This window comes from Balaenoptera ricei, chromosome X (assembly GCF_028023285.1).
Source record: "Balaenoptera ricei isolate mBalRic1 chromosome X, mBalRic1.hap2, whole genome shotgun sequence".
NCBI classification, from domain to species: Eukaryota; Metazoa; Chordata; class Mammalia; order Artiodactyla; family Balaenopteridae; genus Balaenoptera; species Balaenoptera ricei.
Genome location: NC_082660.1, coordinates 115074740 through 115196617, shown reverse-complemented (window position 1 = coordinate 115196617; position 121878 = coordinate 115074740). Strand labels below are relative to the sequence as shown.

The 121878-nt window shown below is 37.4% G+C and overlaps 1 protein-coding gene across 5 annotated transcripts; it reads left to right on the top strand.

Annotated features, from left to right (window-relative positions):
- Positions 1-16289: 16289 nt before the first annotated feature.
- Positions 16290-85692, top strand: SMARCA1 (SWI/SNF related, matrix associated, actin dependent regulator of chromatin, subfamily a, member 1). Of its 5 annotated transcripts, none has more exons than XM_059910836.1 (25): positions 16290-16630; positions 21170-21256; positions 23289-23455; positions 23799-23899; positions 24006-24106; positions 26686-26865; positions 30512-30667; positions 31815-31946; positions 32914-32982; positions 36611-36720; positions 37976-38202; positions 39328-39449; positions 42244-42279; positions 43200-43352; positions 45638-45770; positions 47052-47200; positions 49381-49500; positions 56914-57024; positions 57286-57399; positions 65749-65871; positions 67891-68023; positions 70632-70750; positions 70872-71084; positions 83821-83931; positions 85051-85692. In XM_059910836.1, exons 1-25 carry the CDS (start codon positions 16457-16459, stop codon positions 85120-85122), a joined length of 3213 nt encoding a protein of 1070 aa, XP_059766819.1. In that variant the 5' UTR covers positions 16290-16456; the 3' UTR covers positions 85123-85692. The 5 variants fall into 5 exon arrangements, with proteins under 5 accessions (XP_059766819.1, XP_059766821.1, XP_059766822.1 ...); XM_059910838.1 differs by having other exon boundaries at positions 83821-83962; positions 85051-85130; XM_059910839.1 differs by having other exon boundaries at positions 84982-85067.
- Positions 85693-121878: the final 36186 nt, after the last annotated feature.

The window sequence follows — 121878 nt, the reverse complement described above, 5'->3', positions numbered from 1 at the left end:
AAATCCTTGTTATGGTTAATAGAATGCACCGTACTGATTATCATACCTCTCAGATGTCCCCCCTACTTCTTCCTTCCACCACCTAAATAGGGAAAATCCCCAAAGCTCAGACCTTTGCTTTCTTTGGTCCCCCTCTAGGTCACCTCTAAGCAGGCAAGGACCAAATACATATCTCTGGCCCAGATCCCTTGCCTCATATAACCCATTGTTACCAAAGCATTGGATGACAAAACTAACTCATCGTTATTTCACACAGTGACCCAGGCTTGAAATTTCAAAGCCATATGCTTGCTTCCTCTCTCCTAATTGCTCTGTAGCCAATCAGCCAACAAATCTTGTTAATATGTTCTTTGGAATTACTTTTAGGTTCCTTGTTTTCTCGCCATTCACACTGCCATCACTTTAGTGTAAGCCCTTGTGATATCACCTTTGACCATTTTACTCTGTTGACAGTCATAAGAATATTCTTCCCAGAGTAATGTTTCAATTGTGTTATTCATTTGCTCAAGAATCTACCATGACCTATATTTCAAGACTGATTTAAACCTATAGTAATTAAGACAGTGTGGTATGGAGGTAGACAGACCAATGGAACCAAATACAGAGTCCCAAAACAGATCTACACATATATGGAAAGTTGTTATGCAGCATATTTGACATTTTAAATCAGTGAGGGAAAATGGATTATCCACTAAATGGTGCTGGAACTATTGATAATCGACATGGAAAATTATAAAATTAGATCCCTATCTCACACCATAGAGAAAAAAAAATCAATATCTGGTGGAATAAAGATCTAAATGTGAAAAGCAAATCTTTACAACTTTCAGAAGAAAATAGGAGAATATCATTATAACCTTGGAATAGGGAATGAGAATGATTACTTAAGACACTAAAAAGCACAAACAATAAGGGAATTGATTGACACATTTAACTACATTAAATTTCAAAATGTACGCACTTCGAGATAACATAAACAACTTAAAAGACAAGCCACAGACTGGGAAAATATGTTTTCAATGCATATAACTAACAAAGGATAATCTATGAGGTTCTACACTCTAGCTGTCATCACCTCTCTGACTTCCTCTCCCACCACTCTCTCCAACTCACTCTGCTTAATGAAACACTGCTCCATGCTATTCCTAGGACTTGCCAGGCACACTCTTGCCTCAGGGCCTTTGCACTTGCTGTTCACTCTGCCTGCACTCTTACCTTCTTCAGGTCTTTGCTCAAAACTCACTTTCTCAGTGAGGTCTTCCTAGAGAACTTTACTTAAAATTGCAGTTCAACAATTTCCTTTCCCACTCCCATACACACATGCTCCCTATCCCTCTTCCCTATTAATTTTTTCTCCAGAGGATTTATCATTATCCATTATTCTATCTATTTTACTTATCAATTGTGTTTATTGTTTACCTTCCCCTACTAGAATGTAAGTTCCATGAGGGCAGGGATTTTTATCTGTTTGGATCATTCCTGCATTCCCAGTGCCTAGAACCATTCCTGGAACAAAGTAGATGCTAGAAAAATATTGATTAAATGTTTTGGCTTTTTGGCCACAAGGCATGTGGGATCCTAGTTCCCCGACCAGGGATCGAACCCGTACCCCCTGCATTGGAAGGTGAAGTCTTAACCACTGGACCACCAGGGAAGTCCCATGATTAAATGAATGAATGAATTCGTATCTAGAATGTATAAGAACCCCTACAAATCAGTGAGAAAAAAAGGAAAGAAACCTAGTAGAAAAACTGACAAGATATATGAATAAGCAATTCATAGTCAAGGAAACCCAAATGGGCCAAAAGGACATGAAAGGGTGCTTCACCTCATTACTACTCAGGGAAATTAAAAATTCAAGCCATTGCAGCAACACGGATGGACCTAGAGATTCTCCTACTGAGTGAAGTAAGTCACACAGAGAAAGACAAATATCATATGATATCGCTTATATGTGGAATCTAAAAAAAAGGCTACAAATGAACTTATCTACAAAACCGAAATAGAGTTACGGATGTAGAAAATAAACTTGTGGTTACCAGTGGGTAAAGGGAGGAGGGATAAATTGGAAGATTGGGATTGACACATACACACTACTATATATGAAAGAGATAACTAAAAAGGACCTACTGTATAGCACAGGGAACTCTACTCAATACCCTGTAATGGCCTATATGGGAAAAGAATCTAAAAAAGAGTGGATTTATGTATTTGTATAATAGATTCACTTTGCTATACACCTGAAACTAACACAACATTGTAAATCAATTATACCCCAGTAAAAATTTTTAAAAATTCAAGCCATGAGATACTATGAAACAATCATTGCTTTGACAAAAATGTAAAAATTCAGACAATACCAAGTGCTGTTGAGAATGTAGAACACATAGAACTCTGATCACTGCTATAAGGAGTATAGGTTGGTAGAACTGCTATGAAGAGCCATTTGACATTGTATAATAAAGTTGTATAGGCAATACCCTTCAACCCAGAAATTCCATTTCTAGCTACAGACCTGGGCAAAATTCTAACCTTTGTGCACAAGGAGACATGTAAAAGAATGCTCATTGCAGCATGATTGGTAATCTCAAAAAAAAAAAAAAAAGGAAGCAAATTAAATGTCCATCAGTAGGTGAATGAATAAATAAATCATGGTATTCATGAAGTTGAATACTATTTGGAAATTAAAATGAATAGCTCAAGCTACATGTATGAACAGAGTAAAATCTCAAAAATATAATGTTGAGCATAAAGAGAAAATTACAAAACATGTACAGTATATAAAGTCTGAAAATATTACCTGTTGCTTATGACTACATACATACAATAGTAATAATATATAAAATATGAAAGGTCAGGATCATCACCAAATTCAAGAGAGGGAGAGGATTGAAACTGGGGAGGGGCATACAAGAAATATCAACTATATCTGAAATATTTATTTCTTTAAACACAATCTGAAAGTGGATCTGGCCAGATTTGATAGAACTGGGTGGAGGGTACATACACTGGTTATGTTATTCCATGTACTTTCCTACATTTGAAAATGTTCGCAATCAATGAAAATGAAAAATAAAGAATTAATATGGAGGTGAGAGTTAGCAGTGTCAAATGCTGAAAACAGGACACGGAAAATGAAGATTGAGAGACTTTCTTTGGATGTGTCAAGGAGTTCACTAGAGACCACAAAATAAGTGGTTTTGATAAGTGGTCAGTAAGAGGGTAGCAACAAGGTTACAGGGAATTGAGGAGAGATGATATCCTGAGGAAACGGAGACGAGAGACCACGTATTGAAGAAGTTTGGAAATAAAAAGGAACAAAATACAATTTTAATTAAATTAGTTAGAAGGGTTGAACAGAAATTCTTGACAAAACATGAAGCCTCTTTAAAGCAAAGGAGAAGGAGCCAACGAAGAGGGGGACATTTAAGATACTAGAAGAGGGAGGCAGAAAGGTTGCAAGAAAAATCCCTTGGTGATTGGGAGGGACAAGGATCCAAGGTGCAGATAGAGGGATTGACCTTAGAGAAGAGAGATTTCTTCCTCCAAGGCTCCAGTATCCCAGCACCTAAAACAATGCCCAGCAGACAGTGGTGTACTCAAATATTTATTGTAAAGAATAAGAGGTTGTCAGGAATTCCCTGGTGGTCCATGGTTGGGACTCCCCACTTTCGCTGCCGAGGGCATGGGTTCAATCCCTGGTTGGGGAAATAGGATCCCACAAGCCTCTCGGCCAAAAAAAAAAAAAAAGACTTCCCTGGTGGTGCAGTGGTTAAGAATCCACCTGCCAATTCAGGGGAAACGGGTTCGAGCCCTGGGCCAGGAAGATCCCACATGCCGCGGAGCAACTACTGAGCCTGCGCTCTAGAGCCCGCGAGCCACAACTACTGAGCCCACGCACCTAGAGCCGGTGCTCCGCAACAAGAGAAGCCACCGCAATGAGAAGACCGCGCACTGCAGCGAAGAGTAGCCCCCGCTCACTGCAACTAGAGAAAGCCCGTGCGCAGCAACGAAGACCCAATGCAGCCAATAAAAAAATAAATAAATTAAATAAATCTTAAAAAAAAAAAGAATAAGAAGTTGTGAAGAAATGGAAATATACCGAGGAGGTGAGGACATTAAAAACTGTGGTCTCTCACAAGGGAGATGATGATTTTCTCAAAAAAAAAGAAAAAAAAGAGTAATAAGTGGATGTATTAACAGTAATAACAGCAATAATAATCCTGGTGGCTTAACACTGTACTCATGTGACAGATACTCTTCTCATGGTTTCACATAAGTACTTTTACTTAATTATCACTAAATCCCTTTAAAGTAGTAATATTATTGTTTCCATTTTCAAGATAAGAAAACCAAGACTCAGAGAGGTTTAGCAACTTGCTCATTAGCTAGTAGATGGCAGTATCAGGATTCAAACTTAGGTTTGTCTGACTCCAAAGCCCGAGCTTTTAATCCAACACATTATGGCATTCATTCAATATTAACAGTCATAACAGTACGTGTTTTATTTAGAACCCTCTATGTGCCAGGCACTGTGGTAACTGCTCTACCTGAATGACCACATTTAATCTGATGAAATTTCCAATGAAATTGAAGTTGAGAGTAGCGGGTTTAGGAACTTGAACAGGGCAGAGGAGGAGGGAACAGTTACTGGTGGAGAGTGATAGCGAATCCAGAAAAGTTAATAAAGGTTTTAGAGCGACAGAGAGAGCCCAGTTGGAGGCAGATGGTGTGGATTTCCATAGTGGTCCAAATCAGCATGAGTCTGTAACTGTCTCTGGCAATGCTTGCCAGATGGAAAGCAGGAGTAGGGAAAATATCCCAAGATGGTACATTAAGTTTGGGAATTAGTATAGCAGGCAGAGCAGAAGGTCATGGGGTGAGGGAGTCTGAAGTGGTGTTTAGGATATATTGAAATAGCTGACCCTGGAGTCAAAGTTGAGTAAAGATTTGTATCTACTCAGCCTAGGGCCAGCAGAGGGGGATGAAGGCAAGCTTGACTAATTTCATCATTTCCCTAGGACTGCTCCTGCAGCAAATTGTTGTATAAACTTCAGGTTTATCTGGGAACCCTGCTTCTCCTTCATCTCTAACATCCAATAACTCAAGTTTTGTCAATTCTATAGTAAATTCCTTAAGGTATAGCTCTGATCATTCTCACTTATCATCATCAAATGGCATTTTGCCTAACTGAATAAAGACCTTATGTCCTATACTTGTATTTACATACAAGAGGCATCCAATGCAAAGAGTTAAATGGTCATTGAACAAAATTCAAATAAATGAAACTCTACCTTCGAGAAAGCCCAAGTCTCACCACTCACCATCACCACAACCACCCCCTCGAAACACACAAATGAGTAAATGGGTGTTCGGTGCCTGTCTTTTATCCATTAAACAACTATAACTAAGTGCTTAGGACTTACAGACTTTCTGGAGATAAATTTAAAAAGTGAGATCTTAAAAACAGACTATAAAATACTAAAAAAAATGAAAAACTCAAAAATAACAATTCAATTAAATGGACACAAAATATAACATTTTATCAAGTTTATTAATTGTAAATTTATTAAAAAATCTATTGCCTTTGAAAATAATTTTTAGGTTGGATCTTCTCACTTCCAATTTCCAAGTATGCATAATGATTATGGAGAAATCACAGCTATTATAAATTAAATTAGTTATGCACGGACAAATAATTTCAAGAGCGAAATTACAAAAGCCCTTTCAAAAATTTATAGCAAAAATATAAATTTTTAATGCAGGACGGGGATGCATTTTAATATGATGTTGGCTGAAGCCTTCACCAGTAAGAGAGCGTAGGGCCTGCAAATGTAAAAACAGGCCTGCCTAACACAGATGAGGCTGGGGAGGAAGATTCGAGTAGGTGAGTCAGCAGCCAGAGGCTGGAAGGCAGGCCGAGCCGAGGCATAAATGATTCATTGATTTTTAAATCCCCAGTAGTTGAAAAGCCTTCCTTTTCATATACACAAATCCAACATAGATATTGCTTTCCATGCAGAGTAGCATAACGAAGAGCTCATTTGTATTTATATATTTCCATTTATACTTTTCATTCCTTATGGAATTTGGGGTGAGAAAGACTCATGTGAAGGGGACAGGCACAGCAGGCGGAGGAGGCCCTGAAGACCCTCCTCCTCCCCTCTACATCTCACCTTCCCTTAGCTACTTTATTCCTGCCCTGGTTAGTTTCTTTTTTTTCTTTTTTCTTTTGGCCACGCATCTCAGTTCCCTGACCAGGGACTGAACCCGGGCCATGGCAGTGAAAGTGAGGAATCCTAACCACTAGGCCACCAGGGATCTCCCATGCCCTGGTTAGTTTCTTAATTCCCTTCACCCTCCTCCCCTATTTCATTCTGCTTGACCAGGATCTCCTTTCTGCTTCACAAATCCCATAGCCAGGTCTGGCAGCACCCAGGCCTACTTTCCCTCAGAAATTGGAATTAAAAATTATTAAAAAGGATTCTGTCCTGAACAAATCTTTCCAGATTTACCTCCCAAGTCTACTCTTCACAAACGTTATGCTCTACCCAGCATTTCCCTTAGGAACTGAACAAGTGCAGTGGCTAGTGGCAGTCAGATGGGTGTGCTCATGACTCAGGTACTCTTTTGATCATCCAGCTGAATACTTCTAACTTGCCATCTCAGTCTTGACCTTTATAGAGTGTTAAATTATTTTTTTACTGGTCATAAGCTGTTTGACATATATCCGCAAAGAATCAAAGGGATGCTGATGTTGAAATACAGACCGTAAAAATGATTAAAATTCTACAAATTCTCAAGATGATACTCATCAGGCCCATAAGCTGCATTTATCTGATCAAAATTCTTACATAGCGCATAAAGATTTCTCTAGTAATTTGAAAACCCTAAAAGAGAAAATAGAGTTATGACTGAATTCAACTCAGTTTTTCGTTTATCAGGAATAAAAATTAAACAAAAATTTACCTCTGCAAAGTAAAACCATCTCTCTAATATCATCATTTGGAGGTTAAACACAAAAATTATTAAAGTAATAAGCAAGCTGATATTTTTTTTAAAGCACAAAATTCAAGGATTCCAACCAAGTCTTGAATGCAGTTTTTATCTATTTGCGGCATTTAATCTATACTCTGATGGATCCAAGGGGTGATCTATAAAGATTACCCAAGCTCTCTTCTAACCTCAACCCTGTGACCTTTTGAGGCAGGACGTGACACATGAGGCTGGTCTCAATTCCAATGCAGATGTCACAAAAGAAGGGCAGAACATACTCTTGGTTTTTAGGTTATTGTTTTATGTCTCGGTCCAGGGTGTAAGAGAGAAAGATTTGGGAAGAATACTTGCTGGGCAAGACGTGTTATGTTACTCACTCTATCCCTCCATCCTAAGAGCCTCAGAACTGAGAAGAAGGAGGCAAGTAGGAAAAGAAAACTTAGAAGCTGGAGTCTTGTGGTTATGACAAGGGGAAGCAGCGCTGGGCGGCAGTAGGAACCGGGGCGATTAGAGCCCTGAGGCAGAGTTGGCCACCTTCACAGATGGCAGCAGGAATGGATGACAGGGTGACTGTACATCTCAGGGAAGGCCAGTGCAGAATATATCAAGAGCCTAAGAAGTGGACACCTTCTCCCCACCACTGCTATTTCAGTCTTACATAAACTCTGGAGTTCAAAGTCAACGTGAGGGTCATGAAGGAGGGAGGGAGGGTACTCCTAAATCTGACCGAGTTTAAATATGAAATGACACACACACAAAAACAACATCGAATCGACTGAGTTTACATGGATGAGTCTAGATTGTTTTCTGCTCTCAGGAAGAATGGTGCCTGTAGAAAGAAATTAAGTCCCGATATAGTCGGTGTAAACTCCATGACGGTGTCTGTCTTGCTATGGCTGTATACCTAGCACCTAGCACAGTAGTTATTCAATATAGGTATCTCTTGCAGAAAATAATGTATGATTCAGAATTTCCTAAATTTTCTAACATCGAAGGACGCTAAGCAGCAAAACAAGTTGGGAAATGCTGCTCTCATCAATTTGACTAATTTCTTCATCACATGCGATTCATTCTTCCTTACGTCTCATTAAAGCTGTCTTTCCCCCAAACCTACTTTGCAGCTGTACCTGCTGGAATCGTCACTATTTTTCAATGCTCACCTCAAATAATCCTTCTTCTTTGAAGCTTTCCTCCTGTTACCTCTCAGCTGGAAAAGAATGCTCCTTCTGAACAACAGTGGTTCTCTCTCTGTACCTCTTACAGAATGTCTTGGAATTTCTCAAGGTCTGTTTTGTATCATATTGTTACAGAACAAATAAGCACACAGTGAGCTAGCACACGATGAGCTCTGATCATTCTTTCATTCTTTTTTTTTTTAATTAATTAATTAATTAATTTTAAAAAAATTTTTGGCTGTGTTGGGTCTTCGTTTCTGTGCGAGGGCTTTCTCTAGTTGCGGCAAGCGGGGGCCACTCTTCATCGCGGTGCGCGGGCCTCTCACTATCGCGGCCTCTCCCGTTGCGGAGCACAGGCTCCAGACACGCAGGCTCAGTAGTTGTGGCTCACGGGCCTAGTCGCTCCGCGGCATGTGGGATCTTCCCAGACCAGGGCTCGAACCCGTGTCCCCTGCACTAGCAGGCAGATTCTCAACCACTGCGCCACCAGGGAAGCCCCATTTTTCATTCTTATCTTCACTCCCCCACCATCTCCTCAGTGCCTTACAGTTATACTTTTTAAAGTAAATGTTTATAAAGCATTTATATTTTCCTATAGTATGTCTATTTTTTCCTGCTTTTAATGTGCATAAAATACGTATGTACAGTTTAACAAATTACTACCAAGTGAATGCCCATGTAACCTCTAGCCAGGTCAAGAAACCAAACATTGTTAGCATTTTGGAAGACACCTCCAAACCAGGTGTCTCTCTCTCTGACCACCCCTTCTTCCACCACCCAGAATTAAATCAGTGTTGGTGTTGAGCCAGCATACTCTCATGAGGTATGAAAGCTTCTATCCGATTGGATTTGAGTCATACCAGTTATTAAAATTTTTGAAGATCATACTGGACATTACTATCTTGACTTCTGTGGTAATCATTTATTTACTTTTCTTTATAGTTTTGTCAATTATGAATGCAGCCATAAATACTTCTGCCTATTTTTGAACTTTTAATGGATGGCATCATATAGTAGGCACTCTTTTATATCTTGCTAATTTCTCTCAATATTGTGTCATGCATGTAGATATATATTGCTGCCATTTTCATTGATGTATAATATTTCATCATGTGAATACATCACATTCATTCCCCTGCTGATGGACATTTGGGTGGTTTCCAGCATTTGGCTATTATAAACAAAAGTTGCTATGAATATTCTTGTACATAGATTTTGGTGTACATAAGAATGATTTTTCTCTAGGGTATATTATCCTAGTGGAATTACTGGGTCAAAGGTGTCATAGGTTGGGCTCTCCAGAAGCAAAACCTGAGATGGGGTATTGAGTACAAGATGTTTATTAGGACCAACACCCATGAAAGAAAGGCAGAGGAAGGAGGGTTGGGCCGAGGGAGAAGGTGAACTGTGACACAAGTCTGACAAAGCTTGAGCCAACTTGGTGTGGAGCTTCAGAACAAGTAGTGCCCATCAGTGTGCTCTGTGTCAGGCCTGGCTCATTGACACTCCTGCCTTGCTCATTCATCTTAGGAAGAGCATGACCCTGGGCAAAGCAACTCTCTGCAGCTAAGGCAGACCTTCAAGGAGCTGGCAGCTGGAAGCTATCTGTTGATGGCATTCCCCATATCTGCACAGAATGTCCTTTCTTGAAGGAGAATCTGGGTGGCACATCTCCATTTCTCTACCATGATAGGGTACATGTGTGTTCAGCGCTGGTAAATAATGCCAAACTGGTTTCCAAAGTGGTTATACAATTTACACTCTCACCCGCACTACATGAGAGTCCCCATTGCTTCTCATCCCAACTCTTGGTATTGTTAATCTTTAAAAACTTTTAGCCATTGTAGTGGATGTGTAGCAGTATCTTATTGTGGTTTTAATTTGCATTTCCCTGATTACTATCAAGGTTAAACACCTACTCACATGTTTATTGTTTTGTTATGCCTCTTTTTTCCACTTGTGTTTGTTTTATCTTCCTTAGATAATGAGTTCTCTTTCTGGTAGGGTTCAGCAAACACAGCTTGATGCCCATTTTTGTATGACCTCGACCTAAGAATTGTTTTTATATTTTTTAATTGTTGAAAAAGTCAAAAAAGGAATAATATGTCATCACATGAAATTCAAATTTCAGTGTCCATAAATAAAGTTTTATTGGACCCCAGCCATGCTCACGATTTACCTATTGTCTATGGCTGCTTTCATGCTATAGCAGCAGAGTTTAATGATTATAACAAAGACCTTTTGGCCCACAAAGCCTGAAATATTCACTATCTGGTCCTTTACAGAAAAAGTTTGCTGAGCTCTGTTCTAGGTCACTGGTTCTAAAGTGTGGTCCCTGTACCAGCAGCATCAGCATCACCTGGGAACTTGTTAGAAAGGCAAATTCCTAGCCACACCCCAAACCTATCGATTCTGAAAGTCTGGGAGTGGGTCCAGCCATCTGTGTTCAACAAGCCCTCCAGGTGATGCTGGTGTGTTAATGTTAGAGACCACTGGTCTAGGCTCTAGACAAGCCTAATCCATTTTCTCTGCAAGTCATCATAGTCCTTGATGTACTGTTTAACACAGAGTGGGTAAGCTGTAAAAGAGCCTTGAAAAGTGTTCTATAAATATATTATTATGAATATGAAATCTGTCCAAAATGGACACCTAGGGCAAAATTAAAAGAGGAAAAGTGGGAGAAACCACAGAGGGCAGCATAACACCTGAAGGGTGTATGTGGAGGGTGGAAGACACAATGCCACTGGGGAGCCAGCGCCTGGACCCCCTTCCCTCCACCTCATTTCATGTAGCCTTTAAGCAAAGATGAATCAGATATGGTCCCTGTCCTCAAGGAGGTCATATTCTAAGCAGGGAGGTGTCCTGACCCTCTTCTCCCTCACTTACTGCCTTTTTCATAACTTACCTTCGAGGAAGTGTAATTGCACCAAATTGCTGACCCTAATAAATGATAACGAACAGAGAAAATCACTTGGCAAACAAGAATTCTGCCTTATCCCCAATTTAGTTTAGGACTTTAGTTCTGGACTTTCTCATATCCTGGCTTTTTCCTTGGCTCAGTCTGAAGCTCAAAGCATCACCCTGCTTTTCTTTTTGTTAACTACCATCCATTGAATGCATATTACATGCCAAGACCATACTAAATGTTTTACGTATACTTTTACATTAAGTCCTCATAAAGCCACTTTGAGTTAGGTATTATATCCATTTTACAGCTGCAAATCTGAGGCTTAGAGAGGTTAAATAATTTGGTAGAATTCGAACTCCAAGTCTTTCCAACTCTAGAGCCCAAGCTGGTAATAATTGGCTATTCTGCCTCTAATAATATTCACCATTTGGTTTTAGCAAATCCAATTCAGATTACTTAGCATGTGTTTCATGTTTTAGGGCTTGCATGGTGTGTGTAGAATTTCAGGGTGGGAAGTATTTTAAAAATCCGGCTATAACTTTTTCCTGAGCTAGGTTTTGTGTGATAACTTTTAGAAGTAAAAAAAATTCTTTTACACGCAACTTAAAATGATTATGTCAAAAAAACCCACCAAAAAACAGTTCCTTAACCAGGTAACATTAATGTAAACAGCACAGTAATTTATATTTCTTCTGTTACATTACACATGAAATAACTGCATTGTCTCTTCAGTATGAAATAGTTCCTTTTTTTGACTTACCCTGTCTACTAGCTCCTACTCCTTCTGTTAGGGATTATTTCAACCTGTCCAGTTTTGAGCAATATTTTTTGATTCACTTGTGAAAATGTTATTTTTATCTGTATTTTTAATTGAAGTATAATTGATTTACAATATTGTGTTAGTTTCAGGTGTACAGCAAAGTGATTCGGTTATATATATATATATATATATATATATATATATATATATGTTATTTATTATATAAGCATGAATACCTTCATGGAGGAAAATTAGGATTAGAAAAGCAAAAATAAGAAAAAAGTCACACATAATCCCACCACCTTGCTGTAACTACTGTTAACATTTAGAGTGGAACCTTCCAGACTTTTCCTTTGTGGAAATCTACTTATGAAAATAATTTCTTTCTTTTTGCAAAAGTGGGATCACTCTGTTTTCTTGCTTGCCTTTTTTTTCACTGAGCAATATATTAGAAGCATATTTCCATGTCATCAAATATATATTACATAATTGTTCATAATGACCGCTTAGTATTCCATTTATGAATGTACTATACAATATTCTGCCAAACACTTCTTCTTGGACATCTAAGTTGTTAGGTTTTCCCCCCTCCCTGACCTCTAACTGTCCTGAGTCCATTCCCGTTCCAAGAATTTACTTTGGGTACATGCAAGAATCCCAAGTTATTCTCCAGCTTCCACTTTACAACAACTTTTACGTGGAGCTAAAGAAATTATCTGGCTGTATATAAAACCAGAGCCTTAAGAGTGACAGTTTCTTCTAATAAACCCAGAGTGAACACCATGGAGACAATCGGCAGAAATATTTTTCAGTCATTTTCTCAACATAATTTCTACTGTCAAGGAGGAAGCCTTGTGAAGAACAGAGTACTTAATAAAGGTGAGGTTTGGAGCCAGACAGTCTGGGATTTGAATCTGGCTTCTGTCATTCACCAGCTGTGGGACCTTAGATGAGTTGTTTAGCCTCTCTAAGCCTCTGTTTTCTGATCTGTAAAACAGGGATAATAATATTCATTTCATAAAATTACCAGGAGGATTAGCAATCTCATATGTAAAGAACCTAGCACAGTGCCTGATACAATAGTGGGTACTCAAGAAATGGTAGACATATACTAGCTATTACCATCCCATCACCTTTTCCTTAACATACAGAGGATCGAGGAAACAGCACATTTTCAAAAATGTCACTATCGGGACTTCCCTGGTGGTGCAGTGGTTAAGAATCCGCCTGCCAATGCAGGGGACATGGATTCGAGCCCTGGTCCAGGAAGATCCCACATGTCATGGAGCAACTAAGCCCGTGAGCCACAACTACTGAAGCCCATGCGCCTAGAGCCGGTGCTCTGCAACAAGAGAAGCCACCGCAATGAGAAGTACGGGCACCACAACAAAGAGTAGCCCCCGCTCGCCACAACTAGAGAAAGCCCGTGTGCAGCAACGAAGACCCAATGCAGCCAAAAATAAATAAATAAAATAAATTTGTTAAAAAAATTCTAAAACCAAAGTGTGCATGCATCACAAAATTTGTTTAAAAAAATGCCACTATCATAAATGCCTTTGACAAGAATGGTGAAGAAGCTCACTGATATGAACAGAATGGTCACTAGAGTGGTAAGCAAGATACTGTCACCAGAATCCTTTGTACCAGCTTCTGAAGAACACTGATCAGTGGGATCACAATGTGGTTTTTTGTCGTACTGTGGTTTCAGTGATAAATTTCAGATACTGGATAGAGAAGGAACGCCCTTGACCTTGCCTTTATGAACGCCCTTGACCTTGCCTTTACGAACTTTATAAAAGTATTTAATACCACCACTGGACATGCATTCTGGTATCTACTAAACAAGTTTGGCTATGTGAAATGACTATTGGATAACTTCTACAATATTCACAATCTGCCAAATGGATGTATTGTCCTGTCCTATAGACTAGGATTTGTTTTGAGGTTCCCAAATATGACCCCATGGTTCTCTATAAAAAAAAATTTGCTTTGTTCTCCAACCTCAACGTTGCAGAGCAATTCAAGACCATTTCAAATGAAGAGACATAATTCGGGAAAGTAGTAGCAGACAGGGCAAGGTGTTGAGTAGGATCAGAAATGAGGTGACTCTTGCAGAACAAAGTCTACAGATCATGAATTTTAGGCAGATTTGCAAATAAGGATAGCACATGCTCTGTAAATAGCAGTTGTTGCCACAAGCCAAAGGGCAATATTTACATGAATCCAGTGGCAAGGTCTATGGACCAAGCATTGACCTTTCCAGCCAAACTTATACTTGGTAGCACTTTCAGCCGCATCATCTTGAAAAGGAAGATACGTTATATACATACAAGAAAAATTGCCAATGTATCCCCCAAATTAATTTCTAAATTCTTTTTTTGGAACTTGGAACACATGTTCCCACAGAAAAGGTGTTATGAAAGGATGTGAGTTTCCCAGATTTCCTCACAAAAGTGCATTTAGCCCATGATGTAACTGAAATACCATACATTGGCAATGAGAAATACAATAGGATAAAGTACCCTTGCAGGCAGGAACACATCAATACACAACGAATATTTCTTGAGTCTTTCTCCTTTGAAGCCCCAGGCAATGAAAGGGGACTTCTATCCTCCCATAGCTGCAGTTTGGTAATAAAGAACTCTTCCATTGCCCTCATCTGGAAGGGTCCTTCTCAAGTCAGGTGGATGCATGCATTGCAGCATCCTTCTCTTTCAGCGCTTCTTGAACTTTCCCACCAGACAACTCTGAATGACTGAGGAGACTGAACAGTTAGTGGGGAAGGGGTAGGATATCCAACTGGAAGTCTCAAGCTTTTATTTGGAGATACTTCAAACTCTGCAGTTCATTCCTTAATACATCTACACATTTTAATTTTTAAAAAATCGTGTTTCAAATGACCTGTTAAGTGACTTAATTCCATTCCACTTTTGGACTAAAGTTGACACTTCAGAAATATGAACTATTTTTAATACTGAGACTCCGTATACCTGTTGGATAGTACACATGTGTACTTCAGGGTGAGAAACGTGGGCACTGGGGGCAAAATCTAAAGTAAATGCGAAAAATATAATGAAAGTAAAATCAGAGCAAAGCTAGAACCACCAGCCTCTCCTTTCCTCTCAGTGGCACACTCCTTCAATCTCCTGTCTTGCTCTTTGCCTCTTTTTCTCTGTTCAAAACCAGTCCCTGGACAGGATCTCACACTCATTCACACTAAGGTGTAAATGATCAAAAACAGCTAAAATCTCACAAGGTTTTTGCACATTAAGGAGTCACAGCTTTAAAACAAAAGGGAATTTAGGGTATTATCCCCAGGAAAAAGGGATATATTTGGGGGGCAATTGTGTGCCTTCCTGCTCTTTGCAGAAATCACACTTGATTTCAGATTGAGAATTTAGGAAGGTGTGTTAAGGGAAATTAATCATGATTTCTTTCCACTTTGGAAAATACTTGCTTCATTTTGGAAATCGTAGGTTTTGTGATTGTTGTTTGGTATACTGTGTTTTATATGTTTTGCTATCTTTTGTCCCTATTGACTGAAGTTTTAAGACTAAGATGTAAATCTTCCCGTTATTGATCAAAATAACTGGTGGGGAGAAATAGAAACAATAATATTTAATAACTGACATTTGCATACCCTTTACAAAGTGCTTTTATATCCGTGATCATGCATATTATTGGTGTTGAATTACTACTAAATAACAACGGGGATACGAATAAAACACACAAAAAATCACAATAACTCAACCCAATTATTAGTATTAGGCACGTACCATGAGTTGCCCGAGGTTCTGTGGGGACCTTGACCTTGCCCCCCAAGACTTTTAAAATTCAGTGGTAAAGGCAAAAGAAGGGCTCCTGCACGTTGGCCATCTGAGAGGTATCAGACTTGAAAACAGAGCGAATATACGTAAAACCCGGGTCACGCTTTGCCTTGTAAGTGAATGTTTGCAGCTGCAATCTAGAGATTGAAGGAGTGCTTGTCCTTCTGCAGAATTCACGAAGGTGGGAAGAGCACCACCAGTCCCCCTTTGGGAACCTGGGAAAGGGAAGTCCCCAGAGGGGTTCTGGGCTTCACAAATGGTGAGACAGACCTTCTACAGTACAGTTATAAGCAGAGGAAAAGTTCTTTGTGCAAGAAGGGGAGAGCGCCCCGAGGTACAAAGAGCAGATTTAAGGGGAAGAGGATTCTTTCTGCACACATCTGCGAGGGGAGCTGAGGCTGACTGCTGGGGGCGTGTGGGGAAGGAGATTTTTAGGGGGCCGCGAGCTGTGGGTTCCCGCCTGCACCCCTGTCCGCGCCCCACGCTCAGGCAACAGTTGGTCGTGCGGTGCCGGCCCGGGCTCCGGGTGGGGAGGGGGAGTCTCGCGATCGTTGAGGGGGGGGGGTGGAGGAAGGGGGGAGGGTGACGGGGGGAGGCCATGACGTAGGGTGGGTGGACGGAAGTGGGGCAGGGTTGAGGGTTATTTAAAGAAGGGGGGCCCGAGTGAAGGGGTTGGAAGCCAGTGATTCCCCACCCTTGCTCCATCTAGCTCTTTCCAGTGCAGCCACTGCCGCCGCCCAGGAGCCCTCGTCCCCTTGCTCGTCCCCCTCCTCGTTCCCGCTCCAACGCCATGGAGCCGGACACCGCCGCAGTGGCAGCCACCGTGGCAGCCTCTGATGCGACCGCCACGATTGTGGTCATAGAGGACGAGCAGCCGGGGCCGTCCACCTCTAAGGAGGAGGGAGCGGCCGCCGCGGCCACCGAAGCCACCGTGGCCAAGGAGAAGGGCGAGAAGAAGAAGGAGGTAAATAGGAAGGGGGTGTGTGTGCGGTGGACAAATCCTGCGCCGGGCCCCTCCGAGGGGCCCAGACCCTGACCTTTGGGCGCCGACAGGTACCGCGGAGCTCGGCTGGGCTGGGGGCGGCGGGCGCGCGTGGTGGGGGCGGCGGAACAGTCTAGCATTCGCTCCCCTCCCCCTTCCCTTTACGCCTCCTGGAGGCCGGGGGCGGGGCGCGGGCGCGGCGCGGGGCGGCGGGTGCCCGTTATCCCGGGACTTGGGGGCTGGGGAGCCCCTCCACAGCCCCCGGCCCGCCTCGCGTTCCCGGAACTGGGGTAACGGGGTGGGGGATGGGGCCGTGCAGGAAAAAGCCTCCGCCTCTCCCTCTCCTCTCGCTCGCTCCCTCTCCCCCCCCTTCCCGTCGGCCTCTGCCTGGGAAATCTGGGCCCTTCAATCCCACACTGGCGCAAAAGGGGTTTTGCTGGGGGCTTATTTTTTGAAATTTGAATTTCCAGGTGCCGGTGGTTGGAAGGCGGAGGACGATAGGAGAGACTTTTATTTCTTTGATTGGCAATGTCGGCCCCTTGGGTGGCAGGGAAAAAAAAAAAAAATCATCCCTTGTTCGTTTGGTCCCCGCCTGCTGAGTTAGGCGGGGGTGTCACCCCGAGAAAATGAGCTCTCAGCGTTGTACCCCCGCCACCTCCCAGTCCAAACCCCAAACTGAGGCACGGTGGACGCTGGCTTAGGAAAATTTCCAACGTGTGCACCCTCACCCTCTCCTGCCCCGCCCCCGACGGTATAGTGTTTCACTCCAGGGCCACCCAAATGGTCCCCCAATCCGGCCCCAAGCCTTCCAGGCTTCCGCCTCCCTTTCCTAGTGGGCGCTGCTGGCTCCTGGACACACGCAGGTTTTTAAAAAAATTTTTTTTTTTAACTCAGCGTCGCCAGGATGAACTGCTGCTAATGTACATAAGGGGACGGCTCTGACACCTATTAAAGCCAGATCCAGAAAAAATATGTATTATCTCCATAAGGCATATTTCATATGGGCCGAGACGTGCAAATAAAACTATGAAACTCGTTGAAAAAATTGAGATAAAAAAATAGGATGGGGCATAAGGATTTTTGATGTATAATAAAATTGTGGAACGGATCGTTTATGGCTGGATTTTTTTCCGTTTATGAGTAGACATATCGCAATTTAAAAAAAAACGGTAGGTAATTAAAATTATGCTTTAGAGATCTCCAGTGGCTTTGTCTGGATCATTATATGATACTATACGACCAAATGAAAAGCTATTGAGGGAAATTAACACCTTTCGCCGCGAATTAGAGTAATTTTAAATTCAGCAGTTGCTTCAGTGACATATTTTACTGTTACAAGGTTGACTAAACAGAAAGACAATTGTAGTGCTAAGTGAAAACCATAGAAAACATACGCATATTAGGATCTATGTGGCACTTGGATCGGTAAGACAATATCGATGATTAAAGCTGGGCCAAATACCAAGCATCAATATAAATCAATGTTGGGAAATTCAGGAGTGCGTCTAGGTGCCTTTTATTCCCTAGATTGGGTAAATGTAAGTGCTCCGCCGTCTTTTGTATGGCAGTAAAGGTTGTCGAATTTCCAGGGTGTATAAATTTTTTGAATTGTGAAGAGACTGGGAATCAATAAAAAACCTGTATAATCACTGAGAGTTGATGCATATATATTCCTACAACTCTGTGGCCTGATCAGAAATTGCACTAATAGTATCTCATTTGTCCGCTCAGCGTAGGGAAATGAGGTGCTGCCTGGAAGGAACTTTCTGGATATCTGAAGTTTACTAATTTAGTCACTACATCTTTTTAAATTTTTCCTTAAAAATCTGAATAGTACCAAAACATCTACTTAAGTGCTTTCATTTGTACCATTGCTTCAAATAAAGTAAATCGGTACCTCCCCCCAATCTAAATATTTACACACTGCCTTGATGCCTTAAATGGTGTCCTAAAAGTGCAGATTAAATACCTTTTTCTCATGTCCGCCAGTTATTGTACTCTGACAGTGATACAAAGGCATTTGAGACCTAGGAGGTTGTTTCCCCTCAATTAAATAACCACCTCCCAGACACTTCGGTATTGTGTTGACTTTTTCATAATTTTTCAGTCTCCTCCATCAATTGTCAGGCTAACTATCACTTTTTAGACACTTCATCTACTTTCATCAGAAAGAATGGGTTTATGATAAAGGACATGGATGTAACAAAACCTTTCATTTAAAACAATTGTAAAATACAAAAATACAAGGGATCCAGCGGAGAGAGGGAGATAACCTGGACACCAAGCAGAAGGGCTGTTACTGCAATGGAAATTAAGTTTTAGTCCTGGGCTTCTGCCATCCTTTCTTGCTGTTGCCAGTGTGCCTTCTTCTAGTGGTCGTTCCCAAGTCATTTGCTGCTGCTTTTATTCTCTGTAGAATGGGAAGCCAGATTATCAAACTTGCTGGAACTGCGTATCAAATAAAAGAAAGTAGGCTGTGAATGAGAGCATTTTCGTGATGCATAAAGTAGATGAGAGTGGATTATCTTGTGACATTTAGCTACAGAAGGGTATTTTTGCTTACCTTCTGGACTTCTTGAACTTCCTTGGTTTAAGTGACAGTTGGATAACCTAACGCTGTGAAAATTAGAGTTGGTATTTTTGGTAATGAAAATGTCAAGAAAAAGGTCATGGTCTTTAAGACAGGGCATCTTGGTGACCTTGTGCTGCATTCTCATGGCATCTAGACTACCAGATGATAAAATCCATAAGGAATTCATTAGAATATCTTAGTCACCTTTTATCTTTTCTTGTATGAGAGGGTTTATTTGTGAAAACATATACAGACACAAATGGAAAGGTTTAGAAGGTAGGTATTTTAAAATTTGTTGTGGAAGATAGTGCCAATTAAGTAATTACCTACAGCTTTTAATGGCAATGCTCAAGGTTAGGAATTTTAATTAGCATATAATTAAAATTTTATGGTATTCTACCACAAGGTAAGCAAAAAAGTAAAATGTTCTTCTAATGTTAAAGCTTTAATTTTCTATAAGTGAAATTTGTATCCCACATTATTAGATATGTACTTGTGTATATGAGGGAAAGTAATTTTGAAACTTGAAAACTAGATTTCATTTAGCTTTTCAGGGAATGATAAAGGTGTGGATTTTGTTATCCAGTTTTCCTTGTTGCTTTGAAAATAAAATGGGGTTTCTAGTATATGCGACAGTTTGGAAGTGTGGTATTGAGGGCATTTTAGTAGCTTCTATTCTCATCCATCCAGAATTACATTCAAAACATCCCACATACATACATATGAGATGCTGTAAATCAAGATGGCTGTTATTTGGGCTAAGAATAACTGACCAATATCTGATCAGTGCTCCAAAGGAGAACCCTGACCAGGGTCAGATTCCATAATCTTAGTCTGGATTTCCTCAAAATAGAAATTTTAGTAAATGTTAGAAAACATTTATTAACTACTGGAGCCATGTTTTTCTTATGTTTAAGTTCACATTCTTCTGTTGATTTATGACCTAAGTTTTCAGGAACAGGCTGTCAAAAGCCATGCTCAAATGGACATAATTTCTTTAGTTTTCACAAACAGATTTGTGTTTTGACTTTGCAGTCTGTGTTAAAACTGCAATACTCTCCACTTTGGTGCTAATGGGTAGATTTGTGTTTTTATTATTTTATTTCTTGATTTCTTACAGGGAAGGAGGTGTATTCTACATATCTATTTATATTTACAAGTACTAGCTTTGTCTTTATAAAGGATAGGATGTATGAGATAACCCCCTAGATAATTTCAGTATTTTAAGGTAGCTGATTTATATTACTTTTCACTAAATTACAATTTTTTAAAATATCAAAGGTTAATAGTTAATAGCCCTGAGAAAATGCTTCTACAAAATATTCGTGTTTATAAATAGTTTTGAAAGGTTTTCTTTCCAGTAGGAGAAAATTAACATAAACCAAAAGTTTGAAACTGTACTATTTCATTATTTTAAATATAAATGATTGCACTGCAGTACATAAAACAGTTTAAATGTTCTAATTAGAATATAAAACAATATTAAAAAATCATATCTTTTCAGGAACAGAAACCACAGTCTTTTCTTCTGAAAGTTTGGCTTGTTACATAAAGAAGTGTTTCTGAGAATTAATATTTACTTTCCTTGAATTCTTTGGTTTGTGGTTGATAATAGTCTAGATTTTAAATCTCCTACTTGGTGGTTATACACTTTCTTACACTTTAAATTAGACAGTAGGTGAAAAGGCTCATTTTCCCACCTTTTGGTTTTTATTTTAATTAATGTTATTTCTCTGGCTTTCACAATTCTTCGGATTTTTTTAAAATTGGACCTCAGGTGCACAGAACTGGATTAATCATAAGCCCTGTTCATGGCATGCTCTCATCATTGGTCCAGGCATGGCCCATGTTGATTTATTTATTTAGTATTTAATTACTTTTTACTTTCTTCAAATGAGAATGTTGACCTTGCTTTGCAATTTGATGATTTATTTTCTTTGAAATTCTAGAAAAACCTTTCTCCATTTCAACTCAAACTTGCTGCTAAAGCTTCTAAATCTGAAAAGGAAATGGATCCAGAATATGAAGAGAAAATGGTAAATATGTTCTTGGCTAGGATAGTGAATACAGTAGTTGATTTGTATAGAGGACATGTGAAAGATTAAAAAATATATGTGTTTATATAATGAATACAGAATCATAGGTTTTAGAATTGAAAAGTAATTTCATATATCATCCGCCATAATAGATTTTTGTTGGATAAATGAATCTCCTCATTTTCGGATGAGGAAGTAGAGTATCAGAGAAATGATACGGAATAGCTGGGGCTGGAAGGCACATCTCTTCACTTTTGTTTCACACTCTTTACCCCATAATAGGGTGTTTTATGCTAGAAATATTTTATCCACGAAGTGAAAATGTAAGTGGCAATATCAATATGGCTGAGAGAAAGCAGGTCACAGAACCAGCCTGGTATTTTCTTCTCCCTCTCACCTTGCTCTGGATATGTGAATGAATGCTACACATTATGAAACATGTAATATGGTAATACATTTTCCTGAGGGAAGGCTATTTGCCCAGTGTATGAAAATATTACATGCTTAAGCAGTATAACCGTAATTACACCCACCTACGGCTTTGCTCTACATTTAATTATTTAATTTTTAGTCACTAAAACCCATATTTTAGCTTTAATTTAAACTAGACTTTTATGCCCTGGGATCATTCAAAACCAGTGAACTTGGTTAACTGAAAAGAGAAATTAATAGGCAGTTAGAACTGATTTTTTTTTGTCAAGGGGTTGTTTTTGAAGTAATATTATAAAAATTAGTAGAGATGAAGTACATTTTTTGGCTGTTCATGGTGATTTTACAGAACTCCATGCCTTAATGTTTAAGGCCACATCTAACGTAGACAGTTAATGTTTTAACAACTCTAAAAACAACATTCCAGTGAGGATAACGTAAAATGGAAAGGTTTTGGCCTCCTTCCAGCTACTGGTCTGAATGTATTTGTCTAATTCTTACATTTATGTTAATGAATTCTTGTAAGATTCTGATGTTATTAATTATGCATCCTTCATTGGTAATCAAATGTTCTCTACGCTGTGGTCAGAAAGTGACTGGGAATTAAAAAATCACCTTCGTTTTTTTCTTTATCTTGATCTTTTAAGATTTTTTTTAGTGGAAAAAATGTTTTATTGCATTTATTGGTATAAGCTATATGACCTTTTAAGATTTATTGGGAAACTATATATCGATTTTTCTTTCTTTCTTTCTTTCTTTTTTTAATATCTTTATTGGAGTGTAATTGCTTTACAATGGTGTGTTAGTTTCTGCTTTCTAACAAAGTGAATCAGCTATACATATACATACATCCCCATATCTCCTCCCTCTTGCGTCTCCCTCCCACCCTCCCTATCCCACCCCTCTAGGTGGTCAGAAAGCACCGAGCTGATCTCCCTGTGCTATGTGACTGCTTCCCACTAGCTCTCTATTTTACATTTGGTCGATTTTTAATTGTTAACATATATCAACTATTTCACTGATATATGTGTGCGTGTATATTTTTTCTCCAAATCCTCACTTTCGGGAGAAACTTTATATACTCTTAGCATAAAACACAATTTTCCAGATCACTATACTTGAAGAGAGAAATGTATTGTACCATGACATTGAAAGTATTTTGAGACAAGATGACACTGTATTCTAAGATTTAAATTGTTTCTAGGTGAAGCTTGAAAATTCTTGGTTGGCTTTCCAAACCATTCAGGATTTGCCTTTTGACCCCAATTCTTTAAGCAGAGTACTTCTTATTGAGGCATTTCTTAAGTCTGTCGGATCACTTGGCTTCTACTCAAACCATCTGAAAATACCATTTTCAAATTCTGCTACTTACTAGCTGTGGGAACTTGGGCAAGTTACTTACCCTCTCTGTGCCTCAGTTTTATCATCAGTAAAATGGGGATAATACTAGTACCTACCTCATAGGTTTATTAAGAGAATTAAATGGGTTAGTATGTTTAAAGTGCTTAGAACATAGTACAAATTAAGTGCAATATAAGTATTTGTTAAATTTTGAATGAACACAAAAGGAAATCATTACTTTTTCTTTTGTCTTGTAAATTAGAAAGCAGATCGAGCAAAGAGATTTGAATTTTTACTGAAGCAGACAGAACTTTTTGCACATTTCATTCAACCTTCAGCACAGAAATCTCCAACATCTCCTCTGAACATGAAATTGGGACGCCCTCGAATAAAGAAAGATGACAAGCAGAGCTTAATTTCTGTTGGAGAGTATGTTGGCATCTGTCTCTCTACTTTCTTCCCTCTCTCCTTCCCTCCCTTCCTCCTGCCCCACTTCTACCTCCCTTCATACTTCCCTTCCTTCTTCACTTATTCAGTGTGATTTTATATTAAAAAAATATGGTTATTGTCAGTTTAAGTATGTTTTGGAGGCAACAATATTTCTTATCTCAGTAGAAGTCAATAAGTAAAAATGTAGGCTGGTTCTACCAACTTCTAAGCAAGACTCTAGATAACCCTTCTTTTTTCATAAAAGATATTAACAGTGTATACTGACTTAATTGACACCTTAGCATTTGGGTTGGATATGAAGGTATTTCTTTTTTCATTTCAGCTACCGTCACAGGCGCACAGAACAAGAAGAAGATGAAGAGCTGCTCTCGGAGAGTCGGAAAACATCTAACGTGTGTGTTAGATTTGAAGTGTCACCTTCATGTAAGTACTTCATCATGTTGGTGTTTTTTGTTTTCAGTTTAGTTTTAGAAAATTTTACTTGGTTGTATTAATGAAATTATGAGAGCCTTGATTTTTTTTTTTTCAGATGTGAAAGGAGGACCACTGAGAGATTATCAGATTCGAGGACTGAACTGGTTGATCTCTTTGTATGAAAATGGAGTCAATGGTATTTTGGCTGATGAAATGGTAAGGAGTTGGTAGCTAAAACACACATTCTCAGTTATCAGTAATTTTATGTAAATTTGAAATACCTGAGCTGAACTTCCCCCCTGGGGTTTGGAGGCTAATTGTTTTATTTAGTTATAACATAAAAGGCATTTGTGAAGTCTAGAATTGTTTCTTTAAGTAACCTCTAGAACATATACTTTCACAGGCCACAAAATTCTTTTTGAAATTTTCTCAGATGGTATAAAAAAAACCTCCTTGTACTTTTGTTGATGTTTGCACTTTGGCCTCCAGGAAGCTCAGAGCCATAGTGAATACCAAAATGGAGCATCTCTGTAACTTTTAATGGTCTGCCCATTGTGTCCTTTGTGCCTTTTCCTATTCTTTAGCTTTTAGTCTTACTTTCCTTGGCCCCTCTTTATTTCTTTTTGACCATTAATTTATGTTCCATGTTTTCATTGTAGGCTACCTGAAATCCTTTTGGGAATGAGGTGGGGATAGAAACCAAACGCTAAATGAATGAATGTATGCATGAGTGAATGTAAATGCCTCCATGTGTGATCAAACAAAGTGTAAGGAACAAAAAAGTGAAGAGCATTGTTGAGTCTTGACAGTAGAGTGCCAGCTGGGAGTCAGGAAATGAGCTAAGGAATGATGGACATACAGTTGTCCCTCCATATCCGAGGGAGATTGGTTCTGTGACTCCCGGGGATACCAAAATCCATGGAAGCTCAAGTCCTTATATGAAATGGCGTAGTACAGTTGGGTGCTCTGTATCCGCAGTTCTCCATCCGCGGATTTTGATCTGTGGTTGGTTGAATACCCAGATGTGAAACCTGTGGATTTTGAGGGCAGACTGTGTAAGAAAATGACCAAAGAGAAAAAGTAAGGCCATTTAAGATGCTAATTCATCAGGTCAGAGGAGTATATGAAGACCTGGTTTGGCATTTTAAGACCAAATGAATAAGGTGGGATTTAAGAGAGGGCAGTGATACTCATATATGTTACTCTGGAGCCATATTTGCAATCACATATCCATATTGGCCACATGACTATTGATGCTCTATAGCTTGTAGTGTAGTAGTCAGTCCCGTAGGTACTCATCCCTGGCTAAGCAACTGTTAGGTGTGTGGCAAGTCCTTTAAATCAAAGGTCCTTATATTTAGTATTCTGGGTTGGAAACTACAGTCAGCTCAGACAGGGAGGAGCTTAGTTAATTGGACAACAGAAAGATCAGGATATATCTCAAACTCCTCTTGACTGCAGCCTGTCTAAAGATCCTTCATATTGAATTTATGCTGACACCAGCTATGTTTTAATTACTAAAAAGGGGAAAGATACTTTGAGTATAGAGAATTTGGAAAAAAAATTGAGAAAAAATTAAAAGTAAGTTATAATTTTGTTACCTCGAAATAACCATAGTTAACATTTTGGCATATTTCTTTTTAGTCTTTTTCCTCTGGTTGTATTTATTTTGCATAGTTGAGGTCATATTATATATGATTTGGTATTCTGATTTCTTCACATTCATACATATTTTCCACATAATTAAAACATTTTGGTAAAAATAATTGTTAATTACTGCATAATAATTAATCCTAGGGAGGTTCCATAATTTTATTCATTTCCTCCCTTATTGCTGGTCATATGGATTGGTTGATAGTATATATTATATATATGTATATAGTATATGTTGATTGATATATATGTATATTTTTGATATATAATAATACTGTTATGAGAACCCTTGTAATTTAGTTTTTCTGCACCTCTCAAATTATTTCCATAGGATTTCTAGAAGTGGACTTACTTGGTTAAGGAGTATAAACATTTTAAGATTTTAATGCATAACATCCATAAAACTCATCTCATAAGTGAAATATCAGATAGGATAAATGCTATAAAAATAGCTTTAAGCTTAGGTTTATAAAAGAAATGTATACCTTGTATAGAGATAAAGCCAAAAACTGTTTTGAAAGGTCATACAGCATAGGACATAGTTCCCTTTCCCATAGGTTAGGTAGTGGATTCATGGGTGTTCAGTATATTATTTTTTAAAAAGTCCACTGGACTAGGTGATCTCTAGGGTCCTTTCTGGCTGCAAAGTTCATTTATATTCTGTTCTTTTATGATTCCTTAGGTCTTCAAGGGTGTGAGATGCAAGTATAGAGCTACATGCCCCTTGAAATGCATAGTCTGAATATTTCATGTCTGGGCTGTAATAATGTTGGGGTCAATGGGAAAGAAAGAGCTGTATCTAAGCAGGCTGATAAAGGAAATGTGTCTTTGTGAAATACATGAAATTCCTAATTTTGCAAACTAGTAGAAAAAATAATATAGGTTGCTAGCTCCTTTAGGAGTAAAAGTCTCCTAAATAGAAAATTGCTTTGTTGAGCAACTTTGTAACTGCAAGTTCTTAGCTTCTTTTTGTGCTCAGGGTAAGTATTGAATTGGAATGGTTATTCATTAAAAAAAAAAAGTCTTTTAACTTTTCCCTATGTGAGATAGTTGGCAAATATCTTTTGTGAAGTTGCTGCTAACAAATGTTTCATTAAATAAAAAATGTTTATGGATTTTTTTTCCTTGTGATGATAATGCAGGGTCTTGGTAAGACTCTACAGACAATTGCTTTGCTTGGTTACCTGAAACATTACCGAAACATTCCTGGACCTCACATGGTTTTAGTTCCAAAGTCGACTTTACACAACTGGATGAATGAATTTAAGCGATGGGTCCCATCTCTTCGTGTTATTTGTTTCGTTGGAGACAAGGATGCGAGAGTAAGTGAGAAACAGGTTTAAAAAGGCAATCAAGGATAACATCATTTCTGGGGTTAAGTTTTATTGCTATAAAAGACATTCGAGTTGACTGCTACTACTAGATATCACTTAAGTTGTGCTTACTCTTTGTTAGGCTCTTTTGTAAGTTCGTTTTATGTATTAATTAAGCTAATTCTCACAACACTCCTGTGAGGTAGATGTGTTACCTATTCATAACAGAAAATCCATTATTATGCTTATTGGCATTTACTTTTAACTAGCTCATTAACCTAAGCATTTTGAATTGCACTTTTAAGTGATTCTTTATTTAAAAAAATCTTACTTTATTGACAGTATATCTTATCAGCGATTCTATCGTTTGTGCTGTTTTGATGCCAAAAATGTATCCATTTGCATTTCAATTTTTTTGTTTAAATTTTTTACTTTTGACTTTGACTTGTTTACATGCACACATGCACACACACATGAATGGAACTTTTTCTCTTTGTACAGAGAGCCTTGTGTTTTGTGTTTATGCATAGACAGAGCTTTCAGTTTTGATCTTTGAATAGAAAAATACATGTGTGCATACATTCTTAGATAATATCAGAAATTCTGTGCTCTTCTTTAAAGTAGCTATTTGTCAATCTAGTAGGCTACAATTATTTTAGGACTGTTGAATTAATCTAAAAATAATGAATTATGCAAAAATACCAAAATGAATAATCAGCTTAGAAAGCATATTATTAAACTTGGTCTTTATTTTGCCTCCAGAGAACATAGTTTAGAGTAAAGATTTATTCTATTTTACATATTTAGATAGGTTATCAAAAGATATCCTCGGAAGAATGGTAGCATAATGAATTATGTGATTTTATTCTTATCATTTTGCTTGAAGAAAAATTACTTAAAGTTATTTAAATTTAACTTATAAATAATTTAAATATTGAAATACTGAGCTCATAAATATAGAATTACAGGCTTGATTCTTCCTTATGCCTAATATTTCGCAGTAGCAAATTAGTCACTTAGAAATCTTTCTGATTGCTGCTATTATATAATGTAATACCATTTCTTATAAAATTTTGTATTTCTAAAGTATTGATTTGTTTTGCTGAAGTTATTCATTTTATTTATTTATTTATTTATTTATTTATGTATTTATTTCTTTTTGGCTGCGTTGGGTCTTCGTTGCTGTGTGCAGGCTTCCTCTAGTTTCAGCGAGCAGGGCTGCTCTTTGTTGCAGTGCAGGGGCTTCTCATTGCGGTGGCTTCTCTTGTTGCGGAGCACGGGCTCTAGGCGCGCGGACTTCAGTAGCTGTGGCTCGCGGGCTCTAGAGCACAGGCTCAGTAGTTGTAGCGCATGGGCTTAGTTGCTCTGCGGCATGTGGGATCTTCCCGGACCAGGGCTCGAACCCATGCCCCCTGCACTGGCAGGCAGATTCTTAACCACTGCGCCACCAGGGAAGTCCGTGAAATTATTCTTGAAGGTCATAGATATTGAGAAATATCTAGGCTTGTGTTGTCATCATGTCTCAGTAAAAATGTATGTCAGTGGTTTTCGACTATATTAGTGGAATCCAAGGGTTTCATGAAGTGTCTCTGGGAGTTTTCAAGAAAGGGTGGATGTATTTAATTGGTGACTGCCCTATCTCTACCCCATGGGAGGTTGAAATTCTTCTAGACACTTCAAAAACTTCTTAATCATGAAAACTAACCTTCAAAGTCAATGTCTTGCAAATTTCCACTCATTAATGGGTTGGGGTTCAGTTTAGTGGGTGGTGACAACAAGTTTTTAAAACATTGAGATAGAACAGAGTAGAAAGTAGCATTGAGGCTATGTATTGCTTCTTTCTATATACACGCCCTCAAACATGTATGTGTATACTGGATTGCGACCTAAAATAAAATTTTACTGTGGGCCATGGTCAAAGAGTTTGAGAACCAGTAATTGTTAATTACATAAATAATTAATGTGCCATATGCAACACTTAAAGATTGATGTCGTTATGTGTAGAGAAAATCCAGATCATTATTTATAGACAGATTTGAACCTTTGTACCACATAGGATAGATATATTGGATCTTTCTATTTTCCTGGCCTCCTGTAAACACTTTATGAGGTCAGTATTTTGGTAATAAAGTATTTGATGTAGGCTACAGTAGGTATTTAATTGAGGTAGGAAATTATTAGAGAAAATCCTGATCCTGTTTGAAGCTAATGTAGTCCTGAAGTATTTAGAGGTATGATTCCTAACCATAGTTTTTGACCCCTTCCTTTCACACTCCAGAGGCATCAAAGGTCATGGACATGGAAACAGGAGATCTGGTTTTAATTCTGTCTTTGCTACTGACTGTGATGTTGAATGAATCTCAAAGGGCCTTAATTTTTGTCACCTATAATATGAGAGCTTTTGGATTATGTGATCTTTAATATTCTGTCAAGGTATTTAACTCTGAAACTATCAAGTAGTTACACAAATTTCAAAGAAGAGCTAATTTAAATTAAAATATGTGTATGTTCTATGAAACTGTACGAGGAACCATTAAACTGAGTATTTCACAAAATCAAATAAGGGTAAGGTATATGCAGGACTAAATAGGGTCTGGCACCCTGGTTCTTTTTATTTTGCCTCTAACTCCCTAATGTCTTAATTAACTTTTTGAATACCACTTCCCAGGGAGCAGCTGAGATCTACAAAGGCCTTTTATCTGTCCTCTACTTCAGTCCAGGCAATTCTTTTATACATAGTGGGCACTCATTGAATATTTGTTGAAAGAGTCCCTGGCGTGTTTGATGCATAACTGAATTTATGAAATAATGACTTTGCAGTGAACAGTCAATTTTGTTTATGCACTGTACTTTCAGATTTACAGTACTAACCAGTCCCTTCTCAATGTAGATTTTGCTGCTCCCTGTTAACCTTTGTGGTTTTATTTTGACCCGTAATAAAAAATAATCTGGAATTCAGTTAATACAAGTTAAAAATGCTTTCAATCAACTTGGCTACCACATTGGCCACTGCCTATGAAGATTTAAAAATAGTTTTAAATAATCTCACTGTTTTAAATAGACTCATGTACTAGATAAAGCAAGTCCCCTTTATAAAATCACATTTGTAGCCTCATAACATCAGGAATTTCACAAAAACATTAGTGGGCTTTCATGACCCCTTAACAAAATTTATGACTCATCCCTGCTAGAAAGTGAAGGAGACATACAAGAGATTTCAAAAGGTTGGAATCACTCATGTATGTTGAGCTTTTTCCATTTATCGAAATGCTATCATGTTGGTAATGCTGGGATCTTGGTAAGAGTATGGTATCAGAAAGTAGTTCCTTTGCCCATGTCCTTTTGATCCTTTGTGGTATGAAGAGAGAGCCTAGTAATTGTCATCTTCTGGTGATATGAACTTCTCCGGTTCATCGAATATGCTGTACTCGTTTAAATGGAAGCCTTTGCTTCTCTTTTGTTGATGAAAAATATTAGCATGTCATACAGATAATTGACTACAAAAGTATCTTTGGGCCTCAGATTTCCTATCTCTAAAATGGATGAGACCGAATGATTCCAAGGGTCTCTTAGAATTCTTAATAGTCTGTTGGTGCTTTAATTCTGTGACATCTTGTCAACATATTCTAATATAAGGAACTTTATTTTGCATCAGGCTGCTTTTATTCGTGATGAAATGATGCCAGGAGAGTGGGATGTTTGTGTTACTTCTTATGAGATGGTAATTAAAGAAAAATCTGTATTCAAAAAGTTTCACTGGCGATACCTAGTCATCGATGAGGCTCACAGAATAAAGAACGAAAAATCTAAGGTAAGCTAGTTCTCAACATCTTTATTAAAGTTTTCTTTTAACTACCATTTCTGTTTGTTTACTTCTCTGTATTCAGAATTTAAAAAGTGATAGAAGATTGTGATTTTATTCACAGAATGTGAATGAAAATCAGTTTTTAAAATGATTTTGAAGTTTAAATGATTGAATATAAGACAAATGAAAATTGAGCCCAGTTTTTATGTAAAGAAAATTAGGTGTTCATTTGCTATAACTGTTGCAGCCTAAGTAACTCTGTTATGCTACAATATTTTAATATTTTGGCAATATTTGGTGTATAAATGTCATTTGCATTGGTTTATTTTTTGAGGAGCTACCTTACGTGTATTCATATGGATTAGAAAAAATCATTTCCTAGAATTATCTGACTTGTGTGAATTAGAGTGTGGTGTTAACATTGAAAAATACCAACATTTCTTGCCATTCAACTCCATCAACAGTAGGAAAAGCGTCAATTATTATGATGAACCTCTCTTTGGATCACTGGGCTGCTTTGGGAGAACCAGGGACACAACTGAAGCAAAATCACCAGGTGGTGCTTTTCAAATTAGAGTTAATACCCGATAAGAGGACGCATGTTAGAGAATAATTGTTAATTTAAGAGCACTATAAAAATGTGCATTTTTATTGATAAGATTACTGTTCTTTTATACTTTTTGTGCTTTAATTTTTGTGGTTTTATATTTAGAAAGTTAATATAAGATATTCGGGGAAAATGGGCTCAAGTGTGGTGCTTAAAAATTGTGACCAGGCCAAGTTAGAAGTTGGCTAGGCATGGTGGATGAACATGATTGGCAGGGAGAAGGCGATACTGTTGTATAAAGTGACTAGCCTGAATTCCATAGAGTTCTGACTGTTTCTGTGGACCCAAAGTGGAAAAAATAAATTTTTTAAAGTGGGGGAACGGTCTCAGGTGTGACTGTGATCTGCATTCCTGTAAGTGTAGAAATGCCTAGAATATTTTGTTCAGTTGTGCTTCACTGTGGCAATGTCACCTGAACCAGGATATTTTGCCACAGAAAATTAATTTTCAAGTTTTATTTTATTCAAAAAATGTATTGGGTTGGATGAAGAACTGATGAACATTCTAATAAATAAAACAATGTTGACATAACTATTCTTTTTCTAGCTTTCAGAGATTGTTCGTGAGTTCAAGTCAACTAACCGCTTGCTCCTAACTGGAACACCTTTGCAGAATAACCTGCATGAACTCTGGGCACTACTCAACTTTTTATTGCCTGATGTCTTTAATTCTGCAGATGTAAGTTTGTCATATGTTTTAAGTGTAATTTTCTTGTGTTCACAGACATCTGTTTTCAAAGCATAGAATGTAGATTGAAATTGATAGTTCTTTTTCACTTGTAATTCTTTATTTGTGTTTTGATTTTCTCAGAAAGGTGCTCTTAACTAGAAATTTTTTCAAACAGGGATATTTAGAGAAATAATGTTTCTTTTCTTTGAGATTATCCTGCCTGTTAAACTTTGCCTATATAATAACATTGCTACCACAACTTATGACATAAGGTAGACTGAGTTCAGAATAGTGCTTTCTAAATTTTCTTTTAATTAAATTGGAAGGGTTTTCTGCATACTAGTTTGGCAGGTGGAGTCATTGAAATAATCTTTAATTATTGCAGGTATTAACATTTGGTGAGTACTAAAGAGTTTATAATATGTGATGTGAAAAGCAACATATTTTGTAAATGTATGATTTATACTGTTTTTATCATTAACACAAGGTTATGCTAGTGCAGCAAACAGAATTGAATGATTTAAGGAGTTTGGAGCTTGATTTTCCTCATTACTGATATTAATTGATAATAAAAAGTACCAAGTTCAGCTATCTATTGGTTTGTATACCTTATCTTGCTTTTGTTCATTTTTACTGTTTGATTAACATTTTCATTAGCATGTTTTCGATTTTTTATTCTTATTCCTACTCCTTTTAACTGGATATAATGCTACTATGGTATGGGGAAGCCTAATAAAAGCTTTTTAAGGAAAAACTGCTGATGGAGTGCCTCTATAATGCGGTTCAAATTTTGTTAACTGCTCCAGTATTTTATCTGTTTTCAAAGTAAATAATATTGGCCATCACAGTTAACGTATTTTTGACAGTGCTTTTAAAATGAATTATTGCTATATGAGTTGTATAAGAATTTATAGAATACTGAATTTATTAAAAAAAACAACTGTGCACTTACTGCAGAATTTTCACCCCTCCACAGGACTTTGATTCTTGGTTTGACACTAAAAATTGCCTTGGTGATCAAAAACTTGTGGAAAGACTTCACGCAGTAAGTAATAGCAGACAGGAAAATTTAGTAATTATATATATATATAACTGAGTTAGAAAACAAGCTGCTATAGAATCTGTTTGAACTTGTGGATTTGCTTCTGGGCTCAGTCTCAGTGTTTTTCCCTCTCAACTTTTTTAATAGCCTCTTTGGGAGGCAAACTCCTACTATATCCTCAGCTTCTCTATGGAACAGCTCTTTTGCTTTGGCTCTCTCCCCTGGATAATGTGGTTCTCTCCCATAGAGGCTGTTCACTCTCCCGTACCCCACAGGTCCTTGAGATTGCATCAGTATTCTCCTAGTTCCTCAATGCCATTTCAAAACCATTGCTTCTCCACTGTCATGTGTAAAACTCTTCCTTTGAGGCTCAAGTTATCTTGCAAGTCCATCCTCCGTCCATTCTTTTATCTGTCATCTATTCATTACCAGGTGACCCCCTCACATTCATTGAACACCAGTTTTCCCTTCTTTGTTAACAGCTTCTTGTATCCTTCTCTTTCACTCATATTACTCCATTTGTACCTGTCCTGTTATCTCACAGAGATATCCAGTGCCTGGACCCCTGCTTTACCCCCATCTGTCAGACCATTTCTGTTACATTTTCTGTATCCAGCAATGAGCCCATTTTCTATCACTTGAACCACTTTTTTTTTGCCAATATCTCAAACTCCCTTGCTCTCTTGATCTGCCATTTCTGCCCTAAAAGCCCTAAACTGGAATTATGTAACTGTGTCTCTGTCCTATGGGTTTGAATTCTGCTTCTACCACTTACTAGCAGAGTGACCTGCTCTGTACTGGGGCTGCTCAACACTGATAAAGAAGATTACACCCACTGTACAGGTTGGAGCCACTACAGTTTCATGTTCCCTAACATAAGTTGGGATTTGATGATGTTGGTGATCCTTCAACATGGCCTTCTTCAGCATTCTTTCTCATTTCCTAGAACAGCTATTTCAGACTTTCCCCAGTCTCCCCAAGACCTCTAACCCAGGTGTTCCCTGCCCTCCTCCTTTCTCAGCAAGTACCAAGTACCATCATTCCTTTCTCAAAGAGAAAATAGAAGACATTAGGTAGGAACTCCTTCAAGGATATCCATCTTCCAAGGATATCTGCATCTGTGTTACCCCTGTTTGAGTGGAAGAGGTCTTCTTTCTCTCAGCAATGGCTAATTGTTCCAACATGAACCCTGGATCTCATCTTTTCCTGTTTCCTTATGGACTTTTCCCCTTGATTTATCCTTTTTATTGACTGAATTTTCTACCTCTCCTTCCATGTTGGCTCTTTTCCTTCAACATGTAAATATGCTTAATTATCTCCCTTATTAAATCCTAACCCACACTTAGATGCCCCCACCTCACATACACAGAACAGTACTCCCTCAACACTTTGTCCTTCTCGAGCTCTGATTCTGGTTTATTACCTTGATGGCTAAGCTATTTGAAAGTTTAGTTTATCCCCTCTATCTCCACCACCAAATCTCCTATTTGCTCTTTTTTTTTTTTTTTTTGGCCACACCATGCGGCATGTGGGATATTAGTTCTCGACCAGTGATCAAACCCCTGCCCCCTGCACTGGAAGCGTGGAGTCTCAACCACTGGACCTCCAGGGAAGTCCCTATTCACTCTTTTTTAAAATGTACACCTATAATTTTAATTGGCTTAGTGGAGTTTTGTGAGGAAGTGGGTATAGATGCATTTGTATTTTTTGTCTGCTGTTTTTAACGAGAGTCTCAATCTCTCTTTACAAATAATACTAAAAAAAAAACCCCATGTATTGTCCACTTCTCCCTCTCTCCCCCTACCCTGGAAAAATGTAAACTTGATGTGGCAGAGACCCTGTCTATTTTCCACCACATTGTGCCCTGTGTGCCTGGTCCAGAGTAACTGCTCATTAAACATTTATTGACTTGAAGCCCCAACAGTCATCATACTTTATGTAAATATTTATTTAGAGTTAAACAGAACAAGTCCAGAAACAAATGACCTTATGTAATAGGGAATTTATTGTAAGAATGCAGAGGAGTAGAAGACAAATCTTCCAAGAATCTTGTAACACAAGTTGTAGTACAGCTGGGCCTCTGATAGCACGAACTTGGTCAACTCTGGGGAATGTTTACTCTGTCTCTGGTGGGTCCTATTCACTCCTGAATCCATTGACCACTAGCTTTTATCCATTAAATACAATTGAAACTTACCTCACAAGTGTTTGTGATTTTTTCAGTTACTTAGTTCAGGGTATACCTTTTGGTCAGTGCCCTAGCGTCTCTGTAATATTTAGTACTGCTAACCACTCCTGCTTTAAGAGCTTTCTGTTTAGTGTCTGGGGTATGGGATGGATTTTCTCTTACCTCTTTGGCTATTCTTTTCAGTCCCCATCATGGGCTTTTCTTTCTCTGTCCCTGAAAGTTTAGTGTTTTGTAGGGCTTTGTCTTTGTCTTCCTTTTTCATTTGTGCTCTCCCTGGGGGTTCACTCCCATAGTTTCAGCTACCACCTCTATACTTGTAACTCCCCAATTTCTCTCTCCTTGTTTCTCTCCTAAGCTCTAAACTTACATATCCCACTGCCTTCTGAGTCTTCTGCCTAAATGTCTCACAGGCAGTTGAAACTCTTAAAAATGCCACTTAGACAAATTTAAGAGGCCCAAGCAGGAAACCAGAAGTCTTCTTTTACACTTCCCTTTTCCTTACCTCCCATGGATCTCTAGTAATAATAGCCACAGTTTACTGATGTCTACTGTGGTTAAGCTCTACACATGTACTACCACAAATTGTCACAGCAGCCTTGAAAATAGGTATCTTTATCCCCATTTAAAAATGCTTGGCATACATATATACCATAAATCTATATGTTTTGGATGAACGGATGAGGAAACAGGTTTGGAAAAGTTAAAGAACTTGCCCAGCTCACAACAGCTAATCAGGGACTGAGCTGGATGTAGAATCAGCCTGATCTGGGTTTGATTTCTGCTTCTACCACTTACTAGCAAGGTGACTTTGGTGACGTTACTAAAATTGAAATAATTGCCTTTCCCTCAAAGATTTATTGTAAGGATTTAATACTCTATCAAGTTCATGGCGTAGTATTTGGCACATTGCAGGTCCTCTAGAGATTTTTTTTTTCTTGTGATAGAATTTGCCTTGCAGGTATATACTGATTATTTCATGTTTTTTTCTCTTTTCATTCGTATCTTCCTTAACATTGAACCATTTTTTCCTCATTCATATATTTAACCATTTTTAAATGGCTTGAATTTTTGTTTCATTTTTAGATACTCTTGGATCCATACTCTGACCTCAGATTTCCTCTCAGGTTTAAAAATATTGTATGACAGCAGATTTTTAAAAAAAGGATATTTTGTACTTTTTCAATAGTCAATAATCTTATTGTCTTAATTTTTAATGTCTTTTCTGCCATCAAATCATGAATGTCTAATTTAGGTCCCCTATTCTGAGTCTCTAATGGGCCATTTCTTGGTTCTTTTTTACCAAGAAAGTTGGCAACTGGTGTTGGTAGTGTTTTTCAGATTATACAGTGGGAAGTAAATTTCACATTAGGGTGTTGTCAATGAAATAAATGGTTTATAATATTGAATGTTTTATAAACTTTTATAAAAACTCTCACTTTTTAGGTTTTAAAACCATTTTTGTTACGACGTATAAAAACTGATGTAGAGAAGAGCCTGCCTCCTAAAAAGGAAATCAAGATTTACTTGGGATTGAGTAAAATGCAGCGAGAATGGTGAGCTATTTTATTTCCATTAGAATTTATTTATTAAAAATTAGCTTTGTAGTGGTTCAGTTGTGCCTTTAGTTCAAAAATTACATTTTTATGTTTAAATGCCAAGTTAAGTAGTTCAGATATTTTAATAGAAAATTGATGAGTATTTTATTTAACCTTTAGGAAAGGGCATGGGTCTTCGAGTCTATAGACCTGTGTTTGAGTCAGTGCTTTGCCTCTTAATAGCTATTTAGCTTGGACAAGTTATGTAATCTCAGTTTCCCTTCTGTAAAATGGGGATAATAATACTTACTTATAAGGATGTTAGGGTTAAAGGGGATAATGTCACTGGCACATTTGTTAGTTATTCTTGCTTTTTCCATCAATGAAAAAAGCAAGCTTGTATTGATAAATACAAGCAGAGCAGGAAATTGACAAGAGGAGTCACAAGGAATCATAAATTAGATAAAATTAAACATGTTAATAATGTAATAATGCTACTAAGAGAAGCAAAATGTTGCTTATATAAATAAAATTAGATAATTTATAATATACAGTGACTTCTCTATTATTGAAGCCAGTATAGAGGACTTGTAAAGAGTATATTTCTCTGGACTCAGACGTTAAGATCAAACCCTCGCTTTGTCCCTTTCTGTGGCTCTGAATAAATTGTTTCACTTCTTTTAGCTGCCTGAATTTCCATCTGTAAAATGGCAGTGACCCTAGTACTTATCTTGGAGTTGTGAAGATTTAACAAGATGATTCATATACCTGGCACTTGCACTCAGTACAAGTTGGCTGTCGTTATAATTAAATATTATTACTGTCCAGGTGGTACGTAGGTCTGTTTTCTCCTGGGTGAAGGTCTAGAAAAGACAATAAAAATGTTTATAGGATCAGAAAAAAATGACCTATGAAGACAGGTATAAGAAATTGCAATTGTTTTTAGCTCAAACAAGTAAAAGCCAGATACCAACTTTCAGCAAACATTCAGATGTAGTTGTCTGAATTGTTATCAGCTGATGGCAATTTTTAGCAATGGATAAAGCAGGAGGAAATAGGTTTACAGGCAACATACAAGTTAAAATATTCAGATCTTCACTATTTTTTGGCTTTGCTGATCAAATTTAGTCTCAAATCAAATCTTTTTGTTTTTCTTTAAATAGGAATCTAAGCAGATCACCAAAGGGACATTAATTTTTTTTCCAAAGGGACATTTCTTGATGGCATTAAGCCTTTATAATAGTCGATGATTAATTATAGTTTAAAATTTTAGGTATACAAAAATCCTGATGAAAGATATTGATGTTCTAAACTCTGCTGGCAAAATGGACAAGATGCGGCTCTTAAACATTCTGATGCAGCTTCGAAAGTGCTGTAATCATCCTTACCTGTTTGATGGTGCTGAACCTGGTCCACCGTATACCACAGATGAGCACATTGTTAGCAACAGTGGTAAAATGGTAGTTCTTGATAAACTGTTGGCCAAACTCAAAGAACAGGGTGAGTTACAAATCTTCAAATTAATGTGAAGTAACTTAATATTGTATATGAATAACATTTTGCATAATCATTTGTCATTCATTCATTCACTTGTTCAGCACACATTGTTGAGTATTTACTGTTTGTCAGGAATTGTCCTATGGGCTGGGTATGCAAAGACGCACAAGACAACAGTCCTTGCCTTGTAGATGCTCACAGTACAGCGAGGGGGAATAGTTGCAGGTCATTGTGATAGTGCTGTGATATGCTGAGAGATTGGGAGTTGGGGAAGTCTTCACAAAGATGACGTTGAGGTGAGCACGGGAGAATGTGTAGGAGTAAACCATGAGGAAAAGGAAGGGAAGGGTGTTCCGCATCTTCAGTGAAGCAGAGATGTGAAAGAAGGGAATGTGGAGCTTGTGGTATCTGGGTAGAGTGGCAGTGGATGAGTCTGGGAAGATGGATGGGGCCATTACAAAAGGCCTTTTACACTATGATTTAAGGAGTTTGGACTATTTTGAAGGTGATGGGGGTGGTCATAGAAAATTTGGCTGTGGAGAGTGATGTGATCAGACTTGTATGTTAGGAAGAGAAGCTTGGAAGCAGTATGGGGGTGTATCTACTGAGGATGAGAGACTAGAAACATCCTCAGGATGGAGTAAAGGCAGATTTTATTTTATTTATTTATTATTTTTAAAATTTATTTTTTATTTTTTTATCATTTAAATTTTATTTTATTTATTTTTTTATACAGAAGGTTCTTATTAGTTATCTGTTTTATACGTATTAGTGTATATATGTCAATCCCAATCTCCCAGTTCAACCCACCACTTCCCCCCTCTTGGTGTCCGTATGTTTGTTCTCTACATCTGTGTCTCTATTTCTAGTAAGGGCAGATTTTAAATCATCTCAATATGCGTGGAGGATTTTGAAGACCTTAAAAATGTGTAACTCAACAAATGCATACTTCTGTATAGTATCGTTGAAGGTGTGTGTTTGTGTTTGTGTGTGTGTGTGTGTGTGGTTAGTGGAGTGTTCATGTGCTATGTATTTATATTGCATATGATGTTTACTTTTATTTTTGTAACTTTCAAGTTAGTTTTACACAAGATGAATAACTTGGTTTTTTTTGGTGAAATGTTTTAGGTTCAAGGGTTCTCATTTTTAGCCAGATGACTCGCTTGCTGGACATTTTGGAGGATTATTGTATGTGGCGTGGTTACGAGTATTGTCGACTGGATGGACAAACCCCACATGAAGAAAGAGAGGTGAGGAAGAGAAAATAAAACAAGACTTGAAAAATCAGAGTTCAATTGAGCCATGTTTTTAATCATTAGGTAGTTTTGAACTTTGGCCTTTTCTTTAGCTAGGTGCATTGAATTTCTCACTACCATCTCTCTCTCTTTGAGATCTTTAGCTGGACTTCCATTACGCTGGCTCTTTACAAATCATTCTTTCCAAGGTTTTCAAAGACATCCTAAGTTATCTCTTACATCCTTACCTCCTCTAATCACTGCTGTCTCTGGCCTTTTGACTACTTGTTTCTCAGTTTACTCTTTGACCCCTGATTCTATGTCATTTTCTTTTCTTGATTTGCCTCCTACATCAGACCCTCGCCATTCATGGAGTTTAACAGTTGAGATTGTTTCAATTTATGAACAACCGTAGACTCATGAGACAGTAATTTGTAAAGGGAATGATCTCAGTCTTATAGAAATTTTGTACAACTGAAATGGACAACATAGGTGTAGGAGCTTATCATGCACTTGGATTTTGGAGTACTAAAAGGTTGGTGTGCAGGAATGAGTCACTTAGCTAATGAGGAAGCCTGCCTAGCACCCAGTATTTTTCTCTAATTTGGAAATTCTTAAAGAATTTTAGATGATTTCTCATGAATGTCAGGGGTCTAATGTATTTTAAGCCCTTTAAAGCACTTATTTTTTGAGGGGGAGGGCTTTGCTAATTTATCTTCTCTTTTCTGTGATCCTTCAGGGCTCTGTCTTTGGCCTCTGTTTTAAGTCTATACTCATGCTCTGGGCAGAGATCGTGATTTCATGGTATAGTGGAAAATGCATTGAACTTGGTTTCAGAAGACCTGAACTTAATACCAACTCCACCACTAAGCATGCAAGCTATTTAATCCTCTGAGCCTCAGTATCTTTGACTCTTTATTATAAGGGTAATATTAATGCTTAGGCTTCTGTTTTCCTGACAGTGTTGTGAGGATCACTGCATATAATATGTATGAACAGAGTTTTTGTACTATGTAGTGCAGTATAGCCCACAGGTCATGAAAGTGCACACAGGCCTTTTCACCTCTCAGCTCTAGGACCCCTTCTCAGGCCTCAAAGACTCTCAGCCTGTGTCCCTCTCCTTCCATAGCTGCAGTGGGCACTCTGTCCCTTGTGTGCCTCCTTAGTGAAACCTGGCATAGTGTACGATAGTGTCCACAGGAGGAGCACAGGCCCTTTTCACATTAAGAGTTTTCCTGCTACCCACTGTGGGAAAACTGTTGTGGTAATATTTAAAAATGAGGACGTTTCAAAGCTTATACTGTTCCCTGCTCTTTAGTCTTTTACCCTCTCTGAAATGATAACTTGAAGCTTTATTGGGCTTTTGCTGATTTATTCCTGGGAATGGATTTCTCCAAATCCACATTAAGCATAGTACCATTCAAGATGGCCCTTCTTCCCGGAATGAAGATGATACTAAGGCAGAAGAGTAGGTGCTTTCTGATCTCAAATAGCCAATTTGCATTTCTGTCTAATCTCTCTGCTCATGAATAATGTGGACTTTACCTAATTATGCTCCAATTATCTGGTTTCTTAAAATGTTAGATAATGTTCTCCCTTCAGAGACTTTGAGTCACATGCTTTGACTTTAGATATAGCAAAGTGAGGAACTTCCCTGGTGGTCCAGTGGTTGAGACTTTGCCTTCCAATGCAGGGGCTGCGGGTTCGATCCCTGGCTAGGGAGCTAAGATCCCACATGCCTTGCAGCCAAAAATCCAAAACATAAAATAGAAGCAATATTGTAACAAATTCAATGAAGACTTTAAAAACGGTCCACATCAAAAACAAATCTTTAAAAAAAAAAGATATAGCAAAGTGAGAGCTGTTAATTTTGTTTTGGAAATGTCCTGCCTTCCCATTATGTTGCTGTTCAGATAAGCATTTCATCTATTTTCCTAGTAAGAAGGGGAAGACTACCTTTAATTCCTTACTCGATTTGTTTGCGAGCTGTTAATAAGCAATTCTTTCTCAATAGCAGCCGGATTTGCCCTTTCTCCATTGCTACAGCTAAATTCAGCTAGCTTCTGTAACCTTTACGTATTGGCCTCCTCACTTTTATAGCGGAAGGAACTAACATTTGTCAAGCAACGACTATGAGCTAGGCAACTTAGAGTTCCAGCTGAATTCTCCCAGCAGTCCAGTAAAGTATTGGCATAATTTTCTCCACTTGAAACTGTGTCTCAGAGAGGTTAAATGCTTGCTGAGAACCACATGTGTAATAAATGGTAGAGTTATGATTCATGCCCAGGTTTTTGCTATTTCCTCTACACCAAATTGCCTCTCACTACACCATGCTGCTTTCTGTACTGCCCCCTCTACATGCTGTATGGACTGCGGCAGAGTCACCTTCTCTGTCTGCAACTTTTGACCATGCCATTCCATTCCTTAAAAATAGAACTTCCTGTATTTTGTTATTATGAAAGTAATATATGATTACCAAGGAAATCTTGAGAAGAAAAGTATTTCTGGCCAATCTTTTTATGCATATATAATATATAAATAATTAATATTATACTCTATACACTACATATGAAGTTCAGTATCCTGATACTTTTTACTCAACATTATGTTGTACTTTCCTATATCAGTAAAAAATATCATTGTAAAAATAATTTTAGTGTAATATTTCATCCTGTGGACATACAATAAATAATTTATCCCCCTATTGTTGATCATTCAGTTTGTTTCCAATTTTTCACTATTATAAATAATGCTTAAGCAAAAGTCCTTATACATAAATCTTTGTGCCCATCTCTGATTATTTCCTTAGGATAAATTCCTAGAAGTGGAATTACTGGGTCAAAGGGTATGAACACTTTTAAGACTCTTGATGCATATTGCCAAATTGCTTTCCAGAAAGGTTGTACCAATTTACACTCCCAGCAGCAATGTATGAGAGTGCCCGTCTCACCGCCCCCTCGTCAACATTGAGTATATCATTTTTTTAATCTTTAAAAAATGGTATTATGTTGTTTTAATTTGCATTTATTTGATTACTAGTGAGATTGAACATTATTCTTGTGTTTATTAGCCATTCGTACTTGTTCTTTTGTGTACTGTCCTTTTTTTTTCTCATTTTTCTATTGGGGTCTTAGTGTTTCTTTCTAATTAATTTGTATGAGATCTTTATATAGTAAGGATATTAACATCCTATTAATTTTTAAGACTCTTCACTGAATATCCCTGGATTACTTTCCTGATTTTCCTCATTACTTCCCTGTTTGCTCCTTTTCACCATATGGAAATAAATCTACTTACCTTCCCCTCTATCTGTTGCTCTCATTCCCATTTCTAAACTTTTATCTCTCTTGGTTGGTCTTCTATACCTTCTTTATTAATTCTTCATAAATTAATGGGAATGAAGTTGAGATATATGACATTTTACCCCCTAGATATATTTTAGCTCCCACTCAATTAAAACATTTTCACTATTATTATTTTTAAATAATTTAAATGATTGATTACTTGCTTAGTTAAATTTGTCTTTGTGATTGTTCTTTTTATTGATGTAAGCTTCTAAAGATTAGGAACGTTATGTAATACACTTTTTACTGTACACATAGTACAGTTTATAGACAGATGCTTAGATATTTTTGAAGGTAGAAGAATATTACAAAGTGGGGTTTTGAGCATGCATGTTAAAATGTTTATTTCTTTCTTAAGGACTCTGATAATATAATTTGATTTTTCTCTCTTTTTCTTCCATCTCCTGTCAATTAAATAAAGGAAGCAATAGAGGCCTTTAATGTTCCTAATAGTAGCAAATTCATCTTTATGCTGAGTACCAGGGCTGGAGGTCTTGGAATTAACTTGGCAAGTGCTGATGTGGTTATACTATATGACTCAGACTGGAATCCACAGGTTGATCTACAAGCTATGGTTAGTAATCTTTAATGATATCAGAAATTTACCTTAGCTCAGAAAACTATTGTTATTTATACAGCACAAAGGTAATTTATGATAAAAGGGTAACAACAATCTTTGAGGGGTTTTGTAGATGTTAAAATAGATTTTTCTGGAAAACAAAGTTGCTGTGCTAATTGCAAAAACAAACAAAACAAAAACAAATACACCCCAAGCCCAACTATAGCATTTGTGTGTTGATTTTGGCTTTTATCATGAAACAGAAATGTCATTTTTTCCCACTCCTAAATATTGAAGAGGGCACATACATATGTTTTAATGAAAAGGGTTTAAAAATTAGTCTTTCAGTATTATTTTCCTTAACAACTAAATATATTAAAATCCTTAGCACTGAAATTGGGAGAGATAGGATTTTAATTTCTGTTATAAAACAATTGGGGCAAGGAGGTAAAAAGGTAACAAAGGAATATATTCCAGGAAAACATTTGCTGCCTAAGGACACCATCAGAAACTACTCTATGTTTAAAAAAGATTCAGGGAGCTTTTTTTACCTTTCATCATGGTATCATTTATTGAGCTAGAGCTACAACTTGAGTCACTGTGACTCAAGTTTTGAGATATATATAATTTCAGAAGTAAAAAGATACAACATAGCTATGCATTCAAAATCTCCGGAATTTATGGGACAACTGACTGTCTTTGAAAACGATTAAAGTCATATGTCAATGAGGCAGAGCTTAGAAGTCATCCCTTTTCTTTTATAATAGAGAATTGAAAATATTGACCATTGGGACATTTTAAAATCCACATGCTTTGGCATAATTGTTACTGCTTTAGGTACCTAACTGCATGTTTGATGTGACTAAGTAGGAGTAAGCCCCAGTAAGTTACAGTGTTACTGAACTGGAAAACTTACTGGTAACACTTTATTTCCTTAAAAGTGTTAGAGGATAGCTGATCTTTCACGATTTACTGATTTGAGTTTGAAATGTAAATATGTGTGGGGTGTTGCTTTCTCTCTCAGTGTGCTGTGTTGAAACTGTTACTGGCTCTAGTGTTTTTATATTTAGTACAAGGGCTGTTTTGAACCCTGTTTCTTTGATTTTTTTTTCTCGACCAGCCTCCTCCCTTCACCTATTTGCCCTGGCCGCTTCCCGCTTCTTGTGTTTTAAAAACACTCCCCCTGCAATGAACATTGTGGTACATGACTCTTTTTGAATTATGGTTTTCTCAGGGTATATGTCCAGTAGTGGGATTGCTGGGTCATATAGTAGTTCTCTTTTTAGTTTTTTAAGGAACCTCCATACTGTTCTCCACAGTGGCTGCTAAAAAAAAAAAAAAAAAAAAAAAAGGTCATGAAGAACCTAGGGGCAAGACGGGAATAAAGATGCAGACCTACTAGAGAATGGACTTGAGGATATGGGGAAGGGGAAGGGTAAGCTGGGACAAAGTAAGAGAGTGGCATGGACATACATACACTACCAGACGTTAAATAGCTAGCTAGTGGGAAGCAGCCGCATAGCACAGGGAAATCAGCTCGGTGCTTTGTGACCACCTAGAGTGGTGGGATAGGGAGGGTGGGAGGGAGGGAGACGCAAGAGGGAAGAGATATGGGGACATATGTATATGTATAACTGATTCACTTTGTTATAAAGTAGAAACTAACACACCATTGTAAAGCAATTATACTCCAAAAAAGATGTTTAAAAAAAAACAACAACAAAAAACAAAAACACTCCCTCTAGCTGTTTATATGTTATCAGAACTTGCCACCTGTCACACCTTTACCAACTGTAAACCATAGGACCAGTTCAAGACCATACAGTAAGGGTATTAATAGCCCATTAATTTTTATGACCCTTTACTACAGATCCCTGAATTGCCTCAGTAAACAGAAAGAACTGCTTGCTGATGAGAGAAAGCTGACTTTTGCCACCAAAGCAACCCTTATTAACTACTTTGCCCCTCACTTAAAAAACTCCTTGCTAGTGTGGAAGATGTTTGTATTTAATGGCTTAAAGTTACTTAGTAACTTAATCCAGAAGCTTTCAGCTCTCTTTAGTCCTCATCTTAAAGGGATTTTGTCTGTTGTCCTTCTGGAAATTTCCATTAATGGTACAGCAGAATATTTGCAGATTTCTGTGTTCCCAGGGGTCTCTAGATATTCTTAATATTCTTTACCCTCGTTTCAAAGGTGGCAGGAACTAATTTTTATTTTCAGAATTTTATAGCATAAGCTGGCTATACCATACATTTTATCCAGAATACCCAATGTCTTATATTAGGATTTTTTCTACTAGGATCGGGCACATCGTATCGGTCAGAAGAAGCCAGTACGTGTATTTCGTCTCATCACCGACAACACTGTTGAAGAAAGGATTGTTGAAAGAGCTGAGATAAAACTGAGACTTGACTCAATTGTCATACAACAAGGTATTTATACGTGTAAACTGAATTAGGTGTTTTTTTTTTTTGAAAAACACCGGCAATTTTCTTCAGAGGAGATTACTTTTATTTATTTATTTATTTATTTATTTATTTATTTATTTATTTTTGGCTGTGTTGGGTCTTCGCTTCTGTGCAAGGGCTTTCTCCAGTTGCGGCGAGCGGGGGCCACTCTTCATCGCGGTCCGCGGGCCTCTCACTATCGCGGCCTCTCTTGTTGCGGAGCACAGGTTCCAGACGCGCAGGCTCAGTAGTTGCGGCTCACGGGCCCAGTTGCTCCGCGGCATGTGGGATCTTCCCAGACCAGGGCTCGAACCCGTATCCCCTGCATTGGCAGGCGGACTCTCAACAACTGCACCACCAGGGAAGCCCGGAGATTACTTTTAATGAAAGTTGACCAAAATCTGCAAACTTAGTAAAAGAAAAAAGTCAAATTAAAAAAACAATGCTAGGGCTTCCCTGGTGGCGCAGTGGTTGAGAATCTGCCTGCCAATGCAGGGGACACGGGTTCGAGCCCTGGTCTGGGAAGATCCCACATGCCAGGGAGCAACTGGGCCCGTGAGCCACAATTACTGAGCCTGCGCGTCTGGAGCCTGTGCTCCGCAACAAGAGAGGCCGCGATGGTGAGAGGCCCGCGCACCGCGATGAAGAGTGGTCCCCACTTGCCGCAACTAGAGAAAGCCCTCGCACAGAAACGAAGACTCAACACAGTCATAAATAAATAAATAAATAAATAAAAGAACGTGAATTTCTAAAAAAAAAAAAAAAAAGATCTTAACTGATTAAAACTTTGATTTAAAAAAAAAATGCTAATTTAAATCTGCCTATTTTGAAACCTGGCATTCAGTATATGGAGTAGGTACTTGAACATCACTAGCTTATAGTTGAATGTCAGTGGCATGTCTTTTCAAGTACTTGGTATTATTTAGCAGATAAAATGTTTGGTTTAAAAATTTTAAAACATGTATTAGAGGGTGCCTTTTCATACAGAACAATTTGATCTGAGAAATGAAGTTTGAACATGAAAAAATGTTTCTGTCCTTCTATGTTTTAACTGAATTTTATAGAAGGAAATTCATATTGAAATAGAAGGTATGGTAGAAGAAAAACTTGCAGGGTTGTTCATTTAAAAAATTACTTTAAAGCTCACTAATTTTCCGTTATAAAGTTTTACTTATGTTTAAATGTACTAGTTTCTGATTAGAACTAATATGCTATGCTTTCTCTGGAATATCATTGAATATATACAACTTTTATTTTTATTATCAGGAAGACTTATTGACCAGCAGTCTAACAAGATGGCAAAAGAGGAAATGTTACAAATGATACGTCATGGAGCCACCCATGTTTTTGCTTCTAAAGAAAGTGAGCTGACAGATGAAGACATTACAACTCTTCTGGAAAGAGGGGAAAAGAAGGTTAGTTAAAATGGCATTTTGTTTTCATGATGGATTGCTTTAACATCAGTTTATTTCAGCATGATTATTGTAGTGAGTTGTTTCAAATGCATGTTTCAAACTGCATGTTTCAAATGATTCATGTTCTAAGAATTTGTAGATTTATATCCGGGGATAATTTAGGTTTTTTTTTTAGTTTAAATTTTGGTGAGAAGAGTAAGAACCAGAGTTTAAAACTGAGTGACCTTGTATCTCATGCTTATAATATTGGTATTTACTCTACTTAAAAGCCCAGAAAATTTTGTGTTTAATCACTTGTATCAGGACTGCATTTTTGTGACTTTTTTGCATGGGATTAGAAATTATCTACTGATACATTGTGTCAACTGAAACTTTTGTGAACATTTTGTAAAATATTAAAGCATTATTTGTTAAAGTATAATAAGCTGTTTCAGAATATTGCAATTTTGTGTTGAATTTACCTTTTTTCACAAATTATTATGGATAATTTCAAACATAAGCAAAAGTAGACAGAATAGTGTAATGAACCCCCATGTACTTATCACCCGTTTCCAACAACCATCAACCAGTCCTGCCCCATTCACACCCCCAGTTCATCTTCCCCCTTCCTGGTTTATTTGGGAGCAAATCTCAGCCATATCATTTCAGCTATAAATATTTCACTATGTATTTCTAAAATATAAGAACTCTTTAAAAACATAATCATGATGGCATTGTCCCACCTGAAAAACCCCAGTAATTCTTTACCCCAAAAATCCAGTTATAATTCAAATTTCCAATTATCTCAGAAGTAGCTAAGCTTTTTTAAAACTTTTTTTAAAAATCAGAATGCATATAAGGTCTATACATTGTCACTGGTTGATACGTCATGTGTATCTTTTTTAACCTGTAGGTTCTCCCTCTATTTATGTATTATTTCCCTTGTAATTTATTTGGTGAAGAAACTGGATTGTTTGCCTTTTGAGTTGCTCACAGTCTAGACTTTGCTGATTCCATCCCCACGGGGTATTTTACCATGTTCACTTATTTACTGTATTTCCTGCAAATTGGTCGAATTTACTTTTCAGACTATTTTTTGTTTCTGAGGCTATATCTCCATACATTTATATTATAGCCCCAGGACTTATTTATTTTATAACTGACTTCCCACCCCCCCACCTCTGGCAACCAACCAATCTGTTCTCTGGGTCTATGAGTTAGGTTTTCTTTTTTTTTAGATTCCACATATCAGTGAGATCATATGGTATTTTTCTTTCTCTGTCTGACTTATTTCATTTAGCATAATAGCCTCAAGGTCCATCCACGCTGTCGCAAATGGCAGGATTTCCTTCTCTTTAATGGCTGAGTAATATTCCATTGTATACATTTACACCACATTTTCTTTATCCATTCATCCATCGATGGACACTTAGGTTGTTTCCATGTCTTGACTATTGTAAATAGTGCTGTAACGAACATGGGGGTGCAGGTAGGTATCTTTTCAAGTTAGTGTCTTCATTTCCTTCAAATAAATTCCCAGGAGTGGAATTTGGAATTGCTGGATCATATGGTAGCTCTATTTTTAATTTTTTGAGGAACCTCCATACTGTTTTCTACATTGCCTTAACCAATTTACATTCCCACCAACAGTGTAGGAGGGTTCCCTTTTCTCCACATCCTCTCCAGCATTTATTATTTGTAGACTTTTTGATGATGGCCATTCTAACAGGTGTGAGTTGATATCTCATTGTAGCTTTGATTTGCATTTCCCTGACGATTAGTTATATTTAGTACCTTTTCATGTATCTGAGGTCATATGTTGGAATTTGAACAGTCTTGTGTTACTGTGTTTCATGTTAGTGTGCAAATGTGTTGTTTAATCCAAGTTTGCCTTTGTTTTAGCATTAGCCATGTGTCCCATTAAAATTATGCAGCAGAAATTATAATATGGCTACATTTTCAATGACAAAAGATTTTAAAGAAAGCCTAAGTGAGAACACTTAAGAACCATTTAAGTATTTAAAATACTTGGGGCAAATTAAATTTATATTCAAGTTTGATGTTAACATTGCATTATTACTTTGTAAATTAACAGATTGCATATTTCATATCAAAACCTGACTTTTAAAAAGATAGAAGATCCACAGATTTTTATAAGTAATTCAGGGATAATTTTCTAATTTCAATGCATTCAACTTTAGACTGCAGAGATGAATGAACGCTTGCAGAAAATGGGAGAGTCTTCTCTGAGAAATTTTAGAATGGACACTGAACAAAGTTTGTACAAGTTTGAAGGAGAAGATTATAGAGAAAAACAGAAGGTAACTTTTTACCCTCAACCATTAGATTCTCTCAAATTAGCATTTCTTCCCGTAACAATTATATATTTAACAAAACACTGGCACTTACCTATCACAATACTGTGCTGTAGAGTGAAAGTGATGTATGTCAAAATGATCTTATCTAAGGGCTGGTTTATTATTATTATTATTACCACCACCATCAACATCATTTTTGTTGTTGCTGCTACTACTACTACCACCGCTTTTGTTTTTGAGAAGCAGTATAGGATGTGGTTGAGTTCCTGGATTCTGAAGCTGAAATCACAACTCTATCACTAATTAAGTGACTTAAAAGTATTTTTTATTGAAGTATAGTTGATTTACAATGTTGTGTTACTTTCAGGTATACAGCAAAGCGATTCAGTTATACATACATATGTATTTTTTTCAGATTCTTTTCCCTTATAGGTTATTACAAAATATTGAGTATAGTTCCCTGTGCTGTACAGTAGGTCTTTGTTGGTTATCTATTTTATATGTAGTAGTGTGTATATGTTAATCCCAAACTCCTAATTTATCCTCCCCCTCCTTTCCCCTTTGGTAACCATAATTAAGTGACTTTGGATAATCAGTTTTTTCACCTATCAAATGGAGGTTGGAGTAATTACATTATAGAGTAATTAGAACAAAATATGTAGCACTTAGTATTAATTATATTAGTAATAATATTATTGTTTACATATAGTTACTTAAATGCCAGAAGGACTTTGTTACAGGTGGTCTCATTTGTAAAAGAATGCCTTGTAATATACTTCATGGACAACAAAGGTCTCTTGAAGAAATGGGAATTTTATTTATTTTGTCTGTTTAAACTGAAATTATGGCTGTAATTTTAAAAACTTTTAATTTTGAAATGACTTTAGACTTTATTGCAAAAAATAGTAAAGAGTTCACATATATCCTTCACTCAGCTTCCCCTAATGTTAACAATTTACTTAATCATATTACAGTGAGCAAGTCCAGGAAATTAACATGTTTTCCCCCTAATGTCCTTTCCCTGTTCCGGGGTTTATAATCCAGGATCCCACATTGCAGTTTTTAAAAACAGAGTTTTATTTTTAAGAGCAGTTTTAGGTTCACAGCAAAATCGCGTGGAAAATACAAAGACTTCCCATATTCCATCTGCTTTCTCCCAACAGCTTCCTCTACTGTCAACATCCCACACCAGTCAAACCTACACTGACACATCATTATCATTCAAAGTCCATTGTTTACATTAGGATTCACTTTTGGCGTTGTACAGTCTGTGGGTTTGGATAAATGTATAAATGACTGGTATCCACCATTATGATATCCAGAATAGTTTTACTGCCCTAAAAACCCTCTGTGTGCTGCCTGTTAATCCCACCCTCCCGTCAACCCCTAGCAACAACTGATCTTTGCACTTTCTCCATAGTCTTGCCCTTTCCAGAATATTATATAGCTGGAATCATACAGTATGTCGCCTTTTCCGATTGGCTTCTTTCACTTAGTAATATGCATTTAAAGTTCCTTCATGTCTTTTCATGGCTTGATAGCTCATTTCTTTGTAGTGCTGAGTTATATTCCATTTTCTGGATGTACTACAGCTTATTTATGCATTTATCTACTGAAGGACATCTTGGTTGCTTCCAAGTTTTGATAATTATGAATAAAGCTGCCATAAACATTTTTTTTTTTTAAATTTATTTATTTATTTATTCATTTCTGGCTGTGTTGGGTCTTCGTTTCTGTGCGAGGGCTTTCTCTAGTTCTGGCAAGCGGGGGCCACTCTTCATCGCGGTGCGCGGGCCTCTCACTATCGCGGCCTCTCTTGTTGCGGAGCACAGGCTCCAGACGCGCAGGCTCAGTAGTTGTGGCTCACGGGCCTAGTTGCTCCGCGGCATGTGGGATCCTCCCAGACCAGGGCTCGAACCCGTGTCCCCTGCATTGGCAGGCAGACTCTCAACCATTGCGCCACCAGGGAAGCCCTGCCATAAACATTTATGTGCAGGTTTTTGTGTGAATGTAGATTTTCAACTCCTTTGGGTAAATCCCAAGGAGCACGATTGTTGGATTGTATGGTAAGAGTATGTTTAATTTTGTAAGAAACTGCCAACCTGTCTTCCAAAGTGGCCATACTATTTTACATTCTCGTGGGCAGTGAATGAGAGTTCCTGTTGTGCCACATTCTCACCAGCATTTGGTGTTGTCAGTGTTCTGGATTTTTGCCATTTTAGTAGGTGTGTAGTAGTATGTCTTTGTTTTAGTTTGCATTTCACTGATGACATGATGGGGAGCATCTTTTCATTTGCTTATTTGCAATCTGTATATTTCATCGGGGAAGTGTCTCTTCAGATCTTTTGCCCATTTAAAAATCAGAATGGTTGTTTTCTTATTGTTGAGTTTTAAGAGTTCTTTGTATATTTTGGATAATAGTCTCCTAACAGATATGTCTTTTGCAAACACTTTCTCCCAGTCTGTGGCTTGTCTTCTCATTCTCTTGACCCACATTGCATTTTGTTGCTGTGTCTCCTTGGTCTCTTCTAATCTGTGATAGTTCTCAGTCTTTCTTTGTTTTTCATGACCTTGACCCTCTTGAAGAGTATTGCTCAGTTGTCTTGTAGTTTGAATCTCACTTTGGGGTTGTTCGACATTTTTTTCATGATTTGACTGAGATTATGCATTTTTAGCAAGAATGTGTTGGAAGGGATGTTACGTCTTTCTCAGTACATCATACCAGGGAACATATGACGTCACTATGTCATGTTACTGGGGACAGTAACCTTAATCACTTTGTTGAGGTGATGTCTGCTGGGTTTTTCCACTGTAGAGTTCCCATTTTTCCCTTTGTAATTGATAAGTATCTTGGTGGGGGGAGATACTCCTCACATTTTTGCCCACTGGTTTTAGCATCTCTTGGTGGAGCTTGCCTGCAATAGTTATGGTGGTGTTTACTTAACGGTCATTTTGTATTTCCTTCATTCCATCTACATTTATTAATTGGGATTTTTCTGTAAGGAAGAGCTGTCCCTTCTCCCCATTTATTTATGTACTCATTTATTTATATCAACATGGACTCAAGGATAGTTACTTTTTGAGTTATAATACAATTCTATCATTTTTATTTTGTCACTCAAATTGTTCTATAAAGCTGTTATATTTTTTAACTGACAGAATGAATTTTTTAAAATAAAAAAGCTTATTCTTAGGTATTGATTTTACTGAAAAATCAGAGGTGAGCCATTTTAATTTGCATTGCAACTAGTATGTTGATAATGCTTTGTTGCTATCATTATTTCTGGTTAGTTTTTAGTATCTTGACCAAAATCTATGTGGTTATTCTATCTATAACCTTAATTCAGACTACTTATGGCTTACTCTGAGGAGATGGAGGTGATAGCCTGCATACACAGAGTGGAAACTGCCTTCCTAATATGCTTTTTAGATCTCATTATGTGATACGAATTTTATTAATTTTACAATTATTCCCGTGAGCTTATTGTTATTATGAGTGTTTTATAAAGTAACAGTGAAAAGTCTAAATATCAGTGGTGCTTCCTACCTACATTCTTAGAGGAAAATTAGGCTTAGTAAAATATTTGTCCATTTCTAATATAACAAGTTTTCCTGTGTTTCTAATTCTAGCAAAATAATGATGTACAGATATAAAGAAATTTTAATGATAACAATTATGATGACTTTTATAATTGACTAAATCAGATTTTTTTCTGAATAGTCTGAGTTGAAATTATATTTTATTATGTCTTTCCATATTTTCTAGATAGGTTCATAAAATAGGTTCATACTATCCTTTGAAGAGAATTGAAAACCTGCAAGAATGTTGTTCATACATATGGAAATTGCACAGTGAGGTAGATTTTCATATAAGATTTGTCGAACCAGTTGCATTAGTTTATAACCATACCTGGTGAATTAAGTCATAATGACTGACATTGATTCTGAATAAATTAACCTGAATAAGTTTGTATTAATGTAGTCTTATCTAAAACAAACTAATTCAGCATGATTCATTCTGTTTTTGAAAGTTCAGGAATTGGCCTTTAATACTTATTTCAAATTTGAATATCTAAACCTTCAAACAAGTATAGGTTAAATGGCCAAATACATTACTTTCAGAAAGTTAAGCTATTATTGATTTTTCATCCCAATTGAGACAAATAAATATTGGTTATTAAAAAATATCTTTTCTATTACTGTCATCTCACATTAACCCATCTGAGGGGGAAAACAAAACAAAACTCATCATCTTACATAACTCACATTATCCATCTCGTGAACTTTTAGAGGTAAACGAGACATTTAGTCTAACCTTGTTTGTGATTAAGAAATCCCATCTATAGCATCTAGGACAGTTATCTAGCCTCTATTTTTTTTTCTTCCCCCCATCCAGCCTCTGGTTGAACTCGGTCATGTTGGGATTCTTACTCTTCTCAGGATATTTCATTTCACTGTGTTATATTCTCTGGTTCTCAGAATACTTCTGTTTTTTAAAAATATTTATTTGGTTGCACCGGGTCTTAGTTGTGGCAGACAGGCTCCTTAGATGAGGCAGGTGGGCACCTTAGTTGTGGCACGTGGGTTCCTTAGTTGAGGGAGGTGGGTTTCTTAGTTGTAGCAGGCAAAAAACTCTTAGTTGTGGCTTGCAAACTCTTAGTTGCAGCATGCATGTGGGATCTAGTTCCCTGACCAGGGATCGAACCTGGGCCCCTGGCATTGGGAGCATAGAGTCTTATCCACTCTGCCACCAGGGAAGTCCCTCAAAATACTTCTTATTTGGCTTATAAGCTCCTTGGTGGAAGAGATTGTTTTATTCATTTTTGTATCCTTGACACTTGCAAGTAGGCACTTAAGACATATTTGTTAAATTATATTGAGTAGCAATCTACTTTCTTGTGACTTTCCATGTTGGTTTTAATCTTATGGATCAACAAAGAACTGTTTTCTTCTATCTGATAGACTTTTCCATATGTGGATGCCACCATTTTGTCTTTAGTCTTTACTTCTCTAGACACAGAGTTTATGATTTCTAACCATTCTAGTCATCTTAGTTTATCATCCACTCTTAAAATGTGATAAGAAGGTTAGGACTCAGCCTGTAGATGAGGTCAAATAGAGTGGGACCATTAATTGTATTGGATTGGCCAAAAAGTGCCTTCGGTTTTTAAGTAAAAATAAAAGACACATTTTTCATTTTCACCAAGAACTTCATTGAACAACGTATTCACCCTGTTGTTTCACTACCTTCTGGCATTTTTCAGGCAACTTCATAATTCCATCTTCCCAAAACTTTTTATCTTTTTGAGCAGAGAACTGTTCAAGGTTCCTTTTACAGTCTTCCAGGGAATTGAAATTTTTTCCATTAAGAGAATTTTGTAAAGACCAAAATAATTGGAAATCTGAAGGTGCAATGTCTGGTGAATATGGCAGATGAATCAGAACTTCCCAGCCAAGCTGTAACAGTTTTTGTCTGGTCCTCAAAGAAACATGCAGTCTTGTGTTACCCTGATGGAAGATTATGCATTTTCCGTTGACTAATCATCAAGTGCTGCTTTCAGTTGGTCTAATTGGGAGCAGTACTTGTTGGAATTAATCGTTTGGATTTCCAGAAGGAGCTCATAACAGAGGACTCCCTTCCAATCCCACCATATACACAACATCACCTTCTTTGGATGAAGACTGACCTTTGGTGTGGTTGGTGGTGGTTCATTTCACTTGCCCCACGATCTCTTCCGTTCCACATAACTGTACGGTACCCATTTTTCATCACCCGTCATAATTTATTTCAAAAATGGAACATTTTCATTATGTTTAAGTAGAGAATCGCATGTGGAAATATGGTCAAGAAGGTTTTTTTCGCTTAACTTATGTGGAACCCAAACATCAAAGCGATTCACATAACCAAGCTGGTGCAGATGATTTTCAGTGCTTGATTTGGATATTTTGAGTATGTTGGCTACCTCCCGCGTGGTATCACGTTGATTGTTCTCAATAACTTGATTTGATCGCTATCAACTTCAACTGGTCTACCTGACTGTGGAGCATCGTCCAGTGAGAAATCTCCAGCACGAAACTTCGCAAACCACTTTTGAACACGTTCGATCAGTCACAGCACCTTCTCCATACACTGCACAAACCTTTTTTTTGCGTTTCAGTTGCGTTTTTACCTTTCTTGAAAAATAACGCGTAATATGCTGGAAATGTTGCTTTTTTTTCTTCCATCTTCAATGTTAAAATGGCTACACAAAAATTCACCAATTTTGATTAAGTCTTTTTTTTAAATGCATGCTGATATGACAGCTGTCACATACAATCTAACAGAATTGTTTCAAATGAAGTTAAAGACAACTAAGTGCTACTAGAGCCATCTTACAGAAAAAACCAAACAAAACTTTTAGCCAACCCAATAGATTAATGGCCTCTTTTGTGTAAAAGTACTAGGCTAGGCACTGTGAAATCAAGAAAAATATCTGAACTAGAAAAGCATACCTACAGACTCCAGAACTTTATATTGTCACTTTTGTATATTGACTTTTAAATTGCATTTTTTAGCTGATATTGGGGTAAAGTTTTGTAAGGCTACCAAATCATTGTTCACCCCACTTTGGATATTTAATAATAACTTACATATAACTCTTGGCAGTTTACCTAATGCTTTCACGTATATGGTCACATTTAATCCTCAGAGTAGGTTTTATTATTATTCCCATTTTACAGATGGAGAAAATAATTTCTTCAAAGTTATACAGTTGGTAAAGTGGCAGAACCTGGTTTCAAATTCAGGTCTTTCTGATTCCACTGGCTTTTCCCACAGCTACCTTACCAAGAGGTCTTATTTTAAAATTTCTCTTGATTTGAAGGGATATATGGCTGTCATGTTGATATTCATTATTTATGCCTTTCAGCTATTTTCTAATTCATACACTTAACACAGTTACCAGAATCAATATTAGTCTTCCGCCTATATTAGACGCTATTTATTTATTTTGACATAAAATATTAACCAGATTATGCAAATTCTTCTCAATTACTAAGGAAGAGCTAAGTTTCAAACTTACCTAAAAAAAAAAAGAAAACCATCCTTGCACTTGCACCTAAACTTGGTATACAGTATGAGGTTTTGGAACTTGGGATGTATAACTGTGACTTATAAAGCGAGTTTTTTTTTTTTAAATTGAAGTATAGTTGATTTACAATATCGTGTTAGTTTCAAGTGTACAGCAAAGTGATTTAGTTATTTTTTTTTCAGATTCTTTTGGGGTGCATGTATCTTTTCCAATTAGAGTTTTACAAAGCAAGTTTTGATTCTTCCTAATGGCTTTGGTTTTCTCACACTTCTACAACCTTGATGTGCTTGATATTTATAAACCAAATTGGAATTATTAAACTCCTCATTCTTGTTTTCGTGTATAGCTTGGAATGGTGGAATGGATTGAACCTCCCAAACGAGAACGCAAAGCCAACTATGCGGTGGATGCCTACTTCAGAGAGGCTTTACGTGTTAGTGAGCCAAAGATTCCAAAGGTAAAGCAGTATGAGGCCAGGTTTTATGTCCTACAGTAGAATTCTCTTGTAACGTGGTCTCTGATTCAGATTTACTTATATTAGTGCTAAATCTTAGTCCCTAAAGTATAACAATACAGAAAAGTACTTGATATGCTCCGGCCATATAAATGGATTCCATTGTATTTATTTTTCTATATATAAAAGAAATAATAAAAGATAAGTATGTTCACTTCATGTACTGAAAACAAATATATATGTAATGCATTTTCTCCCCCGCAGGCTCCACGACCTCCAAAACAGCCAAATGTTCAGGATTTTCAGTTTTTCCCACCACGCTTATTTGAGCTCCTCGAAAAGGAAATTCTTTATTATAGAAAGACCATAGGCTATAAGGTAATTTTTCAGTTTTTTGGATTAGCATAATACAATCTTTTAAGCTAATATAATGTATTAAGCTAGACTAGAAAGTGTTCCATTTTAATGTGAGAGAACTTAAGAGTAAGTCAAAATAGTGGTGTTTTTAAAACCAAAGTGGAGGTTTAACTAGAAGCAAAGCTACCCAATCACCAGTAAGATCATCACTAAATGAGATTAGTGGAGAATTATCCAATATTTCAAAATAGTAATAACATTTAAATAATGCTCGTGTTCAAGTGCTCAAAGAATATGTAGAATAAACAATAGGTATGTGTTTAAATAGAAGTGAATGTATGATAGATGATAGGAAATTTTTGATTATTTTCCTCAAAATGACCAAGAAATAGTATTTTTGTGTTTATTACTCATAGATTGATAGAAGCCCTGTTGGTGGTTAGTAGATTGTGTTCACTTAGGTGTTAAAATAATGATAAACACGATAATGAATTATGGAACTTAAAAATGATCTTTTGGAATTCAAATTTCTTACTTATATAGGTAGATAAGAACCCGTTTATAGTGAGTGAAATATAATGTTTGTCATACTTACAGCTATCACATTGAGAGATTAAGCATATGAGATTATTTCTGTATGTTGAAATTGGCTTTCTAGTGAGTGGAAAGGGATGACCAAATAATAATCAATAGTATGAACAAAATTATAAAAGTATTAACACTGTTATAATTTTATGAAGATTTCTGTTTTATGAATTGGAAGCTGTGTTTTAAAATTCATATTGTGAACCTTTATCACAAGTGGAACTGTGACCAGTTATTTTGATTAGTAACTGTAATATGCCTAGAAAAGCTCCATATATATATAAGATATTTAGTTAGTTAATATTTTGGAACTGAGGGAGGAGATATGGGGATATACGTATATGTACAACTGATTCACTTTGTTATAAAGCAGAAACTGACACACAATTGTAAAGCAGTTATGCTCTAATAAAGATGTTAAAAAAATATTTTGAACTGAGTGAATCTCTAGAGTGTTTCTACTATTTGTCCAAAGTGGGAGCACTGTCATTTGAAATGGAGCAAAAAAGTTTTGCTTGCTATTTATGTACCAAAGTTTAGATATCTATAAATAGGGACAAGAAACTTAAGGTGAATATAAGTGGAAATATATAAAAATAGGAACAAGAAAGTTAGGGTGAATATAAGTATAAAAATATATAAATGAAGTGGTTAGTTATAATCTGGTTAGGGAAATATGATTAAATTTGAATGTATTTAACCAACAGGACTGGATAAAATCCTTCTTAGGAAGTTGTAGAAGAGTACAGTAATCATGGTTGAACATCGGATCAGGCATAAAACCAGTTTCAAAGAAAGTGAAAACAGCGATGTTAGAAGAAACAGGCAAGTTATAGGTTTACAATGTAAAATAAAAATAGTAAAATTAATAAAGTAGTGAATAAGATTTCACGAGGTAAACAAATATATACATGATCCCACTAAGAATTATTAAACCTTTTAGGTTTAGATCATTATTTTCTGTTAACTTTTATTGACTATTATTAGTGAGACTTAAAAGGAGAATTAAGTTGAAATGTTAGACCTCAGTAATCAACCAAATATCTGTGTAGAGCATCTTATAATTGAATAAATGCTTTACCACATACTTCATTTGATTTCTTAGAAACCCTGTGAGATAGGTGTTATTATCACCTCTATATAATAGGTGAGGAAACAAGTTCAGTGAGGTTAAATGACTTGTTCAAGGTCAGGTAGCTAACAGAGTTGCCAAGGGTGCTGGTCTCAAACACAGGTTCTGAGCATTCAAATGCTATGCTCTTTCCACTCAGACATTCTGGGCTATTTCTGCATGTGACATAACTCTGCTTCTTTCTGCAGCCCTAAATAAGGACTGTGTTTACAGTGGTTTGACATGTTGTTTGGGAGGTGAGCCAAGTGGTAGTCAAGTAGCAGCAATAAAAAAATCACCTCTGCTAATATAACTGTTTATGCTCCTTCTTTGGAGATACTGAAATTCTGTTCCCTGTGATAATACAGTGCCCACCACATTCTCGCCACAGCTCTGGTTTTAATGTAAATAGTGCCTTTCATTACAGGCAGTTTGTGGTTAAGGGTCAGGGTCTTACATGACAGTTGGGTGGTGGCCAGCTGGAAGGAGATGGAGGAGAGAGGAAACCTTAGAAGAGGGAGGAATGAAGGGACAGCTGCGAAGGGTGATAGGAAGGAGGAAGGTGTGAGCAGATAGGAAAGGGATGAGCGAGCAGAGGGAAGATAGCACGGCACCCATGCTATGGCACCTTACTGTTCTCTGTTCCTCACCTCCCGGAGAGAGGTGACTGGAGAGGGAGTGTGAGTGAAAGGAGGACTGTTTTTCATTTAATACATATTTATCGAGTGCCCCCCTATGCCAGGTCCTATGTCAAGGTCTGAGGATAAAGTGACGAATAAGACAGAGGGGGTTCCTCAGTGCACAGTACTTACGTTCTAATGGAGGAGACAGACATTAAGCTGAAAGCACAGCGTAGTGACGTTTATTTGTTTTCAGTACTTACAAAGGGTGCTATGAGGGATCATAACGTGGGTACCTAGCGTGGAGTGGGAGATCAGGGAGGTGGTTCCTAAGGACCACCATTTAAGTTGAGATCAGAGAGATGCACAGGAATTAGCCAAGTGAAGTGTGGGACAGAAGCGTTCAGGTGGGGGAGCCACAGGTATAAAGGTGTTGTGGTAGGAAGGAGGATTGCCCCTTCAGAAACTGAAAGAAGGCCAGTGTTGCTAGGGAGTGGTGAGAAAGAGAATGACTTGAGATGAAACTGGTGGTGAGTTGGTTGAGTTGGACCATGTGGAGCATTGAACATTAATTATAGGTCATATTAATTAGGTTGCACTTTAGAGCAAAGAAAGCCTTTGAGATGTTTTTAAGGCAGAGGGGTAGGTGGGTGATGGAATAATAACAGCAGATAGTTATTTAGTACTTACTTGTGTTGCTTACTCTTCTTAGTTGTTCAAAATGATTAGCTCAGTATTCTCAGAAGAGCCCTGGAACTACATACCCATTTTACAGGTGGGGAAACTGAGGCATACAGAGGTTGAGTAATTTGCCCTGAGTAATTTGCTCAAGGTCAAACCACTTATAAGGGGCAGAATATGATCAGACTTACATTTTTAAAAATCACTCTGGCTGCAACACAGAGAAAGGTGAGTTTCTCCAGGGAAACCAGCCAGGAGGCTGCTGCAGTGTGAAGATGAAAAGATGGTGGTGGCTGGGAGTGTGGTGGTGGCAGTGGGGGTGGAAGGGGAATCGACCCCCTACCACTCCACTCCTAGCCCCAGGCTCTCCTCAGCCCCATCCTGGATTGCCTTTGTATTGTCTTAAGACTTGCCTTGATCCTCTGTATGCATACTTAGCTGGGGATTTACAAGACAAAGAAGAATACATTCTGGATGTTGGTTCTTTCTGAACCTTGTCTCTTCCATTCTTTACCAGGGGCTACAGACCTGAGCTAAGGTGGGTGCTTTAATTGGGTGGGTCTCATGTTTGAGTACAGTTGTCCCTCGGTATCTGCGGGACATTGGTTCCAGAAGCCCACAAAGATACCACGATCCGTGAATGCTCAAGTCTCTTATATAAAATGGCGTAGTATTTCCATGTAACCTATGCAGATTCGCCCATATATTTTACATCATCTCTATATTACTTATAATACCTAATACAATGTGATTGCTATGTAAATAGGTATAAATACAATGTGAATGCTATGTAAATAGGTTTAAATACAATGTGAATGCTATGTAAATAGTTGCCAGCATGCAGCAGATTCAAGTTTTGCTTTTTGGAACTTTCTGTAATTTTTTCCTCAAATATTTTTGATCAGAGGTTGCTTGAATCCACAGATGCAGAACCCGTGGATACGGAGGGCCGACTGTATAGACAGATGAGCATGGCATGTTAATCACCTGCAAAAGCTTCCTATAAAGGACGATATGATATTGATAAGTGTTGGGCATATCTTCTCAAGGATTCCTAGCGTTGATTATTTTCCCCCTACTAAACCTCCAGAAAACTAACCCAAGCCACAATATGAATGGAACAATAGTTTGTTCTCAGATGAACAGGACTGCTGTAGTGGAGTTTCCTGATATTCTCTACATAGTTAGGTTCTCAAAAAGGGACTCCTTTCCCTCTTTCTGCTTAAATGATTGTTAGCTCAGGGGAGAGAGGTTTTGTCTGAAGCTGGGGGCATTGTGGTGTATGGTTCCATTTGGCCCATTTTGAGTCCCCACTGTCACATTCTGTAGTGACTTGGAGTGTGGTTAGTGAAGGGCTCAGTAGGCTTGAAGCAGTTGGTAAACAGCATTTTTCTTCAGGGCCTGCTTATTTGCATTTTTATTTTCTGTTTTGTTTTTTCCCCTCAATACTCAGCACAACAAGGTCACGGCAGTATTCCTGATAATAAGATCTGGAATTAAAGAGTTCTGTCTTATTTGAGGCTGAGAGAAGTAGTTGTTTGTTTTGCCCTAACCACTTGGTAGATAGCTGTGCATTATGTGCCAATTTTCCCTGCTGTCTAAGCTCTGACCTTGTTGCAGGTTAGACATATTCAGAAGCTTCATTGCTCTTGTGACTTAAAGGAGTAACTTAATGCTTTTAGTCACTTGCTCACTAAAACCCTTCCATTGGAAGAAGGTGACTGAATTGAAATTTCAATTGCAGAATTTTAAAACTCCGGAGTATCCAAAAGTCCCCTTGAGTCTAAGACCTGGAGTGAAAGAGTTTTGCCATATTAGAAGCTGAAGAAAGCTGTAGAACATTCTAATATATATCTTCAATAAAGACTCTTTGGGGGGGATATAAACATTTGACAAATGCAGGAAGTTCTATAATCTTTGTGAGTTTCCGTAATGTGTCATTGTGGGCCACCTGTTTTGCTGTGGTAGAATTAAAATACAGTGAGCTGATTTCAGGTTACTACTTTTATTTTGTGTGTTGTCACATTTAATTCAGTATTCCATATTTCTATGAAATGCTTGCTGAAGCTCCTAAGAAACAAGACCCCCCAAAAAGTTTTTCACTTTTCCATGGAACATAGCTCTTAATCACAAATTCCTTACTATCTGACTAGAAATCCAAATAATAATTGAGCTGTTTCCTTGAAAGATAACTTCTTGTATATTAAGTGTTACTGGGGGTCATCAGTAATATATACAGTATGAGTACTTGAGATACCACCTAGGTATCTGTTTAGTACTATTGGCCTATAATTCGTCTACTTAATTCTTTTACAGCACTTTGAAATCACTTTAGGAAGCTAAATGCCGATAAAACCTCATGAGGTAAAAAATGAATACTTTTTAAAAATAATAAATATTAAGAAGGAGATTATTTGTAGGAAGAGATACAGGAATTTAGGAATTTTGAGTCATTTCTAATTCTAAAACTTTTAGCAGCTGTTTATTTGAGTAATTTTTAGAACTAAAATTGTAAATGTAACATTGATGAAGTCATTCTAAAGTTTTGCTGTATTAAAAATATGGGCAGTAGATCCTAAAATCTAATGGTATGATATAATATTCTGATTTTGCCTTTATTAAAGTTCAGGTGGAAAATTTTTAGTATTGAAGATATCTACATAGGAATAAAAAGTTTATTTTGTGTGGGTATATTATCCATTTTCTGTCATAAAATTAGATGTTTATGAAATACTTTGTTAAAGTATGGTTTGTCAGATATGGAAAGTTTGAAGCATTTTGGTAGAGAAATATCTTAAGATTAAAGAGGTTTTCCTCAATGAAAGTTAAAAATTTGAGGCCAAAGTAATTTCACCAGCGACTGAAGCGGTCTGTTAAACTTTTAAAGCTATGTCTGTAATTTTTTTCAACATTTTATTATGAAAAATTTCCAAACAGAAAAATGCCAAAATAATTATACAGTGAACACCCATATACACGCCACATATATTTTCCAATTTACATTTTACTGTATTTGCTTTATCACCTATTTGTCCATTTCTCCAGCTTTCTATCAAATGGATATCCTTCTTATTTCTTTATGCATTTCAAAGTTGCAGACATAAGTATATTTCACCCGGAAACACTTCAACATGCATATCATTAGCCAGAGTTCAATATTTATTTGATTCTTTTTAAGATAAAAGTTATATACATTGAAATATATAAATCTTGTGTGTCATTTGATGAATTTTGACAAATGCATACGCCTACATAACTGAAGCCCCTATAAGGATATAGAAAGTGCCCCTTCCCAGTCAATCCTCATATTCATTCCCCAGACACAACCACTGTTCTGATATTATTTTCAACCATAGATTGGTTTTTTTTGTTTTAGAGTTTCACATAAATGGAATCATATATTATGTGTAAGGCTTCTTTCACTTAGCATAGTGTTTTTGAGATTCATCCATGTTGTCCCATTATCAATGGTGCATTCCTTTTTATTGCCGAGTACTATTCCATTGTAAGGATATACCACAGTTTGCTTATCCAGTCTCTTGTTGATGGACATCTGGACTGTTTTTTGGGTTTTGGCTCTTGTGAGTAAAGCTGCTATAAACATTCTCCTAAAAGTCTTTGTATAGATATGTTTGTTAGGAATGGAATTGCTGGTGTGCCTGTGATTTAAAAGTGGAATTTAGCTATTGAAAAAAGTCATTTTAAATCATGCATATCACTGGACTACATTTCATTTTTAATTTACACCTTCTTTTCCATTTCCATTTGCTACCATCCTAGGCCAGGTGATCATACCTCATTTCTAGATTACAACAGTTTAGCTGGTTCTCTTGCCTCTAGTCGCTTCCCCACTTCAATCCATCCAGCACAAGGCTTGCAGGTGAAAACAGTACTCCTTTGTTGAAAGATCTCCAATGGCTTGCTGTTGCCTACTGTGTAGTTTCAGAAGGCCCTCTAATTCTGTTTCCACCTGGCCTTGTTTCTTATCCCGTCTCAACATAAACCTTATATGCTCCTTCCTGTTTTTGCCTTCACCGTTTTTGCTTTACTGCTCCGCCTAGAATATTCTTTCTCTCTTCTCCATCTCCCCAAATTCTTATAGTTCTTAGAGTATAGCTCAGAATTCCGCAACTAGGTTGTGAGCTCCTTGTGGGCAAGGACCATGTCCACTATTTTTTATATTCCAGTGAACACCTATCATAGTGCTATGGACAAAATAGACATTTAGTCAATACTTACTAATTTGATTGTCTCGTACTGATGATTATGTACAAATGAATCTGTTTTTCAGTATGTCTTTTTAATGCCCAGTTAGTAGGTTTTATATTTAAACAACTATTGGATACAATAGTTTTAAAAATACTTATTTTTAAATTACAGTGCTATGGTTCAAACTCTATGAAATATGTATAATAATTAGAGAAATGTACTCTAGTATGTATTATAATCATGTTTTAGTAAAACCGTGACTATTTGATACCTCTAGAGGATGAGTCATTTATGATAGGTGTGCCTTCCAAACAGTGGAAGGCTTACTGCCAACCCTGTTCTTGCCATGTTTGATGGATGCTATAAAATGTACTATACATGTTATATACCTGCCCTCGTAAATCAATGTGCTGCATTGTCACTGCAGATGCACATAAAAATGATGTGAGGCTTTGCGCTGAGTGACTTAGTTTATCACTCCATACAATGAATGCTGCTTTATACTGCTGAGCTGTATGGGTTGTCTAAGTTCATGGTGACACACTGAGGCCCCTGGGGCTACAGTTTTGAGATACAAATGACTGGCTGACTGCTTGCCTCCTTGTAGAGCTGAGCTTCTGTCCTCAGTCTTTTGAACTCTTTGCTTACCCCTTCCCTCTTATAATGCCCAGTTAGTAGGTTTTATATTTAAACAACGTTGCACATTGAACTGATTAGAGCATTGGATACAATCTTCAGGTGCATTGCCACTTCTATACCCTGGTCTGTATTGCCAGGTGAATATGGACTCTTTTTGTACTACCCAACTTTTTGTTTCTGGGCTTGAGATTTTATTGTATAATGTTGGTGTTGGGGATAATGATATTATTATTACCATGTATTACAATATCATAAGGATTTTTTTGTTCCACAGTGTAATTAAATCTAGAATATAATGTGGCATTTAGCTGTAACTGGTTTTTAACTGTAAAATACCACGTGGCACATTTAAGAACAGTTTTACTTTGGTAATATGGTAGTAGAAATGTGGAGAGGATCATGTGTCATTCTGGTATGACTTTATTTTGTTTACTGCTGAAATAATTCTAAATATTGATATAAGTATGTATACCCTTAATTAATTTTTCTCAACAGTTTATTCATAACACACCTCTTGATTCTTAGGTCCCAAGGAATCCTGATATCCCAAATCCAGCTGTGGCTCAAAGAGAGGAGCAAAAAAAGATTGATGGAGCTGAACCTCTTACACCAGAAGAGACTGAAGAAAAGGAAAAACTTCTCACACAAGTAACATATTTTAAGTGATTGAAATACTTCTAGTCAACCAATAGAAAAAAAGATATAAATTACACTTACTTTTTATTGTATGGGCCTGGTACCCTGATTGGACACACCAACACAACTCAGGGCTATTTTATAAACATACATTTAGACCAAATATCCCTATTTTTTTTTATCCCTTTTATAGAATACACTCTTTTAGAAATACTAAAAAATATATAAATGCAAAATATAGGTGTCAATTATAAGAAATCAGACATGCATTTTATCAATTATAATAAAGTCAGTTAATCCACATATGAATCCTGATAGACAGTAATTACTACATATTCTTGAAAATTTAAATTTATTTTATTGATTGTGAACTGTCCTCTGAAATTATGCTCTACTAATCTTTTATTTATGGAATGATTTCATAATTCTCAAAATGCCTTATATTCTTTCTTGAAAAGAACTTTAATACAATGATGAGAAATTTCTGAAACTATAAAAGGTGCTCATTGTATAGTTAAAAGCTAATAGTTAATAAGTAGGGAACATTTCGATTTGAACAACATATTAATGCTTTCTGGTCATTGTTGCTTTAATGAGTTTTACAAGTGTCATACTTCCAAAATAATCTGTAGAAGATAAAAAGAATTACAGTGCAAAAGATCCTTGGAAAATAATAAACAAACATGTGTACTGTATGATACCACCTTAGTATAGAAAGTAGCCAGCAAGATTTATTTATTCAACAAATTCTTTTGAACAATATGCAAAGCACAGTGCTAGGGAATTTCCCACATTAATTATTGAAAGATAGCTTTTATATTTATATCTTATTTATTATATAGGTATTTTCTTTGTTATAACGTGTAATTTTATTGAATGAAGTTTTACAAATTACATTCATAATTTTTGAGCCAAATGCCTGGAAGTCATAAAGTTTAGTTTGAAAATGTAATTGCAACTGGTTGAATATTAGGACTTACCACAGAATAAAATAAAATATTTAAATATTCATGATTTTTTTTCAAAATTTATTTCCTGAACACAAAAATAAAGTTACGGTCTTGGAATGTTACTTGGCTTGCAGTATATTGTGAATGTACAATATATTGTGAATATACAGTCTCAACTGAGAAATTGCTTTAGTTTATAATTAGAAACAAAATCAATTTTTTGCCCCTCCTAGTACTTGAAGTCATCTTTAATCACCTTTCTCTACTGCCCTAAATAATTAATCTTTTAAAAAATCATGGGAGTACAAAGGAACAAAATGTGGGATAATCTAAAATCTTTATCAACTAAAGCCTAGGGATAGAGTTTTGCTCTGTCAAGGGTATCACATTTATGTGGGTTGGGACATGAGGAGTGGAAGACAAAAATTTGATCTTGTGACTTCAGAGATATGCTAATAAATACCAAAGAGACTTAAAACACTGATTGGTCGAACTTTTCTATCTTTTAGGAAAGACATTGAGCAGGCCTAATAACATTCTGTTTATCGAATCCTATTTATGAATATAATTTTGAACAGAAATTATTTGTTCACAGTAGTTTGGAATGATGTAAAAAGCTACAAAAATTTTTCTTCAGTCTTTTTTTTTCCTTCATGTAGTTTTTTGATTTAATGCATCCACATTTTTTCTTAATTCACATGGGAATAAGTCTGTGAAAAAAATGAAGTACTGGAATATCCAGGACTTCAGCATTTACATTAGTATTTTAATTTTAATGCATTTGTATTTTAATGTAGTAGGCATCTATAAAATACAGAGTTAAAAACTACACAATATCTTGGAACTATAAATCAGTTTTTAGTACTTGGAGGGAAGTATATTCTCTTCATGATAGAAAAGCAGTTATTAATAACACTAACTCAACTTTTGATTCCAACATAAAAAACCTGGGATTTTATAAGGAGGAAAATTTTAAGCCTTTTGAACTGTTTTTAATGTATCATTGTATAGAACTAAATAGAACAATATTTGGATTTGTTGATTTAACCTCTATTGATGATGCTTAATTTTTTGTTCACAGGGATTCACAAACTGGACTAAGCGAGATTTTAATCAGTTTATTAAAGCTAATGAGAAGTATGGAAGAGATGACATTGATAATATAGCTCGAGAGGTGGAGGGCAAATCTCCTGAGGAGGTCATGGAGTATTCAGGTTTGTATACAACTACAAAAATGGTGTTTAATTGTAACCTTATGCATTTCTTTAGTGTCAGTTTAATTTTACCTTTGTTCAGAGACCTTTAGACTTTTATGAATAAACTGTAAGTGAAAGTATAAAATATAATTGTATTTCTATGAAAAGATTATAAGATTTATCAAAACAAATTGCTGTTGTCCCTACTAGTTAGCTAATAGAGCCAAGTATAGCACTGATAAAACAAGGGTAGCTATTGGATGAGCACTGGCAAAATGCCTACTTTCCCACCTCTGGAATTTGATCATCTTCTGGGCAAGTCAAGTCTAAGGCTTCAGTTTCAGTGGATGGAATTATTGTCTTTCTAGGTTGTCCTTGAAGTAGAGAATTCCTATAATTAGATCCTCAAACACTCTCAGGGTTCTAGTTTGCTCCAGGCAAGTTATGTGTGGATTCCTGTTAACTCCAGGCAAGCTGGAGTAGATCTGAAAAGACTGCTTGAATACATCTGTTGATTGGTCCTAGAGTCAGCTCCTTCTCTTACTTAGCTGTGTCTTTGGTCTTGACCAGAAGTAGATCAGGTGCTGAAGCATATGGAGTTAATACTGATTTCCATGTCACAGTGCATCCAACCTCAGGCTTCTGAAAAGAAATCTTATTAAAATAGGTAAATATGTCTAGTAAATTTTCTTTATGTAGAAGAACATAGGAAGTTTCTAAAATCCAATTAGGTTGAGCTCTCAAATGTAGTCTGAATATCAGCTGTATAGAATCTAGGGCATTTTTTCCCCCATGTTTTGGGAAAAATGTTTTGAAACAATGTTACAAAGTAGGTTTTTGAAACAACAAAAATGTTTTTGAAACAATGTTACAAAGTAGGTTTAGGTTTCTGAGCTAGCCTCTCAAAGCCTATTTAGCCTAACAACTGAAATTCTGCATTTTTGCCATGAAAAATAGTAGGGAGGAAACACTGGAATACTACTAAATATACCAAAGATTAATATAGATTAGGCACAATTTTTCATTTATTTATGGTGCTAATGCTTGAATAAATCCATGTTTAATTAGAGAACAGATACTTTTTTTTTCTTTTGGAAATCTGAAAGGGTCTTCTGGTGATTGCCAGGGACTTGAGAGATGGATTATATTTGAGTTTTTATTTCGTGTAGCATAACATCAAGTCTATGAACGTCCTTTACTTTGATAACAGTATAACATTACTACTACCCTTAAAATTTATCACATAAGTTTAGGACATTTGGGGACTTAAAGAGGGGAAAAATAGAGGAGAGAGAGAAATTTTAGCAGCAAGAGTTGAATGAAAGGAGTATAAAAGGATATGTGCAGAGAGATTTTCTGAAGTAGAATTTTCTTCAAAAGTTAGGAAGGGGGATAGCATCAGTGTGTATGAAATTGCAAGAAAAAAATGATTTAAAAAGATATCATGTCGGGACTTCCCTGGTGGTCCAGTGGCTAAGGCTCCGTGCTCACAATGCAGGGGGCCTGGGTTCGATCCCTGGTCAGGGAACTAGATCCCACGTGCTGCAACTAAGACCTGGCGCAGCCAAATGAATAAATAAATATTTTAAAAAAGAGCTTATTTAAAAAAAAAATACCATGTCAGATGTTCCCTCAAATTGACAGCAAGCCAGGTAGCATGACTAGCTCAGGGCAGCTTAATTGGGGCCAAGTCAGAGCATGGGGAGATTTGAATGAATTTATGTAGTTGGTTGCAATAAGAGACGAAATGTTTACAGTTGGCTGTTCGTGGTATCTTATACATAGTAGGCGTTTAAATTGTGTTGAATGAATAAGTGAGAGAATGAATAAATGAATACAGGTGCTTATAAAAATCAGAGTACTGACATTCCTTTCTTGATAGACTCTAAAAATGAAAAAATTTGAGAATGTAGAATATGTCATTAGAGGGCCTCTCACCTGAAGTCATAAGATGTGACCTATTAATGCAGCCAGATCATTTAGCTCATTTATAAAATTTGGGTGACTTGGTTTTCCTTTTTTTTTTTTAAAAGAAGAGGCTATTCCAAGTAAGTTTAAAAAACAAGCTGTGTGTCACTGGAAATACTGTAAGAATAGTGAGTGGTTCCAAAAGCGAAGTAACAGTTTCAGTAGAAATTGCTGCTTTATAGGAAGTTTGATTGACCTGTTGATAATAGTTTCATTTTTATTTTTGCTTGCTAGGAAACTATGTTCTCTAAGTTTATATGACCACCCCCTCTTCTGTTTCACTTTATGTGTTTGGTGCCTTCTATATAATGTTTGAATAAAAGCATAGCTTAAATCAGTATCTGTAGTATCTTTTGAAATTCTAGTCATCTGGGATGGATAATGAAAAACTTCGTAATATTTCATGAAAGGAAAATCACTAACCTAAAACCTCCTTGTTGAGGTCTTACTTTTAAATGGAAGGAGGTATTTAATACCCCTCATTTATTACACCTTAGGAGTATTTAATAATTGAACGTATATATACAGATGAATTTGAATCTTAATTATAAACAGTGTAAGTTCACTGTATCCTTTCCTGCTAATTCTTCATTCTACAGTTCCTTGGATTCATTTACTTAAGATGATAGAATTGTAAAGTAATAACTCTGTTTTTCAGCTGTATTTTGGGAACGTTGCAATGAATTACAGGACATTGAGAAAATTATGGCTCAAATTGAACGTGGAGAAGCAAGAATTCAACGAAGGATCAGTATCAAGAAAGCCCTGGATGCCAAAGTAGTATATTTCATAATTGTCAAATTACCAATAGATTGTTTTAATTGATCAAATGGTGATTAGCTTTGACTTATTATTATTGCACATTTAGTCAAAAGCCCTATTTTGTTTAAATTTACAGATTGCAAGATACAAGGCTCCATTTCATCAGTTACGTATTCAGTATGGAACCAGCAAAGGAAAGAACTATACTGAGGAAGAAGATCGATTCTTGATTTGTATGTTACACAAAATGGGCTTTGATAGAGAAAACGTGTATGAAGAATTAAGACAGTGTGTTCGGAATGCTCCTCAGTTTAGATTTGACTGGTTTATCAAGTCTAGAACCGCCATGGTACGTATTCCTTTCTTACTTATTTCCCCCAACTTTTTCTTTTGAAAAATGTCAAATATCATACATCCTTTACTTAGATTCTCTAATTCTTAACATTTTGCCACGTTGGCTTTCTCCTCTCACTAGTATATGTGTGTATGTACTTATACATACATACATGGCATCTGTCTATACATATAGAATCTATATATTGTACTCAGAAATACAGAAACATATCTATATTCAGAAATACAGATCTGTGTTTTATATTTATTAATCTATATGCAGATCTATATTTCTGAACCATTTGAAAGTAAGTCACAGACATCATGAGTGTTCACCTCTAAATACTTCAGCATTTATCTCCTAAATAAAACTGATATTTTCCTACATGAGCACAGTACCATCATCCTACCTGAAAATGTTAACGTTGATTCAGTAATGTCATCTAGCATACAGTCCATGTACAAAATTTTCCAGTTGTCCCGAAAGTGTCTCTCATAGCTGTTTTTTTAAATTGATGAGCCAGTCAGGGTTCACATATTGCATTTGGTTGAGTCTCTTCAGTCTCTTCAGTCTACAACTTTTTGTTTTTCATGACAATGACTTTTTTAAGGTACCCAGACTCATTTTGTAGAATGCCCAACATGTATCTCATTGTTTGCTCACTGTTAGATTTAGGTTAAGCATTTTCAGCAGGAATGCTGCCTAAGTGATGTGTATTTCTCATTGCATCACATCAGGAGGCTCATTATGTCAGGTTGTCACATTCTTGGTGATGCTGAGTTTGATTACTTGGTTAATATGGTGACCATCAGAGCTCTTCATTTTAAAGGTAGTTTCCCCTTTGTAATGAGGCAGGTGATACTTGAGACTGTGTGAATAACTTAAGGATTTATTTTTAATGAGAAGGAATTGTTGCCTAAGTAGAGTTTTTATAAGAATATTATGAGACAGAATAATTAAGAAGAGATTTTCTTTTAGCTTCATGCAATTTACTGTTACTTTCTAACATGAATTGTGTTCCTGTTAAATCCTAGTGCTGCTTAGCAGTGTTCTTGCTGATATTGAAATAAATGCCACATGTTTTTAATGTTGGCATCGTCAGTCTTTTGTTAGCCGAGGTAATTAAGACAAAAGGAGATTCATACAGCCTAAACATTAAAAGTAACCAGAAACTAACAATCTAAACAGTGAACATTTCTCTTTAGTTTCTGTCTATCATAAATGTTTTCTTGGCCAAAAGTTCATAGGGGTGTGAAGCAATGCTGAACATTTTGTTTGACCCATTTTATATTTTCAGTTCAAGTTGAAGAAAAGAAAACTCTGAGTTGCTATATTGAAGATGCTAATTTTGGTGGATGCTTTATAAGATCAGATATTTCTTAAAATTTTAACAGAAATTTAGAGGGTTCCTGGATTGTTATTAGAATGTGTCTATCAAGTTTATGGAATACATAATGCTGGGAGAGGTAGCAAATACTTTGGATCAAGCCAGAATCCAAAAGGAACTAGAGAAATTGGAATGATGAATTGATTGAATCTCCCTTGCAACATGACAATTGTAGGGATGAATGTAAAGTGCTATACTTGTACAAAAGAATAGGAAGAGGTGTATATGTTAATAAGATACAGTAGGAAGAATTGAGAAAAGAATAAAAAAAAATAGGAATTAATCTGTAGCATGAAGGGCTGAGGTTGGATGTAGGGAAGAGTTGTTTGACAGGGTTCTTTGGATGGTTGAAATAGATTATTGAAGAACAGTGTTAAATAGCTTTCTATTAGCTTTGAAGATGAGATTCTATTTTGACAGTCTGAAGACTTTGGCAGTGAGCTAGTTGGCCTTTTAAGGTGCCTTCTAGCTCAGTGCATCTATGACCATGTTTAGCAGAGAACTCCTTTCAAAAGCCATGCATTTAAAATTTTTAGCCATTTGGGGTTTTATGCGTATAATGATCTAATTTAGAGCGGCATCAGCAGCTTGTAAAAGACAAATGCCCACCTGCATTTGTTGATGAATCATGTTTTCGATCATACGTGCCCTTTCATGTGATGGAACATTTGCTGAATTTTTAGTATTATTTCAGTGATAGTTCACTAATTTTTTAAAAGGTTGAGTTTAATGCTGTTTTCAGTTTCTGGAAACATTGAACTAAAGCAGTAGGATGAAACAGATTCAAAAGAGCAAGGAAAATCTTATATTATTTGTAATACGAACATGACTGTAGAACTACATACATAACCTTATTTCATTTTCCGGGAAGAAATCCGGTGTATTATTAACAACCACTAGATGTCTCTGAACTCCCTTGTAAAGAATCTTTTCTTCCATCTTTCAACAAAACATTTACCTCTTTCTTTACCAAGAGGTTTAAATCTCTAATGTATGTTTTCCAAAGAGTGGATATTAACTACATATGTGATTGAAAAATGAAACTTTTATTTTGTCTGTTAAAAATGAAGACAATTCTGTCCTTAATTATGTTCTGGAAGGTGGAATTTATGATTTCTAAAGAATCTTTCAAAACATATAGTAGTTTATTTCATATTAAATATTTTAGTCCAGAGTTTTTGTTAACTTTTCTACTATATTATTTCCCTCCTAGTTGATGGACAATTTTTGCGTATATTTCTGGATTTAGAATATAAGTAATATATTTTAAAATATGCATGAATATATTTAGACCATCTTTTTGGAACGTTTCATGATAATAAAAATCATTAGGGAATTAAAGAAATAGATTACTATTATTTCTAGATGATCTCTTTTCCCCTCATTTTAAATAATTGGTCTTGTATAGTGAATCACATTCACAATCTAGGAAGTGAAACTTCCCCCTTGAAAGAGGCATTTGTGATTTCCAAAATTAAAATAATTTGCTTCATTGAAAAACCCCATCTTAGAAATAAAAGAGGATGTAATTTGATTCATTATGTGAGTGTGTCACTGTGTTCAAATTAAAATTTTATTAATGATTAAACTTTCAACTTAGCTTACTAAAGAAGCTATCTTTAAAAACATAATCTTGCTTAAAGATGACTCTTTCCCAGAGACACCAATAAATAGTGTGAAATACTTAGGGAAAAAAAAAGAAACCTTGGTAGTTATATTTTATTCAGAGATCTCAAAGTACTGAATTCATGGCTTCTGACTTAACAGTCTTAAAGTACTTAAAGGCATGAACCTCCACTTCTAAATATGCCACATTTTGAAAGCCTTCAGCTAAAGGTTGAAAATTTCTTTGAGGCTCTTCTCCATTTAAAAATGCTGGCTATACAAAAGAGAAAATGAGTTTTAGTTCTGTTTCTCTGTGCTAAAAAGACTGTGATTTCTTTCTCTGAGAACTTGTGTGGTCTTTAAGTAAGTAATCAGTCTCTATTGAACTACATAAACGAGTAGGAAGGATATGATCAATTTAGATTTTTAAGCTCAGAGTACATGAATTGCCCTACCATTTTCCTTCTAAGAAAAAAGTGTATTATAATGAGGTCTTAGTCTTAGGACATTTAAAAACTATCAGAATTAAAAGGACCTTTGCCAGATGACTGTAAGAGGAAAAGATAATACTTTGTATTTATATACTACCTTTTATACTATAAGGTTGCCAATCCCTTTACCAACATTAGCTCATTAATTCCTTTTAGGGAATGAATGTCAGGGCATTATCTCTGTTCATTTAGTGACAGACTAACGTGACTGGGAGATTTGAAAAGAATCTGAGAAGTCTAAAATACCTAGCACATAAGTTTACTGGAAAGGACATATTGAAAGTATCCAAAGTTTAATCAGTAATTCTTTGGACCTGCTTAGGTTCTTTTAAGTACTTAAAGGAGAAAAAGCAGAATTTGGCTCTCTGAAATAAAGAACATTTCTTGATATAGCCAGTATGCTTCCTTTGCAGGGTTGCTTTGACTCTTAATTTTAGTTAAAAAATATTCTTACTCTTTAGCCTCTAGGAAGCTTTTTTCTTTCCTCTCCTAGCCTCGCAAGAAGCTCCGTGTACATAGCCTGTGGCCATGGACTTTAGAGTTGAATCAGGGTATTAGTAATTAGTTATTACAATTACCCTGCCTTTTGTAGTAGTTTAAATGAATTTTTTGGGTAGTATCTCAGAGAGAGAATCACACACTGTTGTATACAATGTAATAAAAGTTTCATGTTATTGCTGTTTGTTTTCAAATCACAGCTTTATTATTAATGAAAATGTTCCTTATTTAAAATTAAGAACATGATATTCCTCATCAGAATTGTAGGAGAACAAATACTATTTAGAAAATATTGCTATAGCTCTTTATTAGCTTGCTTCCCTTTTTATAGGTTTATCATTGATAGTAAACATTAACTAAATTATTAGTTCAGCACAGGATATTTGATAAATTATCTGTCCAGTCAGAGAAGGATTTTCTTTATAGATACTTTAGAAAAACGAAAGTCAAATTAAAAATTTTCCAACCTGTTTTATAGTCACAATAGCACTTTTGTTTGTTGCTTATGCAGCATAGCCTAGGAAATTTTATAAAGAAGGCCACTCATGACTTTTTATTTTGTGTATTAGTACTTAATTGTGTGATAACAGCTAATATTGATTTCTTAGAGCATTACATTCTTAATGAAGTGTGAGGATATGAATTAATACATTATTCACAGAATTGGTAAAATGTAAAATTAATGATGGGTTCTTCTTGACTGTAGAATTATGAAAATATTAAAATATATTTATGCTTATAGGGATATATTGTTTCCTAATGTGCTTGAAAGACTAAAATGTCCCTTTCAGCCTTAATTTTCAGAAAGGTCCTATATAGAGGTATGTACAGAAGGGGTTGTGTTTAACTTTGCCTTGAGGGTTAGGTCAGAGGAATGGCTTCATAGAAGAGGTCCTTCTTGGAACTGAGTCTTGAATGACCAGGAAGGAGTTGGCCCTGGGACTGTGGAAACAGCATGTGCAAAGGTAGAAACAAGCACAGCACGTGCAAAAACTGCAAGTAGGTTGTGCTGGAGTGTGAGTAGGGAAGTCCTGGAAGATGAGGAAGGAGCTGGCAGCCAAATTACGAAGAGCCCTGTCCTTGGTATTGAACTTTGGTCATTATTCTATAGGAAATGGGGAGTCATTGAAAGATTTTAACAGGGCAGTGACATGGTCAGATTTACATTTTAGAAATACTGTTCTGTGGAAGTCGGCAAATGTCTACCTCAACTACCATATAGGCTGACAATTCCCAAATTTATATCTCTGTCTTTTCTCTGTTCCTCCTCTTCTTTTACTTCCCTTGGCTAATATAGCACCATCTGCCCCAGAGTCATTTTTTACTACTGCTCTCTTAACTTTCAGGTGCAAATGGTTACACCTAAAAGTACCAGCATAACCCTTGCACAAAGTAGGCGTTCAGTGAATAAATGAGCATGGAACTTTCGTACTTCAGTATGCTTCTATCTCATAGACCCCTACAGTTGGATCACATTTGGATAGAATGTGAAGAAATGTAGCAACGGGTTTGAGTTCTTTTTTCTTTTCCTTTCCTTTCTTTTCTTTTCATCTACCTTTTTCTAATGATAGACTTTACTTGGCTGTAATCCCTGCAGCTTTTGTTTGAGTAGCCAGTTGTAAATATCATGTGTTTTATTAGTAACTATAGTGTTTGATTTAAGACTGAATTGTTCTAACAATCTGAAATATGATACATGCACTAACAGGAGTTTGTTTTATGTATTTATGTATTGTGAAGAGGTATGTGACATTTTACAAATAACGATGTTTAAGTAGCAGCAGTTAGGTAAAACTATCATAACATTTGATACTTGTTTAAGAAATATAGGATATATTTCTTAATTATTATTATTAGAATATATAACTCCCATCTAACTACCAGTGTGCTTGGGCCCTGAGATTTTAGTATAGAATGCCATTGCTTTTTGTTAGTATTGATAGAGGTTCCAAAGTGACAAAGAACCTAGGAAATATACCACATAATGTATAGTTGAAGGTATCAACTCCCAAAGGTAAAGTATAGGGAGTTTATAAAAGAGCAAAGGAGAAAAAAACACCCATTTTGTTTTACTAAGAACTGTAGAAGAAGATTCTGACTTTATAGAACCACCTACCAATTTAGATGTGCAGATGTGGAGTGCAATTTATTTATTTATTTTTTTGCTCTTGCTCATTCACCTGCTTTTGACTTTCAACCATAACAGGCAGCAACCTTCTGTCATTCAGACTTAGGCAGGCTTAGTGTCTAGGATTTTAGTACATAAGAAATGTAATGTGGAGTCTCTTTAATCTCTTTCAATAAGTCACTTCAAGTCTACTGATGCTCTCTGTGCCTTTTGAATTGATGCTTTGAAGCTGAGTATTGGGCCAGAGGATGTTTGAACTTGGTGCCTGGCGTGATTGATATTCACCACACAGTACAGGGCAGCGCTACTTACTGCAAACATCCCATTATTTATTAAATAAAGGTAGAGAGACATATCCTAGTATTCAAAAGTTGAAACTTGGGTGACTTTGCACTGAATGGAATTATAAACCATTAAAAAGATACGGAAAACCAAGGCAGACAGTTTGTTTAAAGTCAATCTAAAGACTGTAGTTTCAAACAGGGCTTGGCAAACTGCAGCCCTTTACCTGTTTTTGTATGGCCTGCAAGCCAAGAATGATTTTTACATTTTCAAATGGTTGAAAGAAAATCAAAAGAAGACTATTTTGTGACGTGTGAAAATTATACAAAATTCAGATTTTAGTATCTGTAAAGTTTTATGGGAACCCAGCCACACGCATTCACTTGTGCATCGTTTATGGCTGCTTTCATGCTGCAATGGCAGAGCTGAGCAGTCGTGACAGAGACCATGTGGTCTACCAAGCTGACAGTATTTACTGTTTGGCTCTTCACAGAAAGGATGTGCTGACCCCTGGTTTAAAAGAATGTGTAAGAAAGGTGGAAGGAAAGAAATAATATAACCAAGGGTAGGCATAAGTGTTATACAGTCCTTCAAGAAAAGTGTTAAATGAAGGATGGGTAAAGGGGGAGGCTATTTGGCCTAAAAGAGGGATGTCTGGCAGGTCTGGTGGTAATTGCAGTGATTGTGATGGAGCCATGAGAGCTGCCTTGTAATATTTGAAAGATTGTCATACAGAAGAGGGAATCAGCTTGTTCAATTTGACTACAAAAGTGAGACCTAGAACTGATTGTTGGAAACTATAAGGTAGTACATTGTAGCTTTGCATAAGGGAACATTTTTATTTATTTATTTATTTATTTATTTTATTTTTTATTTTTTTAAATTTATTTATTTTATTTATTTATTTTTGGCTGTGTTGGGTCTTTGCTGCTGTGCGCGGGCTTTCTCTAGTTGCAGCGAGCGGGGGCTACTCTTTGTTGCGGTGCACGGGCTTCTCATTGCGGTGGCTTCTCTGGTTGTGGAGCACAGGCTCTAGGGGCGTGGGCTTCAGTAGTTGCAGCTTGCAGGCTCAGTAGTTGTGGCTCATGGGCTCTAGAGCACAGGCTCAGTAGTTGTGGCGCACAGGCTCAGTAGTTGTGGCACACAGGCTTAGTTGCTCCGTGGCATGTGGGATCTTCCCGGACCAGGGATCGAACCCGTGTCCCCTGCATTGGCAGGCGGATTCTCAACCACTGCGCCACCAGGGAAGCCCCAAGGGAACATTTTTAACTTGTCCGAACGTGGGATAGACAGCCTTGGGAGGTAGTGAGTACCCCGTCATTGGAAGAATTCAGACAAGCTGAATAGCTAATTAGTAAGGACCTAGTAGAAGGGATTCAGCATCAACTTGAATAATTTTTAAAGGTCCTTTCCAATCTTGAGAGTCTGTAATTTTATGAGCTCCCACTATTGAGACTCTGTATCAAGGGAAGATTTCAGAGTGCAAAATACACCTTTGATTACATGACTCCTCCTGCTTAACAATCATCAGTGAGATCCTTTTGTCAACTGAATTAAGTAAAATTGCTTAGTTCTTTGTTTTTAGCTTCTAGGTTCTTTGTATTTTGATTCAAACTTAGTCTTATCTATCACTCTTACCCTGCACAGCATTTCCCAAGTTGGTTTCTACCAAACATTGTTCCAGGATTTGCAAATACAGTAAGTCCCTTACATACGAACGAGTTCCATTCCGAGAGTGCGTTCGTAAGTCCAATTTCTTCGTAAGTCCAACAAAGTTAGCCTAGGTACCCAACTAACACAATCGGCTATATAGTACTACTGTAATAGGTTTATAATACTTTTCACACAAATAATACATAAAAAATACAAAAAATCAAACATTTAAAATCTTACAGTATCGTACCTTGAAAAGTACAGTAGTACAGTATAATAGCTGGCATATAGGGGCTGGCATCGAGTGAACAGGCAAGAAGAGTTACTGACTGGAGGAGGGAGAGGAGGTGGGAGACGGTAGAGCTGAAGGATCGTCAGCAGTAGGAGACGGAGGGCAAGCTGCAAGATGGAACGCACGTTCGCATCTTTGGAAGTTCTCGGTTTGTGTGGAGGGGCCTTACTGTATACAATATGCAGAACAGGGTTCTGTGTTCAAATAAATTTGGGAAATGCTGATACTGAATCCTGCCCTTGACCCTTCCAATCTACATTAGAATGCTAAAAGCTCTGAGAAGTCCTGCCATGAAGAAATTTGTTTAACCTTTTAAAAATCTAGCATTTCCTACGCATGTGTGAACACAAAGTACTTTTTTTTCCTTTGGCCACAGCTATTAACACTGCAGAACAGTTTTCCATTTGTCATTTTCCTACTCTCTTCTGTTGTCTTTATTGTTTTTGTATCTCCTCTCTTCCTCTTGTGTGCTATTTTTCTCCCTCCAATTTCATTCCTAAATCCAGCATGGGGAAATCGTGAGAGAAAGAGATAATTAGACTACAGAATTGTGGAAACAGTTTGAGAGCACATGAACCACTCCCTGTAATCCGAGGAAAATAGGAAGATTAAAAAGGTACAAGAATCTAGGGGAATAGGTATGTGAAAGGCAAAATTATATAAGATAAAAGTGCTTTTGACATCATGAAATTTCTCATAGTCATTTCATAGTCACTTAGTTATTCAAAAAGTGAATCACTATTTTATTGGTAATCTGGCCTCCTTGTAATTTCTGGTGTTAGCTAGTGTTCTGTTTATGATACCATCTGTTTAGTTAGGCAGTCTTCAATCATGTGAATAAAAGATGGGGTTGGTATCTTTAGAGAAAGTGGCATTACCTATGCTAGGAAGGTAACATCCAGAGTCACTCATTCCTTGGTGCCTTTCTCCAGAGAGTTAGATTATTTTTCTGTCTGTAGTTAGTGACAGGTTAAAAGGAATGAAGGTAAGAACTTATTATACAGTCTATTTATAATCATTTTGAAATATTCTGTTTCACTGCATATGAGACTGTCTCAAAAGTATTAGTTTTTTTCTGAATCACCCATTATGAACCATGAATATGTATCTAAAGATATCTGCAGTCACAGGCAACTATTACTTATTGAGAATAATAATAGCCAGAGGGTATAGCTTAATGATTCAAGAATCAGCTTCACATAAAGACTCTATCTAGTCTCCCTAGAAACCAACAATCAAATCTCATTGGGGTCAACTTAGCCCTTTCTATAATAGATAAATTGAATAACATGCTGTTTAATTTGTATGTGTGTTACTGAATGAAGCTGTGAAGAGTGCTTGGTCTGCATATTAAAGATACCACTATTGTTTTGGTAAGTAAGGAAAATTCCAGTGTTATTTTTCCTAAATTATTTAACCTTGGGTAATTGAGGATGCACAAGAAACATGAATGTACCAGTGTTTTGTAAGGTTATTTTTAATAGTCAAACAATAATTTGTTAATGAAGAATTTTTTTCTGGCTAGACTATCTTTGGTTTTCTGCCTTCTTTTGGGCTTGAATTTTACAGAGTAGAAAATGCTTGAATAGTTGATAATATTTCTGTGTGCCATTTTTCTGGCTTTTATTTGGAAAGATAAAATGTATTTAAAAAATTTGCCATTTCTTAAAAATGTTAGATTGCCTAAGACCTAAATGTTCATTGCAGAAAATTTAGAAAATACATGCTCGTATAAAGAAGAAAATAAAAGTTACCATTGCTCCTACTTTCAGAAATAGCTGCTGTTAACCACTAGTAACACTGTATGTAGTTAGTACTCTCTCAGGTATTTCTGCTGTGTATATGCATATATAGTAAGATGTGTATGTATGTATATGGTAATTGACAAAGTACCCAAAATTTAGTTCCCAGTACTTCTCTGCTAAAAATGGCACTGCTCTAAATATTGTTCTGTAAATCTTCATATACATCTCTTATTGCCTTACATTAAGTATCTAGGAGTGGAATTGTTCATTCAAAGAGTATGAAATTTTTAAGATGTATCATTGATATTCCCAAATTGCTTTCTAGAAAGATAGTATTTTAGTCTGCTTGGGCTGCCATAACACAGTACTGTAGATGGGGTGGCTTCAACAAATTTCTCATGGCTTTGGAGACTGGAAGTCCAAGATCAGGGTGCCAGGAGGGTTGGTTTCTGGTGAGGCCTTTCTCCCTGACTTGTAGATGGTGTCCTCTTGCTGTGTCCTCACATGACCCTTTCTGTGTGAGTGGAGAGAGAGAGAGAGAGAGAGAAGAGGGATCTCTGGGTGTCTCTTCCTCTTGGAATACCAGACCTATCGGATTAGGGCCCCATCCTTATGACTTCATTTAACCTTAATTACCTCCTTAAAGGTCCTCTCTCCAAACACAGTCACATTGCGGGGGTGTTAAGACTTCAACTTACAGATTTTGTGGGGGGCACAATTTTTAACATTGGCATCCCATCATCAGTGAATGAGAGCTCCCATTTCATCTTATTGCCAACACCGGATACACACACCACACACACACACACTTGCATGAACGTGTCATTGCTAATTTAATAAATACATCATTGTTTTACTTTGCATTTCTTTGAAAAAGAATTTTTAATATATGGACATTTTAATTTTTTATGAGTTTTAAAAAATATTTATTTTATTTATTTATTTTTATTAATTTTTTTGGCTGCATCGGGTCTTAGTCGTGGCACACAGGATCTTCGTTGAGGCATGCAGGATCTTTCGTTATGTCACGCGGTCTCTTCGTTGTGGTGCTCGGGCTTCTATCTGGTTGCAGCATGCAGGTTTTCTCTCTCTAGTTGTGGTGCGTGGGCTCTGTGGTTTGCGGCACACAGGCTCTCTTGTTGAGGCGCACAAGCTCAGTAGTTGTGGCACGCGGGCTTAGTTGCCCCGCGGCACGTGGGATCTTAGTTCCCCGACCAGGGATGGAACCCGCGTCTCCTGCATTGGAAGGCGATTCTTTACCACTGGACCACCAGGGGAGTCCCATGAGTTTTCTATTCTTGTACTTGGACCGTTTTTTGGTTGGAGTTCTTAATTGCCAATAAATCTACATTTTTATTTGAGGGTTTAGCTGTTTTATATTTTATTAGATATTTTTGCTTATACAAAAAAGAAATCATTTTTAAATGTTATTTATCCTTTGATATTAAACTTATTTACCTTTAAAAGACAGCAAAGTGTACAGGGTTAATATATATGAGCATCCATATTAATCATATGTTTAATGCTCACCATATGTTCATAAAAACTGTTTACAGTTTGGATGCATTGATTTGCTGGCAGTGAAATATAGGTAGTGGCAAGGTTAATGCGGAATCTTTTCAACTATTGTTGGCTCTGAATTAACAAATGCATCAGTGTTTCCTGAGACGCCCTCCTCAGAACTCTGATCCCACAAGATGTCCTTTGAGAAGAGAGTTCTGCTGTTTGAATAGCTTGGGGAATTGCTTGCTTCTTACATCACCTACCCTAGTGGTTGGCAGTGCTCATGAGGAACTTAAAGGCTCTGAGCAGCCCTGTAGAAAAGAAATCTGTTTGACTTTTGTAAACTGAGTACTTCCAAAATGTGCTTTGACAATAGGACATCCTCTTATTTTTTTGTGTATGTGATTTTTGTTAACTTTTTGTTTCAAAATACTTAAGATTCACAGGAATTTGTAAAGAAATGTACAGGGAGGGCCCATGCACCCTTCACCAAGTTTTCCCAGATGGTAACATATTCCATAAATACAGTACAGTGTCACAACCAGGAAATTGACGTTAGTACCATCCACAGAGCTTATTCAGATTTCATTGGTTATAGATGCACTAGTGTGTGTGTGTGTGGGGGGGGGGGGTGTGCGTGCACACGTGTGTGTAGTTCAGTGCAATTTTATCACACATAGATACGTGTAACTAGCACCACCACAAGACTTCCTTGTGCTAGCTCTTTATAGTCACACCCACTCTCCCCCCCTTTCCCTAGCCCCTGGCAACCATTGATATGTTCTCCATTTCTAAACTTCTGTCATTTAAGAATGCTATATAAATGGAACAATACGGTATGTAACCTTTTGAGATTGGCTTTTTTCACTCAGCGTCATTCCATTGAGATTCATCCAGGTTGTTGCATATACCAATACTTCTTTCCTTTTTATTGCTGAGTAGTATTTCAAGGTATGGATGTACCACAGTTTGTTTACCCATTTACCCACTGAATGATATTTATTCACTTCTCATATTTTTGGTGGAATATACTCTGTATGAATATTGTTCTGAAGAATACCAACTTAGAAATTCTGTATCACAAAAATGATACAGTTAAAGAATTACCACTTTTTAAAGATTGTGCCGGGGTTGAAGAAATTAAAAGTCTTGTATTAATTGGTTTAGGAATTCCAGAGACGCTGTAATACTCTGATTTCATTGATTGAGAAAGAAAATATGGAAATTGAGGAAAGAGAGAGAGCAGAAAAGAAGAAACGGGCAACTAAAACTCCAATGGTAAAATTTTCAGCATTTTCCTAACTTTTAGGTAGATCCCATTTTTTTTACATAATTAAAATGCCTATATTATGTTTAATGCCATAGTGATACCTATTATAAAAACTGGTTTTATGAAATGCTGATTTGTTTTTGACAGAAAAAGAATTACACTACAACCACATGCTTCCTATTTGTTTGTAGAACATATGGTTAGGAACTCCCATAGTAACAGGGCTCAGTATTTTAAAAAAATTCCTCATGACTTTTAAGCAGAAGTATAATGCAAGTAAAATCCTTTGAATTGAGACTAGAGTTGTCATGGGGAGTAGGAGAGGGGTGGGGTGGGGTGGGACTGAGGTTGAAACTGGGAGTTCTGATTTGATCAAATAAGTTTTCTGATCTTTGTGGAACTATGAGTGCAAATAAGAACTCTGAGGAGACAGCAAAGCTTTTCTTGGTTTACTTGGTAATAAGTTAACTGTTGAATAATAAGATGACTTAATTTTAATTCAGTCAGGTTGCCTTGTATAGTTACAATTTCAAATACTCTTTAATAGATCATATTATTTGAGTGTGGTTAAGTAAACTACCATATTTCATCAAGTCTAAGATGCCTTCCATTGTAAGACACAGCATTATTTTATGTGCCACTAGGAAAAACTGCTGCCAAGTAACTATGATTTGTCATCAATTATAGGATGCATCCCGATTTCAGAGATGCTAAAGTGGGAAACAAATGTGCATCATAGAATATATGAAATATGGTATGTTAACATCTGTCATAAGATTTAAAAAATAAAACACTCATAAATAACATTTTTTCCCAGAAAACTCTAAGTATTAAGTAGTTCTTTAAGATAAGCATACATTTATAGTACCATGTGTAAGTAGAAACTTGATGACTATTTTTGATGGGTATTTTATGTCTTTTCTTAAAAAGAAACATGCTTGGAGGTTATTTTACATTGGGTTACATAGTTTGTTGGGCTATATAGAACATTAAATGTGAGTATAACATTTAAGTGAATATTCATGTTAAAATTTTTTTTTAATGCATTTACATCCTAGATTTAACATTGTTGGGCCATTTAAAAATGTGCATATTGGAGCAGAACATTAAATCTGTTTCCATTTTAGTCACAGAAAAGAAAAGCAGAGTCAGCTACTGAGAGCTCTGGAAAGAAGGATGTCAAGAAGGTGAAATCCTAAAGCCTAGAAATAAAGTTTTAAATGGGAAACTGCTATTTTCTTGTTCCCATCTTCAAATGCTAATTGCCAGTTCCAGTGTATTCATGGTACTCTAAGAAAAATCTCTTTGGTTTTGATTTCTTGCATATTTTATATATTTTACAATGCTTTCTACCTGAAATGTGTAGCTTTATATTTTATGCATTCTAGTATTTTTGTGTACTGTATTTTGTGCATTTCATGTCTTCATCAAAACCCTCTCAGTCCTTGTTCTTTTGAAGCTTGTGCTGAGGTTTTAGCTTTTCTATGTTTTATATGCCGCTGCTTTGAAAGAGAACCTAGATTCTATAGCTGTATTATTGTTGTTTCATACTTTAAATTTATATGGCTGTGGAAAATTGAATTAAAATGATTTGAGGAGAAAGACTTTTTCACTTCTTTGTTGCTTTCTTTTCTATTGAGTATGGGCTTGTACGTGTTACTGCATACTGTGATTAGCATAATAATTGTTTCTTTGAGGTCATCTAAATATTTTTTTCCTAAAGGAATAAAGGGTGAGAACAGAAAAAAATTTTAAAAACTAATATTTGATACTGTGCTTGCTGTCAGTATGCATTACATTTAAATTATTCTCTAAATATTCAAGTGGGAAAGTATAATAAAGAAACGTCTATAAGAAATTTAATTATTTCCTGTTTTTTGTGCAGTAGAAAATAGTTGTGTTTACTGAATTGAATTGCTCACAACTATGTATTTGGTTGAAAGTCAAAGCTTTGCTTGCTGACTTGTGCCTGATCTTTTGTCCCATAGAGCCAGTCCAGGGGAGTCTGGGTATAACACGTAGATTTATTAACAACTAAGTTAAGAGTATGAAGTAAGTGCTATGCATGCAGAAGCAAGGGGGAGGGTCTTCCATAGGAATACAAGTATGGTCAGATAACAGATGATCTCAGAGTGTCAGAGGTTTTGCACACCAAGAGCTTCTATCTTTCCCACACCGCAGACCCCACGCTGGGAGGCGATCTGCTCCACACAGTCCCTCAAGGCTCCAGGCTGACTGAGGCTCCACTGTTTTACAGCCGTACCATCTGGAACATGTGGCCCATTCAGCTGCCGCTGTAGGAGAAAAAGAGGCTGGAGAATCGCATATAGGCTCTTTATTGCCTCAGCCCAGAAGTGACAAATGTCACATGCATTTATATTTCATTGTCCAAAACTAGTCACATGGTCCTGTGTATGTGCAAGAGGACTGGCAAATGTAGGGGAACAAATAGAATGTTTTTACATTACTGCCTCTGCCACAGGGGCTGTCACACGAAACTGTTAGTGTGTGTTTAATCAGAGTCAAGGTCAGGTTATAAGGGAACAGGGAAAATGGATCAGAACCTAGTGTGAAACACATAGCAAATAAGCAAAGCTGGGAATGCAGGACAGTGGTGTTTGTTATCAAAACAAAATTTGGACCACTAAAGAGTTGCTCTCTCCCCCTCCCAAGATCTTTTGCATTTCCTATCGGACTCTATTTAGGGTGCCACTGGCAAACCTTGGGTAGCCCTGAGTGCAAGTCAGCGTCTTTCACATCCTCATTCTCATTGGGGTTCTGCAACATAGGACTAGATCTTCTAGAATGACAACCCACTGTCTGCTGGACTCTTCCAAGTCTTTTTTCATTGTCCAGACTTCATATTTCTTACTGCCATGCTCCTGATAGGATTCTTTTTACTGTTTCCACTATTAGGACTTAGACTCTTGTACTCTGTTGGAGGTTGGATGAAATTAGGGTGCTATTAAGAGATGAGTTTACAATGATATTAGGTCAGGGGACCCAGAGATATCCAAATCTGTCCTTGGCCTAACTGCCCTTTCTATAAGGTCCACAAAAGAGGCAAAGGTAAGCAAAGTAATACTTCACTAGCTGGTGCTTTGGCTCCAAACTTCAATCCAGAACTATTAAGCCCAAAATGAAATCTTGGAATTTTCCACTCCAATGAGATTAAAAGTTCCAGTCATCTGAGATGGAGAAAATTATACCTTAGGGGGTCTTATTAATACCCCCAAGTTCTGTGCACTGAAAAATAGCCCAGTGAGGGTACTGGACTCTGATCAATCAGTTCAGCATTTCTTGGGGAGGAATGAAGACGGAGGGCGGGAGCAGGTACAATTAGGCTCTTTGAACTTCTTTCATGGAAACTTCACAATCTCTACTTCTTGTTCTTTCTCTGTTAACCCAAAGGGGTTAATGGCTAAGCTGTATGTGACCATCTACTTTAAGAGAGAAAATCTGCAGGTAAGTTCTGTCAGTCTTTTCATGGGGCCATTTCCCTGGCTATATCATGGCTCTTTCTTGGACCAAAGAGATGTGAAATCTAGCTCTCCTAGATTACGTACAGCGTCACTGTTGAACATAGCCTACCAAGGAGGTCCATACAGTGAACACCTGATGATAGCACAGTCCAAACAATACAATGTTGGGGATGCAGAATGCCCCAGGTCTCTATTTGAAACCCCTCTTATGGTCAGTTTTCCACAGAGAAATTAAAGTGTCAAAGAAGATTTAAAACTCCCAACAAATAAATCCCATTTCACACAAGAGGCCTAGACTGATAGGATAGTAACCCTAGACCTGGCTGCCGTGTTGGATTGAGGGAGCAGGATAGTCAGTTTACTGAGTCAGCTGCTCAGAGACCAGAAGCAGCAGAAGCGAGTGCTGTATCTATGAATACAATTTGACAAATGCGCAGTGATCCAGCCCACCAGTAAAAGCGGTCTACAGATTGTACTGGAATCTGACCCAACCTGCTTCTTTGTTTGGAGAATGTGAAGGAGGGAAGTGAATAGAAGTACAGAGACTCTGAGTGGTTTCCTTTACTCAGGGCCTCTCTGTAGAAGACAAGAGGTGAATAGGTTTCCCAGTAACCCTCAGGCTCCCACAGAGGCCCTAGTAAAGCATCTGTTTTGATCCATTGGATACTCGGGCCCTAATTTCCTTAGAATTGAAAGAAGGCAGAGACCTCAGAAATCTCTCATTTTCATCATAGCTGCTTGTCTCTCAGTCTTTATCCCACAGTTCCTTCTGGCTCCCTGGCCTACTAGCGCTTATGCTGTCTGGAAAACCCAGATTCTTATCAGATTACACACTCTCCCATGAAATATGCCCCCATATTTGGTCCATTATATGAGACCTCCTAGTTAAGAGAAGTTGTTGGACTAGAATCTTTGCAGCTATCTTAGTTGCTGGGTGTTTGGTTTGAAAAGCCTCTACCTAACTCGTGAAACTATCTACTGTCACCAAAATGAAATGCTATTTTTTCCCAGTTATTGGCAAAGGTCCCCGGTGTGGTCTATTGTTTCTCCTCTATGGTGCAGTAGCCAAGGCAGCTAGTACAGATTCCCGGGCCAGTTTCAATGATGATGCTGGTGTCCGCATGCTTTCTCTCCAGGTGTTTTTTTGAAATCCTCCAGTTGCCATCAAATTTCAAACTTCTATCAGTATTCTACCCCGTGTCTCCTTCATTTAGTCTGCCTAAGCTACCCTCCCCAGTAGAGAAGGGGTAAGATTTTCCTGTGGTTCAGGTACATGTAGTTGTTCCCTATCCCTCCGCCGTATTATTTCTGTGTGCTCCAGCTGATTTCTAACTGCCAGTATCTTTTTATCTGAGGGCTTTATCAGAGGCCTTGAAGGCTTTTCTACCCTTTGCACAGTAGGCTGGAAGAGGGTTAACACCTCAGAGTGGCTCTTGACCAAAAGCTGATTGGAGCTGGTGTGTAAGTGCAAGAGCTCTCGCACCCCTTAAGCAAGGTCACTCTAAGGTATGTCATCTGTATGGTTCCCCAGAGTTTACTCATGGGATGAAGCTCCAGTCTCCCGCAGTAGTAGCTGTGTTGATAACACGCTCCTTATTGACTGCTTTCATTTCCCTGTCTCACTTCCTCACTCCTGTCTTGAGTGTTTTCTGGGGCCAACTCCTAAATAAACTACTTGCATTAGAATCTTTGTCTCAGGTTCTGCTTCTGAGGAAACCCAAATTAATACACTCACCTTGTATGCATAGCTCTTCTTAGCCCTTAGTTATTTCATAAAAAGGTGTGGGGTGTTTAAGGAGAATAATGACTGGATAGTATATCATTGATCTGTTCTTAGAAGATCTACCCCTGTGTGGACAGTGTGTGACGTGACTGGTCCAGGATATTTTGCACTGGTACAAAGTACTGGGTTCTCATTTCTCTCCATTAACAAACCAGACTTTCTTGTATCACTGATAGCTATGGTACTGGGAATTATTATCAGGCAGAAGTTAAAGGTTCCCAAGTTTTTGGTAAGGCCAAAGCTAGTACCCGGGCTATTGTGTCTTTAGGTGTTCTCCATGCTGGTTGGTGCCCCTTTGCTGTAGCAGTGGTTCATTTAGGTAACTGGACCACGTGTTGGCCTTTCTCATCGTACTGTGCCATGTAACCATTACAGAAGCCTGGTGATAGCAGGCTTTTTTTTCATCTGTTGGTCTAGTGACCCGATTATTTGTCCCTTTCCTGATACATTGCTTTCCCACTGGGGAAACTTTCACCTAGGCCACTGTAGTCAGATTCAAGCTATATCTTTCCCTTGTCTTTCAACCTTGCCTTCCATATTGCCCCCAAGGTATGCTTGGCTAATTTCTGATCTTCCTTCTGTGACATGATACTAGATTTGTCTATATGTAGGACTATCAAATTATGTGGCCTATTTTTTAGGGTCTCCATATATCTATGGGAGGTTGACGGTGAGTACTATTTATGTCCAACTGTCTACCTCCCATCATGAATACAGTTTTGAACTAACATATCTCCTTCAGTGGTAGACACTAAAGCCTATTTGCTATATCCAAGACAGAAAAGATCTTTGAATAAGGTCCCATCTTTGCTAGACTATTTGGTATGTAACCATCATCATCAACTGGGATTGATACCTCATTTACCTCTGGGCTAGAATCAACTGTAAGTCTCCAAATGCCGTTTAGTTTTTGTACTGGCCATATGAGAGCATTGCCAAAATATGGTAATTTACCCATTTTCTACTAAGATTGGCATGGTATTCCATCTACTGTTTCCCAGTGTGTGTTGGATAGATGGCCTCCCTTACGTTCGTGATAGCTGATTACAATTAGGTCTGGTTATATCTTTGTATGCCCTTTTTTCCTTTCATATATGTCCATCATGGTTTCCGAGACCTCAGTGTTTCTTCTTTTCCTTAATTTCCTAATTCTTTCCTAGTTTGCCTTCCACCACTCCTAGAGCTCAAATTTTCTCCTGGACAAGAGTTTTTAGTTCATTTAAAATATCCTGTAATCATGTTACCTGGTAAAGGCCTTCCACTGTGTCTGGGCCAATCCAATTCTCACAGCCAGGGCATTCTAGGTATAGGCATTATTTAAAGTCTTTTTGACTTTTGGACTTGTTTTTTCTTTCCTGAAATTTTCCTCTCCAACTCAGTCCACAAGCCTACCTTCCCCAGGCAGTAAAGGCCTCAGTCTTTTTTACCAGTGAACTCTACCTCCCTGAAGTGATTGCATCCCACTGTGGAAGTCTCTGAAATCCACAACCACGATTGGAACTTGGCCAATGCTCACTGAAGATACGTGATCAGAACAGCCATCGCAAGGAATGTATTGTCTCCTGATTAAACCTTGCAGATCACTAACAGTTATTTTTTGTTACTCTATCCCTTTATCTTCTTTCTACAAATTCATAGATTAGGATTTAGATGATGCCCAAATCAGGGTCAGCATGAGAACATGTGGTGGAGAAGGGACTCAGAAAACTTCAGAGAAGGCACACGATACCCCAGAATTTTATCTCATCATCATTTTCTCTTTATCCCTGGATGCAGGTTAAAACAAGATTAAGAGGAACAATCTGGACCTGCCATCTAGTTGGCCATATGACTGTTTGGATCTAACCATCCAGTAGGCCAAAAATGTCACACTGCTTCGTTTAGGGAGACCTAGGTCGTGTTGCAGACCTTGCTGCTTCTGCACTTTGAAGTCAGGAACAAGGCTAGCTCCTAAAATGATTATTTGCACCAATACGAACACCTGCCTGTTACTCATGGGAGATTATAGTCTGTGCCTGCAGAATAGTGCTTCAAGTCTGGAAACTGAACCTCAATCTCTTTTGTGGGACTTTGCTCTCTAAATGTCTGTTTCTGGGACGTAGTTCTGCTCTGTCTACTGAGACCATGTCAGTGTTAGGAGTGGAGATAGGGTACAGGTACTACTAAGGGATGGAATTATGGTGGTATTAGGCCAGGGAACTCAGGAATACTTAAACTGTGCCTTGGCCCTACCACTCTTGGTGTTCCACAAGGGATGCATATGCATGAAAGAGTGTCAAAAGAATGCAAAGTAACATTTTATTAACTTGCACATAGGCTCCAAACGCTAGTTCAGGACTCTACTGAGCTGGGCTTGATCACAAGGCAGCTTAGGGTAGAGGCAGCCTGGAACTCAGAACCAAAGCAGGATGAATAGCGTAGCATTTCCCTTAGGCCAAAATCAAATCTCAGAATTTGCCACTCCTATGAGAAAAAAACTCACAGCTACCAGCTCCAGAGGGAAATCCAGAAAGAGGCATTCCATCCATATGGGGTTGTTTATATTCTCAAGGCTCCACCCACAAGAAACTGTGATACAACAAGTGTTTGGGAATCTTACCCATCACTCCGGCATTCCTCCACGACTCCTGTAAGAGATAGGAAGAGGACCAGAGAGGAGCTCTGAACCCCTTCCCCTGGAGGCCAATATGGACACTATGCTACACTGCCTAGATGCTCAGCTTCTGTAGCCAGGTCAGTTCCTATGGCCTGTGGTTGATTCCATGTTGGTATATGGCTGGAACACTGATGAGCATAAAAGGTATCACAAGAGGTACCATTACAATGAGAATGCAAACTTGATAACTTCTCATGAGAATCGTATCATCTATGTGGGATTTCTTATTTACCACATTTTGTCATTATTGGTGAGACAGTTTGTCAGTGAACATGAGTCCTTGAGAACAGTGGTTAATTGTATGACAGTGTCACAGTATTTTGAGTCTTCTGGGAGGTGGCAACTGTTGCTGGTCACGATAGTAGGAGAAAAAGTGATTCTTTCATATGCTGTATTATAAATGCACATCTACTGCTAAAATTTGAATATGGATGGACTATGTCTTTAAAAGATTCACTTTTATTTTATAGTTAAGAAAAGCAATATAAACCATGTGTGAATAATTTACATGCCATAATTTTCTTCATGTGGAGATCTTCCACAATGCTAGGTGCTGGAGCATGGCAAGATGCACTGCCCAAGCCTCATGGAACTGTTAACTAGTGGTTGTATGTCCCAGGGTGCAGGACTTTGGACTTAATATGCTAAGGAGAATATTCAGAATTGTCAGCTTCAGGCTTTGAAGATAACTGAGCTTGGTTTGGCTTTATTTTAGTTAGGCTCTGCATCAGTTAGCTTTTGCTACAAGCCACTCTAAAACTTAGTGGCTTAAAACAACCATTTATTTAACTCACAATTCTGTGGGTTGGGCTCAGGTGGGTGGTTCTTTTGGTCTTGGCCGGGCTCACTCACATGTCTACTACGGTCAGTTAGGTGACCCTGGTTGTGGGGAGTCACTCATTTTTGGCTTGGGCAATGGGGGTAACTTGACCACATGTCTCTTTATCATCCAGCAGGTTAGCTGGGGCTTCTTCACACAGCAGCTTGGCAGGGATCCAAAAGAAAGAGCAAGAGCTTGCAAGGCCTTCTTGAGGCCCACGCTTGGATTTCATTCTAGATTCTACTGGTCAAAGCGAATCACAAGGCCAGACCAGATTCAAGGGATAGGGAAATTGACTCCACTTCTCCAGGGGAGATGCTGCAAAGTTACATTGCAAAAGGTCTGGATACAAGATGGGGGTGAAGGGGAATCTACCATGAGCTTCTGCTGTTGGGATGTCCTGTTTTATAGTTAGTGTGCAAATAACAGCCCTCTAGTAGTACCCCAAATTATAACATTGAGTCCCCTTGTACACAGCTCAATGGAAAGTCCAGAGTCAGTCACTTAGAACCTTCCTTCCTGATGTGTCCGTGAAGGGCACAAAGATATTTTGTACCTGCCTTTTTGACTCTACCATTTGAACTAGTAGTGTTTTTGAGCCAACAATTTGGATCCCCCGTCTATTTAGCTACAAGAACATTTGGATGCCCTGTTTCTGAGTACAATCATGTATATCACAATTATGCTGAAAGAGACAGAGACTGCTAATTGCCTCCCAATATACATCTTTTACTTCTTGCTTAGTAATAAGAATATCTATTTTCAGATGTTCACATTGCCACTTGGCTAAAAGACTATATTACCCAGTTCCCTTTGTGGCTAGGTATGGCTGCATACTAAATTTCGACCAATGAGATGTAAACAGAAGTGACATTGCAACTTCTGGACAGTGTCCTTAAAAGGAGAGGTTTTCTTCGTCCTTTCCTCTTTCCTGCTAGTTGGAATGTGGCTATTATGGCTGGAGTTTGAGCAACCATCTTGAGTTATGTGGATGCACGTCAAGGATGGTGTAGCAGCTGGATAGAAGGAGCCTGGGTCCCTGATGACCATGGTACTGCCTGACCAGCCCTTGGGTGCTCCCACTTCCAGACTTTATCTTGAGAGAGAAATAGTTTTCCATCTGTTTAAGCCACTGTTTTTGATTTTTGTTGTCATTGGTATATGGAGCTATATCCTAACTAATACCCCAACATTGATGATTTTTCTTATTGAGCAAATTTTTATTGAAACAAATTCCCTTAAGCCAACTGAAGTCCTTGATCAATTTTCTAAACTGTACAGATTTTTTCCATTTGTATTTTTATTCTACTGAGAGTATTTTCATTGGGATTCATTAGTTTCATTTCAAGTTTACAGTAAGGATTTGCTTTATCAGTAAACTATTTTTCATAGTAAAATTTACTTTGCATTGTAAATTGTAACTTGTGGACTTTATTTTTATCAAAGTCTGTTTCCTTCGGTCAACTTTTACATGTCTAAATTTTTTAAGAACGTGTGATTTTTCTGTAAAATTATAGTCAGTAAAAAATTTTATCTTGTGCAATTTCACAACTTGCCATGTTTTTCTATGGTGGTTATTTCCACCAAGTCTAAATTTTCTCAGGTCAGTTTTCAGTTTCCAGTGTTACAAATGACATGTCTTTTTTTCAGTTTTTTGTTTCTAATAAATTTTACCCTGTGCTGTTTTAGACATTGACCATTTTATTTTGTGTTGATTAGGTCTACCAGTTATATTTATTATGACCTAGAAATTGATATTAATTTCTTGGTGATTCCATGAGGAAATTGTGAGCACCTCCCCTCAGGTGTTCCAGAAATTTCCCATTCTTCAGGGTGGATCTATGCTATTGCACATCCAATGCTTATGAGTATAATCTTTCCCCTTGTGATTTGTTCCTGGCAATTTCCCTTGGTGCAAATCCTCCTGAATCAAAGTTGCAATTACCATTACCATTACTTTAAATGGGAAAAAAATGTTATGCATCCCTGAGCCCCCCAACTGACACCCATTTTGTTAAAATATCACCAAATTTCCACTAAAAGACTCAGGTGGTTTAATAATTAACATTACTTATCATAGTACAACCTAAACAGGCAGTTTCTCCTAATATAATTATGGCTGGTTACCTGTTCTTCTTAAACTTTTTGTAGATATTTTACACTCAACATGTAAAACTCTATTACCCCTCCAAAATCATAAATATGATATTGAAAGTTTATGTCTTTCCACCTTCCATGCAAAACGCACACATACACACAAACATACAATAAAGACAAAATAAATCAATTAAAAGAATGAATTATAGGGGCATGCCAATGCCCTTCAGCTACAGCCCACTGGGAACACACCTGAGTTGATCAAGTTGGGTTTATTACTTGTTACAGGGAGGGTGAGTACACACCTTGGGGAGCCATGGGGTGTCTCATTGAGAGGTTAGTAGAAAGAGCCTATTATAGGATTTGGGCTTTAGTTAGGTAGAGGGAGGGTCTAAGGAAATGAGGGTTCATTTGAGATTGATTCTGTCAGAAATCAGGGACAATTCTATGACTGGGTATCTCAATAAAATCTTTTTTATAGGGAGGGCCAGCTGGAGAGAGAATAAAGCTGTAACTGGTAAAGAAATAGCAGTTCCTCATTTTAGCCAAGAGGGGGCAGTGTTTGGTAGTTGGTTTGGGACACAGTGACCTTGACTTTTGCTTAAAATTATGAAGTGCCCTTGTTTTGTCTCACATTCTGAGGATAACCTTGTTTGAAGTTAGTTTTATGCAAACTTATTAATGTCCAATAGAAGAATCACATGGCCTAGCTGTGAGCACCAGACTACCAGCTTTCAGATTTCAGAGGCTGCCTTTTTTTTTTTTTTTCTTTCTCAGGCACCATGCTGGAGGTTATCATTGCTATAAACTGGTAAAGCAGGAGGACTCTATAACTGGGAAGATTAGCACATGGTGTCTTTCCTCTCCTGGGCTCAGCTGCTTTCAAGGCGTCAAATCCCTAGTTACATTCCCAGAAATGTCTTATAAGTTGAAACAGAGGTATTAAACGCCTAGTAAAATTAAATTCCTCTAACCTGAATGGTCCATACTCTGGGTGGAGGCAAGAGCAAAATTCAGAGCAAAAATGTCCTGGGGGTCAAAATGGCAGGGTCAGAATAGAGGCCATAAGAGCAAATGTCCTGTGTTGTCTTGGAATGCCCTAAGGCCCCACGTGTTTACCAAGGCCTAGGGCTGGTCCTGCTACTCCTCTCTTGGCACTGGGCCAGAATTCAGATAAACCCTTTTGAGGCTGGAAACCTCCACCTTTGCTACCCTAAGTTGTTTACTTCAGAACAGGCTTCCCATGCCACTTTTTTTTTTTTTTTTCTTTTGGCCACACCGTGCAGGTATGCGGAATCTTAGTTCTCCGGCCAGGGATCAAACCCTGGCCCCCTGAAGTGGAAGCACAAAGTCTTAACCGTGGGACCACCAGGGAAGTCCCTCCATGCCACTTTTGCTGCCACTGAAGTTGGCAAGGTTTGTGATTCCTTGATTGCCACTGAGGCCATTGCTGGTGTTGGACTGTGCATTGCCACGTATGATGACTGAACTGATAAGTCTGGGGCAGAACACTCCCACTCCCATCACTTCCCAGGTGCCTGCGTGAGATCCTCACCCAGGCCACCACTGAGTTAAGGTGCTCTATCAAAAACTGGTTTGGGGAATTCCCTGGGGGTCCAGTGGTTAGGGTTCCGCTCTTCCACCACAGGGGGCACGGGTTCAATCCCTGGTCGGGGAACTAAGATCCCACATGCTGTGCAGCATGGCCAAAAAAACAAAACTGGTCTGAAATTCGAACACTTGAGCTCTTTAGAAGCATTAACTAACTTTTCTTCAGGACACCCACCGGAAGAGCTGGGCTGAGATTGCTTGCTGGGTTTGCCACCCCACAGACCCAGTCCTTCTGTTCCTCTTTGACTATACTGGGCAAGGTCTGGCCCACTAGTGCCATCTCTTTCTACTCTTATACTGATTTGATCTCAGAAGCTGTGTTGCTCTTTCTGCCACTGGGCCTTGGCCAGCGTCACCTGTGTCCATCCTGACAAAGGTCATTAGCTTTGCATATTCCTTTTAAAATTTATTAATTTATTATTTATTCATTTGTGCATGCATTCATTCATTCTTCATTTAATTGGACTTCAGGTTAAACTCCTGGGAGAAGGGGTCGTGGCCATGACCCTGTCTCTGACAGAATGCCCTTCAAGCTTTGCATCCATAGGCACTGTCTTTCTCTGTCTCTGTTGGTCTGTGTGTATTTCTCTCTGTTTCTTTCTTTCATTGTCTTTGTCTTTCTAATGGACTCTGGCTCTCCCTCATCCTGTTAATCGCCCTCACATGCTCTTACACTCAAACTAATTTAAATAGCCCCCTCCTCAGGCATTTCAGTCACTCTGACCATCTAAACACGGAAAGGTGGCTCTCCTAAGGACACCAGCCAACAGCAATCCAGGTAGTTACGCTGTCCGTCTCTCTCCAGGATTCCATGACGTCTCTCTCACTGTCCCTGTCACTGTCGTTCTCTCTCAGTATCTCTGCTTCTCTCTGTGATTAGCCTTAATGGATGGATGGCCTACCGATTTTATTTCCTGGAAGCCCATGCTGTGCAATGCATTCTGTTTTTGTTGTTACTTTGCCTTGCTATGACCCTTCATAGATCCTTCTCCTCCTCAGGGCAATTTTGGTAAGCTTCAGCTGTCATTTCTAACTGCTTCAGCCTTCACCTTTTTTACTGGGAGACTCATAGGGGTACAGATCACCTTCTACATCAGGTCACGTCGTAGGTAAGTGTTTTGATTGATTTGATTGCGCCTGGGTCGGGGGTACACCCTATGGCTAGAGGACAAGGTCATGTGATATAAAAGTTGGCAGCATGAGCAGCAGAGGGTGCAGGCAGGAAGTGGACTAACAGGCAGTAACTGACGTGTCCCTACAGTCTGTTTCTTGCCCGTTGGTGCACCAACCTTTCTCCTCCATGCAGGACCAAAGTTGCCTCTGCCTAAAACGGTCTATTACAACTCAGCCACAAACACCTGCTCCCCCCGCTTCCAGGAGGAAGGCAACCCGATTTTATCTAGAAGTAATACGAAAAGAGCACATGAAAAGCTGCTCATCAGACTCAGTGTCTATAACTTTTAGGTGGCATCTTCAAATCTTCAATTCCTGGGCCTGTCTATGATTCCTGGTTCAGAGTATATACTGCATCCTGCAGCTGCTTGGGGATGGTGGATTTTATACTGGAACTGGTAGGCGTACACATACTGCAGAGAAGTGAGTTCCTTGATCAGCAAATCTGACCAACTGGAGAATCTGCCTCTGGGAGGATTACCCCTGAGATACCCTAAGGGCAGCAGCAGTACATTTCCAGATAATGCTGGCAGTCTTGGCAAAGCCAGCTTGAGGGGGTTGGTTCTCAAACTGGAGCTTGGATTGGAATTACCTGGAAGGCTTATTAAACCACAGACTGCTGAGCTCCACCCTGAGTTTCTGCTTCTGTGGGAATGTGCGTTCTAACAAGTTGCCAGGTGATATCAATGCTGCTGGTCCAGGAATCACACTTTTTTCTTTTTTTTTTTTTTTTTTGCAGCAAGAATTTCCTTACATAGTTTTATTTATTTATTTTTAAATTTATTTTTTGAATTTTTTTTTACTTTATGCAGCAGGTTATTAGTTATCTACTTTATACATACACATATTAGTGTATATATGTCAATCCCAATCTCCCAATTCATCCCACCCCCCACCCCCACCCCCGCTTTCCCCCCTTGGTGTCCATATGTTTGTTCTCTACATCTGTGTCTCTATTTCTGCCTTGCAAACCGGTTCATCTGTACCATTTTTCTAGATTCCACATATATGCATTAATATACGATATTTGTTTTTCTCTTTCTGACTTCCTTCACTCTGTATGGCAGTCTCTAGGTCCATCCACGTCTCTACAAATGACTCAGTTTCGTTCCTTTTTATGGCTAATATTCCACTGTATATGTACCACATCTTCTTTATCCATTTGTCTGTCGATGGACATTTAGGTTGCTTCCATGTCTTGGCTATTGTAAATAGTGCTGCAATGAACATTCGGGTGCGTGTGTCTTTTTGAATTATGGTTTTCTCTGGGTATATGCGCAATAGGGGGATTGCTGGGTCATATGGTAATTCTATTTTTAGTTTTTTAAGGACCCTCCATACTGTTCTCCATAGTGGCTGTATCAATTTACATTCCCACCAACAGTGCAAGAGGGTTCCCTTTTCTCCACACCCTCTCCAGCATTTGTTGTTTGTAGATTTTCTGATGATGCCCATTCTAACTGGTGTGAGGTGATACCTCATTGTAGTTTTGATTTGCATTTCTCTAATAATTAGTGATGTTGAGCAGCTTTTCATGTGCCTCTTGGCCATCTGTATATCTTCTTTGGGGAAATGTCTATTTAGGTCTTCTGCCCATTTTCGGATTGGATTGTTTGTTTTTTTAATATTGAGCTGCATGAGCTGTTCATATACTTTGGAGATTAATCCTTTGTCCGATGATTCGTTTGCAAATATTTCTCCCATTCTGAGGGTTGTCTTTTCATCTTGTTTATAGTTTCCTTTGCTGTGCAAAAGCTTTTAAGTTTCATTAGGTCCCATTTGTTTATTTTTGTTTGTATTTCCATTACTCTAGGAGGTGGGTCAAAAAAGATCTTGCTGTGATTTATGTCAAAGAGTGTTCTTCCTACGTTTTCCTCTAAGAGTTTTATAGTGTCCGGTCTTACATTTAGGTCTTCAATCCATTTTGAGTTTATTTCTGCGTATGTGTTAGGGAGTGTTCTAATTTCATTCTTTTACATGTAGCTGTCCAGTTTTCCCAGCACCACTTATTGAAGAGGCTGTCTTTTCTCCATTGTATATCCTTGCCTCCTTTGTCATAGATTAGTTGACCATAGGTGTGTGGATTTATCTCTGGGCTTTCTATCCTGTTCCATTGATCTATCTTTCTGTTTTTGTGCCAGTACCATATTGTCTTGATTACTGTAGCTTTGTAGTATAGTCTGAAGTCAGGGAGTCTGATTCCTCCAGCTCCTTTTTTTTCCCTCAAGACTGCTTTGGCTATTCGGGGTCTTCTGTGTCTCCAAACAAATTTTAAGCCTTTTTGTTCTAGTTCCATGAAAAATGCCATTGGTAGTTTGATAGGGATTGCACTGAATCTGTAGATTGCTTTGGGTAGTGTAGTCATTTTCACAATCTTGATTCTTCCAATCCAAGAACATGGTCTATCTCTCCATCTGTTTGTGTCATCTTTGATTTCTTTCTCAGTGTCTTATAGTTTTCTGAGTACAGGTCTTTTACCTCCTTAATTAGGTTTATTCCTAGGTATTTTATTCTTTTTGTTGCAATGGTGAATGAGATTGTTTCCTTAATTTCTCTTTCTGATCTTTCATTTTTAGTGTATAGGAATGCAAGAGATTTCTGTGCATTAATTTTTTACCCTGCAACTTTACCAAATTCATTGATTAGCTCTAGTAGTTTTCTGGTGGCATCTCTAGGATTATCTATGTACACTATCATGTCATCTGCAAACAGTGACAGTTTTACTTCTTTTCCAATTTGTATTCCTTTTATTTCTTTTTCTTCTCTCATTGCTGTGGCTAGAACTTCCAAAACTATGTTGAATAATAGTGGTGAGAGTGAACATCCTTGTCTTGTTCCTGATCTTAGAGGAAATGCTTTCAGTTTTTCACCACTGAGAATATTTGTTGTGGGTTTGTCATATATGACCTTTATTATGTTGAGGAAGCTTCCCTCTATGCCCACTTTCTGGAGAGTTTTTATCATAAATGGGTGTTGAATTTTGTCAAAAAGCTTTTTCTGTATCTAATGAGATGATCATATGGTTTTTATTCTTCAATTTGTTAAGATGGTGTATCACATTGATTGATTTGTGTATATTGAAGAATCCTTGCGTCCCTGGGATAAATCCCACTTGATCATGGTGTACGATCCTTTTAATGTGTTGTTGGATTCTGTTTGCTAGTATTTTGTTGAGGATTTTTGTATCTATATTAATCAGTGATATTGATTGATAATTTTCTTTTTTTGTAGTATCTTTGTCTGGTTTTGATATCAGGGTGATGGTGGCCTCATAGAATGAGTTTGGGAGTGTCCCTTCCTCTGCAATATTTTGGAAGAGTTTGAGAAGGATGTGTTTTAGCTCTTCTCTAAATGTTTGATAGAATTCAATTGTGAAGCCATCTGGTCCTGGACTTTTGTTTGTTGGAAGATTTTTAATCACAGTTTCAGTTTCATTACTTGTGATTGGTCTGTTCATATTTTCTGTTTCTTCCTGGTTCAGTCTTGGAAGGTTATACCTTTCTAAGAATTTGTCCATGTCTTCCAGGTTGTCCATTTTATTGGCATAGAGTTGCTTGTAGTAGTTTCTTATGTTGCTGTGTATTTCTTCAGTGTCCATTGTAACTTCTCCTTTTTTATTTCTAATTTTATTTATTTGAGTCCTCTCCCTCTTTCTTGATGAGTCTGGCTAAAGGTTTATCAATTTTGTTTATCTTCTCAAAGAACCAGCTTTTAGTTTTATTGATTGTTGCTATTGTTTTCTTTGTTTCCATTTTATTTATTTCTGCTCTGATCTTTATAATTTTTTTCCTTCTACTAACTTTGTGTTTTATTTGTTCTTTTTTCTCTAGTTCCTTTAGGTGCAAGGGTAGATTGTTTATTTGAGATTTTTTTTTTCTTGAGGTAGGCTTGTATAGCTATAAACTTCTCTCTTAGAACGGCTTTTGCTGCATCCCATAGGTTTTGGATCGTTGTGTTTTCGTTGTCATTTGTCTCTAGGTATTTTTTGATTTCCTCTTTGATTTCTTCAGTGATCTCTTGGTTATTTAGTAACATATTGTTTAGCCTCCATGTGTTTGTGTTTTTTACGTTTTTTACCCTGTAATTTATTTCTAATCTCATAGTGTTGTGGTCGGAAAAGATGCTTGATATGATTTCAGTTTTCTTAAATGTACCAAGGCTTGGTTTGTGACCCAGGATGTGATCTATCCTGGAGAATGTTCCGTGTGCACCTGAGAAGAAAGTGTAATCTGCTGTTTTTGGATGGAATGTGCTATAAATATCAATTAAATCTATCTGATCTATTGTGTCATTTAAAGCTTGTGTTTCCTTATTAATTTTCTGTTTGGATGATCTGTCCATTGGTGTAAGTGAGGTGTTAAATTCCCCCACTATTATTGTTTTACTGTTGATTTCCTCTTTTATAGCTGTTAGCATTTGCCTTATGTATTGAGGTGCTCCTATGTTGGGTGCATATATATTTATAATTGTTATATCTTCTTCTTGGATTGATCCCTTAATCATTATGTAGTGTCCTTCCTTGTCTCTTGTAACATTCTTTATTTTAAAATCTATTTTATCTGATATGAGAATTGCTATTCCAGCTTTCTTTTGATTTCCATTTGCATGGAACATCTTTTTCCATCCCCTCAGTTTCAGTCTGTATCCTAGGTCTGAAGTGGGTCTCTTGTAGACAGCATACATATGGGTCTTGTTTTTGTATCCCTTCATCGAGCCTGTGTCTTTTGGTTGGAGCATTTAATCCATTCACATTTAAGGTAATTATCGATATGTATGTTCCTATGACCATTTTCTTAATTGTTTTGGGTTTGTTTTTGTAGGTCCTTTTCTTCTCTTGTGTTTCCCACTTAGAGAAGTTCCTTTAGCATTTGTTGTGTAGCTGGTTTGGTGGTGCTGAGTTCTCTTAGCTTTTGCTTGTCTGTAAAGCTTTTGATTTCTCCATCGAATCTGAATGAGATCCTTGCTGGATAGAGTAATCTTGGTTGTAGGTTCTTCCTTTTCATCACTTTAAATATATCATGCCATTCCCTTCTGGCTTGTAGAGTTTCTGCTGAGAAATCAGCTATTAACCTTATGGGAGTTCCCTTGTATGTTATTTGTCATTTTTCCCTTGTTGCTTTTAATAATTTTTCTTTCTCTTTAATTTTTGCCACTTTGATTACTATGTGTCTCGGCGTGTTTCGCCTTGGGTTTATCCTGTATGGGACTCTCTGCGCTTCCTGGAATTGATTATTTCCTTTCTCATATTAGGGAAGTTTTCAACTATAATCTCTTCAAATATTTTCTTGGTTCCTTTCTCTCTCTCTTCTCCTTCTGGGACCCCTATACTGCTAATGTTGTTGGGTTTAATGTTGTCCCAGAGGTCTCTTAGGCTGTCTTCATTTCTTTTCATTCGTTTTCCTTTATTCTGTTTTGTGGCAGTGAATTCCACCATTGTGTCTTCCAGGTCACTTATCCGTTCTTCTGCCTCAGTTATTCTGCTGTTGATTCCTTCTAGTGTATTTTTCATTTCCACTATTGTATTGTTCATCTCTGTTTGTTTGTTCTTTAATTCTTCTAGGTGTTTGTTCTTTAATTCTTCTAGGTCTTTGTTAAACATTTCTTGCATCTTCTTGATCTTTGCCTCCATTCTTTTCCTGTGGTCCTGAATCATCTTCACTATCATTATTCTGAATTCTTTTTCTGGAAGGTTGCCTATCTCCACTTCATTTAATTGTTTTTCTGGGGTTTTATATTGTTCCTTCATCTGGTACATAGTCCTCTGCCTTTTCATTTTGTCTGACTTTCTGTGAATGTGGTTTTCGTTCCACAGGCTGCAGGACTGTAGTTCTTCTTGCTTCTGCTGTCTGCCCTCTGGTGGATGAGGCTATCTAAGAGGCTTGTGCAAGCTTCCTGATGGGAGGGACTGGTGGTGGGTAGAGCTGGTTGTTGCTCTTTTGAGCAGAGCTCAGTAAAATTTTAATCCACTTGACTGCTGATGGGTGGGGCTGGGTTCCCTCCCTGTTGGTTGTTTGGCCTCAGGTGACCCAGCACTGGAGGCTACAGGCTCTTTGGTGGGTTAATGATGGACTCCAGGTGGGCTCATGCCAAGGTGTACTTCCCAGAACTTCTGCTGCCAGTGTCCTTGTCCTGATGGTGAGACACAGCCACCCCCCGCCTCTGCAGGGGACCCTCCAACACTAGCAGTTAGGTCTGGTTCAGTCTCCCCTGGGGTCACTGCTCCTTCCCCTGGGTCCTGATGCGCACACTACTTTGTGTGTGCCCTCCAAGAGCGGAGTCTCTGTTTTCCCCAGTCCTGTCGAAGTCCTGCTGTCAAATCCCGCTAGCCTTCAAAGTCTGGTTCTCTGGGAATTCCTCCTCCCATTGCCGGACCCCCTGGTTGGGAAGCCTGATGCGGTGCTCAGAACCTTCACTCCAGTGGGTGGACTTCTGTGATATAATTGTTCTCCAGTTTGTGAGTCACCCACCCAGTGTTTATGGGTTTTGATTGTATTGTGATTGTGCCCCTCCTACTGTCTCATTGCAGCTTCTCCTTTGTCTTCGGATGTGGGTTATCTTTTTTGGTGAGTTCCAGTGTCTTCCTGTCGATGATTGTTCAGCAGTTAGTTGTGATTCTGTTGCTCTCGCAAGAGGGAGTGAGCACACATCCTTTTATTCTGCCATCTTGAACCAATCCCTAAATTTTTTATTGTTAAATTTTTTAAAATTAATTTTTATTGGAGTATAGTTCTTTACAATGTAGTGTTAGTTTCTGCTGTACAGCCAAGTAAATCAGTTATACATATACATATATCCACTCTTTTTTAGATTCTTTTCCCATATAGGCCATTACAGAGTATTGAGTATAGTTCCCTGTGCTATACAGTAGGTTCTCATTAGTTATCTATGTTATACATAGTAGTGTGTATATCCAAAGCAGGAATCACACTTTAAAAACTGCCGTTTTAGGGTACTTGAATCAGGCCTCTGGTGATCAAGTTGAAGTGGGGTTTTGTTGGTAGTTTCAATCCAGGAGAATTTCTCTAGGTCTTCTGTCACTTGTGTGCCTGGGAGCCCCTATATTTGTAAACCCCAAACAGAGTTTTCCCTGTGTCCCATCCCTCCTGGCACCTGGCTTGCCACCCTTCCTCGGGTGCCGGTTGGGATGTCCACACACAGTTCCATGATTAACTGCTGCCACTGTGTCCAACCCAAGCTCCTCCTATCCTTTGTGTATTTTGTGATATCTTTGTTATCACCTTTCGCATTCTCATTTCCTGCCAGGAAAGTACTAACTGCTACTTGTATTTCCTAACTCAAATTTCTAAGACTAGGAATCGGATTGGTTGACCAGGTTATTTTTTTGTGTCAGGCCAAAAAGGGTTGCTGGCTGGCCTAGGGATTTTCAGCCTTTGGATTGTGAGTCCCTGAGTCCTGTTGGCTGTGGCCAGTGAAGGGCAGAGTAATATGGCATAGAACATGGCTGCCTGGGCAGCAGGGCTAAGGGTAGGGGAGTTGGACAAAGGGCCTGGGGCCTGGCAGGCACTGATGAACATTTTGAGTATAGTGTATTGACTGGCAAAGTTGATTTTCAGATGGTACCCACCATACTGGTTATTTTGATTAATATGGTAATATCTAATATAATATTAAAATATAAGTCAAAATGTACTACTTGTAATTGTTTAATAACCAGCTGTACTGGTTATTAAAATATTGAATACCTCTTAGTGATTGGTAAATAGTTCCTTCCCTGAGCCCCTCAAGTGCCCCCCAACCCCAGATGACCTGACCCCTCCCAGGGAACCCCAAGATCTTCTTACTACCCAGCAATTAAAAAGTTAATCTGTAGTCTAGCAGAGGAGTTTGGGCTTCTATTTCAGAGCTAGAATGGCCTCCATTTTGATTGGCTGATGTCCGTGCTACACTGTTTCTTAAATATTTTGAATGCCATTCCCATGACTTGCTTGGAAAGAAGATCCAAAACCTGTATTACAAAATGCATATGTGCAATATTTTCTATGCATACTTGCATTAGTGTAGTTGTAAATTATGTATTTCATACTTTGGTTGATTTCTTTTAAAGCAATTTCAACATGTCTTTCTACAAATTTTGCATTTTAAAAACGTTCACCATTTATTTCTGTAAAAAGAGGAGAAATCGGATCTTTAGAAAAGCATTTTTAAGCGATTATCTTTCCTTAGGTTCACTCTTTTATTGCAAGAAAAATAAATTTTGGTCACAAATCAGAATGAGTCAATTACCTGTAGGTTAGTATTATATTGTAGTAAAACTGACCTAAGGAAGAAATCCCCTTTTCTTTACAGAAAAGAACTGATTTCATGGGAGAAACAAATTTGTTAGAGTCTCCTACAGGGCTGTAATGGAAAACAACCTTGGAAGAAACCAAACATTGTTGAGTGTTTTCATTCCCAGTAGGGTTGTGCCATGATGTATAGTGTCTGGCCATAGTGCTGTGCAGTGGCTGATGCAAGGATTGGGTAAATAACAGGATCCCAAAATGAAACTATGTTCAGAGAACATATGAGGTCTTGAAAAAAGCTAGTATTCATCAACCGATAATAAAATGTCTAGGATGCAAAGTATTGCCCTGAACTTTCACAGAACAAAATTACATTTGGTATATTCTTCAACAGTTGAAGTGTATTTGCTGAAAGGAACTGCATTATGTAGTTCAGATTTAAAGAATACAGACTTTAAAAACTGCATAGGGAGCTAGGAGCATTATTCAAGGATTGTCTCCTTTTGCTAACTTCTTCAATGTATAAAGTGATAGAAATGTCTCGTTCAGAATTACTAAGATATGAGGTGTGACTCTAAAGCAACAGGACTATTTGTTGTGTGTGACTTATGGAATGAGGGTCATTATTTTAGAGTCATAAACAATGTTATCCCTCTTTGGGGAAGTGAAGTAGTCTAGTGAATAGACATTGGACTAGACATCAGGAAACTTAAGCCCAACTTGTCACACTTCTGCTGGGCTTTAGCGACCAGGGAGAAGCATCATGGTATGGGGGAAAGAGCACTGGTTTTGGGACTCAGACTTATCAGGGTCTAGTCCTAGCTTCTCCACTTACTAGCTATGCGAACTTGACACATTACCTAACCTCTCTGAGCATTCATTTGCGCATCTGTAATGTGGGGATGAAATACTCAGGGCTGACTTTCAGCTGAACCTTACCAGCATTGGTGGATCAGTTGTTTGCCGCTGGGCTCTGTTCTGATTGGGCCAGTGTCCACTCTGACTGGTAGGTACCCATGCTGTACTGGTTGTTAAGTATTTTGACTATCCCTCCTAGTAAGACTTAATAGGTAGGGTTATTTGGAACATAAAATGAGATAATATATGTGAAGTTCCTGACATTGAGTTGCTACTCATGAAATAATAGTTTTATTTTCTTCTGTACAACTTTATGAGAAATGTTTTTCAACCTAAATAAGGGGAGAGAAAGATGCCTGACACTTGTTTTCACTCTGATGTTAAGAGATTAAGGGAACTGTTTATATCTTATCTTTGTTCAGGATCCATTAAACAGACATTAAGTGCCTACTCTATGCTAGGTCCTTGAGGAGTGCACACTCTAGGAGGGGCAATAGATGAGTAAACTCTGACTTCAATCCAAACAACTCTAAAAGTCAGTGTGAATCTATAAGATACCTTTGTTCAAATTTAATAAAGAAACTTCCTCTAGGCAGGTACAACCTGGCTTGGCCGCTAAGCTCAGGATAGATTTGCACACCTACTTACTCCCTCATCTGGGTGCCTTTGTGCAGTGCACAACCTGCACAATTACACACAGTGGCCCTGAGAACTGTTATAACAGAGGTATATGCCAAGTGCTATGGGCCTGTAGTTGTAGGAGGGACTGAGTTTCACCAGGTGAATGGCATTTGTCCAAATTATAGATGAGGGAGAAAGCATTAGGATGTGTCCAAAGATACAGAGGTCTGAAAGACCTGGGAGGTTAGGGGAATAGTGGATGTTCCTACTGGATAATATATTTGGACTGCTTGTTTTGAAGAAAAGTATGCCAATGTAAGATATATTTACAACCTCTCTAAGTAGACAGTTTACAGTCATTACAATTCAATATTAAAACTACTTTGTGTGTAAGTTGATGTTTCTTTATTGTTCTTAGATTAGATAGTTTGCTTCCTGTTTTAAAATTTTTGTTTGTATTTAAAAAATTGCTTTTGGTTGATGAGAACACAGTGTCCTCTAAGGTTAGTTATTTGAGGTCATTTAGTGTTTTTCCAATAGACCTTGAGCCTAGGCAAAGATCAGTGATCAAAGAGGCTAGAAGTTTCAGTGAAATATTATTTAAAAAAAAGAATGTGGAGACATCACTGAATTACGAATCTGTGTTTGCTTCATAGACTATTAAATCATAGACTTTTAGAGCTTAGAGATTTTTGGAGACCTTTGAGTCTAATCCTCTCATTTCAACATGACTTTATTGTTCTTCTAAAAATGATACATGCTCGTTATAAATAGTTCAAACAATTTAAAGTAAAAAGTTGAGAACTAAAACCACCCCAATTCCCATCACCCTGGTGCAATCACCATTAACATGAGATTAACAGCATTCTAGACTATCTGATTGCACACATATAGACAGATCAGTGATAGATGTACAGAACCAATTTTATTTATTTATTTTTATTGAAGTATAGTTGATTTACAATATTGTATTAATTTCAGGTGTACAGCAAAGTGATTTGGTTATACATATATATGTATATATCTATATTCTTTTTTTGAGTCTTTTCCATTATAGTCTATTACAAGATACTGAATATAGTTCCCTGTGCTATACAGTAAATCCTTGTTGTTTATCTATTTTATATATAGTGGTGTGCATCTGTTAATCCCATACTCCCAATTTATCCCTCCCCTGCTTCCCATTTGGTAACCATAAGTTTATTTTCTATGTCTGTGAGTCTGTTTCTGTTTTGTAAATAAGTTCATTTAGTGTCATATTTTAGATTCCACACATAAGTGATGTCATATGGTATTTGTCTTTCTCTTTCTGACTTACTTCAGTTAATATGATAATCTCTAGGTCTATCCATGTTGCTACAAATGGCATTATTTCATTCATTTTTTATGGCTGAGTAGTATTCCACTGTATATATGTACCACATCTACTTTATCCATACATGTCTTGATGGGCATGTAGGCTACTATGTACAAACCAATTTTTGATAAAATTTGGATCATATAATACATATTTTTAATCAAAATTATTCAATTTACTTTTGCTAGAATTTAACGGAGTAAGGAGAAAATGAGGTCAAACTGAAGAAACTATATACTTTGGAAAAATATTTATTCACTGAAAGGTAAATCAGTTTGAAATAAATCCCTCTAAGTTTGAGGAAAAAAGTTGATGAAAAAAAGCATCAAGAAGTCGCTCCATTCTGCCCGGATTGTTCCCCAGTTCTAAGGAGCAGCAATCATCCTAGGACTTCTCTTCACTGCAGTTCTTGGATGGAGCCACTGGTTCTTGGGTCTCAATGTCTGTTTTTTTTTTTTCGGTTAACTACTTTTTCTTCCAGGGATAGATCCTCAAGTAACTTCCCAGGAAAGAATGTGTGAGAAACAAACTTTTTGAGTTTTAAATGTTTGAAAATGTTTTGATTCTATTCTCACACTTGATAAGTTCGTAGTTGGAGGATTGTCATTGGAAAGTACTTTTCTTTCAGAATTTGAAGGTGTGGCTCAGTTGTCTTCTAGCATCTGGTGTTGCTGATGAAAAATATGATGCCAGTCTGATTCTTGTACCTTTGTAGATGACCACTTTTGTTCTCTTTGGAAGTTTTAGCACCTTGTCTTGATATTTGGTGTTCTGGGATTTCACAATGATGTGGCTTGTTGTGGAGTGTTTTTTGTTTTGTTTTGTTTTGTTTTCTTCAATTATTAGCACCTTTAATTATTATTAATTTATTTATTTATTTATTTGGCTGTGTTGGGTCTTCGTTTCTGTGCGAGGGCTTCCTCTAGCTGCGGCAAGCGGGGGCCACTCTTCATCGCGGTGCGCGGGCCTCTCACTATCGCGGCCTCTCCCGTTGCAGAGCACAGGCTCCAGATGCGCAGGCTCAGCAGTTGTGGCTCACGGGCCTAGTTGCTCCGCGGCATGTGGGTTCCTCCCAGACCAGGGCTCGAACCCGTGTCCCCTGCATTAGCAGGCAGATTCTCAACCACTGCACCACCAGGGAAGCCCGTGGAGTGTTTTTGATTCATTGCACTGGACACTGAGGAGGCCTCTTTGGTATAGAAACTCTATTCTTCAGGGAGCTCTATAAAATGCTCTTATATTCTTTGTTATGATAATTTCTTGATCTTTCCTCTCTAAATTCTCTTTTCTGAAACTCCTGTTCATCAGATTTAGAATTTCTGAGCTGATCCTCTGTGTCTTATATTTTTTGCTCAGATTTCCCACCTTTTTGTGCCTTCATTCTGTTTTTTGGGAAATTTCCTCAGCTTTATGCTCAACCTTGTCACTAAATTTTATTTTGGAAATTACATTTTAAATTGACACAATCTCTTTCTTTTTTTCTCATTGGTCCCTTGTCTTAGCATTTTGTCCTTGTTTTAGGAATACAATATCATGAATCTCTATGAGGATGTTATTTTAAAATTGTTTTTCTTTCTCAAAATTGCTTTGGCTACTAGGGCCTTTTGTGGTTCCATATGAATTTTAGGATTTTTTTTTTCTATTTTGGTAAAAATATGCCACTGAGATTTTGATAGGAATCACATTGAATCTGTAGATTGCTTTGGGTAGGTTGCACATTTTAACAATATTAAGTCTTCCAATCCATGAACACTGGATGTCTTTCCATTTATTTGTGACTTCTTTAATTTCTTTCATCAATGTTTTGTAATTTTCAATGTAAAAATCTTTCACTTCCTTGGTTAAATTTAATCCTAAGTATATTATTCTTTTTGATGCTATTGTAAATAAATGGGATCCAAAAGAATGAAACTGGACATCTTACATCTTACACCATACATAAAAATCAACTCAAAATGGATTAAATATTTAAATGTAAGACCTGAAACTATAAAACTCCTAGAAGAAAACATAGGGAAAAAGCATCATGACCTTGGTATAGGTAATAATTTCTTGGACATGACACCAAAAGCACAAGCAATAAAAGCAAACACAGACAGGTGGGACTACATCAAACTAAAAAGCTTCTGCACAGTAAAGCAAACAATCAACAGAGTGAAAAGGCAACCTACAGAGTAGCGAAAATATTTGCAAACCATATATCTGATAAGGGGTTAATATTCAAAATACGCAAGGAATTCCTACAACTCAATTAGCAGAAAAACACAACCTGATTAAAAAATGGGCAAAGGACTTGAACAGACATTTCTCCAAAGAACACTTACAAATGGCCAAGAGGTGTATGAAAAGGTGTTCAACATCACTAATCATCAGGGAAATACAAATCAAAACCATAATGAATTTGATTCACTGTTTTTTAATATCTAGGGAGCATTGTAGCACACAGAGTGCAGAAGTAGAAAAAAACCCAAAAAAACCATAATGAGTTATCTCTTCACAACCTTTATTATCAAAAAACAAAAGACAAGAAATGTTGGCCAGGATTTAGAGAAATTTGAACCCTTGTACACTGTTGTTGAGAATGTAAAATGGTGCAGATGCTATAGAAAACAGTATGGAGTTTCCTAAAAAAAAACAAACAAAAAAACCCCAAAAAGAACTACCACATGATCCAGCAATCCCACTTCTCGGTGTATATCCAAAAGAATTGAAATTAGTATCCTGAAGAGATATGTGCACACCCATGTTCACTGGAGCATTATTCACAATAGCCAAGACACAGAAGCAACCTAACTGTCCATTGATGGATGAATGAATAAAGAATATGTGGTATATAAGTACAATGGAATATTATTCAACTTTAAAAAGAAAGGAAATCCTTTCATATCCTAAAACATGGATGAACCTAGAGGACATTATGCTAAGTGAAATAAGCCAGTCAGGTAAGGATAAATACTGCAAGATTTGACTTCTCTAAGGCATCTAAAATAGTCAAATTTAAAGAAGCAGAGAGTTTAAAGGTGGTTGCCAAGGACTAGGGGGAGGGAGAAAATGAGGAGTTGTTCAGCAGGTATGAAGTTTCAGTTATGCAAGATGAGTGAATTCTAGAGATCTGCTGTACAACATAATGCCTATATTTAACAATACTGTATTGTGCACTCAAAATTTTGTTAAAAGAGTAGATCTCATGTTAAGTGCTCTTAACACAATAAAAAATTATTTTATTTTTATTGCTTTTTTACTTTTCTTTATCCCCTGAACTATTGCTGTTTCCCTTGGGGCCATTTTCCTGTTTATTATTGATCTCTTCTCCATTGAAAAATTTCTTCAAATGCCTGATGATCCTTGGGTTCATGTATAAGAATAATGAAATAAAATATAAACAACTGCTTGGGAACTCTGTGCTTGGATAAAGCTGGTCAACTGGTATGTTTCACATTAGAGTCATCTGATAGGGAACTCCCAAAGATCAGAAAGCAGAGGCCTTTGCTGTAGGACTGTTTAATTTCTCCAGAGAAGAAGCCCCCTTTTCCTCACCTGGGAAAAAATCTGGTGGTTAATATTTCTGTGCATGGGCATTTGGACATTGGGGAGAGTCAACTGTTCCACATACAGACTTTTAATTAATTCCTGTGTTGTCAGTTCCACACCTCACTCCTACTTTTTGTTGTCTCTGGTGCTTCTGAACAATAAGCTTTTGTGGGATGATAGAGGGCATACTGCCTCCTTTCTTGGCTGTATTCCTCTATGCATTTTCTAGCTATTGCTTCTTCTGCCTCACTTCATCAATTACCACTTCTACATCTGCTTTCTGTGTTCAGAAATTTACTGATATTTCTTGTCCAGTGACACTTCATCAATTACCACTTCTACATCTGCTTTCTGTGTTCAGAAATTTACTGATATTTCTTGTCCAGTGTTAGTCTCTTTACTTTTGCCTTTGTTTTAGGGTTTATACATTTTAAAAAATTCCATTGCTGCCAGCGAAAGTCAGCCATCTCTGACCTGCTACCTGGCCAATGAGTCAGCCAACACTCCCAGCTCCTCTATAGAGCTGAAGCAACAGGGAGATTATCCATGATTTGCTGGACTTGGAACCTTCCTAAAAAAGACAATCTGAAAAACTCTGGCAAAGATATCTGAATTCTTTGGAACCCTTGGTGTCAAAATTACCTAAAATCATTGGTTGAACTGGAAACAAAGTTTTAATCTGACAGCACTGACAAGAGTTTAGGACAACACTCCTTCCACCAGACCCTGTGGTTAATTTTATAACATGGCTCTGGGTAGTTAGACTTTTGATAGGAGCAGCTAGAGTAGAGACACTTGCCTTCAGATCCTCACTAGCTGTAAATTACTCAACTTCTCCGAGACTTCTTTTTTTCCTCTGAAAAATGGTGCTAAATAACAATATTTACTTCAAGGGTTATTGTGAAGATTGATAGGCTTGACACTTAGCAAGTCCTCAATAGATGTTAGCTGGTCAAACTCCAGAGCTTATTCTTTTAATCACTGTGTTAAATAATTAGTCAGAAAAAATGGACTAGTTGTTATGCATGTTATGCCTATAGGTATAACTTATTGCCTGGGAACATTTTTTTACTAGAGAGAGCATCATATATGTATATTTGAAATGCTGTATCTTATGCTACTATTCAGTAGTGAAAATGATGTGCTTTGGAAAATTGTGTTAGATGATGCAGAAAGTGATCCAGGAAGATGCAAACATTGATTTGGCTTCACAGAATGAGAGAATATAATCAACATCCCTAACTTAAAATTTAAATATGCATGTATCTAAATTAATACATCAAATATATAAAGTAGCTATTATTATCACTGTTATTATGTCAGCAACACTATCTTTAAGTCCCACATTCTTTTCTTTCCAAAAAGCAATTGACTTGAGCCATCAGACCTATAGGTAGAAACCAACTACTATGCCCCGTCATTTAAAAAAAGCTTTTAATAGCATATACAAACATATTTGTTTTTTATGTCAATAGTCATACATTATAATGTTTTGCTAAATATATTACAGATAGTTTTAAAAGTACAGCTTTATTGACATATAATTTAAATACCATAAAATTTACCATTTTAAGAGTAGAATTCAGTGATTTACAGAACTGTGTAACCATCACCACAATTCAATTTTTGAAGACTTCCAACACCCCCAAAAGATCCCTCATGTCCATGGTAGTCACTCCCCATTCCCGACGTCAGCCTCAGGCAACCACTAATCAACTTTCTTTTTCTATAAATTTGCCTTTGCAGACAATTTTTAAAAAGAAACAAAATGGTACATCATACCATTGAAGACTCATTCCCCTTCTATCCATTGTGTCATACCCTTCCCTCCTTTCCTCTTCAGACATGAGCATTATCTAGAGGTTGGTGCTTATCCCTCCTATCCATGTTTTTATTAATCCTGCTTAAGACTCAATGTGCTTCTTCAATCTGAGAACTCATGTCTTTCTTCAGTTCTATAAAATTTCCAGCCATTATCTCCTCAAATATTGCCTCTTCCCCATTCTCTTTCTTCATTTCTTCTGTAACTCATTTTCTATCTATTGTAAATGAGACCTTTAAAATAATAGTATTTCTTTAATACTATTCTGCTTGTTATATCTTTAGGTATTTTAATCACTCACGTTCTCCATCCATTTTTATCTCTCTAAGTTAATTTCTCAGCTAACCTCTGCTCTTTACAAAGTCTCTCTTCAGCTGTGTTTAGTCTTCAGTTCTTTTCTATTCAGTTTTTAATTTCAATGACTATGTTTTATTTTGAGAAGTTCTTTTTGTTTCTCCTTTAAATTCATCTTTTTTCTTCAAAGTCCTATGCTCTTCTTTTGTCTTTTTAATTATTTTAAACATGCCTATTTTATAATCTCCTTCAACTATTTATTTTGTGCGCTTCTTGGATGGTAATCCTGCTGTTTATTGTGACAGCTGACTCTTCCTCATGGTGGTTAATTTCCTCAAGTGGTTTCTACCTTTTTATTATAAACTCAAGATTGTCTTTTCTATGGGTGTTCCATGCACCCTAGGATGTGGAGGTGTCTCTAAAAATTGGTTTTGATTCTGCAGGAACCGTGGGAGTTTTAACCAATTTCAGACCAAGTTTTATGTTAATTTATTGTCCTATTCCATGTAATATATAAGTGAGCACCCCCACCCAGAAATATGTCACAGACTTAGAATATGACTTCTTATGGAAGACTTTATTTTCAATCCATAGCTGCCAGGAGCCCATAAGTGTCCTTGATGTTTCCCTGAGATATGGGTAAAATCGTTCTAGTCTCCTTTACACAGAATGGGTAGATTTTTTTAAGATCCTAATTTTATTTTGTTTTACTTTATTTTATTTTAATTGAAGTATAGTTGGCATACAATATTGGCTTCAGGTATACAACATAGTGGTTCAACATTTATGTATGTATATTATGAAACAATCTCCACAGTAAGTCTAGTAACCATCTGTCACCACACAAAGTTATTACAATATTGTTGACTATATTCCTTATGCTGTACATCACATCCCCATGAATTATTTATTTTATGACTGAAAGTTTGTACCTCTTAATCCCCTTCACCTGTTTCTCCATTTCCCCACCCTCCACCCCTCTGGCAACCACAAATTTGTTTTTTGTACGTATGGGTCTGTTTCTGTTCTGTTTTGTTTGTTCATTTGTGTTGTTTTTTAGACTCCACATATAAGTGAAATCATACAGTAGTTGTCCTTCTCTGTCTGGCTTATTTCACTTAGCATAATACCCTCTAGGTCCATCCATGTTGTTGCAAATGGCAAGATTTCATTCTGTTTTTTATGGCTGAGTAATATTCCATTATATATATACACATACACATTATATATACATATATATATACATGCATACACACATCACATACATACACACACATCACATCTTCTTTAGCCACTCATCTATTGTTGGAAACTTAGGTTGCTTCCATGTCTTGGCTATTGTAAATAATTCTGTGATGAACATAAGAGTGCATGTATCTTTTTGAGTTAGAGTTTTCCTCTTTTCTGGGTATATGCCCAGAAGTGGGATTGCTGGATCATATGGTAACTCTATTTTTAGTTTTTTAAGGAACCTCCATACTGTTCTCCATAGTGGCTGTATCAATTTACATTCCCACCAACAGTGTAGGAGGGTTCCCTTTTCTCCACATCCTCTCCAGCATTTATTACTTGTAGACTTTTTGATGATGGCCATTCTGACCAGTGAGGTGATATCTCATCGTAGTTTTGATTTGCATTTCCCTGATGCTTAATGATGTTGAACATTTTTCATATGTCTGTTGGCCATCTGTATGTCTTCTTTGGAGAAATGTCCATTCAGGTCCTCTGCCCATTTTTTAATAGGTTTTTTTTTTTAAAAAAATTGAGTTGTGTAATATAGTTTGAAATCAGGGAGCATGATATTTCCAGCTTTGTTCTTCTCTCTCAAGATTGCTTTGGCTATTTTGTGGTTCCATACAAATTTTAGGATTATTTCTTTTAGTTCTATGAAAAATGTCATTGATATTTTGATAGGGATTATACTGACTCTATAGATTGCTTTGGGTAGTATGGACAGTTTAACAATATTAAGTTTTCCAATCCATGAGCATGGTATCTTTCCATTTTTCCAATCCAAGAACACGGTATATCTTTCCATTTATTTTTGTTGTCTTCAGTCTCTTTCATCAATGTCTTATACTTTTCAGAATACAGATCTTTCATTTCCTTGGTTAAATTTATTTCTAGGTATTTTATTCTTTTGATGCAATTGTAAATGGGATTATTTTCTTATTTCTCTTTCTGATAGATGGTTATTAGTATATAGAAATGCGACAGATTTCTGTATACTAATTTTGCATACTGCAACTTTACTGAATTCATTTATTAATTCTAATAGCTGTTTGGTGGAGTCTTTAGGGTTTTCTATGTATAGTGTCATGTCATCTGCAAACAGTGATAGTTTTACTTCTTCCTTTCCATGTTGGATGCTTTTATTTCTTTTTCCTGTATGATTGCTGTAGCTAGGACTTCCAATACTATGTTGAATAAAAGTGGCAAATGTGGGCATCCTTGTCTTATAAACAGTGGTGGTTTTAGTTCCCGTGAGATTTCAAGATGAGCAAAAGAGCTTCAAGATGGAAGGAGTTAATTTGATTATAAAATATTTCACTACTTTTTATTGGTGTCATATGAATTTGGGGCCCTATGCTAACATTTTCAGAATTGAAAAGGAATGAGTTCTATTAGTGGTAGGGAATGTCATCCTTAAGGGGACCTTAATAATTATGCAACCCAATCCCTGCATTTTGTAAATGGGAAATCTTACCCTCAGAGTTAGTGACTTGCCTAATCATAGAGTGAGTCAGGAGAGAATTGGGACAAAAATTTAGGTCTTTTAACTCTTAGTCCAGTGTTATTTCTTTTTTTCTACTATTTATTTATGTATGTATGTATGTCACGCCTCGCGTCTTGCGGGATCTTAGTTCCCAGACCAGGGATTGAACCTGGGCCACAGCAGTGAAAGTGCCAAGTCTTAACCACTGGACCGCTAGGGAACTCCCCAGTGTTATCTCTGATATCTCATACAAGTTGAAACTCTTTGTGTTGTTTTATTTATTTATGTTCTAAATAGCTTTATTATTTTGCTAGGGCTATTATAACAAAATACCACAAACTAGGTGGCTTAAAATGACAGAAATGTATTGTCTCACAGTTATGGAGGCTAGAAGCCTGAAATCAAGGTGTCAGCAAGGCCATGCTTCCTTTGAGATTGTGGGTAGGATCACCCCTTGTCTCTTCTTAGCTTCTGGTGATGGCCATCAACCCTTGGTGTTCCTTGGCTAGCAGCTGCATCACTCCAATCTGTGCCTTTGTCATACACGGCATTTTCCCTATGTATCTTTGTCCAGGTTTCCCTCTTCTTATAAGGATACCAGTCATGTTGAATTAGGGACCAATCTGATGACCTCATCTTAACTTGATTAAATCTACAAAGACCCTATTTATAAATAAGGTCATATTCACAGTTGCTGGCACTTAGGATTTTAGCATGTCTTTTTGGGAGACACAATTCAACTCATAATACCAGTTTTATTGAGATATCACTCACATACCATATAATTCACCCATTTAAAGTGTACAATCTATGGTTGTTAGTATATTCAGAATTGTGTAACTATCACCACAATCTAATTTTAGAATTTCCATTCCCCCTAAAAGAAACTCCATACCCATTAGTAACCACTCCCTATTTCCTCTCTCTTGTCCCATCCCTAAGCAATCACTAATCTGCTTTTTGTCTCTATAAATGTGCCTCCTCTGGACATTTTGTATAAATGGAATCATAAAGTATGTGGTCTGATGTGACTTTTCTTTCACTTAGAAAAAAATGTTTTCAAGGCTTATCCATGTTGAAGCATGTATCAGTACTTCATTCTTTTTTTTTATAGCTGAATAATGTTCCCTTGTATGATGGATATATATATTTTGTCTATCCATTCATCCATTGATGGACATTTGAGTTTCCACTTTTGGGCTATATGGATAATGCTACCGTGAGCACTTGTCTGCAGACTTTTGTGTGGACATATGTTTTGGTTTCTCTTAGGTATATAACTAGGAGTGGAATTGCTGGGTCATATGACGACTATATTTAACCTTTTGAGGTATTGCCAGATGGTTTTTCATAGTGGCTGTACCATTTTACATTTCCACCAGAAATGTATGAGGGTTCCAATTTCTCCATAGATTCCCCAACACTTGTTATTGTTTATCTTTTTTATTGTATCCTAGTGGGTATGAAATGGTATTTTATTGTGGTTTTAATTTGCATTTCCCTAATGACTAATGATGTTGAGTGTCTTTTCATGTGTTAATGAAAAGCCCTTTGTATATCTTCTTTGGAGAAATGTCTATTCAGATCATTTGACCATACTTTAAATTGAGTTATTTGACTTTTTATTGTTGAGTTATAAGAGTTTTTAAATAGTCTGGATACAAATCCCTTATCAGATATATGATTTGCAAATATTTTCTCCCATTCTGTTGATTCTCTTTTCACTTTTCTCACGGCATCCTTTGAAGCACAAATGTTTTAAATTTTGATGAAGTCCAAATTATCTACTTTTGTTGTTGTTGTTGCCCATTCTTTTGTTGTCATATCTAAGAATCTTTTGCAAAATCTGAGGTCATGAAGATTTGCCTCAATGTTCCCTTCTAAAGAGTTTTGTAGTTTTAGTTCTAACATTTAGGTCATTGATCCTTTTTTTAAAAACTATTTATTTATTTGGCTGCGCTGGGTCTTAGTTGTGGCATGTGGGATCTAGTTCCCTGACCAGGGATCGAACCCAGGCTCCCTGAATCGGGAGCAAGGAATCTTAACCACTGGCCCACCAGGGAAGTCCCCGTTGATCCATTTTGAGTTAATTTTTGTGTAGGATGTGAGGTAAGGGTCCAACTTTATTCTTTTGCATAAGGCTATCCAGCCGTCCCAGTACCATTTATTGAAAAGGATATTTTTCCTAACTGAACGGTCTTGGCACCCTTGATCCTAGACATATGGTTTTATTTCTGGTCTCGTGATTCCATTCCTCTGATCTATATGTCTATCCTGCACCACTACCGGACTGTCCTGATTGCCGTTACTTTTTAGTAAGTTTTGAAATCAGGAAGTGTGACTCCTCCTACTTTGTTCTTCCTTTTCAATGTTGTTTTGGCTGTTCTGGGAAACTTGCAATTCCATATTAATGTTAGAATCAGTTTCTAAATTTCTACATAGAAATCAGCTGGGATTCTGATAGGGATTATGTTGAATATGTAGATTAATTTGGGGAATATTGTCATCTTAACAATATGAATTCTTCCAATCCATGAACATGGGATGGATGTTTTTCCATTTATTTAGATCTCCAGTATCCTTCAACAATGCTTTGTAGTCTTCAGAGTATAAGTTTTTCACTTCTTTTAAAATTTATTCCTAAATATTTTATTCTTTTTGATGCTATTGTAAATATAATTGCTTTCTTTTTTTTCCTATAAATTTATTTATTTATTTATTTTTGCTGTGTTGGGTCTTCGTTTCTGTGCGAGGGCTTTCTCCAGTTGCGGCGAGCGGGGGCCACTCTTCATCGCGGTGCGCGGGCCTCTCACTATCACGGCCTCTGTTGTGGAGAACAGGCTCCAGACACGCAGGCTCAGTAGTTGTGGCTCATGGGCTCATTTGCTCCGCGGCATGTGGGATCCTCCCAGACCAGGGCTCGAACCCGTGTCCCCCGCACTGGTAGGCAGACTCCCAACCACTGCGCCACCAGGGAAGCCCTATAATTGCTTTCTTAATTTCATTCTTCGATTGTTCATCAAGATGCAGTTGATTTTTGTATATTCATCTTGTACCCTGCAGCCTTGCTGAACTTGTTTATTAGTTATAATAATTTTTTTAGTGGATTCTTTAGTGTTCTATATACAAGATCATGTCATCTGAAAGTAGAGATAGTTTTACTTCTTCCTTTCCAATCTGGATGCCTTTTATTTCTTGCCTGATTGACTGGACTAGAGCCATCAGTATGATGTTGAATCGAATTGGTGAAAGCAAGCATCCTCGTCTCATTCCTGACCTGAGAGGGAAAGCTTTTAGTCTTTCAGTATTAAGTATGATGTTAACCGTAGGTTTTGGATCTCTCCTTAAACTAGTCTCAACTGATCAATCCAACTTTTTCCTCACTACCAACCTTTGCATGCCTGTTTGGCCAACTCCCCAATCCCAGCCTTGCTCACAAAGAACCATTGGTTTAAATAGCCTGATTTTTAAAATCCTTTTCTTTACATGCCCTATTTTATTTTTGCCTCTGCACCCACTGCTCATACAGTTACAGAGAATGCTCCATTTCCTCCAACATTATAGCTCATGCACTTCCTCAAGATGAAGCTCCATTTCCCAGATTATTGCACCATCACCTCCCCCAACAGACCCAAGTGGGCACACATAGATGTGTGGACACACACACACATGTGTGGACACACACACATCATGTAATTCCTGGAGTCCCCATTTCCTAAGTGCTTGAAGCTAATTTACATTATGTTTCCACTCATACCAATTTGTAAATGTTCTCTTGTTATTTCGGTTATCTTTATCTTGGCTCCACCGACTACACTATAGGGTTCTACAGAGGAAAGACCAAGAACCCTGTATTTTAATATCATCCCCAAAAGGGGTAGACACAGAGGCTTATAGGAGCCAAAGGTGCTTGGCAAAAGATGACTTCAGTCAAATTTTGTTCTCTCAGAAGGAACCCCTCTTCTTTGTGCGCCACTATGAAAATCAGAGACTGCCTGATGCCACTCATAGCTCTATCAGTGCCCCATTTCCATTTTCAAGCCATTTATCTTCTCCTCTCCTCTTCCTTATATTGGCTGATTTTCAGAGGGAGGTAATTGGCTCCATCAATTTTTATAGCTTAATGAAAGTCTCAACCATGTTTACCTGCTTTCCTTCCAGGGTAAATGCATCATAAGCCAAGGCAAAGTCATTCCAACAGCCCTTGTTTAAAAAATGTATGATTTTTATCTTGTCCCCATTAAAGCGATACAGTCCACTTGCTATGACCTCAAACATGACCTTCTTTAAAAATGAGTGCCTCTCAGTGTGAAATGTTCATTCTTGAGGCCAGGCCCATGCTGGGGTTTGAGGATGTCTCATAAAGGTCCCAGATTCCTGAGCACAGTGCCTGCTGTTGTTTTCTTTCCTGGGGCATTTGCCTGTTTTTTGTACTTTACTGCAACTAAAATATTGACATCTTCCTGCCTCACCCCCTCATTAACTATGGCAAATGCCCTGGAATGAAGATCCTTTGCAATAAGCATACCACAGATAACAGAGAGTGGGGCTTGGTCTTGCTGCCTTAACAACTAAAAAGGAAGGCTGCATACCAGTTCCAGTAGAAAAATGTTTTTTATTAGGTACTTGCTGAGCACATAGCCTGTGTCTGGCATGTGGGAGTGGATAGGCAAGTAAATACATAGTTGCTGCTCTAGAAGAATTTACAGTGTCACTAGGGTGGTAAGGCTAACATATCTCAAACAGAAAACTAATAAGTTAGAAGTAGTGTGTGATAACTGCTAAAACTAGGGCAGGGGAGCATACCATCAGGGTGACTTGGAGTCAAGGAAGGCCTTTGAGAGAAGGTGAACTCTTAAGTTTGACTTGGAAGGCTTTTGGTGGACAGAGG

What these genes read in the sequence shown, in the direction of transcription:
- SMARCA1 (XM_059910836.1), top strand. Translation starts at nt 16,457, where the DNA reads ATGGAGCCGGACACCGCCGCAGTGGCAGCCACCGTGGCAGCCTCTGAT. An exon ending in ATTTGAAGTGTCACCTTCAT is followed by an intron (nt 23,900 to 24,005) that starts GTAAGTACTTCA and finishes TTTTTTTTTCAG; the next exon opens with ATGTGAAAGGAGGACCACTG. An exon ending in GTGAGCCAAAGATTCCAAAG is followed by an intron (nt 57,025 to 57,285) that starts GTAAAGCAGTAT and finishes TCTCCCCCGCAG; the next exon opens with GCTCCACGACCTCCAAAACA.